Genomic DNA, 144,179 nt, shown 5'->3' on the forward strand with positions numbered 1-144,179 from the left:
TCCAGCGGTCGGGTGTGAGGAAAGAGCAGCTTTCTCAGAACAGAGTTTAAACGGGTCTGTGGATTAACAGCATCTGAAAGAGTCTTCAACTTCCTATATTCATCACAGGTGAATAGCAACATATACAACGCTGATGAATTATTTAGAAGGGGAAAAGAAGCTGTGAATAATGAAGTGACTGTTAAGCTGCTCACTATACGAGGCTAATTGGGCATCATTGCAGCCATTTAAATGAGCTCTCCCAAGCATTTCCTGTTACTTAGGCTCCAGACCCAGACTTGGTATTAATGTAATGCAACATTAGTTATTACCTAGCTCTGACGACCAACATATTGTTCCAAGTATTGCACCGAGATCGTGCCAATAGATCGGCTCCCTAATCACCTGCACCCTGCAGAGAGAAGAGTGGCAGGGGTCCTGTAATGTAAAAAAAACACCCAGTGTGAGCTCGTATGCAGCCTGCATTCCATGATAAAAGAAAAGCATCTGCTTAAGTGTTGCTTGAAGGCCCAATCATGAAGTTCAACAGACATCACTAACGCATTGGGAGAACAGGCTTACGGAGGGAGCTGTGAAATGAGGGTCATTTGTTTTGAACGGCTGCCATTCTCCGAGACTCCCATGAACAAAACCAAATAAATGAATAAAAACAAACGTCATCATTTTGTGAAAGGAGGAAATTCACACCAAAAAAAACACGTATTTTAAATGGCCATATCGCATATCAAGTGGCGAGAGGAAAAACACGGGTCACCTTGATAGAAACGACATATTCAGAGGCGGAAAGCCCCCCCCCCCCCGAGCTCGTGAATGGCCCGCCCTCACCTCACCTGAGCTGGTCACAGGAGTCTCATAGATGAAGATGGTCGTTTCGTAATTGAATGCATATGCAGACATCAGACCAGTCATGATTATCATTTCAGCGGAGCAGACAATGAGCGTGACTGCTTCTCATCTATTTTTCATTTTGAGAACGAGTGGGTCTAATCTCAGAGGCTTGTTAAGAGTCTTAAATGACTTCCTGGGATGCCGCCAAGTTTGGAGTTCTGCAAACTAAGGAATTTTCCACTGGTTAACTTCCTAAATAGATGGCATTACTTCAGTGTTATTGCATTCCATCAATGCACATTTCTATTAAGTCTGGTATAGTGATGAGTTATTTAATCCTTTGTACATGGGAACCTATTTTAGGGATTATTTTGTATTTAGCGTGGGTGAGGAGGAGTGGCAAACGCATGTTGTGACAAGAAATTAAGAATGCACTCGATGCTTTTGATATAATATGGATGAATAAATTGAATATGTCCTCCACTTGGTAAACTAGCCAACTGACCAGCCATCACAAATTGGCATCTTCTATGTCCTGACTTTCAAGAGGATAACAGGGAAGCAATTTAGTAAAAATCCTGATATCATAGAAGAGCGTTAACCAAGGACAGACATACAGAGGACGAGAAACAAATGCACTCCTCCCAGAACATTGATGCATTAGACGTTGTAAGCATTTTCCTGGGCGGAAGCGGCAACGTGACATAAAAATGCTGACCCTGAGGCCACAGAGAGCGATCAAATAGACTCAGTGCAGGGATGTGCTTGAAAAACAGGAAGAAAATAGAGTAAATCAATAATCCAAGAATTATGATCTACTAATATTTAGTCGACGTATGGTGAAAAATGTTGTCTCTGGTAACAACTGAGTGAGGCGTAAAGGGAGAGCCGAGACATCTTGGACGTTGTGCTGCTGGGTAGGAAGGAGAAAAGCAAGTGGGTGTTTGAAGAGCTGGAGACTGGGAGGGTTTAAAGAGTGGGAGTTTGTACTCCAAACCACCTGTCTGCAGACGTGTCCCGGGTAAACCATAAACACAACTGCACTCTATTCAAATGACTCTTAAAACTAGATTACTAATAGTGATAACATCCCCAAAAAAGAAGACAAACATCAATCCAGGAGTGGCGACGGACGTCCCTGATGAGGCACACACAAAGTAATGCGACCCCTTGAATCACAAACACAGCGTCATTGACCCTCGGTTAGTTTACCCTTCAGACTGAAGGAGTCATCTGAACCCCACGTCACTGTCCTTTCATCCCCATGAAAAAACAATCCGGTATGGCCACTTGAATGAGTCAAATTAAACAAAAGGAAGCAACATCTCCACTGACATAGACGTGGGACGTGGTTCATCTGCATCCTTTCCCGTCCTCGTGATGTAAAGCCACAGAATTCCTGAAGCACAATCTCCCATGCCACTTACTCTTCTCCTCCTCCTCCTCCTCTTCCTCCTCCTCAGGGGGAAGATGAAGATGGCAGACAGGTATAGGTCGCAGAGAGTTGGGGGATCGAACTGTGTTTGAATTAACAAATCGACAGCCACGTCAGAAACTTCCAGGACTTTAGAGGTCATGTTGAGTGAAGCCAACTCTGTGTTTGTAACCTGAATACTTTCACCAGATGGAAAACACAATCTGTTCAAAGTCCCCCAAAGGGATTTGGCAAGACAGTGAGTTCTCTCTCTCTCTCTCTCACACACACACATATACATACACACATACACACACACACACAGTTAATAAAGCCTAGACTTTATATGTTGGTAAATGGAAGTCAGATGTGCTTTTCCAAGAGGATTGTAAAGCATATGCTTTAAAACAAAAAGATGCAGACATATTTAAGACAGCATCACTGTGTGTGCATCACGTCTCAGCTCCACTGGACTTTCCTTTCTTCCCTCCTCCACTTGGCTTTAGTGGCCGTGTGAGCAGCACAGAAAGCCAGAAGAAGCCTGAACATCAAAGTGGAGAAATCCTTTCGCGTTCCCAACAATAAACCAGCACGCCGCCTGCAGCCGCCACATGATCACAGAGAGGAAACAGTGGCCGCAAACAGCAGGCTGAAACTTTTCAACCAGCAAGGAAAACCCAAAACTTTTCAAACCCTCGAGGAAAATGTATTCAGCTCTACTCATCATTTTATATTTTCGGAGCGACTCAGTAGTGTGCGCGTCAAATGTTTCAAACTGCAGAAACTATGTCAACAAATGCACACAATGTTCCCTCTCTCTCTCTCTCCTTTTTTAAAACGACATACTGCCTGTCATCTCTCCGAAAGCGTTTCTCTAGTCGAGCTCTGCAAGCTCCGCAAAAAGAAAACCCCAAAAAAGATTCGTGGCATGTTTCTACTTCCACATGAGAAGGTGAAGCGCAGCGTCGCTTCTACAGGAGGGAAAAAAACAAAATAAAGGGAACACCATCTCACCAGCTTTACAGGGATCCTTATAGTCGATCGGCTCTGATGTGGCACCGGACTCCACATCGATCGCCAATACCACGCCGAGACAGGAGAGAACACACAAACATCTCGCCGCGAGATCCATTATTGTGGTGGGGGAGACGGCGGAAGGCGAGGGATAAAGGTGAAGGCAGATAGGGGCACAGAGGGAGGGAGCGAGAGAGAGAGAGAGAGAGAAATGGGAGGTTTTTTTGGGGGGAAACGAGATCCCTCCTGGGGGCGGGTTTCTAATCCAGCCTCTCCCCGGTGTGTTCTTGCTCCGGGCCCGGTGGTTCGGTGGTTTCTCTCCTGCAGCCGGAGCCTGGAGCCTGGGAGGAGCGCAGAGGGAGAGCCTGAGGAACTTTGATGACCTGGCAGCTCCAGGGGAGGAGGAGATGCCTCATCACGCGGTGATGCCCGTGTGCGCTCGCATCGCTCCCCAGTCGGTCCATCAGGGGTCTCTGAAGAGCAGACATGGGACTATAATGTGTGTCATTCTTATCTCTTTGTGAAGAGGGATTGTTGGTGATAGTTTCCCATCCGCTGTCTCCACAGTCGTGTTTATAACCTTCATTCAATAGTGAATTGACCAAAGTAAAGATTATAGCATCATTTGTTTCTAGAGCTTGTTGAAAAATTGGGTTCAATTTCAAAAATCTTGTCTCTAAACAGACGCGCACACAAACAACCCGAGTGAGCCTGGATATAAGCGTCCACCGAGCCAATGTAAGTGATGAGAGCGCCACCTGTTGGCGATTGATGGTGCAATCCACGAAGAGATTGTAAATCAAATGTAAATCAAAGTATCGGCCAACCAGACAGCTGCATATCATCATGGTAGTATCAGTTTGGCAAATGTTGTAGTTTTATTAATGTATCAATTTGTACAATGAATAACATGTATTTTCAATTTGTTGTCCTCCTTCAATACTGCCTGCTTTTCTTTTGCATGTTTTAGACCCTCCATATCAACATGTGCGTAAACAGATGCACGCGCTCAGTGTAAACATGAACTCTATACTATTGTACATGTTGTTCCTGTTTGTAAAGGCACAGTTCAAGTTTAATGCACAAGGACAATCCTCATATAACATTCTCTTCCGACTTGCAACAACACATAACTGGCAATCCACCGTGTGTTGAACGTGTAATCTATATAATTATAAAAAATAAATTAAGAGATTTCCCTATATGCTTCTTCTTAATGTATCATTCTTTAGCCAATTTCTTAATAATATGTAAAGATTGATTCACGAAGCAATACATGTCTCCCTGGATTTCGCAATCATCAAACTCATTCATATATAAAATAACAGAACTGTGGTGAAGTCTGGATGAAGAGACCTCAGATGAATTTCTTGAGTATCAACTGCTGCTAATGATGATGATGATGATGATATGCCAGCAGCTCTGTCTGACTGCCATCAGTTACCCTGTCTCTGCCCATCACACACAACGCCTGCCTTATGTAAGAGGGAGGAGACACACTCTTCACTTTATCTTATCTGACTTGCTGCCTGTGTGTGGAATCTAAGACAGGATGTCAGCTGAGATGAGTGGGCTGTATTTATGCTGTTGCTGTAAACACGGCAGTATAACTATCATGCATGAGAGCAGGCCCCTTCATTATATTTTGAATAAGAAGAGTTGCTTAGCTTGCTCAAAACAAATATTGAACACACGGGGCCAAATATTTTGATTCGCAAACATGGAACACAGTTGAGTGTCTTCAGGGAAATCCCTGAAGTCTTTACAGGGAAGTGTTGACACAATGCAGACGGGGCATATGCCGTAGTTTAGTGGAAACTAATGTAACACATGCAGTTTATCGTAAATACAGATTGACATTCTTGTAATGCAGCTTCTTGAGTGCATGTTATTCAAAGTAAGACGCACAGTCAACTCCAGGCATTTTTGACAATACACCGTAACTTCTGCAATCCAATAAGAATGATCACTACTGACATTTAATTAGCCTTGAAGTTTAGTTCTCACTAACATATTTCAGACCTATATTCAATTCAATTTATTTGTATAGCCCAATTTCACAAATTACAAATTTGTCTCGGAGTGCTTTATGTGCTATAAAGTGAGTGCTATATATGGTGAAGTTGTCTGTCCCATTGAAAGAAAACCGCAACACAAAAAGCAATTATGATAATATTACCCTGTAATGGTGTGAATATAATTAGATATAAATAATATGGAAACCACAGCCATCATTCAAATGTAGTATGGAGATATTCCAAAATATCAATTTGTGACATAACTGATGATAAATACGATACAAATAAATTCATGACGAAAGGATTTAGACTATACACTAAATCATTTTAGTTTCAATCGTTCAATCGCAGCGATATCATCTCAGTCCAGATAGGTTGCAGTTGATCCTCACATGATACAAACAATTTCCCCCTTTGAGGATAACGTGTGATGATGTTTTCTCACTGGCTGACCACCATCGCAGTGTTACTAACGCGGTACCTTTCGGCTCAGCCACGGCCGACAGGGACTGCCTGCCTGGCCTTTTCCAACCATCTCCACAGGGGAGCTCCCTGGAGGATGTGAGGCAGGTGTGATGCATGTTGTTGGGTGGAGTGTGTGTGTGTGTGTGTGTCATTGCATGGAGGGGGCACTTCCATCAGCAGGCTGCAGCTCACAGGTGCCTCTGGCTCAGCATCCGCTTACACCAGGAGTTTCACAGATGGACACCTCTCATTGCTGCAAAAGGCACAGTGGAACAACAAACTCAAACTCTGGGAAATATAACAAAATAAGCTTGCTTGTGATACAATTTTAAGGACAAAGTACTTCTTTGTCTAGAACTGATGGGCAACTTTAGTGTGCACTTTATCTTCAGTATTGATGTGAATCATTTCAGAAGTGCAGCTCACTTTGATACCCAGCCTCATATTTAGATGGATTAAGATAACACTTAGCTGAGGCAGTCATTTTCACTCTGCTGTCACTGCAGTTTTTATGGAAAATATGTGTGGGGGGGATAAAAGAAATGCTTTTCTATAAAAGGTCTTTGAATTAAGAAATCATATCAGGGTGCCTTTAATGTAAAATCCTCTTTATGTGCATTAACGGATAGTTTGTGTGCAACTTAAGATGCACCGTAAGCGACAAAATACCACGATAATTGGGTAAAGGATTACTATTTAGGGCAGGTCTTTCATTTTTCACTCCTTAATACTATATCTCGACACCCAAGAAAACAATTATTTCATCGGATTGTGGTCGCCATGGCAGTTAAGATATTCATTAGCTAGCCAAAAAGATGAATTGCCTAGGGTTGTATGGATAACAACGCGGGCAGTGTGGAAACAAAAGAAGGCAGATGTTGCATGAATTAACTGGTGCCATCACTTTAGAAATGATTGGGACTCCAATAAAGAGCTTTAACTAAAACAAAACGATATGGGGGGCCATTAAGGGCTTAAATGAGACGCACCTTGGGCTCAAGGTTGTGAGCCATCGTTACGACCTCAGCAGCTGGGCAGAGAGACCGCGCTCTACTCGACTGTGCTCCACGCAGGGTCACCGTTATGGAAGTGGGGGCTTTCTGCCCTACCGACACACAAACACAAGCGCTCAGCACGAACCGCTACACACCATAATACACCAGGAGTGAAAATTGACCTTTGACCTTTGTCAGAACCACCTTTTGGCTTCGTGGTCTGCAGACTTAAAACAAAAAGCTGGTTGTTGGACAATGAACACAATGAGAAGTATAAAAGACACAAACTACTTTGGATATTTAGTGAGGCGAGGGTGCAGTACAGTGAATAAAAACTGAGTCACACTAAAAGAAAAAGACAAACAGAAGCAATGAAAACATGAGTTTGATTCCAGTCTTTATTGTAACAGGAGAAAGCTTGGGTAATGCCGTGTGCTTTTCACCACATTTGTAAGAGGTTACCATTCAAACTCATGAACATTATAAGCAGGTGATTTGATGGAAGGTTTACAAAATGTTACGACACGAGGCAAACAAACATGACGTGAGAAACAAAATCTGACATACAAAGCAGAGATTGATTTCAGGCATCATATTAAAAGTTGGTCAACCAGACTCACACTGGTTTTAACTTAATTCACAATTATTCTGTATCAAATGATTTCATACTTATTTTACACACACGCACACAAGCGCACACACACACACACACACACATACAAACACACATGGTTGTTTACTGCGGCCTCCTCCCTGGCCGACAGATGTCCTGATCTAGCGTTTCCAAAGCAAAGGGTAAATGACCTCTGAGCATTCAACGTGGCCGCCGTGTTTTGGCAGTTCGGGACGTACCGGCGGTCTGATTGTTGATGTGCGCCAAGGCGGGCAAGCTGCTGGCAAGCTTGGCCAGCCCGCCATTCGTGAGCAACTGGTGGATGGCGGTGGTTTTGGCCACTCCCCCTGTGGTGACCACGGGCAACGCACGGAGCAGAGGACTGTTGCCGGTACAGACGGCGCTCAGGACCTGACCCTGGAGCTTGCCACAGACCGCCTGACGGTGGAGGAGAAGACAAACAAATAGTTTAAGGTCTTATCCAACAAGAGACTTTGGATGAACTTCATCTTCTACTCCCGGTAGTAAACTCTTGTGAGAGTCGGCTCCCGCTGTGCACAAATTACATCGGGTTGACATTTTATTAGGAACGCTCAGATAATACAGAGTTGTGTTTCTTCTACTTGTTGATATAAATGTAGAGGGCAAAATATTTGAAAAGTAATTGCCCCTGTCAAATGAATAGATTAATATTTTTTAAACCCTACGAATCTTTTCTCCATGTGAAACAAAATTATAGAAAGTGTGTTTACGTGACCTAGTACCAACAATATCAAAGATATCTGTTCAATAAATCTGAAACGTGGTGTGTGTGGAGCCACAGTCCTATAGCTCGGTTTCATACACTTTTTTAAATATTTAAAACAATTTTGTAACTACACTTCAAATATACCGTTTCCCTGTGAAGCTAAAGACGCTCTAACTTCCACAGCTCTTGTACGAGGTAAACCCTCATTGGTCATTTGTTATTGGCAGCAGAAGAATATCATTAAAGCTTAATGCCCTAGGCCAGGGGTCGGGAACCTATGGCTCGCGAGCCATATATGGCTCCCAGACAATTTTGAGTTGAAAAAAAAAAATCTCCGCCCGCCCCCCTGTAATTTTCTCTATAGCGTCAGATTACAGAAGTAATTTAAGGTCCTTTTTTAAAGACGTCTTTGTTCTTTTATTAAACTAAACGTCTGTTATTGATCGTCTCCAACCAGCAGCATATTAAAAATACTATATGGCTCTCAATGAAATATATTAGAAATATTTGGCTTTTATGGCTCTCCCATCAAAAAGGTTCCTGACCCCTGACCTAGGCTATGAGTCAACTCGCCTCTTTAGGCGCACCTTAAATGAAACTAAGTTGTGCAACTTGTGGTTTTGTTATTCGTACAGTTCACACGCTGAACTTCCATTGTGGCCATTCCCACGTGTATGCCATGCAACGAGAGGTACCTGGGTGCTGCCTGTATTGGCTGATGTGGCGGCCAAGCTAGGAGCTTTGGTGATTATCTCCTGAAGATTGAAACTTAGGCCTCGTAGTAGACTGCTGGCGGAAGGCGCTACACACAAACGGAAAGAAAAGTAATCAAGGGAGCTGATACGGCATAGATCCTATCTGCCTGATGGATCATCGAGGTCTGGGTCGTGGAATTCCTGCTACCGACAACGCCACTGTCCTGTTGAGACTCCGCCCACTGTTGAGACTCCGCCCACTTCCGACATCTGCCTGATGGATCGTGGAGGTCTCCATCGTGGAATATGCCTACTATGAGCTATTCATACACTGTCATATTCATTGAATATATTTTAACTCTAAATCTGTCCTTCTGTACACATTACATCTATTACATCTGTCCATCCTGGAGAGGGATCCTTCTCTGTTGCTCTCCTGAAGGTTTCTTCCCTTTTTTTCCCCCTGAAGGGTTATTTGGGAGTTTTTCCTGATCCGATGTGAGGTTTTGGGGCAGGGATGTCTATGTGTACAGATTGTAAAGCACTCCGAGACAAATTTGTAATTTGAGAAATTGGGCTATACAAATAAACTGAATTGAATTGAATTGATATTTGAATGAAATATGAATAACTCCTTGTACAAACTGCTCCCCCAGGCCAAAAACTAGATGGCCACCAACACACACAGACAGGCAACATGAGAGTCATGTCCAAATGGTAAGGGTCGGGACAGCGTTGGCGTGAGAGGGAATCAATGATGATGTTTGCTTAAATATGTGGTCCTCACACACTGTCGGTCTCTTCCAGTGTTCAAAACTGTTTCTCACTCTACGGAGTGGTTGGAACGGCACTGTGTGTTGAGGTAACTGTGCTGCGATTAGCTGCACAGTTCCGAGTACAAACAGGCGTGCAGGACAGGACAGAGATACCTGATACGGCAGTAGCCGGAGCTTGCGCTTGGACTGGTGTGGAGGACCCTGACACCATGCAAGGTTGCACGCTGTTGAATGAGCTGGAGCCTGGGGACAGGGCAGCAGATACCTCTGAGAGACTACCAGACCTGCAGTGACACACATAACCACCACTCAGGAGCTACCCCAGCAAGTGAAGATTGGCCATCAGTCAGCTCCCACACTAAACCACTCATCAATTCCTCTGCACCAGACACACTCTTGTCCAAAAGGGCGGGAGTGTGGGTTGTGGGTGTCGGCATTCTAACGGGTTTCGGCGCTCTATGTCCCGAAGGTGCCTGCGCCAGGGCGGGCTGGCTTACCGCTGGCCTGTGAGAAGTCCAGTGAGCTCCTTGGCTCCAGCCACAGCCTGTCCCACTGTCACTCTTAAGGGCTTCCCGGAGACACCCACTGCACGGAAAAGGGATCACATCATGACTTCAGAGGGCCGCTTTAGGAAAAGGCTGAAACAATTGCCAAGCACATCTCGCTCGTCACGCATGACAGGTACCATACTTTTTCAAGAATAAATAGTGTTCAAAGGTCCGTTTACTGAAGCATATTTCACATCAAACAAAAACATTGTCCTCACTCTGTCATCTCACACTCGGTATATAAAAGGTGAGCTGCCAAAATCTCTCTCCAATTCTAGCTCGTCTACTACTGATTTTATCAAATCACAAAACAGAAATGTTTTCTCAATGTTTAAAGAAAACAGAAGAAATGATCGACAGCTTATATCAAACTAATGCGTCTAGAGTCCCATATGTATTATAAACACCAGGTGTTGTACCTTCCTGTGCAGCAGGGCTGATGGTGCCCCCCCCTGCTGACTCGCTTTGGGAAACAATGGTGACCTTGATCTTTGCTCTCTTGGTGGCTTTGCTTGGCGTGGGACTCGGCGCCTGCCTCCTCCTGCCATGGGACCTCAGTTCATCTCGGTCCAGGCCTTCCACCTGATCACTGGTCACTGGCACTGCACCACACACAAAAACACAGATATTGAGCAGACTGCTGAGGCGACTTTGACCTGGGCTGTTTGCCCCTTTGTTAACCCCAACATTGATATTACATCTTGCCTGTCTGTTATATAAACCGGGGCACTTTTTTTTTATTTTTTTACAGCAATATAAAATCTACTATTCTGAGTTTAAGAAATATACAAATTCAAAGCATGGCATTTAGTGAGGCGCCAGTGCAGTATTCCAGTGTGACATTTATATTCTATTTGGGCAATGGAAACCAGAAAAGGAGTGAAAGGAGTGGAAAGAGAGAGGAAATGGATAGACACTCACCAAAAATACAAGGAGGGGTGCCAGGAGGAAGATTTTTCCTCACAAGCATGTTTTGTTTCATAAAAGCAGCGAACTGAGCTGGAATGAAGGAAGGAAAAAAAGGCGGAAAAGAAAGATGTAGGAAGAGAAGAGACACCGGATGAGGACAATATTTCAGTCACTTTCTGTCTTGCCCTAACAAATGTTGTGACGTGCAATCTGTTGGAGCCATAATGTAGTTGTTTTGCTTTCTTTTATCTTTGAGGAAACACAGGTTGAATTTGGACATGCAGTTCCTACACTGAACACAGGGTGGCACCGTAACCTGATAGAACGGTAAGTGCCTGATAATGAGACCAAAGTGTGCAGATAGGGAGCCAACAGGTTCTGACCATGGCGGTGTCATGGTGATCGTGTCAATTGGATGCATGTTGGTTGTGTCTTACAGGGTTCTTACACATTTTGACCAATGGATTTCCAGGACTTTTCCATGACTTTAAACCAAATGTCCATGACCAAAATGAAATCTCGGTATAAACATGAAAAATGTAGAAAATGTTGCGTATTGAGAGCGTACGCCGGCTTATATTTTGAGCGTCTTTCTTTAAATAAACATATTAATTATTTCAAACTCGGCGTAAATGAGCATGTAATTATAAAAAATTTCCATGACTTTTCCAAAACTTTTATGATTTAAGTTTTTTCCATGACTTTTCCAGGCCTGGAAATGACCATTTTAAAATTCCATGACTTTTTCAGGTTTTCCATGAACGTACAAACCCTGGTCTTATCTCGTCTTGAGCTGTTACCAAGCATGTACGATTAGAGATGTGTTAATGTCACTACACAATCCCGTAACTTGTTTTTATTTGAAATAATTTTCACATCTCCCAAAAAAAAAACGTCGACTGTGCTTCAGCAGAAGTTGAGCTTGAATGACTCATCGTAAAACAAGTTCACAGAAACAAGAGGAGCGAGATCGAGAGGTACCAAGGATTGCCGTGCATGTGAACATGAACATGACTGTTTTCAATGCATCCAAAATGTTTTGTGGTGGTGAACTGACCTTGAGCCTGCTTAGGCGTTAGTACTGTGCCAGAGCGTTGCATGTGTGTCTTGAGGAGCTGCGTGGCTGTAATCAGACTGGACTTCTGTGCTGGAGAGAGACCAGACATCTTAGGTTTTGGACTTGAAGTGGGACTACTACAGACGCTAGACAGATCCTGAGGACACAGTGTAGAGGAGGGACACCTGCTGAGTCATGATTCATTAGTGTCAACCTTTTGCATATAATATTCATGACAAACTTAACCTAAATTAAAATGTAGCCAGCTCAAATGACAAACGGATATTAGAGTTTCTTCCAAATGCAGTTTCCGAAATTTTACATGCATATTTCTAAATATTAATATTGTACATATTCTTTAAATTTTGTAACTCTAGTCAATGGAGGAAGTGAAAAGCACCTACTGAGCACCAAGCTGTCCTTTTGTTCCAGACAAAAAAGAATGAGATTACATCACTTCCTTTTGATAAAGACAAAATTAAGTCCAATAATTTCTTTTTTTGTTAACAGTCTAAAAGTGTCACAATTCTGGGTTTAAAAAGCATACCAAACAATCATTAAACAAGATGCAACTCTAGTCAATTATTATACCATGAAGAAATATAAATATTAAAAATACTATCTTAATTATTGTTATAGTAAATCAATAATCCGATGCAGCTCTTGGTCTTGGTAATTGCAGCACCCGTTAACTGACCTCTGAACCTGAAGGTGAGATGGGAACTCTAAGTGCAGGCGAGGACGGTCGTCCTCTTTCCATGTCAAAGGGAAGCTCCCGCCGAGGCCTTTTCTTCTTCTCCGTGTCCAGGTCCCTCATCTCCCCTGAGCCATGGCCGTGGCCCTCCGCCCGTGTGAGAACACCTGACAAGAAGTCAGCTATCTCATCCTGCAGATCGGTCATGAGAAGAAAAAAAGCCTTTGTTGTAATATCAACATCATAGGCATTTCTTTTTGCAGAGGATGAAAAACTCTCCTGATTTAACATGTCCAGTTATAAAGACCAACCTGAACGCACCGGTCTACCATGGTCTGCGTTAGTCCCTCTGATTTCATCTTTGCCGAATTGATTCTGTGGAGGAAGAACATTTTGTAATACTACTAAAATCATTATGCTCAGCTAGAAAGAATATAAGATATCCTCTTAATTTATTATTATTATTCTCCTCGTTAAACTGAAACTTTAGTCCAAAGTTGTGACTGACCTGAGGTTGTCGTCTGATCCTCCCACCACCACCATGCTGTTATCTGCCCTCAGCTTCTCTCTGAACTCCTCCATGCCCTCTATGCTACACTGCAGAGCATTCTGACCGACCACAAACAGCACTGGGGTCTTCATGTCCAGCAGCGGGTCATCCACATCCTGCAAACCAGTACAACTACTGACTTGAAGCTAAAGGTCAGTTTTTCTTTGTAAAAACTGATTAATAAAAATAAATGGAAGATACTGTGTCCGGTCTTACCCCTCTTGGTCCGTTGACTGTAAGCAGGGGGAAGCCGAGACACACGACAGCGGTCAGATACTCCATAAGAGATACCTGTAACGAATCAGGATATAATTATTTTAAAAAGGATTTATAAGATTTTTTTTATGTGTTAAAATGACTTGGCTTCACATTATATAACAATGATAAATTATAAGAAGTCTTACATGACAGGCGATGAGAGCACCAGCGTTCCAGCCAACCAAGATAATGGGTTTGTGGGGGAAGTGACTGTGAACCTGGTGGGTAAACGTATGACATTATACATGTGCACACAAAATAACATAACATAATCTGTATTCTACATGGAGATGCTTTCCCCCCCCCCCATGTTGCCTTCACAGACATGACGTGTTAAGATAAACAGCTGAGACGAGATCATTATAATTTTAACACAATTTGTCTAGTAGGTAAGTATTTGTTTGATGTGCACATACTGAGCATTGCCAGTAAATAATGCACACCAAACAGTACCGTGTGATAAGAAACTTAAAGACGGCTATCTTTCATGCAATGAATGCCATAGTGAATATACACATTAGAAACTAATCAACTCCAAAACACCACATCACCATCACACAGCAACTAGTCATACAAGTAGAAAATAAAAACAGACGTCCTACCTCCATGACCTTGGCTCTGACGGTGCCCAGCATGTGCTCCAAGCACTGTGTGATGCCAATATTGGCTCCGCTGTTCACGTGACTGTGCACTGGAATGACCTGATGTGGAAACAGCTATTAGACAATGTTCTGGCAACATTGAAACCCAAATTCAGAATAATAATATATTTATTATATATATATTTTGTATATATTTATTATATATATTTTTATTTATTTATTATTATATATATATTTTGTATATATTTATGATATATATTTTTTTCAATTTATTATTATATAATATATATATATATATATAGAATTGAATGAGAATTCAGACCTTTCCCAAACACGAGAGTTGCGACTGCCAGAATCTCATTCGCCTTGAAGTAGAGAGGGCGGGGTTGGTTGGGCTTGATGGTGCAATTAAGATGAGCGGCGAGCCAGGAAGTTTGCTCTGAATCGATATGAAAACAGAGATTTGGTCTTAAATTGTTACAGATCACAAAGAACAAAGTAAATCACAAAATGGTACGACAATGCTTTCTATTAACTTAGTAGCATTACCGGTTTGTTTTGAGACAGGACTCCTACAGCCGGGTCCCAGGGACGTTTCAAGAGCAGTGACAGGGCCTCTGCACTCGGAGTGCCAGTCTTTGCTGTTGTCAGCAACATTCTGTCGATCAGCAACGGCAACTTCCAAGAAACAAAGAGGAATAACAACGAATCCAGAATCACAAATCGTACAAATACTGGTGCAGACATCTGACAGTAACTATCGAGCAATCCTTAAACTGTATTCAATTACACACTGCACACCTTGCTTTTGAGAGTCTGCAGCACATCCAGGTAAGCAGCAAGCATAGCGAGACTTAAGGATTCGATCATGGTCGTGTGTAACCACTGCGTCAGTTTGCTATCCCAGTTCACGCTGGCTAATGCATGTCGCACCTTCCTGGCGCACTTGTCCACGGCTATTCTCCGCAAGATTGGCTCATTGGACGCCTAAGAGAAATAACACCAATGAAAGCAATTTACAAATGGCTTTAGTCGCACTTCACGGATGACGATTTGAAATAACCCTGCTGGTACTTTTCAAATGTTGATATATGGTCCACGTGCTCAAGATTATTTATTTTTTAAACAAACTATAGACATCGGAAAAACAGAATGTTTGTTCATAAAATATCGACATTATACAAATTATTATTAATCTACTCTTAATTGAGGGTCTATCACAAGAAAAAACCTTGTGTCTGGACACTAAAAGCACTCACACTGGTTTGTACATGTTCTTCTCTCTGGAAAAATGATACGTTACTCCCAACAGGTACTGTTTTGCAACAGCCTTCGAGTTACAGCTGTAGGGTGTACGATAGATCAAAATGATCTAGCGACGATCCAATAAACAGTAACATACAGGACTGTCTCAGAAAATTAGAATATTGTGATAAAGTTCTTTATTTTCTGTAATGCAATTAAAAAAACAAAAATGTCATGCATTCTGGATTCATTACAAATCAACTGAAATATTGCAAGCCTTTTATTCTTTTAATATTGCTGATTATGGCTTACAGCTTAAGAAAACTCTAAAATCCTATCTCATAAAATTTTAATATTTCCTCAGACCAAGTAAAAAAAAAGATTTATAACAGCTGAGTGTTTGTCAAGGCTCAGGAAACCCTTGCAGGTGTTTCGAGTTAATTAGACAATTCAAGTGATTTGTTTAATACCCTACTAGTATACTTTTTCATGATATTCTAATATTTAGAGATAGGATATTTGAGTTTTCTTAAGCTGTAAGCCATAATCAGCAATAAATCAGAATAAAAGGCTTGCAATATTTCAGTTGATTTGTAATGAATCCAGAATGCATGACAATTTTTTTTTTTAATTGCATTACAGAAAATAAAGAACTTCATCACAATATTCTAATTTTCTGAGACAGTCCTGTAAGCTATATTGACTTTATAGAGTCCAAACAGTCATTTATACACAGTATATTCTATTTAACAGAGCATTTTTCATCAAACAAGTGGGAAAGCAAACGCACTGTTGCAAATATAACATTGCATGTATGCACAATAACTGTAGATTTCAGAGATCAATAACGTTTTCAATCCAGTGATCACAAATGTGCTGAAAAACTGTATTTAAAGCTCTTGAGAAGATATTCATAACTTACATTTTCATTGGCCAGCCGGGCCAGCCTTTCAGCTTGTAGAGCTTTAAGGACTTTATTGAACAGTTTGTTCTGGGCCACTGACCATCCAGTCCTGAAACAAGTTTAAAAAAATGCAATGTAACTTATATACTTTCAACATCGTCTGGATGGACACAAGTGTCAAGTAGAGGATAAATAAACAGCTCCAGATGATTACTTGTTTACATGTTCCTCCCAGTCATCAGGGGGTGGAGGACTCTCAGCGACCGTGCGAGCAAACAGAACGTGACGCTCGCACTCCTTCATCACACTAAGAGCTTTCTGATTATCATAGAGAGGAACCGGTGGCGATGTCACGGTCTCCACATCTAACAGAGAATCCGCATCTCTGCAGACAAAGAAAAGAAAATATCAAGTTACTACGATTTAGAAAATAGCTAAGTGATCAAACTGATCACTCGTGAATTCATTTCAGATACAAATTATGGAAAGTGTGAGTGTTCTGACTTACGACAAGGCTTCGGTTTGGCGACGAGGGGTAACAAACAGCGTCCTTGTGGGCCGGGCACTGCTGGCATCTGGGTGGGCGTTCCATGGTTTGGCATAGCTGTGGTCCAGAAACACCAGATCCAACTCTCTTTCATGAGCCGACAGCTGGAAAAGCAAGGATGTGCCCATCTTCCGAGCTGATATCTGAAAGTCCTTATCCCCACCACGATGCATCGTCTTCCTGGGCCCCAAAGGGCCCCGGGAAGAGCTTAACAACTTCAGATTGTTTCAGAACAAACTAGAAAAGGAGGCAAAATGTATTATTTGCAAAAAATATATTTTACTGCCTTTCCACAATGAATTTAAGGGGCAGTAATACAAAGCAGAAATATCTATGTTGGCATAATCTAGCGCTGAAGAGTTATGTGGCAGCAATATATGAAAGATTAGTTATTTACACAACATTTAAAACTGTTCAAGCTTCTACTTGAACACGTTAATATTGTATTGCTTCCGATATTTGGGTTGTGACTTGAAACAAGATAATTGATGTTACCGTGGACTCTTGTAAAGCTATTTTAATTTAATCATGTGACGTTATCGACTGAACAACTCCGAGGAAATAACCGTAAGATGAAATATCACGAGAATAATATTACGATCAAACATGCTGTCGCTTTGTCCTCGGTAAGCGACACCCATCATGACAATAACACAGATATTATATATGCCCTATTTCATGTTGAATATACCGTATAAACCATTCCTGTGTCTTGTTAATAACAGCTTTACGTGGCAGTTGACCAATATGTAATATTGATCATAAAGGGACTAAATACCATCATGGGCTGGCCTGGCACGCTAACGTTAGCACAGCAAGCTAAACGCTACCGTAATGGCGCTGTCGCCGTGTCTTCTGCTCACCTTTTCACATTAATAGTCAATGTCTGTCGAGATGGTTCAAATTCTGATTTTGAGCCGAACAAAACCAAATAAATCCGTATTTATATGCTTATTCTAGATATTATAAACCTGAAATATTCAGTACGCAAAAGCCTCACTTCCTTTTGTTGTGCGATGTGTTGCCATGTTGCGCTCCACAACCCCCTTTTTCAATGGCTTCAAACGAAAAGGGTCAGTCATGCCCACACTTCAAGAAAACTGGCAACCCCGTTTGTGGCGCGTCAGTGAGAGATCCACAACATGGAGTGGAGTCTGCATAATTCACTCCCTTTACAAGAATACTCGATGTTATTGATCGAACAATATGAATATAATGTCGGTGAATTACCGCGTCGCTGTTTCATTGCATGATTGAAAGGCCCTTTTCTACTTTATTGAAGTAGTTATTGATAGTTGAGGTATTTTACCCGATTATTTTGAGAATATATTGTGTACAAAATTAACATAATACAATTATAGCATAGTCAATCCATATGACATCAAGTATACATATAATGAAAGTAGTAATTGCACTAATAATACCATAACTAATATAATTAATTAATAATTAGTGACGTGATTAGTGATATATCCCTATACATTTGTTGGGCAGAGATTTGATCTGCATTTTTGGAATTATTTTCACATCGGGCTAGGAAGGAAAGCCTGATTGTGGCAGACAAGAAATTGAACGAATGATGAAATATGATCTGTCGGATTATGAGTGATTTTTAGGACCATGGGTATCACGGTTTGGACTCGAGGTTTGAGTGAAACAAAAAAACAAAAATGTACGGAGAGAAAAAAGGTTCAACATAAAAACTCACTAGTTTGTAGGTAACACATTTGGAGCCCAGCATTTGACCAATAGTCTTTCTTCTCATCTTGGCCCTTTGACCTCTTCTGTACCATTCAAAGCAGGATTTAAGTGTGACAAAACAATCAACGATGTATGATATACTGCCATCTACTGGTAGAAAGGGAAACTATTTACTCTGCGTCTCCTCATACAAGCTCTGCTGTGTTCACTCAAGACACCAATGAGGGGGACATATAAATATGATGCTAACAGCAACAACTCTTCACACACATTACCTTGATTAAACTATATTGTAACGGACTGAGGGACATGTGATGTTAACCTGTTTTGTTATAAGTGTTATTATCTTTACAGGAAGAAGTTGCAGCTGCCTTTTTTTTGTCGCCACGCTACATCCACGTTGTTTGATGAAACCTTAAGCTTTTATAGCTACGGTCTTTTGATTGTTCTGACCACAATTCTAAACTGAAAACACCTACGGTAATAAACATAATAATAAACATTTTAAGAACAATAGGTCCTCCGCTCTGACTAAGTCAGTCACAAACAATGAGACTGTTGCAGGTGAGGGCAACACGTGGACCCAAAAGCAGCACAAGGGAATCAGATTCTGGTTTAGTTTCAAACAAAGGTTTGTTTAATGCAGCCGAGCAGAACCACAGTCTGACAAAACAATCTGACACTTTCAAGTAAACCAGATTGCTCCATCAGACAAAAAACAAACATGGCAGTACAGGCTTTTCGCCAAATATTTATTAATGTATTAGTAGGCCTATATGTGAAGTTCTCAATGAAGTTCTTGAAATATAAGAAATCTTCATTTCCCCCTGCGCCCCACCTGTAATACCACTAGAGGGGCGCATCTCACAGTTTGGAAATACTAGTTCAGAGCATGTTTAGAGGTTCCCCATCCCCCGCTGACCTCATGCATTGATCAGGAAGGGATCAGCAATAAACAAATCATATGACATCTGATCGGTCTCTTCTTAATTTGCCTTTATGTCAAAATAAGACTTTTGAAAGGGCTCAATTTAGATGGATGAAAGCATTCTAGTTTGAATTAGTTAAGCCACATTGGCAGAACTTGGCGTCATAGTATGTTAAATAAATTTCATACACGAGACAAAGAAAGAGATCTTGAGCTTGATTGTAAGTGTTTCTATTCAAAGTATATGTTTTTCTATACTTGGGTTTTACAGTTTGTTTACATGCTTGTTACAGCTGTGGAAGTCCAGAGCGGATTAGAATTCAGGAGATGTTTCAACATTTAAAGCAAACACTAAATTCATTCAAATTAATTTTTTTTAAAGAATGGGAATCTGACTTTCTCAGACTCGGAATGAATTATTTCTTCAGGTCACGTGATGCTTAAATCTGTTGTGCCTGTTTAGTCTGCCAGAATGTTGAGTAGCACCAACATATTTATTTTCACTACAAAAGAGTTATGTAAAACTAATAACTAAAATGAACTACTAATAACAGTATTAAATGACGAGACTCCAAACGGTGTGTTGAATCTTAAAATTAACCTGAGCTATTGGGGAAAAAAAGACTTTTACATTGTATGTTGGTCTGTGAACAAAGTTATTTGTTGTGTTGAACTGGAGTGACCTCTTCCAAGCAACGGCCTCGTTTTTCTTTCCCCCTTATTTAATTCCAAAGGTCCCTGCAGACACACTATTTATAAGACAGAGCCCTTCATTAAAAGTGCAGTTGCCTTTATCTTAATCTTTCGAAACAAGTCAAGCACGTTTGAATCCCAATATGGTGAGTATAAAATGATTTAGTTGTGAAATTGTTTGTCGGTATAGCTATATTTGTGTTTGAAGGGATAAAGTAGATCATGGAGGGGAAGAGAGTTGATAAATGTGTGGTTCGCTAGTGAATAAAGTGTCTCGGAATGAGCTTTGACTTGTTTTATGGCATGGACATCAAGTCATGTTTGTCAATTATGTACATCATTAATTTGTGTTTTAGAGATTTTATCATGAATGTATAAAGAGTTACACCAGTGTTGCTCAGTTCTTCTAAGCGCATGAGCAAAGATAAGTTGATGATACTTTCACATCTTGTTCACCAAGATGTTCTTCACAAATGAACACCCCCTTTATGATTTTTGAAGCATGAATGCAAATGCCAGAGGTGAAAAACTATAAGCTTTTCAACAAACTACACCAAGATCAAATGAGCGCGAATATAAACACAACGAGGCTGTGAAGAGGGACGAGTCAGTCGACGACATTTGGATTCTCATTTAGATAAATATTAGCAACCGTTTAAAAACATGCGAAAGCTTCCAAATTCACCAGAAGGATATTTACTGACATATTTTATATCATTGAACAAAACATAACAAATATTTTAAGCTTGTTTTAGTTCACCAGAAACTTTATTTCAGGCATGAAACAAAAAACCTAATGACTTGTCGACAAGAGAACCTGAAGTGCAGGTTTTAGGGCTCATTCCTGCACCACTCGATACATATCGGACAGGAATCAGTGCGATCAACTAAATGTTAAATATGTGATGTTTGTTTCCATTTTTACATGAAGAAATATTTGGCTCTGGCTTTGCTGCTCTGCGCTCTGGCGTCAATGGCAAATGCTCAATGCTACCGGAAAGCCGTGACACCAGGTAAAGACACAATCCCACATACAGTGTATTTGTGGTGCATACACATCTGTTTTGAAAGATAATTAGCATTTTTCTTTGCACCCACAGGCATGACCCAATGTCAGGACGATGACGATAAGACATGGCATGCAATGGGATCTTCTTGGAGAAACAGTAAATGTATGGACTGTAGCTGCAATGGCTGTTGCTCTGGGTGTGTAAACAAATCACAACATTGAAGTTTTTTAATTCGTACAAAAAAACACACACAAAGAAACGTAGATATTCTACTGTTTGCTGTGTATTTGCAGGTATTCAACACCCCGGAACTTCCCTGATGACTGTGTGTCCGTTTTGGACTTGAAGGCTTGTGAATACATCGTGCACAAGAGAAACGACCCGACCGTCCTATGTCCAATCTTTGCAGCAGTAGGAAAGTGATGGAGTAGTCTGAATGTCTGAAGTACGGCATGCAGATGTGATCCCTCACTGGCTTCTCACCAGCGAGCGTGTTTTGTGTGTTGAAACACACGACCAAGCAGAAAGCAGCTGCCAGAAATGGGAAATAAAATCCTGCGACAAATTCAATTTCAATTGAATAAATATATAAAAAACATTTCTTCTGTATTTATTGTATGAGAAAGAAAATCATTTCCAAAAAGGAAAACACAAACCATGTTCAAGAGGCTCTTCACTGATTTTAAACAGTTTGCTTAGAATCTGTCCTTTATTTTTTTACATTACATTACATGTCATTTAGCAGACGCTTTTATCCAAAGCGACTTACAATAAGTGCATTTCAACCTAGAGTATAAACTAAGAACAACAAGAATACAGGAAGTAACATTTCCTCAACATAGTCGAACTACAAAAGTACCATAAGTAAGTGCTATTTAAGTGCCACTGAAGTGCTAATCTGTGTTTTAATCCAGATATAGTCGGAAAAGGTGTGTTTTCAGTCTCCGGCGGAAGATGTAGAGACTTTCTGCTGTCCTGATGTCAGTGGGGAGCTTTATTTGTGTTTGCACACCAATTAAACCAGATGTTACTGGAAGTTATTACAGATAACTTAGTTTAACTTAGTCATGCTGTTGTTGGTGCCGAATAAAGGAAATAATTAACTTTGTCCTTGAGAAAGAGTAATGCATGTGTGATATCTCACTGTTGAAGCACAGTTGGAACACACAACTAAGTTATAGTGTGCAAAGTTGTTCACGATTGTTTTACTTTTCCGACTTGTATTGTTTCTTTCTGGTTTTTGCATATTGTAAGAATGCAGGAACACATTCAATGAGACTTATGTTCATGAATCTATAAATTCAGAGTATGTTGAGAGGTTCCCCATCCCCCCACTGACATCATGCATTGATTAGGAAGGGATCAGCAATAAACAAATCATATGAAACATTTTTAATTTGCCTTTATGGCAAAATAAGACTACTCTGACAGTAAAAGGGCTCAATTTTGACGGATGACAGCATTCTAGTTTGAATTAGTTTAGCCACATTTGCTGAACTTAGCGTCATAGTATGTTAAATATATTTCATACACGAGACAAAGAAAGAGATCTTGAACTGGATTTTAAGTGTTTCTATTTAAAGTTCTATGTTTTTCTTCATTTAGTTTTCAAAGTTTGTTTACATATGTGCTTGTTACGGCAGTGAAAGTCCAGAGCTGATAAGAATTAAAAAGATGTTTCAACATTTAAAGCAAACACTGAATTAACTTGAATGATCTCTTCAGGTCCTCCGTGATTTGCAAAAAACAGTTTTCACTTTGTCATTATGGGTTTTTGTGTGTAGAATGTTGAGGAAAATAATGAATTTAATCCATTTTGGAATAAGGCTGTAACATAACAACATGTGGAAAAAATGAAGCGCTGTGAATACTTTCCGGATGCACTGTAAATCTGCACTATTTTAAAAAATGGGTTAATCTTTGTTCACACTTTGTTTTATACTTTATATGTTGTTGTATTTAGCAGATACAAACAGTATCGCGACCTCTTCCAGGAAAGTGCCCCCCCCCCCCCCACACACACACACACACTTATTTAGTTCCAAAGGTCCCTGCAGAGAGAAAAAGACTAAGCCCTTCATTAAAGGACAGTTCCCTGTATTTGAGCTTCTTAACCTAAACACAATGCAAACTGACTTTGGTGGGTTTTTAAGTGGTTGAGTTGTGAATTCTGGTAACTAATGTTTGTTGGCAGCTGTTTTTGTGTGTTGATGGGATAACATTTTTTACAAGTTTTTTCTTATTATCTTTATTTAAAAGTACTGTCTGTTATTGGAGGTTAATGTGCTTGTTATAAAATGTGAGGTTTGCTTGTGAAGTTCTAATATAGTTTTGACTTGGATCAGATTGTGTCCGTAGTCCTTCAGTCCTTCCTCTGGTGCCATTGGTCCAACCACCTAATAATTTGAATTACGGTAGTCTGAAAAATGGCCCATTTGTCCAACAGCCGGTTATCCTGAACACAAACGCCCATTGTTAAAAACATACAATGAATAACTTAAGGAGGAAGACAACAACAAAAAGTAACAGAGGTGTAGAATATATTTGTGATAGAATTACATGTTTTCTTGAATAGAAAAATATAAAGAAATTCACACCGAATGCATTAGGACTGTAAGTCATGTGCAGGAGTTGTAGCATGCTTTAGTAGAATACAATATTAAAGTTTAAAACATTTTTAAAGAGTAAATTACTTTTCTAACAATGTATTTTCCCCACACCTTGACTCCTGCCTCAAAGTGTTTAACCAGGAGGCTTTAAATACATAAGAAGGGTAGATCATCTTGATTATGTCCAGTTTATGGTAAGGTAGAGAAGTGATGGCTTATCCTTTATACCTTCTTTTTATTCATGTAATAATGTTGGGACTCACTGGATTTTCTTCTTTTCCACTGACTCAAACTTCATCCTGCAGATAAATGTCATCAGAAGCCCAAAGGACCTGATATTTTAAGAGACTTCAGAGGATACGTGTGATATAAATCACATAAAGAATAAAAAAGGATGCAGTTCACCACTTGTCTGTGTTTCCTATATTCACATATATGTTACAGACATGGAGAACATACTGTAGATCAAAACTTCTCAAGTATCAATATTCTTCTTCACCAACTGTCCAATACACACATATATATATATATATTTATATATCTATATCTCTATATATTTATATATATATATATATTTATATATATATTTATATATATATTTATATATACATTATAATAATCTAGTGGTTGAAAGAGCCACCAGGCGGCAGGACAAGCCAGCAGACGCTGGTGTATTCTGTGTATTTTCTTCATCCCTCTCTTCCTCTACACAGAGAAAGAGAGAGAGAGAGAGACAGAGAGAGAGAGAGAGAGAGAGGGAGAGACTTGAAAATACAAAGAGAGTTTTGCAGAGCCTCTCAGAGTTAGACATACCGGGTCTTGTCATGAACAAAAAGCAGTGAGAGTTGGAGGTTGTGGAGCTCTTCTCATCTTTGTGATGAGAGGGTCCCAACAACAGTGAGACCCACAATACGCACGCCTTCTCTCTCCCCTCCACTTCAACCTCTGAGCTACACTCACTGCTCTCTTTAGGATTATGACTTTTTTTGATGGCAACAATCATGTGGAGGATTGAAATAAGAATCTGCTCGGAGGATTAACTTTTGCATCTCCTTGAATAATGCCTTTGTGCTGGAGGAGAAGCTCCTGGCTGCCGGTGATGTTTGGTGCTGCGCTGGTTGCTCTTACTGCTACTAATGCTGGACCAGGACCGGACCGCAGGCAGGCTGGATCGTCATCATGCTTTGGAGGCTTCGATCTCTACTTTGTTTTGGACAAGTGAGTGTTATCTGACACACATCACCTGAGCCCCTACAGCGGGGATGGATGACAGGGATGGCTCCTGTTGACAAGTGAAAGCCATTCATGTTAAAGTCTATGAAGAGCATTAGTAAATACAGTGGGTTGAATAAGAGACTTTTATCATGAGCTTTAACACACCTCATGAAAGCATAGTAATGCAATAAATACGTGTGCGTTCTTTTATTTTGTCCCAAATGTTTCTCCATCTGCTCTGCCAAAAAATGTTTTCATGATGTCATCCCAAATGTCTGTTATTGTTACGCCCTCTGGTCTCCTGTCACGCAGAAGAATGGATGGATTGATGGATGATGCATTGCTCTGACAGGCCAGTTTAGCTTGGCATGCGTCTACAGATGGTAATAATTAGTGGTGTGTGAGATCGATGTCAGCTGCAGGCTGCACGCCACACACTGCAAGCACTGCTCATGCTCATTAACATAACACAGACCACGAGGGCAGTTGCTATTTAGATTGGCTTGCCAGTAAGTGCATCATTATATCTCCTCATCTTGGAGTTCTAACATAGTCGCTGTATCTCAAGTAGGTTACAGGATGTTTGGCCTCACTGTAAAGTTGGTCTTGATTTACAAATAGTTTCCTTGTTATTTAACCTATTTTTTGGGGGATCTGAGGGTTTCTTTTCAGCCGTGCCTTCTAGTCACCTGTTTGAACCACGCTGAGCATTTGTCTTGGTCATATTGATAACATCTTGGTGAGATCGTGCTTCCCTTAATATCGCAGTGTTTTTGCAGCTGACTGGTATGCCTGATGCATTTGTAGGTACACATCACATTCCCAGGCTCTACACATTTAGCTAAACAGGAACCAGTGAGGAATCTCATCAACAAAGCATGTCAAGTGAAAACAGTAAATGTTTTCAAAAGAGGTTTATGTTGTAAATGTGCAGTGTTTATTGGAGTATTCCTGACTGGGGTGAGAAAGCACTTAATTCAGTCGATACATATGCACACAGCTCCACGAGCACTGACTGTTAACTTACCCAAGCGGTTGATGTTGGACTGTAACAGAGTACTTTAGATCTTCTCTGTCTTTTGCAAACCTGGCTTCAAACTACTTGCATTTATGACATTACATTTTTTTCTTCTTTTTACCACATGCCGAAATAATTGGTAACTAGATCAACCAGACATATACCATCCAACTGATCTTTTTTTAATCTAAAAGATGGGACTACAGGATTACAGTGTGCCATCACCCTCTCGCTGTAGCTCTATAGAAATGGTGTTGGATTATCTGGAGTGCAATAGAGGGTAATTGTGAGCATGATCCATGTTTTAACAACACATACTTATATATAAAACGCATCATTTCACTGCATTAGTTTGTCTTTTTCTGTCTTTTCTCCATTCAGGATCTTTGCTTCCTCCGCAACCTTGCTATACGATCCAATACAAACATTGTCAAAAAATGTAAAATAGCACCAGGTCTGTTTGAAGTTCATTAGCAAATAGGGAATAGAGTGCAAGAGGATTAACATCCACACCGACCTGGTTGTTATCACAGAGCTGGTTGCATGAAGGCTTAATATGGGTTCTTTAATCTGACTCCAATAAAACTGGTATAATTGCAGGTGCATTATAAAGCTGTTAACAGTAATCTGAGGAGCACGACATCATTGCTACTCCTCAGAGTAAATCAGCTGTGCTCGCCAAGGCATTTAGTCAATCAGGCTCTTTGTTTTCTTATTTTCCCTTTAGATAACGATACCACAGATGGATTACCGACCTCGGCCCAGGGGTCAGGGGGTCAGGGGGAGATGAATGCAATGAGATGCAAAATCACGACTTAAGAAACAAAACAACTAGAAAAGAGATGCAAAACTGCAAAGAGACGCATCATAATAACAAAGAAACACCAAACGATTGCAAAGCAACACACAAAGGAAAACAGAGACACAAAACTACTGCAAATAAACATAATGACTACAAGAGACTCAAAACTACAACAAAAAGACACAGATAACCAAAAGGAGATACAAAATGACTACAAAGAGAAGGAAAACTGCCATAAACAGGTAAGGAGACACAAAACAGAGACACTGACTACAAAGAGACTCAGATTGTCTGCAAAGAGACGCAAAACAACTATAAATCTCCAGAGGGATGAATCCTTGTGGTCTCCTTCAGTCTGGGGGTCTTGCTCCTATGTGAGAGGCATGGCAGACCTTTTAGGGGCCCATTGTTTCATGACCATGGTCTATGGTTCATTTGACATGACATTTTGCTTTTATCTTCTCAGATCTGGGAGTGTGCAGAATCACTGGACAGAAATCTACAACTTTGTGGAACATCTAGCTCATAAATTCACAAGGTAAAAATAATTATAATTGTGTCATGTGCGGGAAAACATGGAAATGATCACAGATGTAGCAGAGTATATTTTTATTTCTTCCAGTCCACAGTTGCGGATGTCCTTCATTGTGTTCTCCACTGAGGGAGAGATCCTAATGAGCCTGACAGAAGACAGGTGGGTGCAGATCCCCTTAAACCGGCTTTTGATCATTGGTTGTTTTCATCATGCAGCTGAGAGGAACTCATGAAGAGCCAGATTTGGAGATTCCAGACAGATTTTTTCCTTCACTGTGATCCGTCTATAGCGTCGTCGGTCTGGACAACTACTTTTTCGACACCTTCCGGGCAGTAAACGTGTCTCATCTTTCTACAGCAATGTCACAACATATTTTCATCGTTTCACTGCTTCCTTCTTATCTTATCTGATTCTTCACTGTGGAGGTTTCTTGCTGATGTCTCCCCCTTCGTCTCTCTTATCGTGATTGTGTCTAAGCATCCTGCTCCTCGCTCTGCAGTCTCCTTTCTACCGGTTAATACTGGAACAGCACAAGGCCGCTGGGTCTGTCTACGTCTGGCGTTGTTGAACCTCGTCTCAGGGAGAGAGCTGTGTGTGTCCTCTAAATCATCTTTGTGGATGTAATTTAAACCTAATATAACACAATGGATAAGTTTAACACACGCTATACAGTATATATATATATGTTGTAGAAGCACAACATTTGAAAAATGTTATCCACCACAGTCTATCTGCGTGTCTATATTGAGCCAATACAAATCAAGACTGTTTCAATGTATTAATTGGCTTCACATTGCTGGCCTTTTCTGCAAATGCTGCCCCTATGGAAGCTATTATTTTGTTACCATAACTGGTTCTATTCAAAACTATATGTTCACTAATGAATCTGACAAAAAAATATATTTTCATTGATATTAGATGAGCAGTAATGCTGATTTCCTGGTCTTCTGTTGAATCTGCTCAGGGAAGTCATCCGTAGAGGTCTGGAGGAGCTCTCCAGGGTTGTTCCAGGGGGAGACACCTTCATGCACGAGGGCATCCTGAGGGTGAGAGGCCTCTGCATGTCCAATTCCAAGCTGGCATCTGCTTTATCTGAGCACCGGCTCCAGAACAACCATCACACAGTCCAAAGTGCTCTGTTGTGGTAGATCATTGAGGAGTTTCTGTCTGCACTGCATGCTAACAGAAAGATAGTCTGCTGTTTCAAACCAACTTTTCTTTTCTTTTTTACAGGCCAGTGAACAGATATACTATGGAAACACTGAAAGTGCGTATTACTTTTATTTAATAAGACTAAATTCTACTAATTTGGAATAAGATAGAACTTTTAGATGGTTTGATACATACATTAATAATCAATTAAATCAATCTATGTAAGTGTATATTTACTTATAATATAATGTAATGATATATTTATACTAGGTGAGCTGTTCTCAACCCTGTTTTTTTTCTTTCCATTTAAAATAAATAAATGGGTGGCATCAGGCTTACACATTAATAAAATCACACAACCTGGTCACAGCTCAAGGTTATCAACCCAATAAAGGGCTTTTAGTTGAATTTATATAATTTCAAAGTGTCACAAAACAGGTTATTAAATACTGCATTGATTGACAGTTTGGATTTGCTTCTTCAGTTGCAATTATCTTTGTGAAGGAGTCTATTATTGTCGCAATAAGAGGGATATAACTCATATTTGATTTGGATTCCATCAGAAAAGCAATTAGATTTTGCATTAACCTTAATAATGCCGCATGGTTATTTGCAATGGAAGATAAGACAAGGATGTGAAATTACAGCAGAGGTGACCAAATTCTTTATGTCTGCAGGTTATCGCACCGCCAGTGTTATCATAGCTCTGACAGATGGAGAGCTGCACGAGGATCTATTTTACTACGCTGAGAGAGAGGTGAGAAAGATGAAGAGGGATTAGATGGGTCACACACATTATAACCAGGTGAACCAGTGACTGAGCATGGGATAGATCAAACACTGACTCCCTATCCATCACCATGTCGATCTCCCTATTTTAGTCACACTGACAAAAGCCACAGGCATCAACATAAACTAAGAACATGTCTTATTCTGTGTGGCATTCAGGCATCTGTGTGGCATTTCTATTATTATATGACGTCTGAATAACATTATTCACGGAGAACATGGTGTTGCTCAACTTCTCGACAAACACAAACCTTTTCTGACTTTGTCGTGGATGATGTTATGCAATGCAGAGGTATAATTAAACCCAGGTGCTTCTTCTTGTTTTTCCTGTGAATCTGTGCACACTTGACAGGCCAACCGCTCCCGGAGTCTGGGTGCCTCTGTTTACTGTGTAGGGGTCAAGGACTTCGATGAGACACAGGTTGTTATTTTGTTTGTTTTAGTCCATATCTTTATGTTTCATGATGTCTCATCTTCAGCGAGTGAAATGGAAAGCAAGAGTTCCAATTTGAAGCTTTAAAAATCTAACTTTTAATTTGTAAATATTGAAACCTGTGTATTTGAGTACTTAGAAGTGCTTTGCTTTACTTTAACATTACTATGAAAACACGTAGCAAATGAGCCCTCGGACTGACAGCTTTTCCCAGAGAACGACAGTAAAAGTTTAAGAGTTCCAACAAGGACATGGGAAGTTCATAAAATTATTTACATATTTTGTAGCCTAATGATTATAGTGTGAGACAAGAAAACTGCTTTTCTCCATTATGTAGAGTGACAATTGTTTAATTCGAGTGTGTTGATATAAGCCACACGTGCAATCAATTATGTGGTAAACTTAACTCATTATTAAGTGTGCAGTTGTCACTTTTGATTGTAATAACTTGTTTCCTCTACAGTTGGCAAACATAGCTGATAGTAAGGACCATGTGTTCCCAGTAAATGATGGATTTGAGGCCTTGCAAGGGGCCATTGACTCGGTGAGTACTTCAGTTGTGCCCACACACTTGTTCTTACAGCACTTGCATTGAATACATCGCTAATACCACCATTGAGGACCGACAGTAGACTAGTGGAAAAATCAAGTGTGAGGTCCAAAGTAAATCCTCTTGCTTTAATGTTCTTCCAAATCTCTTCCGTCACTTCGTCTTTAATCTATTAACTCGCTGCTCAAAGAGTAAACAGGAAACAAGACAACAACAGATTTAATGCAGGTGAAGTTATTCCATCGATGGAGCCCGACCAGGGAAACACTTCCAGGAAAACCTTCTGCGACGATCCTGCTTTTGAACATCACGACCGACGTCTGGCCGAACTCGATCAAAGCGTGTGTTGTATCTCTTAAGGCTCACCTCGGTGGTGTTTACTTACATTTTTCTCGAAAAAACGAAAACCAGTTTGGCGTGTGGGACTGTTGTCGTTGGGAGATGAAGTGTGTTGAGCAGAGTTAAAGGTCAGACAACTGTCATCTGGAGCAGATGAGCGTTTCTTCTCATTCATGTGAGCGGAGCAGTGGGTCATGAATCAGTTTTCTTTGTCTCCAGGATTATAGTTGGTAAGTTCATAGAAAGCAGGGAGTACGGATATATTTCGGACAACACAAATGAGAGGAGATGGAAACGTCATGGCCAGAAACCACAGTGGCAGGAATTTAATTAATAGGCACATAAAAAAGTCGATAGTCCAAAAGACATCGTTGGTGAGTTTAAAGGAGCAACATACAACATTCAGAGCATTGACATCAGAACTATCATGAAATGAGAATGCTCCACTATCTGAGTATTGCTGCCAGACTGTTAAAAAGTGTTCCTCCTAATTTCCTCAGATCCTGAAGAAGTCCTGTGTCGAGATCCTGGCTGCAGAGCCCTCTAGTATCTGTGCAGGAGGTAAGACAAGAAAGATGGACTTCCCGTTGAGCCTCAGCCTCTTACTGCATGAAATCAGACAGCAGCACGTCTAAGTTAACCCATATCGGCACCGGAAGATAAAAACTAATGTCAACGCCAATCCTAGATATAGAGCAGATGAAAATACGATTGTGCCAACGTCGGCTACAGCTACAGTATTTTTAACTGTTAAATGTCGAATTCCAACCAACACTGCTTCTCAGTAGTTAAGGCGGCCAGAAAGTGTTTAATTACCACGGAGAATTGGAGAGTTCTTTTAAAAAGTTGAAATTGTGTCTGACGACATGATTGAAGGACAATTAGATCTGTCGTCATTGAGTTGAGAGACACTGACAGTGGCCAGCATTGGTACCGGGTGTCAAGCATTAGTGATTATTGAGTGTGTCACGTTATGTTATTACGTGATGAGATGTTTAGCTGTTACCCTCAATTCAAGCTTACGGTAAATGTATTTTTAATTCTTGTGGTGTTATCTGTGTTTCTCCTCTCCTTGCTCAGAGTCCTTCCAAGTGGTGGTGAGAGGAAATGGATTCCTCCACGCCCGCAACGTCGATCAGGTCCTGTGCAGCTTCCGCATCAACGACACCCTCACGAAGAGTGAGTGAAACATTGCTGAACAGTGTGGAAACAGTCGGATTCACGACATGTACTTTGTACACATTGAATCAAAGCTGGTCCCTTACAAAAAAAACGGATGAATTGTTTGCAGGCAAATTGTAAAATTCATATGAATTACACTTTATTGAGCTTCCGAAAAAGCCAAACACAAAGTCAATCGCACAGCTTGAATCCCCAAAGATTAAGCAAACAGCTTTTGTTGTGGTTGTTGTTGTTGTTACCTTCGCATTGAAAATGCGGACGGTTATGTTTTGATCGCCGTGTATTTATTTATTTATTTATTTGTATGCGTGTTCCTCGCATAACAAAAAAAGTTTTAAACCGAATCGCATGAAATTTGGTGGGATAATTGGTAATTATCCGGGGACCATTTGAGTAGATTTTGGGATCGATCGGGTCAAAGGTCAAGGTCATGAAAAGGTCAAAATCTTCTTTTTACCATAGGACGGTCAATTTTTATCCAATTGGCATGCAACTAATGCCAAAATGTTCATAATTCAATGCCCAATCTTGTGATATGCGAAGGTATGCGCTCTACCGAGTGCCCGTTCTAGTTGTTGTTGTTGTTATAAACCCAATTTTCCAGCTTTGAAGGAAGCCAGAAACAAGAGATACAGAAGAACCACACTCTAGATAGAAGAGGGGAAAGGCCTGAAGGATACAACCACTACCCCCACAATCTTTTACTGGGGCGTTACTGTCATAGTAGTTAAAACCACTTCCTATCAGGCATGCCAGACACCATGTCGGCTCCTCTTTGGGAGAAGTGGTGAACACACGTATAACCTGACGGCATGTCAGTGCATCTCTATGTGTTTCTCAGTCAACTAAAGTTCATTGAGTCCAGATAGTTAAGGGACTATTTTTCTTCTCTTCAATGGTTATTTTGCTGAGGCCATCAACTTTCAGCACAGGCGCCTTGCACTTCAAATCACATTTGTTGTAAACAAAGTAAAGTTGGGTCATATTAATGAAACATTACGGATTCCTCAGAATCATAATCATTTATGCACAACAGTCAAGTTCCTTCAAACAAACAGCGGACATGGAAACAATTTGAGTGAAATGATCTCCTTATGTCAATCCCATTGTGCAATCCTCCTCCAGATTCATTCACTTCTCAAGATTGTTGACACAACCCTCTGGAAGTTATTAACTAAATATAATAATCAGGGCAGGGTTAGCTCATCTGGAGGTAAATATGTGTTGTGTACTATGAGGAAAACCATTTATTTTCTCTCTATTCCATCTTAATGTCCCCACAGACTCCCCAGCATATGTAACGGCATGTGTTGAGCAGATGAATCAATGTTTGAGTTTGAGTCTCCAGGAAAAAGTAGCAGCAAATACATTCAGGCGGGCTCGGATTGGGCAGGTCCCTGAGCCGTCCATGGCTTTGGTGACGTTTCCATGGACCATATTCAACAGAGTGAATCAGGGCTGTCACACGACCAGATGTTCACTCCACAATTATCGTCGCAGAAGAATTCAAAATTGTAATATCTATTGAAAATGTGTTTATCGTGCATTTTTTCTCTCTTCTTTTTGGCAAATTAATTCGCACTCACTATATAGACTTGTTTCCAATTTCATCACTTGTGTATTAGTAACATAACAATAATATATATATATATATATATATATATATATATATATATATATACAGGACTGTCTCAGAAAATTAGATATTAGTGATAAAGTTTTTTTTTTTCTATAATATTTAAAAAATATTAATATTAAAATAAAAGGCTTGCAATATTTCAGTTGATTTGTAATGAAAATGAATCATGAATTTTTTTTTTTTTTTTTTTATTACAGAAAAAAGAAAATTTATCTAATATTCTCTCTATATATATATATATATATATTGTTTTTTTCTTCAATAAAGGTAAATACTTATTCTCGGCAAGAACGCTGATAAGCAAAGCAGTTGAACTGTTCCTTCAAATGAGATTGTAGACTAGTCCAAAAAGATCTAATAATTTACATACTGTACATTACTTTAAAAAACTCAAAGATGCCACGGTTTCCCATAACCTTTGTGAATAATCCCTCATATATTGAACACATGCCCTCATTATCTTCGCAGAATGCGGAAGGTTATGTTTTGATCGCTGTGTATTTATTTGTATGTGTGTGTGTGTGTGTGTGTGTGTGTGTGTGTGTGTGTGTGTGTGTGTGTTTGTGTGTTATTCGCATAACTCAAAAAGTATTAAACCGAATCGCATGACATTTAGTGGGATGATTGGTTATTATCCGGGGGCCATTTGATTAGATTTTGGGATCGATTGGGTCAAAGGTCAAGGTAAAGGTCATGAAAAGGCCAGACTCTTCTTTTTACCATAGCGCGGTCAATTTTGAGCCAATTGGCATGCAACTAATGCCAAAATGTTCACATGACATCAAGCTCCCCACACTCTCATGCCAAGTACTAAAAAAGTGGCTGCGGCGAAGGTATGCGCTCTACCGAGTGCCCGTTCTAGTTTTAAACAGTAATTTTAATTAATGAACCTAAAGGTCAAAGTTGATCTCCGGCTACTCGTCTTGTCTGCAGCTCACAGTAAAACGTGACCTCTCTCTTGACTCGGGGAGTAAACAATCCAATAACACATCCTGACGTGGACTCTGTGGCGTCTGCCAGACTTTTTATCCCCAAGGGATTTATAAGGTGGAAATCTGCAGAATCCGTCCCTGTCAGCTTTTTACATGACTCACTGTAATTTGTGCTTTAAGAGGCTCTCGGGTCTTTTCGGCACGCTTTAATCGTAGCCATCCTGAGTGCAAAGTGGGAGCAGAGATGAACTCTGAGTGGGAGCATGGTGTCTCCAGAGAAGAGCAGTCGCGCCCCATGCGGCTGCCTGTGTCGAATGGTTCAGTTCTGGGTATGCTCTCCGCCTGCCAGGGCAAACAAGCAGGCCTGGGTGATGATGAGCAGCTTTCCTGAAAGCCAGCTGGACCCGGAGAGGATCTGGATATGCGTGAAAAACAAATGCTGTTGCGGTAATGGTGTTTCTAAGAGTCCTGCAGATGTCTTCAGACAGGAGGCAACAAAACAAAGTTACAGTGAAAGTGTGACATCATTCAATTTCTGTTGTAACATGAGCATACTCACTGAATTACATTACATTACATGTCATTTAGCAGACGCTTTTATCCAAAGCGACTTACAATGGGTGCATTCAACCATTACAACAAAGTCATGTGTCATTATCCAGTAAATAAACTCATACTGTAAGCAGGCTAAACAATGACATCATCTGAAAGGTGATTCCGTTCATTATTTATTGGTAAAACCGGTTCAGGAGCTTTATATGTGAGTGAAAACGACTGACTGTTACGAAACTGGAATGTTTGGCTGATTCTTCATCTTCATGACTTCCTTTCCATCTTCCTCCCCAGTGGTAAAGCCTCTGGTTGTCGAGGATACATATCTCCTCTGCCCCGCACCAGTCCTTCAAGAGGAGGGGATGTAAGTCATCAAATGAATGCGGGGTTTCATATGACACCATCTACTAAATGACAGACATTTATTCTTTTTCTTTTCCAGGGCAGCAAACCTTTATGTCAGTATGAATGAAGGTCTCAGTTTCATCTCCAGTTCAGTTACCATTTCCACTGTGGACTGCGTAAGTACAATATAACGTACCACCATTTGTCTTTGAAACCTAATTACCTTCGCATTGAAAATGCGGAAGGTTATGTTTTGATCGCCGTGTATTTATTTATTTATTTATTTGTATGCGTGTTACTCGCATAACTCAAAAAGTATTAAACCGAATCGCATGAAATTTGGTGGGATGATTGGTTATTATCCGGGGACCAGTTGATAGATTTTGGGATCAATCGGGTCAAAGGTCAAGGTCAAGGTCATGGAAAGGTCAACATCTTTTTTTTACCATAGCACGATACATTTTTGTCCAATTGGCATGCAACTAATGCCAAAATGTTCATAATTCAATGCCCAATCTTGTGATATGCGAAGGTATGCGCTCTACCGAGTGCCCATTCTAGTTTTTGTGTGTGTTTGTTACCAACAACTGTTTAATTGACAGAAAACAACAAGTTTATTGAATTATACAAGTAGGCTGCGATGTAGTTTCAGAATGTACTTAAAGTGCCTTTTCTCTGCGTCGTATATTAGTGGCTGCCCTCATTGTTGTAGTTCTATGTTGAGTTGTCGCCTCACAAAAAACATTGAACAGATTGTAAAGCCCTTTGTGACACATTTGTAATTTGTGAGAATGGGCAATCCAAAATAAACTGAATTGAATTTAATTGAAATGTTCTTGGGCGACTCCGACTCCAGCTTATAGCGCGTCGTCCTCCTCCCCCCGCCTTTCACACGAAGAGCATCTTTCCAAAGAAAACCAAAAGCCCCGAGAAGTGTTTCACGTGTGTGTGTTCGGTGCTCTCCGTGTTCAGAGAGTCTGTGTTGACGTTACTGTCTGTCACAGTCTGATGGGACCATCCTGGCCATAGCTCTGCTCATCTTGATGCTGCTCCTGGTACTGGCTCTCCTCTGGTGGTTCTGGCCTCTCTGCTGCACCGTGGTGAGTTCTCTTAAACACTAGTGCAATAATAACACGCACACATGCTGCTTCACAGATAGCTTCTGGTCTCCTCTTCACATTGTGGATGGCTTCAAACACTTTGAGAATGCAAGCGATAGTGCCTTTGAAAAACAAGATGTCTCTTCCAGGTCCGTTTTGTCTGGCTAAGGCCCCCGAAGGCATCTTATTAACCTAAACAACATTCCCATGGTGAGACGGCTAGAGTCTAGGGGTCAACAAGGGTGTATAAGTCCCTTTGAAGTTCTGCAGCTGAAACAGCCAGAAAAGGTCAAGGTCACCGGCTGAAGGCGTGTTGAAGTAATTATGCCGCTGTTTGGATAATTTGTGTTTCCATAGGTCACAGCAGGTGACCTCCGAGTCTTACCTCTTAATGGTTTGTCAGTATATTCACTGGCAGACCTAAACCAGTCACACATTCATCAGTAATGAGGATGACTAATTTCCATTTCCAGCTCGAGGCGTGGGAGGAAAGACTCAAATAAGCGGTTTTGGTTTGAGATTGTTGTTGCGATGAGATTTTGAGAAGCAAGATAACTTTCGATAAATAAAGAGTGTCATGAGAAGTACTTTCATGACAGTCATCGGTTCTGGATGCAGTAAAAAGAGGAAATGCACCAGGTAAGAAATCATGCCTGAGATATTATTTAGACAGTCAGGCTACTTCCTTTTTGCAATATTGCAGTGAACTCTATTTTAAAGCCACTTGCTGTCAGAATCAGTATTATTTCTCCTTTCAATGAAGAGTGCATAGTGCCTCTTCAGAATCCAGTCCAATGTTTCCAGCGCTGGAAACCGGAAAAGTCGAGAACTGCCAGAGAGATGTCAGCTTTTACAACATGGCTGTCCCTCCCTTTACTTTTTTTCTGTTCTTGTCCATTAAGTTACAAAATTGAGTCTGTGCAGTAATTCTGTTTAGGAAAGCGATGAGAGGTTACCATGGAAATCATTTTGTTTTCCAAGATTTGAAGAAGCATTGAGAGCATGGCATAACCCTAAAATCAGAGCAAATAATACAGAACTTATGAGAGCCTTTTAGTCTTCCCTTTACCTCAGAACCATGAATCTGGATAGCAGATTTGTAGGTGGGTGCATCGCTCTTGTTTAGTAGCGACTTGGATGGAAGAACACTTTTCCTCAGCGGTGTGTTGTTGTGTCACCGTTGTGTTGCACACAGAGGACACATTGCAGTGACACGATATGAAAATCTATTTTGATACATGCGTTTGCAACGTTCACGGTCTTCCAATGAATAACAAACTCCCCTCCTTCTCCTCCTCCTCTCATGCAATTGTTTCCCTCCACAGATCATCCATGAACCCCCACCACCACCTCTGGAGGAGAGTTCGGTATGAGCCGCATCGTCTCCACTCAATCTGTTTCTTAAGACTGCTCCGAAATATATTTGATTAGAGTAAGACAGCTGCCAGTGTTAGGTTGTGTAACTTTAACCTCAATGACCCAAAAAACTATTGATTCTTGGTATAAATCTCATTTAGTAATTCATTCAATGAGAGTTAACATCCTCCTTAAATAACACTGACATCTTCACTTTTACCATGTTCCTCCCTTCTAGACTTAAATTCAGATTTTCCAAATCCCTGCCCTGGAGCTTTTTTGGACCTTTAGCGAAATTTTTGTGAAATTATTCTGACAAATAACACCATTTCACATTAATTTGATCAACAGATTAATGTAGTTTAAATACATTTTACCTGCCCACATTCACAATGCAATAACAACAAGTCACAATGCGACTGTGGGACACTTCATAATGTATTTATTCCCGCCAATTAAGCAGACAATTAGGTTTAAGTTATTCCCAGAGCAGACTCCATGGCGGTGGGCTTTGTAATTCCTGTGATCTAACAACTAGCACAGAGGGGACACACATAAGGGCGTTTCTCTTTGGGGGAGGGCAGAGAGATATTTACTGGTGACCAGCGAGAGGGGATGTGTACCAGGTCGTGTTTATTTGGTGTGTCTGTGAAAACAGTGAAAGATGAGCTTGTTTAATGGTTTATTAATACGTCACAATAAAACATACTTCCTGTCACTCCCCCATAGGACGAGGAAGACTCTGACTCCCCTAAGAAGAAATGGCCAACTGTAGACGCCTCCTACTACGGAGGAAGAGGAGTTGGGGGAATCAAAAGGATGGAGGTTGGACTAAATAAACCATCTGTTGTGTTAACCAATAAGAATGAGGGACTTACAATAAACCTGATAAGATGTTTACACAATGGGTTGTTAAAAAGGGATTTTGATTGATTTAAGACCACCTCACTTTCAGATTCTTTGCTTTGTCTGTAGATTGTATTTGTAATCTTGTGTTTTTAGGTTTGTTCTTAACATCAGCATCATTGGGACTACAGATGAAAAATAGCCTCTTGGCTAACTGGCACATTAACTGAAATGTGTTATCAATGTGCACTGTCCCTTATTAAATAAAGTCAGTAAAAAAAAAGAATTAAAAAAAAGATAGATTAACCTTTTAAAAAACAACTTATTTTCTAGGCCTCTAACACAAGCACTTTCAACCAAAAATCACTTTATTTGCACATACACAAAGTAGGCATCTCATATATGTATCCTGACCGTCTTTAAAGGTGTGTGGAGCCGTCATGCATCTCTTGCTCTACATTCCTCCGTCATCAGGTCCGCTGGGGTGAGAAAGGCTCCACCGAAGAAGGAGCAAAGCTGGAAAAGGCCAAAAATGCCAAAGTGAAGATGCCTGACCAGGAGTATGTGGAGTCCGCCACACGCATCCTCAACAACGGCATGCGCAAACCCTCGAGGCCACGCAAGTGGTACTCACCCATCAAGGTAAAGAGCCAGCAGGAGGAAAGTGTCCGGGGAAGGTGTTTGGTGTGGAAACGCTCTTTCAAGTCTCGCTGATGACAACAATGAAAACTGCCAAACATTTTGAAATAATGAGTTTCAACAAACACATTAAGAAAATGGTGAAGGATTTGCAATATATTTGTTTGAAGAAGTCTATAAATATAGCTGAGGTTACATTAATGTATTAAAGCATTCATGGTTTTGGTCTGTGCTGGGATAAATCTTTTGAATGCATTGAAAGAAAGCATTTGATAAAAAATGACTCCACCTTAAGGATATTTAAGTGTTGAGGTAATAATGCGTAGGTACTGGCACACAGTCCCTTCCTCCAAGGCCAGCATGGGGTTAAGAGTCACTCCGATTCATGCAGTCAGCGGGGGATTGCTAATAGAAACCAGACTTCTGTTGGACTGACCTCCAGGGAGCAGAGCTGCACAGCCAGCACTTTTGTAAGGAAAAACAGCTGCAAGTTCCGCCCTTATCCTCAAAGTATTTGCTGTGTCTAAAAGCTAAGAAGAGTCAGTTAAGGAGTCAAGAGTCGGTAAATAACGGTCGTGTCACTGCAGCTCGAGTTCGGCGCACAGAGGTATAAATGTGTAGTTGAGTGAGATAAAACAACAGGGTTGATAACAGAAACTTGATTAAAAACAAATAAAAAGGTAATTTTGAGATGAATGAAAATGGTTTAAAAGTTTGATTTCCTCTCTGTTTCAATAGAGCAAGCTGGACGCATTGTGGGTGCTTTTAAGAAAAGGCTACGACCGCGTGTCTGTTATGAGACCTCACCCGGGTGACAAGGTAAGAATAACTCAAACGCAACACAAGCGTGAATCAGCTTGGATCGTATGGATCGATGTGAGGTGTTTTGGCGATGCATTAGCATTTGGCAAAAGAGGCGATTGTTGAGAAAACGGACCAGCTGGGAGGAAGAGTGCACAGCAGAGAGGCTCATGGGAAAACTTGTGTTGAGTTAGGATTTAGACTGCGGTGTCTGGCTACAGTAGACTGAAATGTCTGGGGAGGCAATTATAAAAAAGCAAATGTAATTCCTCAAAGGCCAGCTGCAGTGGGGGAGGGGGGGGGGGGGGTAACAGTGCTGTGACCTCCAGTGATGGCAGCTGACTAATTGTGGGATTTATAAAGTGTTGAAAAAAACAAGCCTGGGGAAGTCTGTATTATAATATCTTATTCGCAAGAGATTATGTCATGCTTAATTTTTCCTCGAGGAAGAAATGTTGATCTAAGAGCAATCATTACCCTGAGAGTAAAGAGAAAAGAAAGTAACGTTTAGCGCAGCAGCAGAGCCAAACGGCGTGAACATTGGGGGCTGCACGGTGTTGGAAAAAACTGACATTGGGGTATTTTCTTTATCGGCTGCTTTATATTGCAACATAAAACATCACATTCAAAAGGTGTATTTTAAAGTTAAATGCATGAATCTGTGGCACTTTGAGAGCAGAATTAAAAAGCTAGATAAACAATCTTGTGCTCTAGTTCACAATGTAAATGCTCTTCGAACTCTTACTCGAATAACAGAACATTTACTCAATTACATTCGATTTTTTGGGAATAGCATGCTGGTAGTAGTAGAAGTATAAAACAAGCCCCCAAGACGATGTTAAAGTGGACATTATTGGCAATATTTCCAAGGTAAAATAACTTTTGCTTCTTTATTTTGCCGGTTCAGTCAGATAAACTGAGAGGAAATTACACGAAGTTGAAGGTATTTAAAAAACCTAAAAGATTCAAGGCTTTTTTAGATTTTCATTATTTGAAACCTGAAACGAGTGAAGCTACAGCACGCCACACTGATAGAGTCAAATACTGTGTTAGATTATGCAATATAGTTGTGAAATATTTCCATCTATTATGTCTGTGCAGCTATTAAAATATGAATTAGTCACTCAATGCAAGCGTCACATACCCACAAGATATGTTGTGGTGACAAGTTCACAGAATGCAGAAGTACAATGTGTTATGGACCAACTGACAACACATCTGACTACATGCCAGGAGAGCAGTTTACAGTGTCCTGACTTCTTTCATGCTCATTCTAGGAATCACGTGTCCTCTTAGTTTTATGATCTAATCCAGTGTCAGACAGTTTGGTATGCTTTGGCACATGGCGGTCAAGTTATATCATGCGTACTAAACTGGCTACAATGGGCAGTAATGTTGTTTGTGTTATAGTAACAAGTTGGTACACTAAAAAACAAATAACTAGAATGGGCACTCGGTAGAGCACATACCTTCGCATATCAGAAGATTGGGCATTGAATTATGAACATGTTGGCATTAGTTGCATGCCAATTGGATATGGATATGGTAAAAATAAGATTTTGACCTTTTCATGACCTTGACCTTGACCTTTGACCCGATCGATCCCAAAATCTAATCAAATGGTCCCCGGATAATAACCAACCATCCCACCAAATGTCATGCGATTCGGTTTAATACTTTTTGAGTTATGCGAGTAACACGCATACAAATAAATAAATAAATACACGGCGATAAAAACATAACCTTCCGCATTTTCAATGCGAAGGTAATTAAGAGCCACTGAAGTGGTAATCTGGGTTTTTTTATCCCGATATTGTTGGTAAAGATGTGCTTTTAGTTTCCGGTGGAAGATGTAGAGACTTTCTGCTGTCCTGATGTCAGTGGGGAGCTCGGTCCACCACTGCATGCAAATAAATAAATACACTGCGATCAAAACATTACCTTCCGCATTTTCAATGGGAACGTAACAAATAAAAATGGCTGCGACTTAAGCTGTGGCATCTTTGCAGAGTGATCTAATGAACCCGTGTCTGTTTGCTAATCAGTCAGCAAGGCCAGCGTCCAGGTAACACACAGTGCAGTGTCTCATTGCCCTCACAGTCACATGACATTCAAAGGGTCACATCCTTTGCCCCCCGAAAACAGGAAGTACAGCCGACACACCGTCCTGTCGTTAGAAGTGTACGAGTGAGTCCTCCACACGATAACTCTCTTCATTAGTGCGCTGGAGGAACAGCTCGGCTCGAGTATCCTCGAGGATTTGATGTAAACAAACGTGTTCTGGTCGCAATTAGAAGTCTCTTGTCAAAGCCTCGCTTTTATAACTTCCCCTAAATATATGCAGCAGTTGTGTGGGGGAGGCCTGCTGGTCCGACCGCCTGCCCGGATGAAACCCAAGTCCGGTTCCCGTAACATTTAATTTATTTATGAGCCTCTAAAAACTGGGGAATATTGCAATTAGTAAAGGAATCAAACAGGCACAACACAGCGGGGTAACGACAAAGAAATTTGAAATGGTCCAAAAACAGAGTAAATCCTGGGTTTATGGCGTCTTATAAAGTTTAACGTCAAATCCATATCACAACATCGGTTCAGAAACTCGTGCAGAATAATCAGAATCCCGTGTATCCTGTCCGCTCATATGCCAGGGGAGTCCGACCTAAGAGTCCGCTAGTTCGTTAACCTCCTGTTACCTTAGGGTCAATTTGACCCCATTCAATGTTTAACCCTCCTGTTACCTTTATATTTACTGACATATTTTACCCTCGGGGTCAATTTGACCCCAGCAATTAAAACCTCCAGAAAATTATTAGAATTAATATTGTTTTCCAAGTTTAAGTGTGAGGTACTTTATGTTTGTTTGTTGACTACCTAAATATCCCTTTAAATATATAAAAAAGTTGATATTTCTTATATGTTTGACAGTGAAAAACAGCCTGGGGTCAAATTGACCCGAAAGAACACCGACATTAAACATTGAATGGGGTCAAATTGACCCTAAGGTAACAGGAGCCAGGAGGGTTAAGAAGTTGGCGAATATGCATCTTTGGAAAATACTAAACACGATTGGATACTTGGATTATACTTAGTTCAGAGAAAGTTTGTAAACCAATGTTTTCATATCGTTTTTCTGGCCTCCATTTACTTTGATTCATGGATTTACCCCGTTTTCGGGAATCCGATCCGTGCAGGACGACTGCTTTCAGCAAGAATTCAAGGTCATTTTAAGGGTATTCTTTTAAAGTCCACACTGTCTGCCACCCACTAAACTAAAGGAATACGACTGTTTCTGTCTCAGAGGTCACTTCGCCCCGCTGGTGGATGAGAGAACAGAGCTGGCATCCCCATCAGTCCACTGCAACTCCCTGATCCTCGTTTCTGAAATATGATAGCCGCTCTTGCGTAGCCTCCCTTTGGTGTTGACCGGGGAGGAGTGGTGGCAGGTTATGGTGTCAGACAATGACAACAATGAATTCACTTGTGATTGAGAAGAGGTTTGTTGGTATTAAAAGTCATGTTGGTGTAGTAGACCAGTGGTTCTCAAATGGGGGTACGTGTACCCCTGGGGGTACGTAAAGGCCCTTTAGGGGGTACGTGAGATTTGTTTTAAATATATTTAAAATGAGCATCCATTAAAAAAAGCCCTTTGAAAATAGTTACTTAATAAATATTTAATACAATATAAGTGTAAGTTCATAAAAAAGAATTGTATATATTTTATAATTTTTTTTCAACCCAAAATGCACTGGTCAGGGGTTACTCGGCTAAAGAAATATTTCACAGGGGGTACGTGACTCCAAAAAGGTTGAGACCCACTGAAGTAGACAATAGGAATGTGAAGGTTTCTTCCCTTTTTTTCCCCGTGAAGGGTTGTTTGGGAGTTGTTCCTGATCCGATGTGAGGTTCTGGGACAGGGATGTCTATGTGTACAGATTGTAATTTGTGAAAATGGGCTATAAGAATAAACTGAATTGAATTGAATGACAATGTTGTGTATCGTCACTCTATGCTCTAAAATCAGGTCTGATTTCTAAATTCCAGGGCAGATGCATGAACTTCACCCGCATTCAGTCTCCCTCTCCTCGTTACCCACACCATCACCCATCTCCCATCTACAACCCTCCCAGCAGGACTCCACCTCCACCGCAGGGCAGCCTCCCCCCGAGCCCCAGCAGCCCTCCATCCTCTCCAACGTTCTCCTTCTCCGCCCTTCCACTACTGCCTCCGACACCTCCTTCCACCTCGAACACTCCCCGCTCTCCCGTTTCACCGACCCCTGACACACCCCCTCCCACCCCCCCACCCTCCGCCTCCCCGACCGGTTCCCTGCCTCGTCTTCCACTGGGACCTCCTCCGGCGCGAGCCCCTCCACCTGCCCGCCCACCACCTCGCCCTGGCCTGTAGAGCTCCGAGAGCAGACTGGAGAGAGTTTGACTGAATATAAAAGGCAACTCCGGAGTCCCACCAACAATCAGCACATGGCCATCTTTGATTGTAGCTGCGAGGAGCGGCGAGCAAATGTTCCAAATACAACAGATTTAGAATATCAGAGTCACAGTTTTTGAATTCTTGAATGTTGAGTAATTGCATGCAATGTGTGAGTTGATCCGTTGTAACATTTCTACCTTGTTGGTCCATAAATGCTTGTCTTTGTACTTTGTTGAGAAAAACATATTTTCCATTTTTGAGTATAGAGAAACAGTCATTGATGATAAACACATGTCCACTAAGCGTAGTGAAAGAGCAACTCAACCCACGGAGGGGTTTCTTGTAAATAATAATTTTGATATAACCATGTGTGTTCAGATATCTGTGAATGTGTGCATGTGTCGAAAAGAAAGAGACAATTTGTGACAGACGGTTTAATCAACTTAAACAAAGTGATTTGGCTTTTTTTGCACACGATGCTTCCAGTTCCTCGGAGCGGGGGACATGACAGAAGCATGCCGCTTCATGGCTTATACAAAGTTCAGTAAATGGGGTCAAAGGTTAATATGAGGCTGTCCTTTGATGGAGTTCAGAGGAGTCTCAGCAGAATGCAGTGCGGATCGCGAGCTCATCTTTCACTAAAACTCTTACATAAAAGTCATGGGGAAACTGAAAAGACCGTATGCACCTTTCCACCAATACAGTACAGTGTGTCGACACCTTTGTTGGTTTCATTCAAAATGAAAGTAAACAATCAAAGTTTCTTAAATAGGATTTTTTTTCCAATTTGATTTGTCTTTATACACTACCGTTCAAAAGTTTGGGGTCACTTAGAAATGTCTTTATTTTTCAAAGAAAAGCAGTTTTTTCAATAAAGATAACATTAATCAGAAATACACACTATACATTGTTAATGTGGTAAATTAATATTCAAGGTGGAAGTGTCTGGTTTCTAATGAAATATCTCCAGAGGTGTATAGAGGCCCATTTCCATCACCGATCACTCCAGTGTTCTAATGGTACATTGTGTTTGCTAATCGCCTTAGAAGACTAATGTCTGATTAGAAAACCCTTGTGCAATTATGTTAGCACAGCTGAAAACAGTTATGCTGGTGAAATAAGCTATACAACTGGCCTTCCTTTGAGCTTGAAGTTTGAAGAACAAAATTAATACTTCAAATATTAATCATTATTTCTAACCTCGTCAATGTCTTGACTATATTTTCTATTCAATTTTCAATTAATTTGATAAATAAAAGTGAGTTTTCATGGAAGACGCGAAATTGTCTGGATGACCCCAAACTTTTGAACGGTAGTGTAGATTGTTCTTGCAAATGCAGTTACTGACCAGTAAGCCAGCATGATTTACTTCTGGACAATGTGATTACAGACTTTGCTCGGTTCCATCAAAGCCTGGACAGATTTGAAGAGATTTACAGTTCTCCTCCTTTTCAAAACTCTACAAAGTGTCTCCCACAGCCTCTTTATTTCTTAATATGTTAAGATATAACAATATTCTGAAACATCTATTGAACTGTTGATTATATTCTCTTGTATTATACAATTGGAATTGCCACTGGGATCACCAGGTTCACACAGTGGACAGCGACTGTTTGCAAAACGCAGCTCACTCGCTCCCTGTGATGAAAGAAAGAGAAAAGAGTATGCAGAGCATGGCTAACTAACCCCAGATGCTCATATGTTGCATTATGTCACATGCACGAATGGAGTGAGCTATCGTGGAAAATATTAGACACAAGCTCATCCTCAGGAAACGTGGACAGGCTGCAGGAAAGGTGTCCTGGTGCTAATCCACTGGGCTTCATTTGGGGACAGACGATGGACGGGACCGAGTGGGACAAGGCGCTGCAGCTTCTGAATGTCTGAAAAAAAAGTGACTTCACATTTAAGGTTGACAGCATGCAGGGAAATCTTTTTAATTAGGTCGTGATTTTTTTTCTCCGTGTTGCACACACTCAATGCAAGAGGTCTTTGGGTTTGTTGCCAGCTTTTGTTTGTCCTGCATCTTACGAATAACAGCAAAGCTATATAAAATATACTATATAAACATTACGTCACAGATCATAACTATTGCTGAGACTTCTCCCATATGATATAAACCCCAAAACAATAGTCACTCGTGTTATGTTGGGCGTAGTCTCTTTTTGAAAACTGGGTTACGTTCTTTACCAGTATAAAACTGAGATAAACCCGAGACCTTAATTTGTGACTGACAGTTTTTTTAAATGTTCTCCAGAATTTGGCAGCACCATAAGTGAGGTCAGCTTTGTGTTAAACCAACATTCACTGGAGTCTGGCCTACAGCCGGCTTCATGCTAGAATAGATTATTACAATTTAAATAAGCTCATATGTTCAGATAGTAATCAAATGAAATCCATGTGCTGATCTATTTCTAAATAGTATGTATCAAATGACGACCCTGATCATCAGGGATTTTTTACCAATCGAACGAGCCTTAAAAAAACACTGGGTTTCACTTCTAAATGGCATCTCACTTACAAAAATATAAGTTAAAAGGACAGAAGAAATAGTTCCAAGCTTTCAGTTCAACTTTCAACCATCACTTTGGAGCAGGCAGGGAGCGTGTTCCAATACCCATACCACCATTCAGTATGGCAGAGGAATATTTAAGATGCCCCAAAACACAAAGTGTCAAATGCAGGAGGCCAAAAGTACCTGGATGTCCTCCTGCAGCTGGTCACATTGTGCAGAATTCAAGCGAGCAGGCCTCTCTGACTGACCTCACCCACTGTCCTCTGTGCAGAGGCTATCTACGTTTTATCAATTCAAAGTACACCGAGTACAGACTTGTGTACTTTTGGAATTTGGAGTTTGGTCTTGGGAGTCCAGACTCAGAAGGACAGGAGGACGCAGGACGGTCTTTCTGCGATTGGAACAGCAGCTGACTTGATGACGTCACCACATCAGCTGTTCTTGCTCAAGAGTTTAATTACTAACTGCAAAGTACTTTTACAGTCCAAAGAAAATAAAAACCCTGCTTTTTCATTATACTTTAAATATAATAATTTTATTTGTATATATATATATATATAGTCTCAGAAATCTATGTGCAAGTGTGTAGCAATCCACAAATAAATACATATAAATCCACAAATCCAGATAGAAATGCATACATATATTTTTCTTTTACATTTATATAAATTGTAATTTATTTACATGTGCATTGGAATGTATTTGTGAATCGTTCTGCGTGAATTTGTAAATTGTATTTATTTGTAAATTGCTCCGTGCGCATTGTGAGTCTTCGTGTTTTCATTTGCGATCCGACCCCAAACACGTACAACAGTGCAGACTTTGTCACGGCAGCTGCAGTACGCACTAAAAGTAAAAATGAAAAAGTGAAACTTGTACCAGGCGTCAGCTGATTGCTCAGTTGCATTGATTAGCCTGGTGACGTCACAGGCCTACAGTTGTTGCTGTTGTCTTGGTTGACGAGAACAAATCCTAAAAAACGGTCTGTCAAATGGAGAAAGAAATCTAACACGTGGTCCTCCCAGAGGCCGGTTTAATAGCCGACTTTGAGCTCGTCACAGGATGGAAAGCACACAGGTGCTGCAGGTGATCGCGCTTCATAGAGCAGCTGTGCTGCGTCTGTAAATGCTGCTGAAAGACTGGACTGCAGCACAGAGGACGCGACAGACGATGTGTTCCCTCGATGGAAGACCACCCACACGACTCCTGCTGCTTGGGGCGTGGAGGCTGCATGTGCTCAGCGCTGTGGCTATTCTCCGCAATTACTCTGTCGCTGCGCTTGAAGCCCTGGTTGTGGTTAGTCGCTGCAATGAAATCCTTCTGAGAATTGCACTCGCCTTCACCAGGAGTATCGCTTTTTACCTCTCGAGCATGCTGAGGCTGAACGCATTCCTCAGACTAACGCTGGCAGGCGTGCTCTTCTCCCGGGGAGGCCCGGACCAGCCTCGACGCTCCGCCTGCGCGTCATCAAAGACCGCCAGAAACAACAGCTCCTCTCCTTTGTGCTTCGGAGGAGGACGAGCCGCGAGGTGGCTGACGGCGGCGCTGCACGCCACGCCTGCGCTCTGCCGATGCTCGCGGGCCGTCGGCGCGGCCGTCTCGTCCCTGTCCACTTGGCGCGGTCGCGTCAGCTCCACCGTCTCCACCGTCAGGACTCTGTGCCGATGCATCAGACCGCTGCTGTCGACCTTCCGGGTTGGGATCGGTTACTCTGCACAAGTACTCGGAATTGTTTGGGATCTGTCGTCGCTCGTCAGCAAACCCTGAATGTTTTATGAATCTGGATTCTTTTAAATAGAATAGAACTAACCAGAAATTACACTTTTTAATATTGTTCCAAATGCAAGTCTGACTGGATTTGTTTATTTTTTTTACTACCTGTTTTTATTCCAATAAAATGTGACATTTGGCGATCAGTGTAATCAAGAACAGTGTTTGACCAATTGTCAAATGAGCTCGGACAATTTAAAGGGAAGTTACGTGACACTTTATTGCATAAGTTCCACTCATATCGTGCACCACTCCAACAGTAACCTAACAGAGGTTGCTAGGATTCAGTGCCGGGTCCGGTCTACGCCTCCAGTCGAGAAATCTAAATCCGCTTCAAGCATTTATGTGGGTTACAAAAGTACCTGTAACATTATCCAGTTTTCAAACCCTCAGGAGAAGCTATATGTGATGGACTTACGCATGTAAAGAGAAGACACCAACGACATTCGGATCACACAAAGCTAGCATCTGACTTTCTATCTAAATAAACATCTGCAGTATACTAATAACAGACATACTGCCGTGAAACTGTGGATATGCCCCTTTAGGCCTCGAGTCCACACAAACTACCAGCATCAATACATGTTTGGCTACAATATAGGATGAACAAATAAAATGTATACGCTTTGGTTTAACTGCCAAAGCCATTGCAGAGATTTTTGGTTTGACAGTATATTTCCAATGACAGTAACATTCACATTTCAAATCAAAGAGTAACTACAATAATAGAAAACTTTGTTTTTGGAAAAAAAGAAAGAAGAAAAAGCTACAAATGGTCCCAATATTGAAGTAGTTGGGCTGGCAAGGTGTGGGTTGGTAACTGGGTGCAACTTTTACTTCAGGTTCGTAACTTTGTCTCAGTTAAATCATTTCAGTTTATAGTGTAAACTAGAAACCTGAGGTCAGCAATACGGTCAGCATAAGAATCAGAAGTGTACCGTAACAAACAAATCTCACACTGTAGACTATGTGGCTTGGTGAACAAGGCCTATTCCAAATACAAAACATAGTTTATATACAAGAACAAGCTTCTATAACCTACTCAAGGGTTTTACACAGCAGTGCGTATTAACTAGCTTCTCTAAGCCGCGTGTCCTCAGGAGAGAGACGCCGAGTCCACTGGAAAACTGCGCTACCGTCACAAAGAAGCGATGACCTGTGGCTGGGAATGATTTAAGACTGTAGAGTAGAGACACTTCAAATGATTAGCTGCCAAAGAAAAAAATATAACGTCAAATTATTGCACTAAAGAAGGGAGAAAAAAAAGTCAGTACGGTCTTTAAAACACAACTCCTGTCAGTTAACGGTTTAAACAGCAGCTCCGAGATGCTCCCAGAGACTAACGCGCACAAAGTGCACAGAATAAACCAGAATGGTGATCAGTTGTTAGATCCACAAACCCAGAGCGTGATGATGATGATAGTGAAGATAGGTCAGTACTAGCCCAGACCTTGCCACCACAGACAAAACTGCTACTCAAACAATAATATGAAAATGATCCCAAGAGGTGATAGAAAAATAGAAGTGAGATACAGATGAGAATGGTTTAGAGAGGCATGACGCACGATACATAACCGGGACGTTGCTTTCTGCAAACGGACGCCCCCACACCATCTGAGAATGTGCGGCCGCCGCCAGGCTCCTGTTGCTGCGGTTCACTCGACGGTCACAGACTTGGCCAGGTTCCTTGGACAGTCCACCTGTATGCAAACAAAGGGAGGGAATTTACATAACAAACAACAGCCAGACAACAAGTCAAACCATCAAGTACGATTTAGCCAAATAATAACAACAAGTGATATGGCAGCTTGACAGAATAATAATTCCCAAATCCTTGCTCCTCATCATTGATAGGAGAAAATTAAAAATAAATAAAAGGTGGGTGTGCAAAAGAGCTATGTGCACGTAAATGTTTGCTTCACTGTCAGAACAGCGGCGCAATTAAGCATATTTATGAAGAATTATTGCCATAAAAGCAGTCAGGACATCTCTCTGAAGTCAAGCGCTACAAAAGCAGAGCCAACACGGACTATATTTACTTATTAAGGTAAAGCCGTTTACTTTGATGTTCTGCACAAAGCCAGTAAAGTTACACAAAATAAAGTAACACAGCTGTCCAGTCCTTTCGTCCAGAGCGAAAGAATAATACAAATAACTCTTGTTGGTGTTCCACTGTTAAAAAATATCTAAATCTGTGCACACATCCAGGTGTTTATCTTCAAAAGTGACATAAGAGTCAGAACATGTCCATGCTTTGACCCAAGATGAGATTATTTGTTCCTCCTCTCATGTGTTTCTATGAACCCCCGACTGCTCCGACAAGTAACTTTGGGTAACTTTTGGGTTTCTTAATGTTTTCCCCTGTTCTTTGATAACAGAGTGATGCGTTTCACGATGATGGGAATCTCCTCGGCGCGACCAACTATGGAAGCTCCACTTCTGTCGGTGACAGAAAGGTCAAACTGTGCCACGCACCCTCATATTACAAGTCCAGCGACACCTCACAAATAAAAAAATTCTCCCTCAGGTCATCTAGACTGGGTTGGATTTTCGACTGACATGTGGCGGAAAGCCCTCGATACTGTACGTGTGTTTGTGTAACCATTACAGAACACGCTTATAGATTGTGGATCGATATGTAGAGGGAAGGCCTCCGGTCTGTCAAAAAAACAAACGGCCTTCAAATGTTTCCAAACCCACCGCAAGGAAAAAAGTATGAAAAATACTTCGGAGAAGAATATACGAAAATGCTCTTACAGGAGTATTATTATGACTATTTTTCAGTGACCAGTCTATGTAAACACTGGCAAACTGCTGATACTGAACGCTTTTATTTACAATGATGACTGCAGGTGCAAAAGGTGGAGATGTGAGAGTTCAGAAAATAATATTTTACAGCATTTTTTTGTCTTAAGCGACAGGTGAGGTCATAAATCTCATCTAGTAAAACGGTCACGATTATCAGTTCCCACCGGGCCCGAAGGGACAGTACTTACGTCGTAACCTCGGAGGACAGCCAGGTGGTAGGAAAGCAGCTGCAGTGGGATGACGCTCAGGACGCCCTGCAGGCAGTCCACACAGTGAGGCACTTTGATGGTGCTGCTGGAGTTCTTAGCCGTCTCGTAATCGTCTTTTTCACAGATCACGATGGGGCGGCCCTGTAAAATATAACAAAGCAAAGCATCTGTCAATCTCCCAAATCTGGATCTCTCAGTTGATTTTCACACCTCATAATTCCACATGTGCCCCAGATTACTAACATCAACGTTGTCACACTGGAAGAGCCCTTCCTTGTATTTAATGGGGTGAAGGATCAGATGTGTGGCATGGACAAGACTGGGAGTGTTCAGCGTTTAACATTCAAATATGGAATTTAACAATCTTTCAGATGTTCTGAAACACAATGATGGCAACAAAAAAAACAGCAACTTGCTTGTAAAATAAGAGTTCCAATGAATTGACCAAGTTAACGAGCATTTTAGAGAGAGAGGTATAAATTTGCATGGTCAATAATTTAGGTTCACCACTCCAATAGGATATTCAGAACTGTGAATATTTCCTAAATATCACATCATTCATATTTTTTTCAGGGGGCCCCATATTGGTCTTACCTGGCGGGCAACAATTTGCTGCAGTGCGTTCTGACATTTGACATACGTGTTGTCTCTCATGATGATCATGATGACTGGCATCAGTTCATCCACAAGGGCCAGGGGCCCATGCTTCAGCTCTCCAGCCAGGATGCCTTCTGAATGCATGTATGTGATTTCCTTGATTTTCTACACAGGATGAAAAACAAACAAAAAAAGCAGGTTTGCATAAGTTTGATGTCATTATGGTTTATATAAAACACAAAGTCAGAGTGCACCTCTGAAGTAACACAACTCGTTTAATACTTTTATTGAATGCCGTTATTCCATAAGGAGGATGAGATATACAGTCAGAGACAATTCTCTATAAAATAAAAAAAGGTGAAGGTAAATCTTTGCTATTACTTGTATAGAGCTCTCCATAGACGCCCAACAGTAATAAATAATTGAAAGGAGAAGAAAAAAGAAAAAGAAATCAGTCAAAGCTGGTAGAAAAGAAGGTTGTATTTGCTCACCAGTGCTCCTTCCAGGCAGGTAGCATAATGGTAGCCTCTGCCCATGATGAGGACACTCTTATGTCGGTACAGCTTTGTTGCCAACTGCTGGATCTCATCATCCAGACCGAGGACCTCCTTAATCAGATCTAAAAGACACAACAGAAAAACAGATGGGATTAAAGATTTTCTTTAAAGTGGCAAAGAAGACGCACCATCATGCAAAATCTTAAATTAAATACTGTCACATGCAGGAATTTGGTCTCAGACTCCTAATGTTCAGAATGAGAGTGGCCAGACATTCTCCATTAGTTTACCATTAAGGTCATTCCATCATATGATTTAGATCCAGAGAAGCACACGAGAGCCCGCAGCTTAAAGCGCTCTCTTCTTCTCATCCCACTCTCATCACTTAGCTTCTTTTTTTTCTCAAGAGGATAGTTTGAACAAACACAAATAAAAACAGGCTTTAAGTGAACTTGATCATTGCCCTGAGAGCTGGTGTTTGATCCCTTTATATTGTAATGTACACACATGTATTGATAAGAATGTATTTTTCTGAACCAGAATACTTGTGGCTTGATTTACCTGGAAGCACGCTCAGGCCCTGGATTATCTCTCGGCGTCTGGGCTGCATGGAAATCCTGTCATCGCACATCAAGAGTGCAAACATGATCAGGGCCACAAACTGGCTGGTGTAGGCCTGCAGAGCAAAGAGAAGCAGATTGCATGTGTTAAAGTTAGCATTATCACGAGTCACATTTTTATACAACAGCTGTCCGATGATCCATGAATGAACGTCGAATGGCCACAGCTACAACTGGACATTGCAGCATTCCTTGTTGCGATACGTTTACTAAAGATATAGTATTTTCCTGTTTTGCAGCGTAATTGAAAATAAAGAGCAGCAACCAGATCTTGACCAAAGCCTCTTTTTTAATGAAGTTCTTAGAGTTGGTGCTTCTCATCTCCCCAATAGGATAGTAAACTCGGCTCCAGCTAATTCGCTCTCTGTGTCCGTGTGAGTGTGTGTGTGTGTGTGTGTGTGTGAGTGTGACTTCATCTCCAAGCATGTTTGGAGGCCTTCCATGACCAATTGGAAAATGTAATCAGTGCTTGAGTGAAGCAAAGTCATTTCACGGGACCCTCCAGACTCAGAAATTGCAGTGGACAGTGCCAAGAAAAAAGCCGTAAAAAAAGTGACTGTTTTCCCCCCCCGCTGACAACACGCCAACTACAGTCGCTCAGAACTCTGACAGTCTGTGCTTGCGGGTCATATGTCATGTGGCAACATATGTAATCCACATAGTAAACTGGGTTTTTGCATGCGTGTGATCTTGTCACCAACTGTAACCCTGCGAAGAGGACCACCCTTGTCTACAGCTGGAACATGAAACTCTTTCATGACAGTTCTGGACTAGAAAACACATTTTGTAACCAGATACATTCTTTAAGAATACGGCTACATAACTCAGAAAATCACTGCTCTCCTCATTTACTCAGTTGACCAGCCAGCAGGATTTGCCTTTCAATAGCATACAAATATTTATTACATAATACAGAATGGAAAAAACCATTTCCCTTTTTGTCCTTCTCTTTTCCAGTTAAAAAAATAAATAAAGAAAAATAAATAAATAAAATAAAAGAATATATATATATAAAAATATAGTATTTTATTTATATATATATAAAATACTCTATTTATATATATATATATAAATATAGTATTTTATTTATTTATATATATATATAATTAGAATGAAACAAAGAAAGTAGATGCTGAAGAGATGAATTTGAAAAGGCATAGCAGTTGAGTGCATTACGTGCCGTGTTCTCTATAGATTTGAGGAGCAAAGGTTGCAGTATTTGGTCGAGTTGGGTGTGGGTCTTTGGCTCAGCAAGCCAAGCAGTCAGATGGCGTCTCTGAGGCATGCCCTGGGGCTTTGGAGCAGCACAAGAGCCCCTGAGCCAAGCCCAAGGGCTGGGCCGCCAGAGAGGGACCTGCTACACTCGGTTCACTCGCTGGGGCTCTAGTACTGGCAACACCTTTTGGTTTTGTGACGGGGGTGGGGAGGCAGAAAAACAAAAGGTCCTCGAGTTGAGATGAGAATATCAGGCTGTCAACTCCCAAAGGGTTCAGAGTGGAAGAATAGGTCCGCTTCCAAGAGGCAGGACCAGACTCACAATGGAATTGTCATCTTGGTTTCATTCAGTGGGCGTTGAGTTCATTTGTTGAGTTCATTTTTAGATGATGCAACACATTGGTGTAGTTTCTTCAAACTCAGTATACAGAAAGGTCAGTTCACTCAAAACACAAGTACGTTCCCTATTACCCAGGTGCCATATATCAAAGCAAATATTTATGGTGGGATTTGACGTGAGGTAAATCTCCTAACTGAAGAGAGAATGTGTCAATTGTGACTAGAGAAAATGGACATGTTGTTTTTCTCAAGTGAGCAACAGTTCAGTGGGGCTTGATGACTTAGCAGAATTTGGTAATGTACATACCAATGTTTAAATAAAGCTGTTTACATTCCACTGAATTGTCACCAAGTGGTTTGTCCAAAAGTATTGGCAAACATCCCCCTGGGACAAGTTAGCCAATTGGCAGATGTGAATCAATCAAAACAAGGGCTGATCTATCGATTATTTATTGTAAGAGTAAGTACATTTCCAAGATCCTGAGACGATGCCTTCATAATGCTTATTTTGTCTGACCAAAAGTTAAAAGAACTCTACTTATTCAATTTCCGATCACATAATAGAAGAAAAAAAACAAGCAAATCAACATTTAAGAAGCTAGTCTTGGAAGGAGGAAAATATTAATGTTATGCTTTCTTCAAATAAAAGGTTAGGTTGCACAACATGCGATGTTTGTAGATACTGTAGACGTTCCCCAGATATGGCAACTTGCTGGTTCATACAGAATAGGCTCACCTTGGTGCTGGCTACTCCAATCTCAGGCCCGGCATTGATGTGGACTCCGCAGTCGGTCTCCCTGGAGATGGAGCTCCCCACCGTGTTGGTGATGCCCACTGTCAGAGCTCCTCTCTCCTTACAGTAGCGCAGGGCCATGAGGCTGTCAGCAGTCTCCCCTGTATAATCGTCAGTAATAAAAAAACATAGCAGTTCATGAAATACACAAAACCATCCACGCATTTAGAAAGAACAGACTCAGAATGAACACATCAAGTGATACATCAATGGGAACCAGATTTGCCCCCCAAGCAGGGGAAGTGGAAAAATGGCACTGGCCATCCCACCTGATTGGCTGATGAAGAAGCAGACGTCATCTCGGAAGACGGGAGTGTTCCTGTCCAGGAAGTCACTGGCCAGCTCCACCATGACGGGCAGTTCGGTTAGCTCCTCCAACACCTGGCGGGTCTGGGAGAGCAACAGAGCACGTTTCAGCATCCTTCTGTTAAAACAAGCCAGTGGAGCTCAGAGCAGAGGGTGTGCCAGCGCACAAACCTCCCACCTGTGTCCACAATGCAGACATGACCTACTGGTCGGATGGATTCAATGTGGATGGCAAGACTGACGAGTTTCCATAATGTCCATTTCCATTTGGCAAGGTGGCTACTCACCGCCACCCCTGCATGGTAGCTGGTTCCGCACGCAATAAGGATAAGTCGGCGACACCTCTGGATCTCTTTGATGTGGTCCTTCAGGCCACCCAGTATCACTGAAAAGCAAAATAAAAAGCCAACTCGTCATTCTGCTGCACTATTTTCCACCCGATTCAAAAAGTGCCAAAAACGGGACATGTTTTAAGAAAATGATTATTGACAAATTACTTCAGGAATTTTGCTGTTTTACACGCATGTAGTTCAGTAAAATCTACGTAAGCACAGGGAAAGATTTAACCACTTTTATCTTGGATACAAACTCGACTTATGACATGACATTATTATGACATGTAGTGATATGCAGGCAACCAAAACAATCAGTGTTCATGCATGGGGTTAACCCTCCTGTTACCTTTAGGGTCAATTTGACCCCATTCAATGTTTAATGTCGGTGTTCTTTCGGGTCAATTTGACCCCAGGCTGTTTTTCACTGTGTCAAACATATAAGAAATATCAACTTTTTTATATATTTAAAGGGCTATTTGGGTAGTCAACAAACAAACATAAAGTACCTCACACTTAAACTTGGAAAACAATATTAATTCTAATAATGTTCTGGAGGTTTTAATTGCTGGGGTCAAATTGACCCCGAGGGTAAAATATGTCAGTCAATATAAAGGTAACAGGAGGGTTAAACATTGAATGGGGTCAATTTTACCCTAAGGCAACAGGAGGGTTAAACCACTTGCATGATGGGACAGAGAAGAAAGAAGTGCATTTATAGATGTTTTATTACATCAATGGACTCTGAAAAAAACTAACCTGTGTTGTTGTCGAAGTTTATTCTCCCCCTCATTGTATTGAACACAGACTCCGGCTGCTCAAATATCTCCTTCTGCATGAAGGAGCTGAAATTGCCTGTGGAGGGAGGATGTCAGGGAAACATTTCTAACACTGATACAAAATAATTAAACATAAACGCCTCTTAAGAACACGGTGATGGACTTTTTAAAAAGTGCGCCGTCTGAGAAAGGTCTTGTCGACACAGATTAAGTGCATTAAAACATAAACCACAAGCTATTTACAATGTGTTACGAATAAATCAGGCTTCCCTTGAAATGTAGGGAGTTACGGTCTGTTGTTGCTATATTAACCTATTCAGAGCCACAAGGTAAGTCGTTCCTTAAATGAAGGAAAACAAACATGAGACATCAGGGAGATAAGTGTTTTTCCATTAATAATAAACTGACACCAAAACATGCAAGCGGTTTTCAGTCCGCTTACAGCAATTTAGGTCATGCAAATTAGGTTATTCAGCAGAAAGGCTCCAGAAACTGGAACGGAGGAGAGAGGCTGAGTAATGACAGGACCCCAAAGGAATGTCGAGAGCAGCCAATCTCAGTTTACATCTGCCCTCTGCTGGATGACGGAGGAAGAGTCAGTGGACAAGAAGGAAATACAAGACTTCATATTTTGCATTGTGTCCTTCAGCTTTGAGAGTGTTCACATCCTTATTGGATGAACAGTGGAAGGCATGCCTCGGTTTAATTCAACGTTCCACTATTTTTCAACATAGAAGGAGGCCAATACTAATCATTTTAACAATACATTTTGTATCCCCTTTAGAGCTGCAGAAATTATCTATTTACTGGTTTCAGCTTCTGGCAAATGAGAATACGTGATCGTAAAAGAAGAAAAAAATAGCGGCTGTTGGTCAGAGAAAACATGCAATTTAAAGACATCACTTTTAGCACTGGGAAGTTGTGATGGCTGTTTCACAACTTTTTGACTTTTCAGGGATAAAATATTCTGCAGATCAATAACAACATATTTTAAGAATAAAAATGCAGCCCATGTCCCCTTTCAAGAAGTAATTTGACACTTAAGAATATATATATATATAGCTTTCTATCCTAAAGTAATGTGAGAGGATTGATACCTGTCTTATGTCTGTCAGGTAAATATGCGGCTACAGTTACTCGGCAAAAACAGACTAGAAACAGTGAGTCTGACTGAGTAACAGAATCCACTTTCTAAAACTTTTAAGTCCCTTTAAAAAAAATAGTCCCATGTGAGATTTGAGACATGAGAGTCATTGCTTCACTAAATCGCAGGAAGAAAGCAATTAAGTATATTTCTCCAAAATGTAGAACCATCCCTTTGGGGAACTCTGTCTAAAGTGCTTTAATCCTGACACTGTTGATCGGACGTAAATTTAAATGTTTAATTAAATAAATAAATATTTTGTTTTACTTAAACCTTGTTAGCCTTTTTTAAATTTAAAATGATATGCGTGAGAGTACAAAGCTAACAACAAAACAAATGTTCCACTGCTCTACTACATAATGACTGCACTATAAATCAACTCAGGCTCAGAGAGGGAAGGTGAGGGGGATAAACTCCTGCAACTCAGGGGTCATTTTAGTGACCTTGGCTTCCCTGGGGGTGCAACTGATCCAGAAGGGTTGCAACTAGCTGGATGATAACAAGGATGGCCTTTGTGCTGAACGTCAACGGCCAGCTCAGACAATATCTCTTTAAGACTTGCAGAATAATAACAGGGATCGTGACAAAATTACAAGGCAGTTCACCAATGATTTATTTAAAGATTTGTGCAGGTGAAAAGTATGATGGGACGACATTTTTTTAGAGCAAAGGCTGGCCTTCCACTCACCCTTCATGATTTGCTGGAGCTCCATCTGCAGGGTTTGGATGGCGCGAGCTGGATAGTCTGCAGTCGTGCGCTTCATCCTGTGGATGGACAGCCGGCCTTCCACCACGGCGGCCACATCATCGTCCTCCAGGAAGATCACCTGATTGGTGTGCTCAATCACCGCGCTGGAGAGACGAGAGGCACGGAAAGCCAACACCATCAAACATTAGGTTTATTAGGCCGGTACCTGAATCACAATTTTATTATTTGAATCAGATTTGGCGAATCAATACAACGATTCAAATGTTTGCTCCTTTGTTGGGGGGGATCTGGCCATCCAAATAATTCATTGGCATGAGTCTCATTGATTGACTGGTGATGATGGTGGTCCGTATCTGACTATGTTCATGTTGCTGACCACATTAATATAGTCAAATGCAGACCAGCAGTTTCAGAAACTGGGGGGAAACTGTCCTTAGTGGGTGTCTGAGGCGATGTCTGCAACCCACCAGACCTGTGACTAAACAGACCCAGTCCTGGTTACCATGCTTTGTGAGTTTTACTATTCTTTCCAAGTCATCACCACTCATCTATACAACAAATGTGTGTATGTTTTTAAATTGTTTACAAGATAATTTCTTCATAGATCTAGACTCAAAAGTGGGCGACTGTGCGTCAGTTGTGAGCAGGTCTGTCTTTCAATGAGGGGGTTGGTAGTTCAATCCCCAGATAGCCCTAGTCGATGTGTCCTTGAGCAAGACACTTAACCCTGAATTGCTTCCTGTAGCTGTGTCTACAGTGTATGAATTTAACATGATTGAAAGTCACTTTAGATAAAAGCGTCAGCTAAATTAAATGTACCGGTAATGTAAAGAAAATAATGTGACAAGTGTTTATGTTTCTCACGACTGAGAGAGCACCAATGAATGACTCGATTCATCCGCCATCAGGGGGCAGTCTTTACTCTGCACAGATGAAGGAGGGACATATAATTGCGGAGCTTAAAAATATTTGGAAGCTGTAAAAAGTGGATGCAGAGATACAGGTATCAGCTTACCTTGCATCAGAAGCAAAGTAATACTCCACAGCTTTCTCATCCACAGGGAACAAGCAGGTGTCCTGATCGAACCTGGGTAGGGGACTGCAGCCGTTCTTCTCTTTCGCGCCTGAGGGCAAGTAAAAAAAAAAAAACTGGCCTCAGTCCAGCTTTTGCAACCAAACACGGACACAAATCAGACTAGAAACAGAAGTTTTAACTTACAGGAGCGGTAGAGCACAGGAATGTGATCTGTGGACAGCTTGTGTTCACTCCTCACTCCCATCAGCAGGGGGCTTCCCCTCCTGCACAGCAAAATCTCTATGAACCAACAATACTTTAATCTGCAATAACTAAAAGTTTAACAGCATTTAACATGAGTGTACCTTGTGCCAACCGCCTCTCCAGGGTAGTGGACACTTTTGAAGACCAGGGCAAACGATCCCTCCTGGCAGTTAGAAGAACATACTTATCAGACAGGCTCTTTTATTTGTTAATTACTTCAGGAGCAGTAGTGTGCACTTACTAGCTGCTGAGTCACCCGTTCCACCAGCGTTGCGAAACTGATGTCATCATTCTCCCGGTTGTCAAACATGTATTTCACCAGCTTGGCAATGGACTCCGTGTCAGTCTCTGACTCAAACTCGTAGCCTTTGATCTCCTGCGGAGACGGAAAGAGTTAATCCCGTCTCCTGGCATTGAGATGAAAACATGTCTCAAGGTTATGATAAATGTTTGCTCACCAAGAATTTCCGTAGGTCTTTGTAGTTGGTGATAATGCCATTGTGAATGACAATGAACTCTGCAGACCAGAAAGATTGTCAGACACTTTAACCCTTGTGTTGCCTTAGGGTCATTTTGACCCGAATCAATATTACACCCTCCCCCCGCTTTAGGATTAATTTGACCCCATTCAATGTCGGTGTTCTTTCGGTAGTCAACAAACAAACAAACATAAAGTGCCTCACACTTAAACTTGGAAAACAATATTAGTTCTAATAATTTTCTGGAGGTTTTAATTGCTGGCGTCAAATTGAACCCAAAGGGTAAAATATGTTAGTAAATATAAAGGTAACAGGAGGGTGAAACATTGAAACGGGTCAAAATGACCCAAAGGCGGGGGGAGGGTGTAATATTGATTCGGGTCAAAATGACCCTAAGGCAACACAAGGGTTAAGACATCAAGATACCTGCAACCGGGGCTAAAAGGTGACTCAGCTGTGTGAGTAACCTAGCTTTGCATCATTAAACAGAACTCACCATTGTTCTTGTCAGAGCGATGTGGATGGCTGTTCACTGGACTCGGTGCACCGTGGGTAGCCCAGCGGGTGTGAGCAATGCCGAGATGAACATCAAACTCCACATCCAGTTCAATATCCTGCTGCTCTGAATGGCCACACATACAATATTCAGCATCCCACAGTATACAGAATGACAAATCGACACGGCATGAGTTGTTCAGGCTTGATTCATGGCACTTGGCTTACTGTCAATCTCCTCATCAAGAGCCTTCACTTTTCCACGTTGCTTAATGATACGGATGGACTTTGCGTTCAACTCCCAGTCCTTGCCATCGCCAGCATCTATTCCCACACCTAACAAAATACAATTAAATAAATTGCATACGAAATACAGTGATCACAGGTCCTAAATTATAAAGAAATATATATTACAGCGTCATTACATCTTTGCAAATGATATCTGATTTGTGTGGTCTAATAGCAGAATTGAATTTCACGATAACACGCCGCTACACTCTACCAAGACACGGAAACAAACATGAAGACTTGCATGAAATGCAAATGGAAAAAATAAACACATCAAGTGGGACTGATGAGATGTTTCTGATGCTGCATTATAATGGACATGCTGTAAATACGATCAGCAAACTGTTGGCATTATCGGAATAACTACAGGCAAAAAACGAGGAGACGGTCAAGGAAATAAGCCGTATAATAAAGTGCGTGTTGTTAGGAGCCTTTTCCATCTCGCTCACCAGCTGAGTCGTAGCCTCTGTACTCCAGGCGGTGCAGACCTTTGAGGAGGATCTCAAGGATCTCACGGCGAGTCCTTGGCACTTGGTAGTTGAGATAGGCAAAGATTCCTGGGAAGAGGAAGGAACATCATCTCAAGATTCAGAGCTGTGTTTCTAAAATAAATAAAACATGTCCGCCCTCTAAAATAGATTTTTTCTTTTTTCTTCGTGAATTAGCCAAAGGGATGCATGCAATACTTGTTAAACAAACAACCGCAAATATAGAGGCAGGTCTGTCTGGTTCAACAGAGCATTCATTCAGCAGCAGATGTTGAGGGAATGCAGAGAGTAAGAAATTGCCACGGAAAAGTGTAGTGGAGGCAAAAATGACACCAACTGCGGTTTCTCATTCTATAAATAGAGAAGCATTTGTTTGTATATCCTAAGATTACCAACTAACGCCAGTCTATCTGTTCAGATAGGCCTATTCAGAGATTGTAGTGACAGTGATGGGCGACAGAGAGGCCTCAGTTATCAGACCATGACCAGTGATACAGAGACCATCGGAGCATCTCAACTACATGATCACGACAAAGGGAAATCTCAGGTGCATTCACTGTAAGTTCAACATTAGTGCACGTGTTACACCAATGGGCACTTATTGTCACGCTTTACATGTTAAACCACCAAAAGTATTAACTACTCTAACTATAACCTATATCGCTATTAACTAATAACTACGTCCACATAGTTACCGCTAACACAACAAATGGGAGCGACACAGGTTCAGCTAGTGGAACGTAAAAAGTTACCGGACAGAAGTCAGGTCCATCACTTTAACATCACTCCCAGATATCGACTCGCGAACAGAGCCTACACACGTTTGACTTAAAACACACATAAGACGTGTCACGTCGACAATACGGGAATTAAACAGTGGTTGCTGAATAACGTCCTCGCTGACAGCACTAGCTCACAGTTAGCCACCCCTAGCTAGCTAGTTTCAGCTGACTAACGGTAACTATAACGACGAGCGCAGTATTTTCAGACTGCTGGTCTGGTAAATGTGGAATAAGGTACTAGTGCTTCCAACCGAACGACATGCGTGTAAAAGGTGGTCAGTACTCACCACACATGTCTGCAGTCGGGCCAGTTACAGCTGCTCGGATCGCCTGTCTGACCTCGACTCGTTCTAACCGACTGAAGCCATGGCGCGCTGTGATTGGTCGAGGAGGAACACGTCACACCTCTTTTCTTTACATTGGCTTCACTGCGGCTCCGGACTCGGGCTGTCCGGGAGCCAACGTGGCAAGAGGATGTGGATCCGGCGACTGGATAGAGAGCACACCTAAAGTCAACACGATGAAGCGATGCCTGACCCATTCGCCCTGTCGATGTAGAATCTCGTAAAACAACGCAACACAATTTATATTTGTCGATGAACGTTGTTTAAATAACCAGGATTATACACATGCTACTATATGTGTCCTAATTGTCCTATAGCCACACACCATTTTTTTAATTTTTTGGATAAGGCACCAAAGTTATGTTAATCTTTTCAAACTCCCAGGGTGCAAAATTGTAGGAAAAAGACTTGTCTTGAATAGTCGGACAAACAGCCACAGGTATTACATTTGTCATGACACCAGCTCTTTGCATTACTTAGCATTACATTTGTCATATATACAGTATACATATATGTATATACATACAGGACTGTCTCAGAAAATTAGAATATTGTGATGAAGTTCTTTATTTTCTGTAATGCAATTAAAAAAACAAAAATGTCATGCATTCTGGATTCATTACAAATCAACTGAAATATTGCAAGCCTTTTATTCTTTTAATATTGCTGATTATGGCTTACAGCTTAAGAAAACTCAAATATCCTATCTCTAAATATTAGAATATCATGAAAAAGTATACTAGTAGGGTATTAAACAAATCACTTGAATCGTCTAATTAACTCGAAACACCTGGAAACACATTTTCAAATGTTTGATTTTGTTTTGCTGTTATAAATCTTTTTTTTAACTTGGTCTGAGGAAATATTCAAATTTTATGAGATAGGATTTTAGAGTTTTCTTAAACTGTAAGCCATAATCAGCAATATTAAAAGAATAAAAGGCTTGCAATATTTCAGTTGATTTGTAATGAATCCAGAATGCATGACATTTTTGTTTTTTTAATTGCATTACAGAAAATAAAGAACTTTATCACAATATTCTAATTTTCTGAGACAGTCCTGTATATATACATATATGTATATATATAGACATATATATGTATATATATGTGTTTAGTATGTCGTACATATGATAGTATAGTAAAGTATGATTAGAATACATTACAATGTTACATTATGTCATGCAACATTGTGATAATGCAATTCGTTTAGGAGGAAGGACAGTCATAAAATAAAAGGTGTAACAATGTGAAATAATAAATACAATTTATTTCAGCTCTACAGTCATCAGTTCGTATTTCTGGGCTCTTTTTAGTCTTTTTTGCAGAACATTTTCACCAAATCCCAGATGTCATCTGGATGGATGATGATGATGGCTGTGTTGTACTAACGCTCATTTAATTGTAACTATGACTTGCAGGACAGAAGATGGCCGGGGAGGAAGGAATGTGTAAACGGAGTTTCAGTGCAGTTCAAACTTGAGCAGCCTCCTCCTCATCCTCGTCCTTCACCTGCGGAAAAAAACAACAGTCAGTTCACACGTTCAAGTTGCACATTTGTTTTTAAAGTCTTGGCTGCTCTGAAATGTATCTAGCATGTTAATTACATATGTGTTGGCATGTAAACAAACCTCCTCCACTGATTCAACCTCGGGGACGTAGAACTGCAGCATGTTTTGGATTCCACTTTTCAAAGTAACCATGGAACTGGGACAATTGGTGCAGGAGCCCATCAGCTTCAGTTTTACAATACCGTCCTCAAACCCCCGATACACAACATCACCTCCATCTTCCTGCACAGTTGGCCTGGGGAAGAAAAACATTAATCCGTGTGGAGAGAGGAGATATATCTGTGGTACCATGAAACAGATGCAGCTTTTATATTAAATTGCGTCTTCACACCTTATTCGAGTATCCAGCAGTTCTTTTATCATAGCAACTACTTCATCGTCATCATCGGATGGTGCTGAAAAAAGACGTCAAGATGTCTTGGCATTCAGAAACAGTTTTTTGTCTATTTCAGTGTTATCCCACACAGCGGGTATCAAGCCGTACCTGTATCTGCACTAGGTGTGCTGTCCTCATTGACTACAGGAAGTCCAGAAGTAAAGAAATCCATAATGGCAGCAAATACATCGGGCTTGATCACTTTCCATTCCATGTTTTCATCAGACTAAACAGAGACAGAAAGGAAACAAGCTATTCCAAGCAATGACACAATGATGTGCTTCACCATGAGGCTGGTGTCAATTTGACCTGGTTTTACCCTTGATATGGTGATAAAGTCGGGGCCCAGGAAGACACTCTTGACTCCGTCAATCCTAAAAAGCTGTCTGAAGACAACACAGAACTCTACTGATTTCTGTTTACATTTGGAATGAAATACAAGGTTATTTGACACTTAAAACAGTTTTAAAATATATAAAACAGGCTGTACAACCCAAACAAATAGTAAATATTATGCTTAAACTGAAAGGAAACATACACATTATGCATGCGCTAGTCAAAACTATCAAACAATTGAATAAATATTAAAGCGTTAAAACGTAGCTTTACTGAATATTTAAAGCGGCTACAATACTTTTCGATGCAGAATCAAACCAGCTGCGTTGACACACATACACACACTGCTATTTATCTTTGAAATATAAAGTTGTGTTCTCTCAATGTTGTGACAATATTCCCCTGTGAGATTGAACTTTTTTTTAAGTCAGTATTGTAACATTACTATGCCTCCATGTCTTTTATATATACACTGCCATTAAAAAGTTTGGGATCGCCTGCCATAAATATTAGTCACATTACAGTCAAATGTCTGAGGGGACTGCTATTCTATTCTATTCTATACTATTCTATTCTATTGAAATGTCATTCATGGTTTTAGATCGTAGACAGTCCTCTTTACTCATGGATGTTATTTTATTGAAGTAAAGAACAAAACATGCGACTCCAAACTTTTAAACAGCAGAGTATATCATACTTTTAATCTAATATATTCGTTATTATGGCACATACATCTGTGTAAAGTTGTTACAAGTGAATTTTGTGAAGCTAAATTAGATGCAAAAGCTCAAACAAGCAACCACAGGAACATAATCTAATCATGCATTGTTTCACTCATTTTATCGATATTGGACTGGATAAATAAGCGTTAAGGACGGTGTCTGCAGCCTCAAGGAAAAGCTGAGCAGCACACACAAGTCTTTTATTTCTTATTGTGTGAGTGCAGAAGTTGCTTTGGTACTAATGCAACTGGTATGGCAGGTGAAGAAATCTTACCAAACAGAAACGAACTATACATTATAAAGGCTGCATTCAATTTTGGAGTGAGATGCCGGGAACACAGTCAACATCTATATTATAATTTAAAGTTGTTCTTTTCCTGCTAATGTGTATCAAAATGCCTGCAGTGAAATCAATATATTACTCCCCATTCAGTGGCCAGTAATATACCTGGCTAATGGTGAGCAGTGAGCGTCCCGAGGGCCTGCAAAATTCATAGTCCCGGATTCAAGAACTGTGCAGCCAGGCAGAAACTTTAGGCTGTTTGGATTTGGTGTGTCCTGTATCTGCACAAACATTGTCCTTCCTGGAAGGAGACAAAACATAAAGACAAGAATGAAGTCATATATAGTGTTTTCCAAGTTAGACAGCTGGATGTTGTGGGCATACAAACCTGGAACAACCCAATGGGGGTTTTGTGGCCATCTGTTTGGGACTGCTCTGTTGTGTGAAGGCCAGTGTAATCTGGCGCTCTGATAGCCACTGACTGTGAGACTGACAAACCACAAAGAAGAGATTCAAAAGGCTATAACAGCAAAAATCACACTTTAGTAACACATTGATGCTGCTAACAACTGAATATTCACTGCCCACCCAAGCCTGTTTCATTTCCTCTCCCACACGGGAGTAACAGATTCAAAGAGGATCAGTTAATTCACTAAAAGACTTACTTCAATCATCATTTCTCTTTGTCCTTGACAAGGAGAAGTTAAAATACATGTCTGTGATTGACTAAATTATATAAATACGGTTTTATTATAAAGCACATTTAAATTCAGGATGTTGACTGACATGAAAATACTTCCACATATACACCATGGGATATAAATGATCATTTTTGTGTGGCACAGTGGTGCAGTGATCTGTTACTGTCGCCTCAAAGAAAGTTCTGGTGTCAAATGTGCCGGTGGGCTGGGACATTACTCTAAAACCATGCCGGTTAGGTTAATTGGTGAAATTGAATTGCCTGAATTTGAGTATGAATGGTTGTCTGTGTTTTATGTGTCAACCCATAACTAGATATGTATATGGTATTATACATTTGGTATGACACTGTGCATACAACAGTCATAGCAAAGTAACTTAAAACCCACTTCGCAATAATGGAGAATTTTAAAATCCAATAAGGTTTATTTTTGACCAAACAGTCGTGATGGGGGCAGCTGTAGAACATGGGGACAGTGGTTGTCCCGCAAACACATGGTACCCGGTTCGAATCCCTGCTCTCCCCATAGTTGCATGTCAAAGTATCCTTGAGCAAGACACTGCATTCGTAATAACTAAGGATGGGTCAAATGCAGAGAAGAATGTCCCCACTCTGGTATCAATAAAGTGTTCATTATTACTATTAAGACCTCAATCCGCTCGAGTATTTCTGCAGCTTGCCATTTCTTCACAGACCGCATGCAGTCAAAGGCCACAACTAGTGTGGCCACTATATATACAGGACTGTCTCAGAAAATTAGAATATTGTGATGAAGTTCTTTATTTTCTGTAATGCAATTAAAAAAACAAAAATGTCATGCATTCTGGATTCATTACAAATCAACTGAAATATTGCAAGCCTTTTATTCTTTTAATATTGCTGATTATGGTTTACAGCTTAAGAAAACTCAAATATCCTATCTCTAAATATTAGAATATCATGAAAAAGTATACTAGTAGGGTATTAAACAAATCACTTGAATTGTCTAATTAACTCGAAACACCTGCAAGGGTTTCCTGAGCCTTGACAAACACTCAGCTGTTATAAATCTTTTTTTTTACTTGGTCTGAGGAAATATTAAAATTTTATGAGATAGGATTTTAGAGTTTTCTTAAGCTGTAAGCCATAATCAGCAATATTTAAAAAAAATAAAAGGCTTGCAATATTTCAGTTGATTTGTAATTAATCCAGAATGCATGACATTTTTGTTTTTTTAATTGCATTACAGAAAATAAAGAACTTTATCACAATATTCTAATTTTCTGAGACAGTCCTGTAGTTTGACTTGAAGGGGGCGTATTTATTTATATGCGTAGCGTTAATGTTGTTGGACTTAGAGAAGTGTTTATAGTACGGCATTAATGTAACAAACACACTTTGATAGCTGTTTGACTTGGATCTTAAGAGTTCACACTGTAAAAGAAACGTGCTCTAATAAGTAATACTCTGTGCGTCACTCTGCAACTTAGCTCGGTAGCTAGGTCAACTGTTAGCTGTTAACCTAAGAGTTAACGTCTCTGGTACGTGAGAGGTCGATGCATTCGCACAAGTATCACACAGGTAAAATAAGAGGACATCGTACTCTCACAACTAACGGACAGTTGAACTTACGGACGTGAAATCCTTGCTGAAATACCCAACAACCTGCCGACCTGTCTGTAAGTCGCCATGTTTGTTTTGATGACCTAACACCGGAAGTTTATTATGTCTGCGGAAGTGACGTCTGTTATTGTGCGTTTGCTTAAGTTCACCCCTCGACGTCCAAACGTCTGCTGTCGTTTAGCGCAATTTTTTCGAAAGCTGCGATATAACGTGAAGCTGCATTAAATATGCCGTCTGGAAGAAACTTCAGGCGGAGAAGGGACTCGTCAGATGTGGAGGAAGATGAGATAACTAAAGAAGTCCGGTAAAATACGTACATACTTACTGACGATGGATAAACGTATGCTAGCTAAAGTAGCCAACTGCGCCCTCCTTCAAAAAACATGCCATTTATAATTTACGTGTATTCTCCGTTGTTTAGATCAAAAGTAGCAGAGGCGAAAGAGCTGCAGAGTTTGCGGAAACGACAGACCGGAGTCAGGTAACGTGAATGTTAACCGTGTAATGCTGTTTCTATCACTACATGTTTTCAATTGACTTATCAAACATGCGGTATATTAATATCGTATCTTAATGTTTCCTTTTTGTTTAGTGTGGACGCCCTGTTGGTCGGGGAGCAATTGCCACCAGATGCTGAAACTGATGTGAGTGACCTCTTTAGTATTTGTATTGGTTAGGATTTACTAAAATGTGTTTGTTTGGCTATTTGTTTCATTCATTGTTCTTAAAATCTCATAGAATGACCCTTTCAAACTGAAGACTGGAGGAGTTGTCGACATGAAGAAAGCCAAAGACAGGAATAGGGACATGTAAGTTAATCAATAATTTCCTCGGTGTGATTTAACATATTGCATTTGCTCTAGTATGTTATTGCTATGTGTGCCATCATATAATAACACTGATTTGACCCCAGAGGACCTCTGTTTCACTTGCAGGACAGAAGAGGAGACAGAGTTGAACCTGGGCACTTCCTTTTCTGCAGAAACTAACAGAAGAGATGAAGATGCGGACATGTATGTCTATTTTAAATGTTGTGAGATGCACACATACACAATCTCACTCTCTTTGGCACTCAGTTAGATGAAAGGTTCATCCCAATCACCACCTCAACCAGAGCACCTATTTCTTAATGTGTTCTACATTGAGACCGCAAGGTCTCATTTAAATTTGAAATGTTAATGCAAATGACAAAAGATACAAGATTAACATCCACAACATTTAGGACAGTTATAGATACTCACCCAGTTATTTACAAAGGGCTTCATAACAAAACATGTTGTGCTTTCATAAATCTACCCTCACAGGATGAAATATATTGAGACCGAACTGAAAAAGAAAAAGGGATTGGTGGAAGCCGTGGAACAGAATGTTAAGGTGAAAAATGCAGAGGACCACTTGTATGAGCTGCCTGAGAGCATCAACGTCAATTCTGCCAAGAAGACAGAGGAGATGTTGTCCAATCAGATGCTGAGTGGAATCCCTGAAGTGGATCTCGGCATCGAGTACGTGTAGGAGATTCTCCAAATGATCCGTTGAGTCATTATTGGTCACATGGAAGTGACTAGCTTACAGACAGGATACAACTGATACTGACAGCCTGCTTCTGTGATTTCTTTTCCCAGCGCAAAGATAAAGAACATTATCCAGACAGAGGATGCAAAAGCCAGGCTTCTGGCAGAACAAAGGAACAAGAAAAAGACCAAGGCACATCATTTGTACCCACCAACATTGCCGTCAACTACGTCCAACACAACCGCTGTGAGTCCTCTCAATCTGTCAACATTGGGTTTCAAATAGTGAGAGCACAGCAGAAGGTAATGAGGTGAAATGTTGGTTAAATATGTAAATGTATTTTTTCCTCAGTCTATCGCGAGGATGTTAACGCACCACAGAGGCACCACAGACACCGAGAAGAGCCCAAAGCAAGGCCGCTGCGTGTGGGAGACACTGAGAAACCGGGTCCAGAGGGTAAGAGACGGCTCCTTCTTGTATACCAGCTCAGTAACAGGAGACTGAAATGCTATGATCTGTGTAAGCACTTAAAACAGAAGCATATACAATTTAAAAAATATAGTTTTTACTTGGGCATTGGTGATGTGATTTAGGCTCATTGTTTATACAAATAGAAACACATTTGCTCACTGCTCTTCAGAAACCTATCTAATGTATACCTTCTTCTGCTACTCCAGTTTCAACACCTGCCAACTTCCGCAAACGTCCAAACAACGAAAAGGCCACAGATGACTACCATTATGAGAAGTTCAAGAAGATGAATCGCCGATATTAGGGAGCTGGATGTTGGTGTTTTTCCAAGAATAATTTACTCAACTTGAAATGTATCTTTATAAAGATTGACGCCTCCAGATGAGCCATGAAGATAATTTGCAGACTGATTTTCTCAATCAACTGTTCAAGGAGAACCCTCAAGCCAGTGGAGTGCTTTGTAAATATTGTAAAAAAACCTGTTTAACTGTAAACAGTACATTTGCTTTGTGATGTCATGTTTAAGTATAATTCCACATTGAGGAAATCACATGGCTTAATGGGTTCAGGATGGTCTGGTAACCAATAAATCACAAGGAAAACATTAAATTGAGTGTTATTCTTGCTCTTAATTGTGAACAATTGGCTTTTTATTCTGTTAAATAACTTAATTGTAGAATTGTTGCAAGGGCTTTCAAAAGAATAAAAACAAGTACAACTACAAGATTGAAGTGGTCCTTTAATGAGATCAGTGCTTATAAGTAAAAAAAACATCAAACATTACAAAATAAATGTTAGAACAAACTCCAAAATCAGACTTAAAAATAGAAAACAAAATATACTGATAATTAACTGCTGCAAACGTCATTTCAAATGAGGGGAATTTTACATGTTACACAGGCCATCATTTGGATTCTAATGACTTTCCAGATGTTTCTTGTTAAGTACACATTCTGCATTTCACTGTTTTGCTAAAGTACCTTTTTATGCTAAATAAATCTTCAATGCCAAAGTTTACTTTTCAGTCTGACAGTGGTAGACCCAATAAACTAAATTAGCCAAGCCACCGAAGTCCAACCTCAGAGTCCTCTTTCCTCCTCACAGTTTCTCGAGAGAGGAAGTCCCGTGTCCGTTGAGGTGGTGCTGGGGGTTCGCCTCCTGAGAAGGAGGTCCCTCCACATCCTCTCGGTCGCCCTGGGTAGAGCTGCCGCTGCTGCCTGGCGAGGCGCAGCTGTCTTGCCGGCGGTAGGCCTCGTACAGTGGCAGATCGGTGCTGTCCCACTGACTGTAGCTTTGCAGAGCGGAAACCAGTAGGAGGCAAAGAATCAGCGCAGCACAGAAAGAGAGGAGCAGACGAGAGCGGCAGGTCAGAATAAGCACATTCATCCGTGAAAGGCACCCACACGACAGAAGCACGGAGGTTATGCAGAAGCACCGGAAACTGGATCAACACCTAATGCAGCTGCATATTGATTAGATACTGTAGTTAGAGGGGCCACTGAGCAACTGAGCAACAGCAAAGTGAGATTAGTTGCCGATGGAGGAGAAAGCAGAGGGAGTGCAGGGAGGAAGGAAGGCCCACAGCCAGCATGCTCCACACGGAACTGAAAGACACTTCTTCATACTTTCTCACAGAAAACAAGACACACTACTGCAGTGTTTCGTCTACTTTATTTCTTAATCATTCTGGTTTCTAATGGAACAGCTGGGACAAACTGGTATACAAGTGCAACCAATCCCGCGATCGATATTGCCTGCACGATGACAGCTCCAGTCACTTGCGGTCTGAAGGACGGAATCATTTAAACACGAGAGCCGAACTGCTTTTACCAAAACAAAAAGGTCTACTGGAGAAACTTTCAGGTTTTGCCTAAAATAAATAACTGCAAGAGTTGTGTCGAATGTGAATGTCTAATCCAAGCATCCATAAAACCATTCAGGTCGTCACCTTTACGTTCATGATTTGAATATTACATATAAATAATATTGAATAATACATCTGTAAAATATGTACTTATACTCTGATTCAATGTGTAATTCGTCTAAAGGAAATTCCCTACAAAGCTTTGTTTTGAAACACTTTCGTCTTTTGACAGTTATATAAAAATTCATCCATGAATTTGTTGGATTTGGATTAACTCTGGTTATAACTTCTATTAAAATTATTTTTGTAGTGAATTAACCACGACAAAAAGGCCTCACTTCTCACTGAACCATGCTTTTCTCCCATGTGCCTGACAAACACTTTTAGAAAGCATTTAGAAATAAACTCTGGACTCGATCAACGACCAAACTTTCTTTTCTCGATTATGAAATGTATCCCATCACCATTCAAGGCCTCCGAGAGCTCAATGCAGTTTGAAAACCAAAAAGGGACATGTTGAACTGTGATAGTTCAGGAGCGGGATACATGTACACAGCTTATATTCAGTTGAATTCCCCTTTATTGTGAAAATCCCCTCAAATTGGGCCAATTATGACAAACGTCAGAGCAGAAAAACTCAAGGCACTTACTAATCAATAAAGTCACTTAGCGAGATGCTCTCCATCACAATGACCCTCGGCAATGATCTCTGTGGATGAATGTGAATGTCTGGATATGACAATGAGATACATTCAAGCCCAGAAGGGTCAGATTTAGCTGCAGCAAGAACTAAACCCTTCCTTGGGCTCAGCAGTGAGTGGTGAATGTGAGACGGTGCATGGTGCAGGGCATGGGACAAGAGAGGGGTGGTGGGATGGGGGCAAGTATGAGCCTACTTGTACCTGGAGGAGTAATATTCTTCCTCGAGCTCATACAGGTCGATGGCGATCTCGTCGCGGAGCAAGATGAGTTTCTTGTCACACTCCTCCTGCAGCGAGCGGAGCTGCTGGTTCTGGAGGCTGATGGCGTCGTTCACCGAGGGAAAGTCGTTCAGAATCAGGAACTGCTTCAGATCGGACACCAGCTTCATCAGGGACTCGCCGGCTCGGACCTGATACGACACAGAAGTAGGGTGATCAATTAATCACGCACTTCACTTCATCTTTAACGTCTTAAACAATGCAGTAAGTCAGCATGTGCACATTTATGATGAACTTTGGGGATATTTGGCAACTGAACAATGTTTCCATTTACAGGAATGGCACAACCATAACACATCGTTTGTATGAAGCTTTTAAACGAGTCAATACAGAACTTACCTGTACTACTGAGAGACGGTGGTGAATACAATGATTATTTTACAACCAAGTGAATCGTTGTCAATGACATTCATTCAGAAACCAGCAAAAAAAACAAATTAAGTCCGTCAAATGTTGCCTATGAGAACACTTGTGCACTTGCTTCTCAACATGTTTACTTCAGAAGGTAGAAAAACAACAACACTCGAGAGGATTTTTATTCAGTCAACACACACACACACAATAAGAACTAGAATGGGCACTCGGTAGAGCACATACCTTCGCATATCACAAGATTGGGCATTGAATTATGAACATTTTGGCATTAGTTGCATGCCAATTGGACAAAAATGTATCGTGCTATGGTAAAAAAAAAGATTTTGACCTTTCCATGACCTTTGACCCGATTGATCCCAAAATCTAATCAAATGGTCCCCGGATAATAACCAATCATCCCACCAAATTGCATGCGATTCGGTTCAATACTTTTTGAGTTTCGCGAATAACACGCATACAAATAAATAAATAAATAAACGGCGATCAAAACATAACCTTCCGGCATTTTCAATGCGAAGGTAATAAACAGTATGCACAATATGACTGAAAGAAACATGCTTATAAATGCCAAATGTGCATTTTAATTACTTAATACAATAATCATACAACTTGATGTGATTAATTTGTAGCCACATGATCATGTTGCATTAGGACTAAAAGTTAAGCAGACTTTAACTGACTTTTTTGTGCAGTCTCCCATCTTTCCTCTCCCTACGAAATTAAATACTTACAATATGCCTAAAAACGACTGAGTTGTTGCATATTCTGGACAGCTGAGCTTTGTGCAATACTTACAATGTTGGCAGCTCTCACGTGCATCTCGTAATGGTCCTGCTCGGCTTGGGTTGCTCTGGCCACCTGCGTCTCATCCTCTATCTGGAGAGCAGACGGAGAGCACATCACGCATGCGCGTGTGTTTGTCCGGCGAAGGGTACAACGTTAAGAGAGGGGGAAAGCCAGGGCGCGGGAGGGATATTATAAGTCGTATTTCCTACTTTCCACCATAAGTAATAAACATAAAACACGTGCAAACGAGCAGAGGAAGTAGTAACGTCAGCGAGGGACGCATTCAAGTACCTTTGCCGTTTTGATCATTTCTGTTAAGTTGTCCAGGATGGACCGGATGTCGTCCTTCAGCCTCTTGTTGTAGTTCTGCAGCAGAGACTCTTTGCTCTGCGGGAGCACCCTCTGAGTCGTCGCCATCGTGCTCAGGAAAAAGGACGACGCGGCGCAAGTTGCCTGTTCGCGTCACGCAAACATCTCCCGCAGATCCGTTCACGTTGTCACGAAAACTAGCGAGAAGCTAGCTGGCTAGCATGAAAATGAGCTGAACGGAAACGAGACGCATGTGTAGCGGAAGTAGTTTAAAAACCTGCACCGCTGCGTAAATATCTCCAATAAACGTATCGTAATGGAAATAGTATTCTCACCGCATACTTTTAACACAATGTCGTTATTGTGAAAATGAGCCCCGCGTTCGCTCTTCTTCTCTAAATGTAGCGGCGCTAACATCCGGCGAGTCGGTGCTTCCGCCCCCTAGTGGACAATCACAGGCGTCACGCTGAGAAACAGCGAGCGGCTCGTTTTCTTTGTTTATAATAGTATATAATATAATTATTATATTATTATTAAATAATAATAAATATATACAGTCTGTGCACTACAAAGAAAACAGAATATAATGGTCCATAAATAAAATGTTTTTTTTTAAATGCAACAATTTCTAATAAAGTCTGATCAATCATATCCAATTGAGATTGACCGAAAGGGGACCGTATACAGACTGTATATATTATATACAGTCTGTTCTTATATACTATATAAGAGCAATACTCTGATTACTTTTCACGCCCATTATGTCAACAATCAACGCACATGTGAGAGCTCCAGAGGATTGTACATGGGATATAAAGTGCAATGTTAAACACATGTAGTGGAATAGAGGTGTACATTAGAATGTAATAGATATAATCAAACATACTCAATAGTCCTTGAGTATATGTGATGAGTTTGGCCTTCATATACATTTGTTTTAGAGATGATAAATAACCCCAAAAACCTCAAAGATTTGATTTACATTCATTTAATAGTTTTATTTTTTATGACTTACAACATACTTTTCAAAAGGCAGGCTGTGCAGTATTTTGAGTGCTTTTTTTTGTCCAACAGTCTCATCAGTTGTTGAATCGTCCAAAGATGTCCTACACAACACTGGCTGAAATACATTATACAGTCGTTACAATCAAACCCCTCCGTAGGGAACCCTGACTGTCAGTGACTATGTGCAACCTTCATGTATACAAGTTGGGTGAGAAAAGTGAGCATTTATAAAATAAAATAAAGATTGTACATTATGAAAAGAAAGAACAGGATTTTAAATTGCAACAGAAGAATACATGAACTCAACTTTGGGCTGAAACAGGTTGGATCCCCCTTCTTAAAAGTGCCATGGTGGGAACCAAAGAGTGTTCCATGATTATACAGAGCACAAAGACAGTCAAATATTCCCAAATGGCGATGGAATTCAATTCAAAAGGAATGTCATCAATCAGTCACCATTCAAGATCTCACGTGTAAGATACGACTGTTGCGATCCCCGACTGGAACGGCGATGCATAAGTGCCGCAGATATTTGTGCGACTGCAGGAAAGCATCCTTTTTAAGTCGCGGTTCAACGTTTTCACTGAAGTCGTTCAGAAGTGCGAGTCACAGTCGGAGTTTACAGAGACGCACGATAGAGCTGCATCAAGGTTGAATGAAAGTCTCACTGCGGACATCAAAAATAACGTGTACACAAATAGTTGATGCTGAATGTGTGTGCAATAAATGTAAGTAAATGCAGCAGTTGTCAAAAGGAGGGCACGAAAGGCAAAAGTGAATTATTCTGATGTGGTCGGAGTTCCCGAACTGTAAAAGTGTAAGGCTTCAGAGATCTCATCTTGGGAAGGAGAAACAAAGACAAGTGTGTGTTCTACATTCATTACTAGAATGTATTTTCTACGCCTAACATTTAAACAGTTTGTACGTTACATGGAACAAACACTGATGTTTCATTTCTATCAGACAGGACAGGGACCACAAACACAATATGTGACAGAATGCAAACATTTTTGAATGAAAAAAAAAAATCAACAAATGTCATCTTTAGAAATGTCTTTGCATCTGAATTCAGCATCTGCCTCATAACAATCGCTTAAAGAACAAGGGCCCAGAGCTACGGCCTTTAAAGGGCATGATTGTAAGGCTGTTTGTAATGACATCGAGCCTCTGAAGCATCTTTACGTTTCCCCCTTTATGATCTTGTGACTGAAGCTGAATCGCACATTTCTGCAAACTAACAATGGAGGACTGAGGCGTCGTCAGATCATAGTTTGACGGTAAAGCTAAAAAAATAAATACAGAAAATCAAAAAAACTCCGTCACCACGTGGTGCTTTAGAGCGGACAGGAAAAGTAACTGAGGTAGGCAATAAAACAATCGAATGCTTGACCACCATGTTGTCTTTGTGTAGATGAACGTACCAAAAGGAGTAAAGACAATGCAAAAGGTAAAAAGATGCGACAGGAAAAAAAAACAAAAAAAGCAACCAGGAGTCAAAGAATGATGTCAGTTGGGGTTTTTTTTTTTTACTCGGAGGATTTTTAGCATTCAAGTGTAAAGATGACCTTGCAAGGAGCCAATAATGAGATCCATGCAGGCCTGCAGTCCAGCTGCAGCGCTGGTGACGGCATGCAGTCCGCCTGTCGGAGTTTGCATAATTCAGTGATGAGTGCCGAGACCCGCCGCCCCCGAACGCCGAGTGTGCGTTCAGGGCTTTTCTTGTGGGGCCTTGAGGTGAAAGGGGGCGGAGACAAAGGGGTCGACGGCGCTCACTTCCGAGGTCCACGAGTGAAGCGGTCCGACGGGGACCGACGCCACGGCGGCTTGCCTGTTCACGTTCGACACGACTCGGTGAGCGGCGACGGGCTGCTGGGGCACGGGGCCCTCAAAGTGTCGCGAGTATTTGGCCAGAGCTTGCGGGCGGAAAGGTTGCTGGGCCACTTCTCCCAACGCGCCTTGGTCGGCTGCGGCGGCGTGAGGATACGAGTGCCGGGCTCCGAGAGCCTCCTTTCTTTTTCCGAAGGGAGCCTGAGAGAAAACGTCAAACTGCTGCGGCGCTGCGAGGGGCGCGCGTGGAAACGGGGCGTTGGAGAACACGTCGGCGGCGGCGGCTGCTTCTTCTTCTTCTTCTTGCGCACTGCGAAAGGGAGCTTTGGAGAACACGTCGGCCCCTTTGGCCGGCTCGTGGACGTGCTGGGAGTGATTCGGAGCGAAGCTGCTCGGAGGAGGTGGGTGGAGAGTAGAAGAGGGTTGCATTGGCGACGACTGGAGCGCCGCATCTTGCTCTTCTTCATCCTCAGAGTCGAGCAGCAGAGGCCTGGAGCCGCTGTCGTCTCGCCCCGCCGCGTGACCCTCGACGGCTCCCTCGTCCCGCTGCTCGTCTCTATGGGCTTCTTCCTCCTCCTCCTCCTCTTCTTCTTCATCCTCCTCCTCCTCTTCTTCTTCATCACTGGAGTGAACACATTCCTCATTTGCTTGAGAATCTCCCTGTGGAGGGTCGGCCTCCTGTCCGCCTCCGAGCACAGAGTAGCCATTACTCTGCCCGTGACCATCTGAATCAGAGACACACATATACGAGGTGAACAAAAACATCAGGAGGCATATATATGATATGACGTATCGTCAGTGGCAAGAAACATTACCACCCGAGGTCCAGCTGCTCATTAATCTACCACACTATCAAACCTCAGTCACAAACAACATACTATACGACCAATGGACCACCTGTGACCACTGAAGAATCAATAATGACCCCCAAAAGGTGAGAAACTAGCACAGGACGACAACAACACAGACACATTCTACTCGGAACAAAGTCACATCCGACAGACGGGACCGGCCCGCTCTACCACCACGACATCAAATAACCTCGTTTCCACAAATTCGTGTCAGCACAGCCGCCTCAACCTTCAAAAACAGGAGCTCGTGTTAGGGGCGGCGGCGGTTATGCTTTGAGTTAGAATTGATTGTGGCGATAGGTCTGTGGAAACGAGGACAAAGAGCGTTCACCGCAACAGGAGAGGGAGGGACAGAGGAGCAGAGAGTCTTACCTCAGCAGGGTCGACAGCAGCGGTTAACTGGCGGCTCTTGGGCAGATGTTAGTTGCAGCCATTACAAAAAAGGAGTTTTGGTTTTGTTTTAGGTCGTGGGGTTACTTCTTTCATCACTCGTCTGTTATTTTTAAAACTTGTCCACAGACCATTTTGCATATTGTACACTTGCCTCAAATGATTTAAATCAAACTGAAGAATTATCTACGGATCACTGGTCAGAGCCGACGCCTCAAACGACAACTAGCGGTGAGACTGCTCATGTGAGCGTGGAATAGCAGCCATCGGTTTATCAAATACAGCTCAAAGGCCCTGCAGTCTCTCTATGGTCAGATCTAACACAGACCAGGAGCCCGAAGCCACGCATCGAAGTTTCAAAGCAGTGACCGGTGATGTGATTTCAAAATAAATGTCTCCCAAATCTAGCAGGCGTAGAACAACTACGATATGAGGGGGTGAGAAGGAAGAGAAATAGAAAGGAAGCTTTGAAAACACTGGAATAGTCCTTTAAATCTCAGACAAAGGTGAACCAATAGAACTGAGACATCGGAGCAGAAACGGCCTTCGTGAGAAGCATCAGGTTAGAGTCTCTGCTCATTAAAAATATGAAAATGGGCGAATCGATCTTCTTGACTGTCAATGAAGCCGGTACAAATCAAATAATCTGACACTTAATTTACATTCACCGTCATGTGTTTTATTCATCGTTTCTCATTCTGAACCTTAATTCATAAAAATAGAAGTCCACACTCCACAACAGTCCAGCTTTGACATACGGACACCTGCCAAACCATGTCAAACATTTTGATAAAATCAAAGTACCGTCTACACCCGGCACCACATCGACCCAACCGGCACAACGAGTACATCGGCTTCACACGGCAACACAAGTCAAAGTCTACGGCGAAGGCGAGAACTCCACAGGGCGCAGCACTGTGGTGTCTGATGAGAACATGAAGCGTTTTTGGAGGATTTGCATAGATTAGCCACAAAAATGCAAATTACTTAACGGAAAAACATTCAATGGAAAAAAGAAAACAAAAAGTCTTAGTTGTGATTACCCATGCAAACTCTAACAGCATTGTTGATGACAATGACTAAACTTTACACTATGTAATACCGGGGAAGGAGGAGGAGGAGAAAACTATGTATGACCCAAACCTCAAGCATACTGGGAGACATGTTTTGTTTCTATGTACATATCTACGGTGATATGGGCCCTTAAAGACTTATGACGCTGCGACGGACCTTGCTTGGCGAGAGAAAAGCCCAATTAAAAGATATTTCACAAAGTCAGTTTAAGATCAGATCAAATGTGATCAGATGTAAAACGACGCGTACGGCTGTTTGTTCAAAGTCACACACACGATGTTCTTATGTTCAGCCAACTAATAGAGAACGGTTATCAGAAGAGAGAAGTGCTCCAGAGATATCAGGAAGTTCATTCCGTCATTAGCTCCGTTTTGCTGTCCGTTAGATAATAATCTCTCCCAGGAATGTGCAGCGACTCACCAGCGTGATGCCCGGAACTGCTTTGAGAGGTATAAAGATTACATGAGCGCGTGTGTAGAGACGACTTCTAAAACAAAAGCACTGGCTGGAAAGGAGAGGGTCAACATCGTTGCACTCTTAAAATACAGCTTCATACACACATGTTTTTATCTATATATCCTTGTGAATTGTACATATTTCATAATGGTACTCGGTTCATACATTCATTCTAAAAGTTCCATACATAATAGTAATGTTTATTCATACCATGATAGATGAAATGCCTTTAAATATTACACACTAAAGAAATTCTACTTTCACCAGAGCTGACGAGAGAGAAACAATAACAGTGGATTTATGTACATATAAAGGGTTTGGATTGTGAATTTCTCTTCTGGCTGAAATGATCTCGACGTATGCGACAGCAGGAGATTGGATAGACAAGATAGAGAGGATGCTAATTGGGAGAGATCTTCATATGACGCTTATTCCTACTCGCCCTCACGGACCCGAGAGCAGACCGACAACCGCATAATAATACCATCGTTCTTTAGCTTTGGCGTCGCAGCAGGTCAAATCATTCGATTCCCTTTTTGTTTCCGTGTGCGTATCTTGATCAAAGATATGACGACCAGTACATTACCCTACTCCTATGTAATAACACAATGCGCACAAAGTGGTTTTAAGAAGGGTTGCCAAAAGAAGAAGCATCCTCCGAATCATCAGCCATATTAACACTATCGACTATTTATAGGTGTAGTTAGAAGGGATGATACCCTGATTAACATCCAGAAAGAGACGGCAGGATCCAGGTAGGATGCAGCTGCAGTTGCGATTACATGGACTAAAGGTAACTTAGGTAAACAGTTGTTAATTGATGATCTATATTTGAATTCCAGCACAGACGGTTTGAAACGAGTCTTCTTCAACAGTCGATCACAACAGAGACATCTGTAAAGGTTTTCTCTTCATCGGTTTCCTGACCGGTTCAATCAATGCACATAGCTCTCAGGAATTCACTCTGGGCGCATCTTTGATCGGTCAATAATTTAGTTCAATGCGTCGCATCACCCTGGAGGTCGACGGCATTTCTGACTCCCTCTTCGGTCAGACCGCTGAGACGAGAGAGCGTGCCTGAAGGGGACTCGTTTAAATGAACAAGTACACAAAGTGAACACGATGCAGCTGTGATCGAGCGGTTTGGCGTGCGCGCGTGATGAAAGTCGATCGCCGTGGCGACGTGCACTCAATGAGGGAAATGAATGCGAGTGTGAGGAAAGCATGAAGAGGACCGTGGTGTAGCTGGGACAGAGGCAGTCGATATGCTCAGGCGTTAATGTTTTTAGTTGGTTTTTTTTACCAGTGTGAGAATGTCAACGGCCAGCAGAGATATATGAAGCGTTGAGGCCAAGGAGGCACAAACAAAGACAAGTTCTACTCAACCAATCTATGCCGACTCCTCCGTTTTAATTAACGAGGTGCTACATTAAGTGCCTCGGCTTCCCCAACTCTATCCCCCACCTCCCCCAGATCCCTTTGTTAGGATTGCACACTGCCCCTTTGACCTCTCCCACCCCCTCTAGAGGTCGATGAGCTGATCCACCAGCAGAAGGGATCGGGCCAAGTTGGGGATGCTGGACTCTGAACTGCCACTGTTGCTGCGCGAGTGACCACCTGAAACGTGCCAGAAAGAGAGAGAGAGAGAGAGAGAGACAGAAATGGACATGGAAGGAGAGCCGAGGGAGATTGTGAAAAACAAGCAAAAGAATAAGTAATATTAACAGAGATTGTATGGAGAAATTAAGAGCAAGGAGTTGATGAAGGGAACATGATGGCAGAGCAGAGAGATGCATGAACGGGGGCAGAAAGAGAAACAGGCAGAGAGTGAGCTGGGGGTCATCTTCATACAGCTGCATCATTACAGGGGGAGAGTAGGGGAATGCCAGTCTAACATGAGGAGGCTTTCAAGATAAACTACAACGAGCCAAACACCTGCACACACTGGCAGTATGACATTAGAAACAAAAGAGAGGAAGACGACTACGGTGACAGCTTGATGGGATTAAAACACCTCCATGTGACAAGCACACCCATACATGACTTCACGTCAGCAGTCACTGGAAGGAGCTAGGGAACTGAATTGGGGGCTACGGCATTCATCTTTTTGGCTCACAGCCAGGGCTTCTGCAGTTATGAGTGCTCATCTCGGGATTCTGTTAACCTTACCTTGATTTGAGTTTTTGGAGATGAGCACAGGAATAGGGTCAAACTCGTCTTCATTGACCTTCTCCCCGCACGACATGAGGAAAGCAGAGTCTGCGGTGAAGGTAGAGGAAGTGAGGGAATGATGGAGGGGGAAAATAAGTTAACTCAGCCAAAGGAAAGAGCAAAAAGAAAAGTAGTAGGCATGTAGATTAAAAATCGATGGAGCCAGGGCAGCCACAGTATACGAAAGCCGTGCATTTCAAGTGGCTTTTGTCTCGTCTACAAATGAGTCAAGGGTCTGTGAAGCTGTCATTAAATGTGCCTAATCCTATTTCCATATCGCATTTGAACAGGTCCTCCTGTTGTTGGAAGAAGCAGCCAGTAGGCTAGCTGAGGGGTGCCGCAAAGAGGTCTTACCGGAAGCTGTCTGACCAGGCAGCAGCTCCTCCAGACAGGATCCAGAGCCGGAGCCAGGATGAGCAGAGGTGGAAAGGAGAGCAGAAACAGACTGGTTTCCATGAGGAGTAAGAGATAGAAGATTGCAACCCAGCAGCGAGTCATCCCCAGTGAGAGAGTCTGAGACGGGATAAGAAAAGCCAAAAGGGACAAAAGGTCACAATACAAATAAGATTTTTAGCTGAAGGTGCAGAGGAAATTGCATTTTGTGAGAAAATCATGATCTGAAAGTATATAATCATTAAAGCAGGGTTCTTACACATTTTGTCCAATGGATTTCCAGGACTTTTAAAGGGTACCTGTAGTGAAAGCGAATATGTAGCCAGATCAAAAGATAATGTGTTTCTAAAGGTTATTCATGTACTGACGGTCCAGTATTCAATAACAATACATAGTTTAGGCTGTTCAAAGTCCTCAACTCCGACATGCGACATTGCACTGGAGCTTGAATATGTCGCGGGTGGTGTGACGTCAAATCGTTGAGAGATCGACAGCCAGCCACAGCGGATGTGTTCAGATACCAATATAAACAACGTCGAGCGCTCGCAAACAAATGCTGAGAGATTGATAATATGGACGATGAAAGATTGTCTGATTCAGCAACTGGATACTTGTTTGAACCTTTAAAAGCAGACTATCCCCATTTAGTGAATTGTGACAGCGATGATAGCGATGATTCTGATGAAGTTGATGCCGAAGGACCGCCGGTCCAGATGCTTCACCGTGCGGACCGTGCACGCAAGTCGGCGGACGTTTGGTGCAGTTGTGGGAAATGTGTGCCACAAAAAACAGACAGAGTGCATTTGTTGTAAAGAGCACGAACTTATGTCCGATGATATAGTGTCATTAGACCTCATCTGCTTCACACAAAAGAGTGAGCTTGAGAGCTACATCACGCATAAGCCAGCGCTGGAGATGTCTTTCATTGATGCAATGATCGGCCGACATGTTCGGGGGCCTGCACCCGAGGGAGAACTGTCAAATCGGTAAGTTTGCCAGTTGTTTCATGTAGGCTAATTTGCGATCACCAGAGTTGGTGTGATTATTACTAATATTCTGAATATATTCACCTTTATTCTCCCATAAGCGAGAGGCCTAACATTTGCCTGCATACTATCGCCCATGATTATGATGATCCTTTAGCATAGACTAAGAAGCCCATACTTTATATAGCGGTCTCAGTAGGCCGCGCACCATGGAGGCCGCGGTATATCGAATAAGGCCGCGTCCGCTGCCCGTGTATCGTGGCATTCGCAGTATCTCCATTGATTTTGACCATATAGATTGTGTAATTCTTTGCTACGAATGTTTCACGATAGAGGGAAAGACATTATATTTGGTACACCTTTATAGCTCAGTTTGTTTGTTATAGGCTATCCGCTGTTTTGTCACAAAGTGGCTCCGGATTGGCTGAATTCCTTTCAACGACTCAATGTCATAGTTAGCTTTGACATGAGTAAATAACTAGCAAAATGGCTGCGCCCTGAAGCGTTCACGGACTCGGAATGTTGACAAAGAAATGTAAATCCTCGGGCTATGCGTGACTTGTTGACAATAGCGGCGGGGTAAATATGATTTATTTGATGCGCCGAATGGATGTAGCACGTTGTTGTTTTGCACTACAGGTACCCTTTAACCAAATTTCCATCACCAAACTGAAATCTCTGTCTAAGCATGAAAAATGTCGAAAATGTTGCGTATTGAAAGCGTACGCCGGCTTATATTTTGAGCGTCTTTCTTGAAAAAAACATATTAATTATTTCGAACTCGGCGTCAATGAACACGTGATTATAACAAATTTCCATGACTTTTCCAAATCTTTTATGATTTTAGTTTTTTCCCATGACTTTTCCAGGCCTGGAAATGACCATTTTAAAATTCCATGACTTTTCCAGGTTTTCCATGACCGTACAAACCCTGTTAAAGTCAAAAGGAAGTTGTAAAACATAAACTTTAAAGCCTGGGGCAAGAGCAACACTTTTACACAGAGTAGTAGATACAAACCTAGACCGATAGAGGGTTTTAGGTAATACAAAAATTGGTGAAACGTTCTCGTTGAAAAGATTGCTTACCACCTTAGTAAACCACTGAAGTGAGCTGCTATTTTAAAACAGCGACCGGCCCAACTGATTTGTTGCGTCGGTGTTTTTGCCAGGACAGTGTGATCTGGCACAGCTGTGCTCGTTAATGATAAATGAGTTTGCGCTTTCTACACCTAAGTGATCGCAGTGGTAACAAAATCCTTCAGGAAACACTTTGGGGTTGAGATGATATTAACACGTAGCAAGGGGATCGTGACCACGACTGGAAACAATTAATATTCAGTGTGAATGCTGCAAAGATTTATGTTCAGCTTTGCTATTCTGTGGTCCAGGACGCTAACCTGGCATGCTGGGAGGGATGAGCTCTGGCTGGCCTGAGAGTCGCTGGGCCTGGGGGGCTTCCAAGCCAGGAATCAGTGAATCCACACACATCTCTGCCTTCACTACATGGAGACAGCAAGCGGAAAAGACAGTAGTTTTAAAGACACGGCTGGTAATGTCAAAAAATATTGAGATCGTCAAATGCCTTCTTTACTCCCTTCCCTGGCGGGTCTTTCTGATTTTGCGATCGTGTGAAATAGGAGAAGGAAGGCAAGGAAGACGCATGCGGAGCAGAATGGGGATTTTAGAGCAAGGCAGGGGACACAAACGGAGCGTGTACCATTGATGGAGCTCTCTGCAGCACTACTGAAGGGGTTGGCCAGGGCTAAGAGGCCAGGGAGCAGCAGAGAAGGTTCCGGAGACTTCAGTCCCTCAATCAGCTTCTCTGTGAGCAAGCCAGAGGGAAACGATAAAAAGAGAGGTCATGGAAAGGTGGCAAGAGAGAGAACATGGCAATGGAGGGAGGTATTTGTATACGAATGAAAAAGGGACAAATAAATGTAAAAGATATGCAACTCAAACAATGTGGCAGAATGTTATATTGACGAACTTCAATGAAGATTGTTACCATCATGTTGGCTACACGGCATTCATTGTTAGGAACAAAACATGTTAAGGAGGCAAGAAAAATATATCGGGATAGAGATGATGGCTGCATGAAGACCATCATCTCAACATTTTACGGTCATTTTCCATCTGCACGACTTGCAATCAGCTTTCTTGCAGACCAAAGACCAATGATGACATTAGGATTTGTTAGTTTATTTAGTTCTGCACACCACAGATATTAACTCAAATACCATGCAACGGAAAGAAACGTTTCCTCAACCAGTTAGAATTACGGTGCCAAAGAAAGCCATAATGCACTGTCACTGTCCACATGCCAACCCTCCCAACTCATTGATTTACGTGTATATGGATTTATCTTATTAATACAAAACGTTACTCACTCAATTAAGCTGATCTACAGTCCATGCATGAAATGACAAACTAGTGACTTTTCACTGCAGCTCGTACTTACAGTGAACTGCTATGGGGCAAAATGTGGTGGGGGTGGGGGTGGGGGTCAAGGAATGTATTGGCTCAGAAAATGGCACAGCAGATGTGACCTTTTGCCCCCTTCACTATTGGAAAGAGGCCAACACAAGTTTTTTTTTTTAACAAATCCTAACATATTTCAGTTCAAGTCAGTAAAGTCAATATGAAGCATATGTAGTGCGAGAAATGCTGAACAATGTCTTAATGTTTCCCAAGAGGCAGTCCTCTCAGATACAACTCTCTGTTCCATCAGCAAAAGTCACTGTGTTTGCTCGTGTGCATCCAGTTTAGGCTGGTTAGAGAAGATTAACCACACCCTGATCACGTCCTAGACTCAACATGTGGATCCTCTCAGTTCTAGCCTTAAACAGCAACGACACACAGGAGGTTACACAGCGAAGTCGTAGGCACCGCTTCCAAAACGGTTAATGCCTAAACTGAGGGGGACAATAAAGGGCGGGGTCATCTTTTTAACAAGACTGCAAGCTTAACTTCCTCTAGTTCTTAGAGGCAGTAGTAAGCAGGCTCCACCAGCAGTAAGGCAATCCAATTAACAAAGGAGAACTTGTCTTTTGCGTTACCAGGCAACGGCGAAAGCACAAATCTACAAATGAGATGCGATCTCGCTGTAGCGATGGTCTCTATTCATGGAGGCTGACAAGGAGCCACTGTGAGGCTGCCTGCTCGGTCAACATGACAGGACCGTGTACAAATCCAGACCCCACAACTAGCGCCCCTAAACTAACCTCGGGGGACGTGCGCTATCCAGGAAACTACTTCGGTAATTAAAATGGTGACTCATAAACTCTTGAGAATATATTTGTTCAAGAGTCTGAAGGAATCAAAAAGGCACGGCTCGTTCTGTTCCATGTTGTGACAAGAAAATTACCTGTGGTGTCAGAGCGGGGGAGGGTTTTAAGAGGGTCCGGGAGGGTCAACAACGCTGAACCTGCACTGATGGTGTCTGCAGATCTTTCAGCTTAACATTATACAGTGAGTAAAGATGGAGAAGAACACATGAGGGAATTTGAGAGCATGTACAACAGAGAAGAGAGTGGGTGCAGCTCTGGGATCGACCAGACATAAGCTCAAGTTTGTGACAACTCTATAGACATATGCCAAGACAACAACAAATAAAGAGGTTATAATCCAGCAAAATGATTGGATGGTTGGATGAGGATATCGAGAGAAAATTCCACTTGAAGACTGATTAATGACTCAATGAAAAGCCTCCTGGGAGAGGTACGCAAAGGCAAGGGACGGCAAAGACTTACCTGGAAAAGCAATGAGCCCTGGAATGAGATTTTCACTGGAACCCGTGACCTTCTCTCCCGGTGCAGCATCTGTGCACAAGCAGACAGCAACGTTGCAATTCATTTTAGATCACACAACTATCTCGCAGTGCTGCAGGTATACAGCAATGAAGTTGCACTTACTCTCAGCTAGCTTTGCAAAGTCTTTGTTAAGGAGCTCCTCTGCTGTTAGTTTGGAGAAGTTATCATCCCCAAAGGGGTTCCAGCTTGGCTGGGTGGTGGGTGCAGCGAGCGCCGATAGGGCGTCAGCCTCACCTGGATGATACACACTCTGCTGGGACGAGCAGGGGGAGCCAGATGGAGTTGTGCTGGCGGATCTGCAGTGATCAGAGGTGGAAACATAAATACGGTTAAGAATGCAGCGAAATGCGAGAGTGGACGTTAGCGCTGTGGACTCTGGCTTACTGATGTATGCAAATAAGGACGTGCGAGTAGTTATTTAAAGACTGAATTAGGCGATTCTTCTTCAGCTGGATTCTCTGGGATGTAAAAGGGTCGTTTATCCTCCTTCGGGGTTCTGTCACATGAATGGACGGTCTATTGCGCTTCTCAGCTCACTCAGTGCCACAAGAGGACAGTTCCTCCACAGATCACTGAAGGGAGTTAATTCTGCTCACTTGGACTTGTTGAGGCTCGCCTCAGCTGCGGCCGCCTGGAGAAGCTGGGTGGACTTGCTGACTGGGACCCCAAACACGGCACTGTGAGTGACATCGCTCAGTATGCGCCTGTGGCCGCTTTTCGGGGCCATCTTTGGCGACGAGGGGGGTGTCAAGGAGCCGACTCTGTGAATCACTCGACCAGCAGTCTAGGAGGAGGGAGAAAAAGATACAGAGGCAGAAATTAGCTGAAAATGTCATGTCAAATGTCAATTGAGTGCATGAAAGAAAACAATCAAAACAGATCCCCAAACGTTAAAAAACCAAGATATGAAAATCTTAAAAACGATCAGTTAGAAATTCCACGAAAATCACAACAACAAAATAAAATCCGTTATGGGAAAAGGGAAAGTATTCCGAGAAGAGAGATTGTACAGAAGCAGATGCACCCGAAAAATATAGTTTACAGGAATACATAGAGTAGGGTCAATAACACATGAAAAACACAATTATGATAGTTGAAAGAAGCCGTTCGGAAAGCAGCACTAAATGATTTGGTCATCATGCAAATTCTACTGCAGCAATGACACCTTTCTAAGATGTCATTAAAGGGAGCATTTCTATCGACATGCCCTTCACGCGGTCATATTAAATATATTCTGTGAGACCATTCTGGCCTCGATGGAGGAAAAGTACAAATTTGGATGTGATTGGTTAGAAACATGCTGGGAATCAAGTCCCAAACCCAGAAGAGCAGCAGACAGAAGCCGGAGGAGGATGTTACCACAACCTCTGGGTCAGCTGCAGGGCTGACTGCAGACTCAGGGATGGAGGTGAGATGAGAAGCTGCCGTTTCATGGACAGGTGCTACATGCTGCTGGTGTTGCAGGGCAATAACTGGAGGGACAATTGTATGTTTGGACTGCAGCACCGTACACGCCTGAGACGCTTTTTGTAGTTGTTGCTGATGCTGGAAGAGGCTCTGTTCCAGTTGATGCTACATAGGAATACCACACAGCCAAAAATGAGGTCGGCCCAGTTTATCATGACTTGCAGCTCTTTGACAAATGTAACAAAACACACTTTTCATGATTTGTTTCCTACTTGTCTGACCGTACACAATGAAGATGCAACATAAGACAGAGGTACGGAGAGGGTGAGAAGTTATTCATTCACAACATTTTGGTTCCTAACTTTAGTTTATTAAATAATATTTGAATCCCTAAAAAGCACAGAATCTAACTGCAAAATACAACAGGGATGAATAGTATTGTATGCGTGTAATATTTTTACGATACCGACACACTTTTAATAGAAGATAATAAACAAGTTGCCGGTCGGCTCAGGTGAAAAGCAGCAAGGTGTCCATTCAGGGACACTTACACTAAATGCCCTCAGCGCTGTGTTCGTATGTCTAAGATAATGAGCCCTCGCTATTTAAAAACATCAATGTGTGCCTGGGGTCACATTGTGTGTTGTTGCATTGATAGTGATTTGAAGCAGGAGTGGCAGAACAAAATGTGTCTCTATTGTAGTGAATCACAGCCAAGCCAAGTGAGCTCTCTTTCGCAAATGGACCCATACACACGTCAACATACAGGCCTTTTCGACTGGGACAACTTGTTTATGAAGAGGAAGGACTCGTGTACTCTACCTGTATATAATGTGCAAAAAGGACATCTCAAAAACCTCTCATTCACATTTTAAAACCTGAAGAACAGTACATCTGTGTCATTGCCACACACGTTCCCTCAGGATCCCTGTGGGAAGTTCAAACACAATCCCTGTGGCGAAGAAGTATTTCCGATCTTGTTGTGCCAGGATGCCTACCTGCTGGTTGCTCTGTGGGCTTAAGTAGGCCGAGGCTTGCTGCTGCTGCTGCTGCTTCGTGACGAGCTGCTGATGCTGTGTTGTGGCCTGTGGCTGCATGCTGGCTGTCTGAGCTGGATGCGCTGCAGCAGGAGCCTGTTGAGCAGCTTGGAAAGCAGCTGCCGCTGGGACACTGATGCCGACACCTGGACAGGAGAAACACAAGAAGAATGAGGTGAACATAGACCGAGCATTTATCATATCGGGAGTAATTTTTTTTTAATGCATCCACATTTCTGGTGACCTGTAAAATCTGTGCCAATAACAATTAAAAAGATTATTGTTTTGATTTTGAATTTGGGTGTTTGTGCAAGTATTTATGCGATAATAGGCCTTTTTAAATGTCAAAAGGACCCTACAATTAATCTTTCAATATGATTTTATGTTATTTAGTCAAGCTGATGATTTAGGCCTAATATACACTTTTATTTTAAAACAACAATAAGAGAGTACTCCACTACAGTCTAGGGCACAGGTGTCAAACACAAGGCCCGCGGGCCAAATCCGGCCCGCCGCATCATTTTATGCGGCCCCTGACGGCTTGAAAGACACGTGATCCCCTTTTCTTAAAGAAATTTAAGACAAATTTCCCGTGCTTTTATTTTGAAGGTTTCAAATTAAATGGATTTATTTTGTAATATTAGATACATTTTCTTATGTACAATATTTCTACACTCAAATAAACAACAATCAAACGCAAAGAGAGTTATTTAACAATATGTCTGAGGAGTTTATAAAGTGTGTCCGGCCCTTTAAGAGGGCGGCCATGATGCTGATGTGGCCCACGGTGAACATGAGTTTGATGCCCCTGGTCTAGGGTATCAATTTATGCATTTATTTATATTTACATTAATTTGATGCCCCCCGACTCCTCCCTTTCCAACACATGATATATTTGAAAACCTAAAACACTACCTCCTTTTAGTCCTTTTTGAGTTAAAACTGCATATTAAAACGGCGTGCCAGTGTATTTAATGTGACATCACGCCACCATCTATTCTGCGGGTGAGCCACAGATTGATAGCCTTGCCAAAGTGTGAATGTCAAAAGCCTCATAAAAAGACAATTGAAAGCCTTTTTATTATAGGTTACTTGAACCACTGGGATTACAAGCCCTTGACAGGCAATAGAGTCAAATTACTGAGCAGTTTATTATGCTGAGTTCAATACAAGATGTCATTTGAGTACAGGATAACTCTCTCCATAAACGCAGGCCGCTATTCCCGTGGTAGAATGGTCTTAACCTTGACACACAGAGGCATCACAGAGCTCCTCATACCTATTGCCTGTGGTGCTCCAACAGCCACATTGGGTCTCTTGCGTGGAGTGAGAGCTGGCTGGATTGGAAGAATGCCTGATATCGGCTGGGGCTGAGCCTGGCCGGCCTTGGGTCGTTGGCGAGGTGCAATTGAGGTTTCCAAGGTTGGAACGGGGTCTGTGATCCTGATGGAAGGAAAGGAGAACATTGACTAGTGATGACGGAGTTTCTTACAACGATGAAAACTAAAATGCTCTGCATTTTCCCCTCACCTGGCTTTGGTTTGACTCTTTTTGGCCACTGCTTCACTGGCTCTGATGGGCTCGGGAAGTTTTGCAGGAATAGATGAATTCTACAACAGGAAGAGGGTTTGCATTATTTATTTGTTCAAGGATAATCTAACCAAAGAACTGACATTTCCTGACATCACTAACATATTAATAAACATTTTGAGTGTCACAGCTACTTTAGTATGGATTTACAGCTTCCATGAATGCACCATTATTGCCCACTTTAATAATTCTTAAAAGGGTGATGTAAGGAATTTGGCAGCATCAAAAGGCCAATTGCTGAGGTACTTTGTAAATTTATTAGAAAATGGCAGGATGAGTGGAGGGCAGCCAACTGGCCAAAGCTCTAAAGTTAGTTTCCCTTCAATATTATTATCTCCATAAAAAACAAAAATAATTTGGAAAAAAAGAGCTGACGAAGAAGGTTATATTCAACACTAACCCTACAGCATAATCCCATCTCAGATTCCTGTCATTCCTCTTGTCGTGGTGACTTACGTGCTCATTTGGGACTGGACAATCTCGTCGCGCCAGTTTAAAGGCAAAGTGGGATATTTGGTAGATGTCTGGTCTCTTATCTGAGTCAGGTTCCAGCATGTACCCTGAGAAATCAATGAACAAAGGATGTTTATTTTGAGTCAAACACATGAAAATACACATTCAAACGCAAAGTAATTGCACATGTATGTAAAGCACAGGCTGCAAGTAGGACAGTGTGTATATTTGACAGAACAAGGTCACTCACTGATGAGACAGTGCATGTCCTGGGAGTAGCGGGAGTTGTCTGGGATAGTGAAACTTCCATCGCAGATAGCGACTTGGCTCTCCCCAAAAGGAAGCGTGAAGTAGCACAGCTTATAGAGTAGACAACCCATGGCCTGTTAAGACAGAGAATCAACACTTGTCATGGTAGCTCTTACTGATGCACATATGTCACGATCACGGTGATCCTACAGTCCTCATAATGTGGCAGAAAGGTCGTGAACACAGTCCTTCTCACCCAAATGTCGGCCTTTGTTGTGATAATCATTCCACCATAGAGGTTGACCATCTCTGGAGCGCGGTATGATAGAGTAGTGTACCTGGTTTTAAAAAATAGACGAATGAGCTCCTGAAATGTAATGAGAGAAGGGATTGAAGGTGTAAAGGCCTCATTAAACCAACTTTTTTATTTCCTCTTCCACATCTGCAATCCCATCTGTCTGAGGGTTTTGGAAGCGGTTGGTGGCGCTTCCAAAGTCACAGAGCACGTAGTGTCCCCGGTCGTGGAGAAGAATATTTTCCACCTGTATGAGAAGATAAGACCTGTCAGAACTCATAGTGCATGAGATAAACAACATGTCACAATAAATCACGTTCAAGTAATTAGAGTGGCCATCCATTAGCTAGCCTTATGCAGAGAGTAGTATATTGGGAAATATTTAGACTTGCCTTGAGATCTCGATGGACGATTGGAGACTTGCACTGGTGGAAACAGGCGACTGCCTCGCACGTGTCGCAAAAGATCTGCAACACCTCGGCTTCAGTGAAGCCCGTCTGCAACCGCTGGTTCATTAGGTTAACCACCTGCCCACCTGCACAAAACAAATGAGTCAACCAAGACTCTATACGCTTTCAATGATGCCTTCAGAATCCTGCTCAAGCTTCCGAGATGGACGAGCACAAGTCAGATGTTTGTGAGCCGGAATGTTCCCACTTTTCGTGCTGTTTTGAGGAATTTTATGTATAAATGTAAATGTCGACTAAATGTCTCAGAGAATGTAGTTATAAAAGCCTTGGCTGACCCAGCACTGAGTGATACCAGGTATTCGTCTTGTTTCTGGAAGCAATGGAACAAATGTTAGTATGTTTTTTAATCCCGAGTGATTTTTTTTTGGCTGCAATGGCTGGACCGTGTCCTCGTATTGTATTTTATATATTGTTGTTGTATTTGCATGACATTTTGTTGTTTTATGGACCCATGAGTCTGGAATAAAGAACTTCATCACAATATTCTAATTTTCTGAGACAGTCCTGTATATACATACATGTCAGCCTATAGCAAGTTAACAGTATACCATGCAACTATAATAAAACACAAAGTCAACTGCTTCTGTAAAAGCTTGTCAATTTTTTATCTGTGAGAAATACTTTCACTTCCTTGTTAAATATATGGATATAACAATCTATTTCTACAATAAACACAAATGCTTATATGTATCAAATAAAAGTCAGCCATGCCATTTCCCAGGAAAGCTGTGAAACAGCCAGCGGACAACATCGTACAACCGCAACACCTGCTTTGATTTCGACCATGCAACAAAGTCGATCATTTAAAATTTAGAAAGAAACTTGTGCACAAGCTGCAATATTTGCCTTTGACCAGAACAGGATGCTGTGAAAAGCCGAGAGTAATGGAGCTCTGAATTCAACAAAGACAGACGTGGGACGTGGGCCAATTTACCTCGACAGAAGTCCATTAAGATTAGGACTTCCCACACATCACCAGCTCCGACTGCAGTTATGCTGGAGTCCAGAAAACCAACTATGTTTTTGTTGCCCACCAGGTCCCTCTGTGTAAACAAACAGAGAGAAAACAACAATGATAAACAATGGCGATACATTTTATATAGATTTAACAGTCCTAAAACATTTGGGTTAGTAAATAACTAAATACAGCCATAACTCTTCAGTCTGTTATTTAACAGTAGAGATGTTGATCATCTCCCAAAGGTCTGGATGTAATGATGATAACCAGTTCCTGCAATAGCCACGCCACCCAGGGTGTGGCTGCAGGAACTGGTTAGTTTCACTGACAGTAAGGACTCCATTGAGAAAGTGGACAGGCAAGCGAGATTAGATTGTAATAATTACAACCCAACCGTACGTTACCATCACTATTCCTGGGTCAAAGAGTATTTTTAGGTACATTTACTCTGCACTTTACTTTATTTTCCCCCTGTATATTTAGTAACTATTAATATTAGTATTTAGTTCAGTTTTTAGTTTCGTCTTTTATATTTATTTTTCATTGATGCTCTGATGTGCACCGCTGCTGTGATTTTTGAAATGTCCCCATTGTGGGACAAATAAAGGAATATCATATCATATATATATATCATATTTAGAGTTTCTCCTTGAAGGATATAGAACTTGAATTATTCAGGGTTACTCGCACTCAGACCAAGAGGGTCAGAAAATCAGAACAAGTATTTGAATGTCAATTTCTGATGCTGTTAATTCCACGGCAGGTTAACGGTAACAACTCATAAAACAATCCACTCTTACATGAGCATCTCCGATTAGCGTCAACAATAAAATGTAGTTCGTCATGTGTAATGTGTTTGCTACACTCTGCAGTCACTTACTGGGCTGTTTAACTTACCATTATCTGAATCTCAAGTTGGCAGACTAGTAAATCATGTTCGTTGTTGACATACATCCTTTTGAGTGCACAACGTACGCCTTGATGAGTCCGTACCAAAAAGACGATGGCAAAACCTCCTGCAAATGATTAGAGAGACAGAGAAGAAGAAGAAATGGAGTGAACACAAACACACATTTCAAAAATGCAATACCGTCAAAATAAACGGCAATATAGAATTAGTAAAAGACATCCTGTTCCATTGCTTTTTAGTGGGTTTGCAAAATGTAGGAATGTATAAATATATTGAGTGATTCACAACAGTCAGTGTCAGCTTTTCCAGTGAAACCGAGAAAAACTTTTACAGTGACTGACAGCAAGTATCTTTTCAGAGAATACAGGAAGTGAAAGAATTCATCATCCCTCCTTTGGTTGCAGAGACACCGACATATGGGGGAAACCACAAGATCATCCATCTACAGCAACTTGAACCCACAGCAACCAGACGGATGAATACAAAATATTTATGTATTTTAATGTTATTACCGTCGCATTGAAAATGCAGGTTATGTTTTGATCGCCGTGTATTTGTATGCGTGCGTGCGTGTTATTCGCATAAGTCAAAAAGTATTAAACCGAATCGCATGAAATTTGGTGGGATGATTGGTTATTATCCGGGGACCATTTGATTAGATTTTGGGATCGATCGGGTCAAAGGTCAAGGTCACGAAAAGGTCAAAATCTTCTTTCTACCATAGCACGGTCAATTTTTATCCAATTGGCATGAAACTAATGCCAAAATGTTCATAACTCAATGCCCAATCTTGTGATATGCGAAGGTATGCGCTCTACCGAGTGCCCATTCTAGTTGTATGTGTTTTTATATGAATAGACCTGCACTGCACTGAAATGTGTGACCGTGGGATGATCTATTGTCTTCACTGGCTTGTAGACATGAACCGCCCCAGCGTGCATTTAGTCTCTCTCTTCCTTTTGTGTCGACAGCACGTCGCAGCTCTCACCGCGAACACTGTGTTGACGGCAGCTGATCACAGCTTATAATCGTGCGGCGCACTGGGCTGACTCATCCAGCTCGCCTCACTAAGCTACGGGCTCCTCCGCGTGACTCGTCTTAACGGCGTTTAATTAGGACTGCGTGAGACAGTGTTAATGTGAGCCGTATCATTAAAGAAATCAATTGAGTACAAACGGCATAATAAACACAACTAGAACGGGCACTCGGTAGAGCGCATACCTTCGCATATCACAAGATTGGGCATTGAATTATGAACATTTTGGCATTAGTTGCATGCAAATTGGATAAAAATTGGCCGCGCTATGGTAAAAAGAAGATTTTTACCTTTTCGTGACCTTGACCTTTGACCCGATCGATCCCAAAATCTAATCAAATGGTCCCCGGATAATAACCAATCATCCCACCAAATTTCATGCGATTCGGTTTAATACTTTTTTAGTTATGCGAGGAACACGCATACAAATAAATAAATACACGGCGATCAAAACATAACCTTCCGCATTTTCAATGCGAAGGTAATAACACTCCTTACGATGGCATCATGTGTGTTTTAGTGTTCGGCCCTGTGGACATCGTGTTGATGGATCACCATGAACGATAACACTTTTACTCATGTCATAAGCTATAAATTCAATACTGTAAATTTCACAATGAAATGCAAAGCTGTGCGACAGAAATGATCGTGTCAGAACACGAGGCTGAGTATTTAGTGTTATTAAGACACAGCGGAGCAATGTGCTTGAGAAACAGGTTAGGGTGAGAACAATATCAAACTATTTGAGAGCATATCCTGAATCAGAATAAAGAGAAGGAAGCGCACTTCATGAGCACGTGAGACGTGAACGCGTGCGTCAGAGCTCAGATCGTTGAACCCCGCTGTCTTGTGCCGTCTAATCTCTGATGACTGTGAGAAATTAAAAGGATTAGCAGCCCTCTGAAGCAACGTGTTTAGCAGTGGTCGACAATCTAAGTCGGCCATGTGAGCGAATAATTATAGGTGCAGCTACAAATAGGCTAGCCACTGTCTCTTGGCGTGACTGACTGTCAGGATTGTTCCACTCTAGTTTGTGCATACCTGAACAAATACACCTTGAGGGCCTGCAATAAAAAAATGCAGCAAACTAATGTTCAGTCGCAATTTTTCATATCTTTGTAGAGGAATTTACCTATCATCAAGGTTAAGACGACTCCACATGTCTCCCGACTACGAGTTTACAATCATGCCTGAAAAGAAAACATATCTGGTTGATAGAAACGAGAGAAACCTGTGTCTTTAAACGTCCTTCAGGCGGCTCGTTGAGAACAAATCACACTTCTGCCCGATGCCCAAATGTCTAAAATGCAAACTGCAATAATGACACGATTCCAAATGAACCCTTCAGCCTGAAGCTACAATAGCCGTCTGACTTTTGTCTGATTATAGTGAAAAGTTTCGAAATTTCAGCTAAAAGCAACAAAGTTCCACGATGAAAACAAAGGGAGTTGACAGAGAGAGAAAGAAGACGAGTTGACACAGAAAGAAAGAAGACACAATTTCAAAATGGAGCAGCCATCTAATAGCCCAGACTACAACCAAAGCCATCTGAATAAATAGGCCTAGTGGCGCTGGGGGGAGTCGCATCCCATCAGCAGGAATGCTCCACTGCTAGAGCAAGAACAAATATGATAATGCAGAAAAACATTCCAACTAACGTGTTGTGAAAGTCATAATTCTGGGGAAAATATTAACTTTCACGGACTGTGCAATTTGCTGTTTATGAGTCCTAACAATTACCAGTCTGAATGGATGACTGCAAAGCTTTTTACAGAACTGACAAGAAAACTAACTCACACTCACGGAATAAACTAATTCCAGGAAAGGTTTTCACTAAGCGGTATGACTGTGGCTGTCTGACCCCTTCATTAAGCCAAATAGATGGAGCTAATCTATAGCAGTGATGAATTAATCAGTCTTCTTTCATCTATTATTTAGTAGCAGGCACTCTTAGCTAACAGAGCATGGCTGCAGACTCTAATTGCAAAGACCGCCGTGAGACCCGTTAGCCCCAACAAGAAGCCTGTTTAACTGTGTTCAGGTCCAACATCCAACAGAACATGCATCACCCTTTAACTCAATGATTTAGATTTACCTACATCGAAGCAACCTGCAAGAATGTGTTCCCTTAGATAAATGCATGCCCAATGAAATAAGTTATAACAATCCCACCGTGTCCCAAAGTCATGTGTGGCTGCACATCCCGGTAAACTTTCCCTCCTAAAACAACAACACCTTGTTCATCTAATGTATTGAAATCTACATTTGTGATTGGGCACTCCCTCTGTAAATATCGAGACAGATGACTCAGCATGGCATCGGTCCTTTACAACTCTGTAGAAAATCCAGTTATGAAATATTCCTCCCAGCCTCCAGGTGAAGAATGCAGTCATGCAAAGAGAAGACAACACGCCCTCTCTCGTGTTTGAATTTGCTGCTTTCCCCCCACTCCATGACGCAGAAGTAAACAAGCTCAGGCCACATGAGAAAAGGAAAGTGTTTGTGTTAACTCTACCTGGCAAGTAAATGAACACCAACAGAGCTCCCTCGGGTGGTGACAATGAGCTTAATACAGGAACTGGAGTACAGATGAAAAATAGCCTCTTGGCTAACTGGCACATTTACAGAACTGTTTTAATGTGCACTGTCCCTTATCAAATAAACCAAAGTAATTAAAGCCATGTGCCATACGCATGTCCGCTGCCGTTTATATAGTTACGGGGTACTACGTTGGCCCTCTAGCGAGGCCATAGCCCATGGAAACCAGGGCCACTTATATATGTCACCGGCTGTCCGTCCGCACGGCACCATGCAGGTCAGACGGCGGATTTCAAACGCATTTGTATTACGTGTTTAATCCCCACAACAGAGAGCTAACATTGTTCACCTTCGGCGATAATTTCCTCGACCGTCACTTGATATCGTCCGATGGTGAAGATCCGTCCGATGAAGCTGTCCTCGCCGCCGGAACCAGCGCCTCCTCCCCCGGCTCCGGCTCCGGCTCCGGGCCCAGAGCTCACCAACTCCCGGCGAGAATCAAAGAATTTCTTCATTTCCCCTCTCGGTTGCTATCCAAAGCACGGCCAAAGTCCAAAATGTACACGGATCGTAACGAGACCCGTGATCCAGCCAGTCCCCGGCCGCTCGTCGAGGCGCTGGTTTTAAGGCTGCAGACGTTTTTTAAGAGAGCGGTTAATTGAATGAACGCGGCCAGCTAGCGTCAAGCTAAATGCGAGCTAACGAGCTGCTTCTCAAAAATTCCCCCGCTCGGTCGGCACCTGCTCGGCTAACTCATGGTGGGAACAGCAGTCAGAGTCCAATGTCGTTGAGAAGAGAATACGGCAGTCAGTTCACGCGGAAGTAGCCGCTGTCCACGTTGAACCGAGAGCAGCACTTGCTTAGCAATGAGCCCGAAGAGACACTCGCTAGCCGCGAGCTCACCTAGCGAGCTAGCTCGGCAGCTAGGTGCGGTGACAGCTGTCAGGTGATAGGCTGGCAGCCAGGTGGGTCCTCCGTGTCCAATGCAGCTTATTACACATGTCCACCGACGTCATTCACCCCGAAATGTTACTGTGTTCGCCTGCTGCTCGACTCGTCTGTGTCGGGGTGAGAGTGACGGATCTCCGCCGCTGCTGTTGCGTCCAGCGGGCTGGTCCTGAATGACAGCTAACGCAGCTACAAACAGACGAGATGCTAACAGGGAGAGTCCTCGCTGCAGACTTCTCTGGATGTGATTGGTCAGACGAACATCAGACTTCCTGTCAGTTGACACAAGTCCCTCCTGATCGGGCCTCCCAAAATATATACAACTAGAACGGGCACTCGGTAGAGCGCATGCCTTCGCATATCACAAGATCGGGCATTGAATTATGAACATTGTGGCATTAGTTGCATGCCAATTGGATAAAAATGGACCGCGCTATGGTAAAAAGAAGATTTTGACCTTTTCATGACCTTGACCTTTGACCCGATCGATCCCAAAATCTAATCAAATGGTCCCCGGATAATAACCAATCATCCTACCAAATTTCATGTGATTCGGTTTAATACTTTTTGAGTTATGCATACAAATAAATAAATAAATACACGGTGATCAAATGCGAAGGTAACAAAAAGACCCTCACTCTTTAAAAGTAACAGCTTGACCAGCTCAGTGCTGCTCGGATCAGTTATTATCTCTCAGCTGACGTGAGAGCCGCAGGAATTATAAGCATAATTTAATAGTGCAATAGTTTTAGAAGCTAAGAATGTGTATTAACTCAAGATTGTTCATGCCACCTATGTGCAAAACAATCGTATTGAGTGTTTACATAACATTTATATAATGTGCTCAATATAAGCAGAAATGCAGGCACTTAAAGAAACTAGAAAATGCATTGGGATGCTGAAATATTTGAAAAGAGGAATTTAACAGCTGAAAAGTGTTGAAGCCCAAAATAATTGGACTTGAACTGCTGAACATCCTTAGTGGACATGTATACCTGGAAAGGTTGGAAGCAAAACGGCATCAATCTTAATAATCCAAGATGTTAATTACAATCGAGGAAAATATGGAAACTAAACAAATGCACTCTCACGGTAATAGTATATATAACAGGCTGCAGAGATGGTTGTCCTTCTGGAAGGTTCTCCTCTCTTCACAGAGCTCTTCAATGAACATTGGGTTCTTGGTCACCTCCCTGACAAAGGCCTGTCTCCCCCGATCGCTCCAGTTTGACTTTTTTTAACATGCTATAGCCTATATGACTGAATTTCTTGGGTTTCATTCTGTCAGCTGAGCATCTTGTGTTGTTCGTCTCAAACTGCCATCAGATGTCAGACTGGCACTGACAGTGGCACCTATACCAACATATAAGGAAAGGACAAGTGAAGATGTTATTGTACAGGATACACCAGACTTTACTGAGTGGATGTACTAGTAGATTTAAGCACAGAGCTAATGGCTTCAGAAAAAGAGAGGACTTTTACTAAAAAAAGCCGTCAATCAACATAATTTTCACTTGTTAGTTTGTTGAGAACTTCTCGTGCAGGGGTCCTTGATTCATCACTTAATATAAAAAAGTTTTTTTTTAACTTTCCGTAGCTCAACAATAATACTACCGTTATTCGTTCCGTTCTTAATAGGAGAGTTATATTTGTCTGGTTGTTTGTTATATTTATTATGATTTTTTTAAAAACTTTAACTTAAGGCTTTGCTAAATTGCTAAATAGGTCAGATTCCACCTGAGCCTTTTCTTATTCATTCCCAAATTCCTGACCACCAGTGTCACCTCAAGTGTTTGCAGCTTTTTCATGCGTGAAATGATACTTTAAAAGGATTCAACACACAATATAATTTTCGTCATAGGGATATGAAAGTGGTATCAATGGTTTCGCTTCTTTGCCTCAAGTTTCTTCTAAAGTAATTAAAAAATAGCGAGAATGAATACAAGGATTCATTTTACACTTCTACCTCAAATTCATCGCAATACCTGACCAAAAGTTGGTCCCCAAAGAATGACCTTTAAAACGCTCAAAATGCTCCTGAGCAAACTAAAGAACATGAAACTTACTTATCATTAATGACACAGCCTGACCTTTATCTTTCTTCAATTCAAGGCAGTTGTTCTGATCTAGCTGGCCTTTTTCAGCTCTTAATGACCTTTCACTATATCTCCATTGTTCTTAAGGTAAGGTCACACAGTGTATTTATTGTCCATCGTCTATTGCCTGTCACAACTGGGCGTTGCAGCTAATCTGTTAAGATGTATTAACTTTGGGATGGGGACTTTAGTAAATACCAGTGGGTCAGTCAATACATACAAACATTTGTAATCCTGTTTATACGTGAAGAATTGCAATGCAGAAAGAAGTCAGGTAGAGATGTCTTTGTATAATTAATCAAAGCAGCTGGATACCAGTTCCTGATACTTTGTCTTTGAAACAAAAACCACGCCCGATTGTAAGATTCCTCCCTCTGCTGGTGTATTTTGGCATCCACTACTATTTCAGAGTAGCTGAATATTAGACTTTGGGAATGTGTGACACAGTGCAAAACTACATTTTAAAAGAATAAGATGACTTCCTTTTCGAGTAGGACCATAGTCGGATGCAAGTTACTAGCATTAGTATTTCCTAGCTCCAGCCCTGCCTGACATAAAGGGGTCAGCAGGCAGGAAAACACGGTTAAAATCAACACAGATCATTTAGTCGTCAATCCCCCTGATACGCATGCGGGAGAAAGCCATGCAGATATCAGCGCATACAGCTGAGCCACCCTCATAACGGCTGGGCTCTCCTTGAGTAGAGATGCCGAAGATGTTTCCCAGAGCGGAGAATAAGTTGCTCTCCCTCCTGACAGCTGAAATACACGAAAGTATTAAATGCACGTCGAGTGTTTCTTCACTGGGCCGTGCTTCTCCTCACAGGTCTGTGATGAAGCCAAACACGACGCAGGAGCACATTGTGGATTCGTCTTCTGGTTGTCGTGGCAGCAGGTGTGCTGACCACGAGGTGATGGTGTTGATGGCCTGCAGGGACAAACACCCCACCTGACTGGAGCAATCAGGCTATCTGATGGCCAGCTGCGACAACAGCATATGTTGTGAGGATGGGGGGGGGGGGGGACTCCAACCCTTAGATGGAGTCTGGATATGTAATGTATAATTCAGTGTGTCAGCCTCTAGATGGGCCTGTGCAGTATAAGGGTCTCCTCTCCTCATTAGCATGTCTTATCAGCCCACCCGGCCACCAGTAATCAGGGAAGATCAGTCCAGGCAGGAAGAGTGAGGGATGAAGGGAAGAGGCGACGAGTAAACTTCCTGTGGAATAAGCCTCTTTTCCAGTAAAGGGTGGAGTGCGTCCTACAGACAGAAGAGGGGAGCATTTTGCCTTATTTAGTTTTCTTTGTGTTAGTAAACAGAGGCGGTTGTTTCAGGAGATAAGACCTTTTTTTTCAGGAATGGGAAATAGCTTAAGTGAAGCAGAGTCCATTTAAATTGTTGTAAAAGAGTGCCACATTTTATGTTAATTCAGTTTCAGTCAAAAAGGGGGATTATCTTCTTAAATTGAGAATTGACGATGTTGAGGAAATGTTACTTCCTGTATTTTTGTTGTTCTTAGTTTGTACTCTAGGTTGAAATGCACTTATTGTAAGTCGCTTTGGATAAAAGCGTCTGCTAAATGACATGTAATGTAATGTAATGTGATGTAAATTGATCATGCTGCCTAATTTGATCTAAAGCAATACACTTTCAATCAGTATTATTTATGTGCTGCAACTCAAACCAAAAATTACAGATTATTTAAAAAAAGTTGAACACAGATAAACGTTTTGGATTTCAATAGGTAAAATACAATTTCATCAAGAAAGTGATTCTGGAGTTGAATGGTCTAATGTTTGTTTTGGTTTCCGAGGTCTGGCCAGAGGGGATTACTGAGCAAACACAGTGAGGAAGGGCTGTTCGCCTCTGTGATATCAGATTCTCTCAGAGTCTATTGAGATCACCCTGAGATCATCATCCTGGTGGAGGAACTGTCAAAGCAAAGGCCATTTCAATCTCCACCAGATATGTCATATATTAATACTTTATACTGTATATATATATATGTAAATACATTTAATCCAAATGCATACGTTGCCATCAATACCAGTTAAGTATTATCCAGTTCGAAATAGCTCAGAAACAGGTCAGATAATTGTCTTGATGACGTTCTGCTTTTTAAGCTAATTAATCACTCAAGAAAATGCATATTAGTCTGAAGCTCGGATACAAACACAGCTTCACAAATGTCTTCATCCGTTGCATTGAAAAACAGATCACCGCTTATTACCGTGACAAGTAATTAGCAACAAACTGAGATGGAACTTGTCTTTCTTACAATATAACTTTTAATCATGATGGAAATTAGTGGTGCACACAAGTAATAAACTAATAGGGGGAAAAAAGAAATAACAATGATAGTGATGAGGATGACAAATGAAGAGTGAAAAAAGGTTAGGAAGGGGATGTTGACAAACCTTTGCAGATATTTCAAACCAAATCCATTCTTCATGGAGGACACGGTGCAGAATTATTTTAACGACAATTTCCTCCAGGCTCAGTATATTCGTCCCAGTGGTCTTCTGCATTGTATCAAGAAAGAGATGTAAGCGTGTTAAGGCTGCATTCATTGCCTTTTTTTGGCCACTTAGGGGCAGCAGAACAAGCTTTCAAAAGCAAGTCAAGTTGGTGAAGGTGTAAGCAACCCCCCCTTTTCTTCATCTAATGTCTTTCATCCAAAACAAACCTTGTTAGAGTTTCACTCACATGGTCTGCCTGATGGATCGTGGAGGTCTCCATCGTGGAATATGCCCACTACGAACTATTCATACACTCTGTCACATTCATTGAATGTGTTTTAACTCTAAATCTGTCCTTCTGGTCACATGACATCTATTGTTCTGTCCATCCTGGAGAGGGATCCTCTTCTGTTGCTCTCCTGAAGGTTTCTTCCCCTTTTCCCCCTAAAGGGTTGTTTGGGAGTTTTTCCTGATCCGATGTGAGGTTTTGGGACAGGGATGTCTATGTGTACAGATTGTAAAGCACTCTGAGACAAATCTGTAATTTGTGAAAATGGGCTATACAAATAAACTGAATTGAATTGTTATATGTCAAGAATCTGAGGATAATGAATCACGGAAAGTACATTTTGACCAGAGAACATTTCCTCCTTCTGAATGCATCCTGTGAGAGTCAAAGCCCAAGAGCAGTTCCCCGGGCAGAAGATCTATGGTATGAGATCATGTGTCGAGGTGAGAGGAGCGGTTCAGAGGCCATGCTGTTCGGTCTTCCGCAACTATGATGTCGTGGGTAAATCGTAGTCATTACGCTCTGAGTGGAACCACATGCTGAGATTTAATGATTTAACAAGTCTCTTTTGGCCTGTATACAGGGAATACTGAGGAACCGACGTCCCTCCGTAAACTCTCAGGATAGACATTGGAGCACAATGTTAGGCTATTTTAGGGACCATCTGCAGTAAAATTCTGAAGAGTAAACTGAATGCATACAAATGTTTCCAGTCTCATGCTTATTTTCGGATCCCTTCGCAGTTGTGACAGCCCAAAACACGATGTCTCCTGCTTCTCTCCTTTACTTTGTGATTAAATGTGATAGAAAAATGTACATCCACCTCATTTGCATGGCTCATGAAAATGTATTATAATACGGGTAGATGAAATCAAGCATTCTGATTGGTTAAGAGTGAGTCACGAGGTGTACTTTATTCAGCCATCATGTCCTACAGCTCTTGACATTTATCTGAGCGTTCCATATCAGTGCGCACTGAAAATAACAAAAACGATAGATTTTGTCAGTTCAAGCTTGACAGTTACCAAACATGTTTCGTGTGAACTTTGATATTTTGGGAGAAAAGACTTTAGATGAGTGATTAGCCGAAGAGGATACTTCAGGTGGACGTCATGCTACCAGAGAGGAGAAAGAAATTGAGACCTATAAAATGTTGCGCAACGTAAAAAACACTGTCAGCTAAACAAACTGTTTCACCAATAGTGCAAAGAGAATACTGTAGACCTGAAGACCAGAACCAGAGAAGATATCAATGAAATACTGTAGACCTGAAGACCAGAACCAGAGAAGATATGAATGAAATACTGTAGACCTGAATACCATAACCAGAGAAGATATGAATGAAATACTGTAGACCTGAAGATCAGAACCAGAGAAGATATCAATGAAATACTGTAGACCTGAAGACCATAACCAGAGAAGATATCAATGAAATACTGTAGACCAGAACCAGAGAAGATATCAATGAAATACTGTAGACCTGAAGACCAGAACCAGAGAAGATATCAATGAAATACTGTAGACCTGAAGACCAGAACCAGAGAAGGTATGAATGATATACTGCAGGGTGATTTCTATGGCACTGTGCTCAATGGAAAGGGAGACCACTACGGGATCAGGAATTACGTCTGAACGTTGAGTCGGTGCTGGTGTTTGATGAAGCGCGTTCATGTCCGCAAACAACGTTTTTGTTGGCGTTGTAAAAACACGTAGACGTCAGGGACGCGACAAAACAAAGTTCGGTAAAGTTGGAAAGATATTTACAGATTCTGACTTCCCGGCGTTTGTCTGACAGCAACAGACAAACACACACAGGGACTATTTTCTCTCGGCTACTGAAATGCGATACTCAACGTTTGGTTGCGACAAATATTTTGTGCTGAAAGGCAGCTTATATTTACTATTCATAATGTTGCAGGCAACCGTATTATACAAGCAATAAGGTACTCAAGGCAGTCCTGTATTGTCAATAATGTCCGCTTCAAGGGTGTTGAACAGGACATTATTGACGATACAGTACTGCCTCGAGTACCTTATTGCTTCATGATATTTTACACCTTCAGTGATACAATGCTCACTACATCATCATGGTTAAGTTTCATATTTTGGGAAATATGCTTATTAGCTTTTTGGTGGTGTTGAAAAAGAGAAGATTGTACCTAAAATATTAATGACCTATTAATCTTCTCATCTAGCAAAGCTTATTTGCCCAGATGTTTAATTGCATTATTCCTCATAACTATTGTCTTTTTAAAATCTTTCCTTTAACACGTCCCTCTTCGCTTGTACTCGTACATGACACAACCCAATGATCAATAGTACCTTTTGTGCAAAACAGGACACATGCCAGGCAGCAGGACAGTCGATTGAAATATGTTGTTTGGCTAGTTTTGTAAGCATAGTAGGCCTATTGTCACGACACATTATGAATGATATCCATGCTGGCGTAAACAATGCAACAAAAGTAGATGCGGCCTGCTTTGTCCTGCAGCTTGCACATCGAGCTCCCGTTCGCTCGGAGCAGGTCATTCACAGGTTGTAAATCGGCAAGACTGTTGTCGATTGCCATTACAACATGCTATTACAAATCCATACAGCCACAAGGTCTGCCATTATAGCTTAAGAGCAAACAATAAATTAGAGTCAGCGGTTGACACTGGTTTTATATCTTAATAAAGGAAGGGCGTTGCTCCTGATCATCTTCTGCATCAGTGTCAGCATTAGGAAGGTGGGAGTGCAGGCTGCTGGCGCCAGAGACGGAGACACACAGACGGAGAGAGGAGGGCTCTGGTTCAGCTCTCTTCGGGTCCGGTGGGGATCAATGAACGTTGGCCCTCTGCAGCCAGTTTAGTTGACATTCATCACCGTAATTGTTCATTACCACCTGTGATCTGACTGGAATATCGATGGCGATCCAGGTGAGATCCACCAGTCGGTGAAAACTTCTGTCAGATTAGCATGCCAGATAAAGATTGGCTGCATGTGAAGTCTTGATGGTCAGTACACAAGGAGAATGTGAGACAAAGCACCGGACTGTTAATGGAGCGTGTAAGTAAAATAGGGGCTCAAGAACAGCCGTAATATTGTGTCTACTCGTAAAGCCCAAGACATGTTAAAATGCATTTCTCAATAAACATTTGCAAAGCTTTTTTTTTTAACCCTCCTGTTACCTTCACATTTACTAACATATTTTACCCTCGGGGTCAATTTGACCCCAGCGATTAAAACCTCCAGAAAATTATTAGAATTAATATTGTTTCCCAAGTTTAAGTGTGAGGTACTTTATGTTTGTTTGTTGACTACCTAAATAGCCCTTTAAATATATAAAAAAGTTGATATTTCTTATATGTTTGACACAGTGAAAAACAGCCTGGGTCAAATTGACCCCAAAGAACACCGACGTTAAACATTGAATGGGGTCAAATTGACCCTAAAGGTAACAGGAGGGTTAAACCAGCAGAGCTTTCATATTTCTGAACTTCTTTTTGTCTGTAATTATCACATTTCTCTCTTTGCCACACTTTGCATTCGGCAACATTTCATTCCTCAAAATACAATTCAGGGATTGATCCTAGCGGCCATAATGCTTTCTTGTGTTTCAACCCATTCTCATTGCACAAACAGACATCAACCCGTTATCAATACGCCAAACTAATGTGACTAATCTCAACCCATTCTCATTCTCCCACCTTGGAAATTTTTATATTATCTAACGTATTAATATACAGCCTCAATAACAATATCAAGCACCACAGCACGCTCAAGAAATGCCTTGGACTTAAGAGCAGCACTTTTGTTTTGTAGCTTGGTACATTGATAATTGTTGAGAGTGGAGCAATTGTTTGTTAAACTGAAACCGGTTTGAATAGTTCAACTTTCGAACATCATGTTCAAGATGGTAAGATAGGTAGTTCTAGGAATCATCTTTAGCACTCCAAAATATCGCAAACTGAAAATACAATAGATTTCATGTTCATGTGGAAATAACTACAGTCAAGTTGCTCTTTTACTTTCTATTTACACATTTGTATTTAGGAGTGTTTAAATTGTTCAACATAAATGCTTTTGTGTCATTTTAACCGCAAACTCAGCATTAAACATATTCTAAACCTGAGTGAAAAGACACACTGTGCAGACTACACAGTGTGTCTAATACATATCCCACACACTAATGTCAAAGCCCAGCAAAGTTTAAGCCTTGCTTAATAAACAAGGTGTACTACCCATCTTCTCTGGCTGCATGAAGTCTACCATATAATAATTAAGACAGTCAGCTGTAAGATATTGAGTTTTTTTGGTAAAAATGATATAAACAGTCCATATATGGGCTCAAATAACCCCTTTTGACTGGCCTGTATCGTCAGGGTTCATACTGCAGTAACCAAAGGGTTCCACAGACTCGTCATGCAAGCACAGTGCTTCAAGGCAGGTCATTGTATCTTGCTTTGCACCACACCACCCACTTTAAGTGGCCTCATTATAGACCAAGTCATTTATTGTATTTTTAAGGTCAGGAGGAAAGATCTCTGAATAGTTCTTGGAAACTGCTATAGTGTAGGGCCCCGTTTACACGATGGGAAAAGGCATATATTTTCATGCGTTTTGGCCTTTCAGTTACACAAAAACGGAGGTTTTATCACGGAAAACGATCATTTCTAAAAACTCCGGCCAAAGTGGAGATTTCTGAAAACTCCGTTTTTGTGTTTGCGTGTGAACTAGGTCAAACGGAGTTTCAGGTTGTCAACCGTCACAGTATGCGACTAAAAATACTTCGCGTCATGTGAGCGTCCTATGTTTACAGTTAGTTTGGCCGCTCCTACCAGGGTTGCCAGGTCTGTGTGTACCAGCCCAATATCAGAACTCAAAATATGCCCGTGCCAAACCATATACACTGCTTTTAAAGTGTGTGTATGGACGTGTCAATGTCCATGTGTGTACGTGCTGATCTGGAGTCAGTTTGGTAGGATTTGTGTATAAATAAATTATTTCATTTAAAATATGGATTTTTATTTAAAGATATTCATGTAATTTGCATGCAAAATAGGTCTACCCGAACCAGCGGACAACAAATTCAACCAGCAACACTTCAAAGTAGCCCAATTCATGGAAAACGCGGACCTGGCAACACTGGCTCCTAGGTCCAGTGTCGACTGCCTTCATTTTCGTTGTCAGGTGCGCCCGAGTTATTTCCTCCTTGAAAATGAGGATACTCCTCGGATGTCTCGAGTCTTGAGAATTCTGATTGGTTTGCATGTCTTTATCCTTCTCGTTACACTGTCGACTACAGGTTTGGCAGAGTTATGACGGCGCCCGGGGGCGTATTTATGCGGGTTCATATATACAGAAACTTTTTTGAAAACGACCTTGTGTGTATGACGTTATTTTCGAAAACGGAGGGGTAGAAATCTTCGTTTCTGTAAATACCCGGCTATGTGTAAACGTGGCCTAAGACTTATTAACTATTAATCTGTGGATAAAAGAAGCACACATCCGCATATGCTGCACTCACTAGTACTCACACATACTTGTATGTAAAAGAATTTGACTTGACTTTTATTCATTCCTTAATATCCTTAACTCTCATATTAAGTTAGCCGTAATACTCAAACTAACCCAATCCTTTATGTACTACATTCCTCCAATTGTACAAGTGCATATTAATGTGAATATATTTACAGAAAAGCTCGCTCTTGAGTTGAATCCAAATGTCTTTTAATTTATCAAAACACATTTAAAGATAAATCTTATATTCTTGGATAATCTCATTGGTTATATATTAACTTCACATTCATTTAATGTAATGTTCTAAATTAGGTAATTTTAGAAACATGTTTATTTTGTGAAAAGACACTCCCGCGTTAGATGGTGAGCCAACTTGTACGAAACCGACACACCCCTCCTTTTAGGAGTTTTACCCAAGCTTCTACTCTATCTAATGATTAAATCAATGGAAATGAACCAACATTACTGTGGCCTGCAACTGATCGCATCACATTTGTGATGAGTTGCAGGTGACCGTGTTCTGGGAATGAACAAGGCTGTGCGAACATTTAGACAAGTTCAGTTGAGGTAAAAAAGCGTGGCTTTAACTTAAACATAGTACCTGTAATACCGAGCACTAACAAAGAAACTATTATCGAAATGACATGTAATGCAAAATGTAATAATGTAATTATTATGAATATGTAAAGGTGCACCATAATCAGTAGAAATCTGGGTTTCATTTTCTCGCATTGAAGAATTGTACTATGGTGGTTTTGTAACTTACAGATATAAATACTGTAACTACCATAATGTGGTGTGTGTTGTAAAACACTGTTGTACAATTGTGTTGGCAAAATTTAAATAGAAACGTAACAACATATTTTAGAAACCTTGTTGCTCAAGTTTCTTTAGGAATAGTGTCATCCCTAAAAGTGACGGTAGACTGAAATATTAAACAAATTATATAAGGGTTATGGTTAGGGTTAGGGGTTAGGGTTTATTCTTATGGCAATATATGTAAGAGTTTAGCTCCACACCTTCCTTTTTTTACCTTCGAATTGAAAATGCCGGAAGGTTATGTTTTGATCGGCGTGTATTTATTTATTTATTTGTATGCGTGTTATTCGCAAAACTCAAAAAGTATTGAACCGAATCGCATGAAATTTGGTGGGATGGTTGTTTATTATCCGGGGACCAGTTGATTAGATTTTGGGATCGATCGGGTCAAAGGTCAAGGTCAAAGGTCATGAACAGGTCAAAATCTTTCGCAGAACTCAAAAGTATTGAACCGAATCGCATGAAATTTGGTGGGATGATTGGTTATTATCCGGGGACCAGTTGATTAGATTTTGGGATCGATCGGGTCAAAGGTCAAGGTCAAAGGTCATGAACAGGTCAAATCTTCTTGAATCACATGGAATTTGGTGGGATGATTGGTTATTATCCGGGGACCATTTGATTAGATTTTGGGATCAATCGGGTCAAAGCTCAAGGTCATGGAAAGGTCAACATCTTTTTTTTACCATAGCACGATACATTTTTGTCCAATTGGCATGCAACTAATGCCAAAATGTTCATAATTCAATGTCCAATCTTGTGATATGCGAAGGTATGCGCTCTACCGAGTGCCCGTTCTAGTTATTAGTTGTTTTCATCCTGTCTCACTAACTATCATGTCATTCCAGATCCTGCTTCCCACCTCGTTAGTCCTTCAGTCCCTTCACCTGGTCCTCATGCCCATCTCACCTGTTGCCCATTCCCTCGTTAGTCCCTGTCTACTGAGGTTCCCTCTCTTGCTCTTGTCCTCTGACAGATTTGTCTTGTGTTTTCATGCCAAGTTCTCCAGCGTTATTCGAGTATATTCCTGACCTGCCTGTTTTGACCCTGCCCTGACCTCTAATTCTCTGCCCCGCCCCTTTTTTGACTTGTTTGCTTCTTGTTTGCATCATTTTATTGCAAGAAGCATAATCCCAAAAAATAAAGTCATAATACTACATGTTGTTCTTCTCAATGAGGGATCATTCAGTCGTAGATTACACAACCCAGTTCCCCTTCCTCTACATTTCCTTTTTCTCGGCTTTATCTTCAATCAGCATGTTATGCCTTATTACCTTCGCATTGAAAGTGCGGAAGGTTATGTTTTGATCGCCGTGTATTTATTTATTACCTTCGCATTGAAAATGCGGAAGGTTATGTTTTGATCGCCGTGTATTTATTTATTTATTTATTTATTTGTATGCGTGTTATTCGCAAAACTCAAAAAGTATTGAACCGAATCACATGCAATTTGGTGGGATGATTGTTTATTATCCGGGGACCAGTTGATTAGATTTTGGGATCGATCGGGTCAAAGGTCAAGGTCAAAGGTCATGAACAGGTCAAAATCTTTGCAGAACTCAAAAGTATTGAACCGAATCGCATGAAATTTGGTGGGATGATTGGTTATTATCCGGGGACCAGTTGATTAGATTTGGGATCAATCGGGTAAAGGTCAAGGTCAAAGGTCATGAACAGGTCAAAATCTTCTTGAATCGCATGAAATTTGGTGGGATGATTGGTTATTATCCGGGGACCATTTGATTAGATTTTGGGATCAATCGGGTCAAAGGTCAAGGTCATGGAAAGTTCAACATCTTTTTTTTACCATAGCACGATACATTTTGATCCAATTGGCATGCAACTAATGCCAAAATGTTCATAATTCAATGCCCAATCTTGTGATATATGGCGTATCGCTCTACCGAGTGCCCATTCTAGTTTATTTATTTATTTGTATCATTATGTAACAAAAAAAGTTTTAAACCGAATCGCATGAAATTTGGTGGGATGATTGTTTATTATCCGGGGACCATTTGATTAGATTTTGGGATCGATCGGGTCAAAGGTCAAGGTCAAGGTCATGAAAAGGTCAACATATTCTTGAATCGCATGAAATTTGGTGGGATGATTGGTTATTATCCGGGGACCATTTGATTAGATTTTGGGATCAATCTGGTCAAAGGTCAAGGTCATGGATAGGTCAAAATCTTATTTTTACCATAGCACGGTCAATTGTTATCCGAATCAGAATCAGAATCAGAAACAGTTTTATTGCCAGGAATGTTTTCACAAACAAACGAGGAATTTTTTTTGGTGGAAGGTGCAACATTTTGGACATGACAAACAAACAACAATCAACACGACAGAAAGACAACAAATAATGTGAAGTGTTTGGGTGTGTGCTTCAAGTGGTGTGTTTTAGTTAAAGTGCATGTTAAAGTGACGTGTGGAGGAGGGAAGAAGAAGGAGGAGGGAGGAGGAGGAGGAGGAGGAAGAGGAAGGAGGCGGGAAGAAGGAGGAGAACCAGAGAAGGTATGAATGAAGACCAGAACCAGAGAAGGTAAGGAATGAAATACTGTAGACCTGAAGACCGAACCAGACAGATATCTGAAGACCAGAACCAGAGAAGGTATGAATGAAACACTGTAGACCTGAAGACCAGAACCAGAGAAGGAATGAAATATCAGAATTGAAGACCAGAACCAGAGAAGGTATGAATGAAATACTGTAGACCTGAAGACCAGAACCAGAGAAGATATCAATGAAATACTGTAGACCTGAAGACCAGAACCAGAGAAGGTATGAATGAAACATCAGACCTGAAGACCAGAACCAGAGAAGGAGGAATGAAATACTGTAGACTCCGAAGACCAGAACCAGAGAAGAGAATAATGAAATACTGTAGACCCGAAGACCAGAAACCAGAGAAGGTAGTGAATATACTGCAGGGTGAAATGCTCACTACATCATCATGGTTAAGTTTCATATTTTGGGAAATATGCTTATTAGCTTGAAAAAGAGAAGATTGTAAAATATTAATGACCTATTAATCTTCTCATCTAGCAAAGCTTATTTGCCCAGATGTTTAATTGCATTATTCCTCATAACTATTGTCTTTTAAAATCTTTCCTTTAACACGCCCCTCGCTTGTACTATGACACAACCCAATGATCAATAGTACCTTTTGTGCAAAACAACATGCCAGGCAGCAGGACAGTTTACTGAAATATGTTGTTTGGCTAGTTTTGTAAGACATTATGAATGATATCCATGCTGGCGTAAATAATGCAACAAAAGTAGATGCGCCTGCTTTGTCCTCGCTCGAGCAGGTCATTCACAGGTTGTAAATCGGCAAGACTGTTGTCGATTGCCATTACAACATGCTATTACAAATCCATACAGCCACAAGGTCTGCCATTATAGCTTAAGAGCAAACAATAAATTAGAGTCAGCGGTTGACACTGGTTTTATATCTTAATAAAGGAAGGGCCTGATCATCTTCGCATCAGTGTCAGCATTAGGAAGGTGGAGGCAGGTTGCTGGCGCCAGAGACGGAGACACACAGACGGAGAGAGGAGGGCTCTGGTTCAGTCGTCCGGTGGGGATCAATGAACGTTGGCCTCTGCAGCCAGTTTAGTTGACATTCATCACCGTAATTGTTCATTACCACCTGTCTGACTGGAATATCGATGGCATCCAGGTGAGATCCACCAGTCGGTGAAAACTTCTGTCAGATTAGCATGCCAGATAAAGATTGGCTGCATGTGAAGTCTTGATGGTCAGTACACAAGGAGAATGTGAGACAAAGCAGACTGTTAATGGAGCGTAAATAGCTCAAGAACAGCCGTAATATTGTGTCTACTGTAAAGCCCAAGACATGTTAAAATGCATTTCTCAATAAACATTTGCAAAGCTTTTTTTTTTAACCCTCCTGTTACCTTCACATTTACTAACATATTTTACCCTCGGGTCAATTTGACCTCAGCGATTAAAACCTCCAGAAAATTATTAGAATTAATATTGTTTCCCAAGTTTAAGTGTGAGGTACTTTATGTTTGTTTGTTGACTACCTAAATAGCCCTTTAAATATATAAAAAAGTTGATATTTCTTATATGTTTGACACAGTGAAAAACAGCCTGGGTCAAATTGACCCCAAAGAACACCGACGTTAAACATTGAATGGGGTCAAATTGACCCTAAAGGTAACAGGAGGGTTAAACCAGCAGAGCTTTCATATTTCTGAACTTCTTCTTGTCTGTAATTATCACATTTCTCTCTTTTGCCACACTTTGCATTCGGCAACATTTCCTCATAAATACAATTCAGGGATTGATCCTAGCGGCCATAATGCTTTCTTGTGTTTCAACCCATTCTCATTGCTACAAACAGACATCAACCCGTTATCAATACGCCAAACTAATGTGACTGCTAATCCTCAAATTTCTCCCACCTTGGAAATTTTTATATTATCTAACGTATTAATATACAGCCTCAATAACAATATCAAGCACCACAGCACGCTCAAGAAATGCCCCTTGGACTTAAGAGCAGCACTTTTTGTTTTGTAGCTTGGTACATTGATAATTGTTGAGAGTGGAGCAATTGTTTGTTAAACTGAAACCGGTTTGAATAGTTCAACTTTCGGAACATCATGTTCAAGATGGTAAGATAGGGTAGTTCTAGGAATCATCTTTAGCACTCCAAAATATCGCAAACTGAAAATACAATAGATTTCATGTTCATGTGGAAATAACTACAGTCAAGTTGCTCTTTTACTTTCTATTTACACATTTGTATTTAGGAGTGTTTAAATTGTTCAACGCAAATGCTTTTGTGTCATTTTAACCGGCAAACTCAGCATTCGGCTTACATATTCTAAACCTGAGTGAAAAAAGACACACTGTGCAGACTACACAGTGTGTCTAATACACACATATCCCACACACTAATGTCAAAGCCCAGCAAAGTTTAAGCCTTGCTTAATAAACAAGGTGTACTACCCATCTTCTCTGGCTGCATGAAGTCTACCATATAATAATTAAGACAGTCAGCTGTAAGATATTGAGTTTTTTTGGTAAAAATGATATAAACAGTCCATATATGGGCTCAAATAACCCCTTTTGACTGGCCTGTATCGTCAGGGTTCATACTGCAGTAACCAAAGGGTTCCACAGACTCGTCATGCAAGCACAGTGCTTCAAGGCAGGTCATTGTATCTTGCTTTGCACCACACCACCCACTTTAAGTGGCCTCATTATAGACCAAGTCATTTATTGTATTTTTAAGGTCAGGAGGAAAGATCTCTGAATAGTTCTTGGAAACTGCTATAGTGTAGGGCCCCGTTTACACGATGGGAAAAGGCATATATTTTCATGCGTTTTGGCCTTTCAGTTACACAAAAACGGAGGTTTTATCACGGAAAACGATCATTTCTAAAAACTCCGGCCAAAGTGGAGATTTCTGAAAACTCCGTTTTTGTGTTTGCGTGTGAACTAGGTCAAACGGAGTTTCAGGTTGTCAAACGTCACAGTATGCGACTAAAAATACTTCGCGTCATGTGAGCGTCCTATGTTTACAGTTAGTTTGGCCGCTCCTACCAGGGTTGCCAGGTCTGTGTGTACCAGCCCAATATCAGAACTCAAAATATGCCCGTGCCAAACCATATACACTGCTTTTAAAGTGTGTGTATGTGGACGTGTCCAATGTCCATGTGTGTACGTGCTGATCTGGAGTCAGTTTGGTAGGATTTGTGTATAAATAAATTATTTCATTTAAAATATGGATTTTTATTTAAAGATATTCATGTAATTTGCATGCAAAATAGGTCTACCCGAACCAGCGGACAACAAATTCAACCCGCGGCAACACTTCAAAAGTAGCCCAATTCCGCGGGAAAACCGCGGACCTGGCAACACTGGCTCCTAGGTCCAGTGTCGACTGCCTTCATTTTCGTTGTCAGGTGCGCCCGAGTTATTTCCTCCTTGAAAATGAGGATACTCCTCGGATGTCTCGAGTCTTGAGAATTCTGATTGGTTTGCATGTCTTTATCCTTCTCGTTACACTGTCGACTACAGGTTTGGCAGAGTTATGACGGCGCCCGGGGGCGTATTTATGCGGGTTCATATATACAGAAACTTTTTTGAAAACGACCTTGTGTGTATGACGTTATTTTCGAAAACGGAGGGGTAGAAATCTTCGTTTCTGTAAATACCCGGCTATGTGTAAACGTGGCCTAAGACTTATTAACTATTAATCTGTGGATAAAAGAAGCACACATCCGCATATGCTGCACTCACTAGTACTCACACATACTTGTATGTAAAAGAATTTGACTTGACTTTTATTCATTCCTTAATATCCTTAACTCTCATATTAAGTTAGCCGTAATACTCAAACTAACCCAATCCTTTATGTACTACATTCCTCCAATTGTACAAGTGCATATTAATGTGAATATATTTACAGAAAAGCTCTCTCTCTCTTGAGTTGAATCCAAATGTCTTTTAATTTATCAAAACACATTTAAAGATAAATCTTATATTCTTGGATAATCTCATTGGTTATATATTAACTTCACATTCATTTAATGTAATGTTCTAAATTAGGTAATTTTAGAAACATGTTTATTTTGTGAAAAGACACTCCCGCGTTAGATGGTGAGCCAACTTGTACGAAACCGACACACCCCTCCTTTTAGGAGTTTCACCCAAGCTTCTACTCTATCTAATGATTAAATCAATGGAAATGAACCAACATTACTGTGGCCTGCAACTGATCGCATCACATTTGTAATGAGTTGCAGGTGACCGTGTTCTGGGAATGAACAAGGCTGTGCGAACATTTAGACAAGTTCAGTTGAGGTAAAAAAGCGTGGCTTTAACTTAAACATAGTACCTGTAATACCGAGCACTAACAAAGAAACTATTATTGAAATGACATGTAATGTATAATGTAATTATTATGAATATGTAAAGGTGTACCATAATCAGTAGAAATCTGGGTTTCATTTTCTCGTATTGAAGAATTGTACTATGGTGGTTTTGTAACTTACAGGTATAAATACTGTAACTACCATAATGTGGTGTGTGTTGTAAAACACTGTTGTACAATTGTGTTGGCAAAATTTAAATAGAAACGTAACAACATATTTTAGAAACCTTGTTGCTCAAGTTTCTTTAGGAATAGTGTCATCCCTAAAAGTGACGGTAGACTGAAATATTAAACAAATTATATAAGGGTTATGGTTAGGGTTAGGGGTTAGGGTTTATTCTTATGGCAATATATGTAAGAGTTTAGCTCCACACCTTCCTTTTTTTACCTTCGCATTGAAAATGCCGGAAGGTTATGTTTTGATCGGCGTGTATTTATTTATTTATTTATTTGTATGCGTGTTATTCGCAAAACTCAAAAAGTATTGAACCGAATCGCATGAAATTTGGTGGGATGATTGTTTATTATCCGGGGACCAGTTGATTAGATTTTGGGATCGATCGGGTCAAAGGTCAAGGTCAAAGGTCATGAACAGGTCAAAATCTTTCGCAGAACTCAAAAAGTATTGAACCGAATCGCATGAAATTTTTGGGATGATTGGTTATTATCCGGGGACCAGTTGATTAGATTGTGGGATCGATCGGGTCAAAGGTCAAGGTCAAAGGTCATGAACAGGTCAAATCTTCTTGAATCACATGGAATTTGGTGGGATGATTGGTTATTATCCGGGGACCATTTGATTAGATTTTTGGGATCAATCGGGTCAAAGGTCAAGGTCAAGGTCATGGAAAGGTCAAAATCTTTTTTTTACCATAGCACGATACATTTTTGTCCAATTGGCATGCAACTCATGCCAAAATGTTCATAATGCAATGCCCAATCTTGTGATATGCGAAGGTATGCGCTCTACCGAGTGCCCATTCGCTTTATCTTCAATCAGCATGTTATGTTTATTACCTTTCGTGACATGAAAGTGCGGAAGGTTATGTTTTGATCGGCCGTAGTATTTATTTATTACCTTCGCATTGAAAATGCCGGAAGGTTATGTTTTGCCCATTCTAGTTTATTTATTTATTTGTAAGCGTGTTATTCGCATAACAAAAAAAGTTTTAAACCGAATCGCATGAAATTTGGTGGGATGATTGTTTATTATCCGGGGACCATTTGATTAGATTATGGGATCGATCGGGTCAAAGGTCAAGGTCAAGGTCATGAAAAGGTCAACATCTTCTTGAATCGCATGAAATTTGGTGGGATGATTGGTTATTATCCGGGGACCATTTGATTAGATTTTGGGATCAATCGGGTCAAAGGTCAAGGTCATGGATAGGTCAACATCTTCTTTTTACCATAGCATGGTCAATTGTTATCCAATTGGCATGCAACTAATGCCAAAATGTTCAGAATTCAATGCCCAATCTTGTGATATTCGAAGGTATGCGCTCTACCGAGTGCCCATTCTAGTTACAATATGCTTTACTTGGCGCCAGGGGTTGATCCCTCTCACAAAATCTAATCAAATGGTCCCCGGATAATAACCAATCATCCCACCAAATTTCATGCGATTCAAGAACATTTTGACCTGTTCATGACCTTTGACCTTGACCTTTGACCCGATCGATCCCAAAATCTAATCAACTGGTCCCCGGATAATAAACAATCATCCCACCAAATTTCATGCGATTCGGTTCAATACTTTTGAGTTCTACAAAGATTTTGACCTGTTCAGTGACCTTTGACCTGATCGATCCCAAAATCTAATCAACTGGTCCCCGGATAATAAAACAATCATCCCACCAAATTTCATGGAGCGATTCGGTTCAATACTTTTTGAGTTCTGCGTAAAGATTTTGACCTGTTCATGACCTTTGACCCCACCCTGAATGCCTGGTCCTTCTGCAGTCTTAGCTTCCTGAGCTGAAGACATCCCAGTCAGTACAGTCCATGCACAGATCCTCCAGAGCCTCACTGGTCCACTTTGAACTTCCTCACTACAGGGCCTGTATGAGGGAATCAGATGAACCATGACGTGGTCAGAGTAACTGTCTATATTTAGAGTCCGGAAGGTCCGCCCCACACCATGTCTGTTCAGCGAGGTCCGGTCCGCTGTGCCTTCCTGCGGTCCGCGCGGCGCTCGGCCAGGATGAATGAGCGAACTCACGTGGGGGAGGGGAGTAGAAGCAGTGAATGATAAAAGAATCCAGGTCCGGCGAACAGTGCCAGCAGGATCACCAGTACGTCGTTGCACCAGCCGTTGTTGTAAAAGCAGATTCTCCACCCTTTTTTTTTTCCGGAGAGCTCCGGAGAGCTCCCGCTCGCCGAGCTGCTGAACAGCGGCTGGGAGCAGTCTGCATCGATCCACTGCCAAGCGAATCTAATCAACTGGACGGATAATAAAGAATCATCCCACCAGCAGCTGGAGTTCGTCCAGTTTGTTGCACAGTGAGCGGACGTTGGAGAAATATGCCCGCAGCGCTGTACGAGATCCCGTTTCCGTAGCCGCATAAGCGCCCTGAGCGCTTTCTCTCCCGCGTCTCACAAGGTGAGCACACCTTTACAAGAATGTCCAGTAACTCCACAGAAGTTAAAAACGTTGGAAATAAATCCGCTGGAGTTGTTCCCCTGATGTTCATGAGCTCTTCTCTGGTGAAAGAGCTCTGGGAATCACAGCAGAAAACAGTATTTAAAACGAAAACAACAAAAAACATCGCGCACCAACACACCGAGGCGGCCGTCCGCGGCGCCATCATGCAGATTGCTCCGATAAAGACAAGAGTGATGCAATTGGCATGCAACTAATGCCAACATGTTCAGAATTCAATGCCCAATCTTGTGATATTCGAAGGTATGCGCTCTACCGAGTGCCCATTCTAGTTACAATATGCTTTACTTGGCGCCAGGGGTTGAGCCCTCTCACAAAGTCTTAAAGGTCAACGGTTTTGACCCAGCCTGTTTTCAACTAAAGACATTCATCTTTGTTACTCCTGTCTGAGTCGTGCTTTTGGTGTCCGCTCTAATAGCTCTGTGACAATATAATTGTATTTATATTGATACTGTGTCCAAATTGTTCAGCATATTCTGATGCTAAATTGTCAATCCATAGGATAGTGGGAGGAGCTGCAAGGGCTCTTATCTCAAGACATGTATTGGCTATATATCAGGACTCTTGGCTTTACATTTCTGTGCTGGACATGACAAAAGACAAAGTGACCTCTGTGCATTTTGTTTTATGTGGCTTTTACCTTCAGTCCGAGCTCCTCACGTCTCCATTTAAGACATTTTCGAAGCTTGAAGGCTATTATCATCAGCAGTGCTGAGAACCTTTTGACATGTTCCATGTTCATGTATTGACCTCATGACATAAGGACAGATACATTAAACACAGAGAAGTGTTAATGCTAGAATATTTGTGTGTGATCACTGGCATATATGACTACTTGTATGTGAAAGGGCTGGTACTGATGGCCCCACAGAGAGTCCATTGTGCTTTTGAGCATTTATTTTGCAAATTGTTTAGTTTTTCCAACGCTTTACTCAACTATTTTGGTTTCGTCTCATTGCTCTCATCCACATTATTGTCAGCATTCAAATGATATCATGGGGGGAGCACTAACAATCCAGTACATGTACAGACTGCATGTAGTGACTGCACCTTTAAGACTTTGTGAGAGGGATCAACCCCTGGCGCCAAGTAAAGCATATTGTAATAAGGCATAACATGCTGATTGAAGATAAAGCCGAGAAAAAGGAAATGTAGAGGAAGGGGAACTGGGTTGTGTAATCTACGACTGAATGATCCCTCATTGAGAAGAACAACATGTAGTATTATGACTTTATTTTTTGGGATTATGCTTCTTGCAATAAAATGATGGTCTGTGTTATTACTTTGGGATAGTTTCATGACCGTATCTCTAATTGTTGATCCCACTGGGCTTTAAAGATAAAAGGACAAGAGGTTAGTGGGGGGAAGCCGTCATCTGCCTTCCTTTGTTCCTAAATTCCTGTCCTGCACGCAAGTCCCTTGACATGCTCACCTCCTCAATGCCAGCCAGACTACGATTAGAAGGGCACACCTTAGCATTGCTTTCTCATACCACATGGCCTGATATCTTGTATGTTCACAATAATCTTGAACGGCCAGTTCATGCTTGAATTGCGCTGGGCGATGGAGCAAGCAGAAGGATAAATGTGAATGCAGAATGTCTGAGGGGAGGAGAAGATGTTAGTCTTGAGATTAAGACAGCAGAGGGACACAAATGGCATGCAAACATGAGAGTGCGCTGCGCGATAGCATCTCTTGAGCCAGCTTCCTTTTGCTTTGGAACATTGCTGGCATTGCTAATGATATGTAGGCAGTTGACGAGCTCAGACCTGTTCCTCTAACTTTTAAAATAGAACAGTCGGTCCTGTGTTTGGTTGTTACTCTGCGATAAAGCCACCAGCAAAGTACCAGCCCAAAAATGCTAACAGGACATCTCATGGCTCAGGGGAAACCAATTCACATTATGAGGGAAGGGGGGGACAACAACACTCCTGGAGAAACATGTCTTGTTATCCCAAAGTCATTCGAGACACTGCCTTGCCACCGAGCCAGAATGCAGTTAATGCTGCTTTTTTTTCAGAGAAATTGGCATGAAATGCTCAATCTTTGCTTCGTGCAGTACATGAAGTATCCACCACATTCGACACCTGAACATGTAACACAGAGTTAGTCACATTTTATATTTTATCGATGTGGATATCATTTTCAGCTCATGTTGCCACCTTATGTCCAGTTAGAAAAGCTTGCTTGATGTGTCAACAAGGTCTGCTAAAAGGTAGAGAAGTGAGGACATGGAACCACTATAACACAGTGTTGATTGGATTAGATTAAATCCAAGGTTTATTCATGATCAATTTGAGGAGGATTTGGCCATTAGAGATTAATTATAAAGTCTAATAGCAGTGGGCAGGAATGTTCTCCTGTATCTGTCCTTGTGAAGCGCAGCTGAAGCGGTCTGTTGGAGAACGTGCTCCGCTGTCCCTGCAGTAGGTGATGGAGAGGGTGGTCCAGGTTATCCAATATGGACAATAATGACATCAGTGTCCCTCTCTCCACCTGCTCCAGATAGTCCTCTTTGCAGCCACTGATGGAGCCGGCCTTCCTCTCCAGTTTAGTGAGTCGGTTTGTGTCACCGTCTTCAGTGCTGCTCCTCCAGGAGACGACGGAAAAGTACAGAAAATTTGAGTTTAGTACAGCAGATTTATCATGCAATTGCAGGTCGTTGAGACTTTGATTAGTCCTGTAATTACTATCTTATCAGCAAGAGGCTGGAAAGAAACACATCAGATATTTATGTATTATACTGGGTGAGACAGAGATCTAAATCCGATCTTTCAAAGTGTACTCATAAAATGTTAATTCATAGCTATTTGATAAATGTGCCAAGAGCTCTGGATTTGAGACTTTATTAGACTGCAGTCACACAAACGAGGACTTTATTTGAGTCTTATTGGGACTTGACCGCACTTAGACTTAAAATGTTCACCTTAAATATAAATGATACACTTATCCAAGACATCCCATACATGTCTTGCATGAGAAAACATGTAACATATTTTGCATCGTGAAGACTCAGCTATGCAAATCGGAAAAAAAGCACACACTATCAACTGCATCTGGAACAGTAAATTTCTGAGCTGCAAAACCAAAACAATAAGTTTAAAGATGTAGAGCCATGGGTGTTTATGTGGGTGTGTTCATATGTTCAACCCCTTTCACATGCACATAGGAAGTTGATCAACAATTACTTATCTATCTCTGTATCATCACTGTGGCAGCTAGGGGGGTGGGGTCTCGAATCGGCCTCGGCTGCTCTGGCTGATTGGCAATCAGCCAGCAGCTGACGCTGCTCCCATAAAAGAGCAGCAAAGAGTGGAAGTAGGGAAGAGTGATCAGAGGCGCCGTTGTGCGGTCTGCTGAAGTGAATAAAGAACGTTGTCAAATGGCTGATCCTTGGTGCTTTGGGGGGAAACCCACGGGTGACGGCCACAGGGCTGTTACAGTCACACTTTATTTGTCCCAAAAGCAGGAGACACAACTTAAATAGGGCGTTGATGCTTGTTAACGCAGAGTGCTTTTGTAATTTGACCTTTCTGGCTCATGTTATAGTATGCAGTAAGAAATTAGAAATTAAGGCACAAGAGCAGTTGTTTGTGAGTTTTCACCCAACCAACAACTTTCCACCTTCATGAATGTGTTTCTCTGTCCTTCACTCAGTCAGCTGCAGAAATGACCAATTTCTATTGATGTTGCAGACTGATGTTGGCAGATTAGACCTGGAGTTGGCGGAAGAATTGTCCCCTTATAAACTTATTTTAATGACACTAAATAGCAGCGCCAGGTCAAATGGGCACTTAATAGCCATGGGGAAGTTTGCTGAGATGGAAGCAATCGCCTTCTCTTCTTGGGACTCCTTATATGCATCTTACTGTATGCTTATCTGCTCTGTCAACAGTATCATATTTAAACGATGCATTTCTCTTGGGTTACACATATTGGACTGAAGTAAGGAACAAAATGTGTATTCTATGTTTACTCCTCTAGAAGTTTCTCCATTCTTGTGATTCGAGACTTGTCCGGTTTTCCTCGACTGACTGTTAATGTTGTTTTTGTTGCATGCATGGGAAAATGTTTTTGTTGTAGAATGGCCTCTAAGGGCAGAGCCAGGTTGAAATAACCTAATTAGTGTCACTCAAGAAATGTGAAAAGTGTTTGAACAATACCTAGAATTAAGATGGATCGCTACTTGGATCTAGAGGCTTTCCTACAGCTGTGTTATTCACTTTAGTTTGGAATATTAGTAAATAAATAATCATATTTTTACTATTAGTTTTCTATAAATTACTATTCATCTCAGAATAGATTCTTTGGTGTGCAGGTGTATCTTACAGCAGCAGCTTCTGTGCAAATATTAAGCTGAGCATCAGATAATGATCACATGAACATCCATGCACAGTTTCTGCCCATTATCTTCTGCACTATGCACATGTGTGTTTGTACTAATCTTTGCACAACTTTGTTTGTGTACGTGTCTGACGCGCAAAAAGCCAACTGCACAAACCATTTTGATGGTTTCCCCCCACTGTGCGACTGGTCAGTAGGGGCTACAAAATTAAGGATGGAAACGGCTTAAATTAAAGATTTATTTCTTCACCGCTTTTCCAGTTTATGCTCACTAACTCATCTTGAAATTGTTTGTTTTGGGAAAGACAACCTTCCCACCAAAGGACAGTGGGTATACTGCCAATAGTCTGAAGTTTAAATCAAATATAGTCATCTGATTATCCAGTCTATTGTCATAACCCACTTAGCCTGAATGGAGGGGATGATAAAGCCTGTTTCTGTGAAAGTGCACTGAGAGAGATGAGTTCAGCTGGAGTTACCGACCGGTTCAAGTTCTTTAGATATGCTTCAGTGATTTCTCATGCATTTTTGGAACACCCGCTCTTCTTCTTGCATGGTCAGCGTTAATGCAGGCCTCAACAGTGAGCCATGGGAACTCACGAGAGCTTTTCTTTCTCTTTCAGATTCTCTGTGTTGGATTGGATTTGAGTTACCTCAGTCTGGTCTTTAACTTTGCAAGTTAGCTGTATAATTTGTATGGACAAAGTTTTACTTTATTCCCGAGATAGATTTCCCATAGCAATCAAGCATTTACATTCCATTCCTCTCATGTCTCTGTTTGTGTTCTCACTCGTTTTTAGATGTCCTCAAACAGTGTCTTCTAATTGAATTCCAACTTTATCTGAGACTGAAATCATGCTTGATGCTTCCTTCTTCAGTTAGAGCTTCCTGGGTTGTTGCCTGTTTGGTTGTCTCCAACATTCCTCCTATTCCTCCCCCACGATGATGAATCCCTGATGCTTGGAGGGCAGTTCCAGCATTAGTCCAGAGATTTGATTAAAGTGATTAAAACAGGGGGCCCTCTGCGTACAACAGGGGGGATCTGTGTGGTATTGTTGTATTGTTGGTAGTTTAAATGGCACATGACTTTGATCTCACTGTAGATTGCACACTTTCTCCATCCCCGTCTGATCACCCGTCGGATCTACCTTTGAAAACAATTTAAATATGATGTGTTTTTTACTTTTTAGTCATTTTATTCAGAAATGCTGATGTTGTGTTATTGTTGACACGATGCTACTGTATGAACGTGCATAATATCAAACTGTGTTAAATCATAACAGGTGCACATTCAGGTCATTCAGTCATATCACGTTTTTCCACTGAGCTTTTCTTAACCCTGGAGGCATAAAGGAAATTTCCGGTGCCACATGTTGCCGTGTTGAATGCATGGCGTTGCCGTGTGTGTGCTGTGTAAACTTGACCTCCATCTCTGGTTCAGGCAGAGCCCAGATGGCAAGATTGCAACTGACTGCGCTTTTGACCCAAAGCCTTCCAATCAACAGCTTCTCAACTGCAGGGGAAAACGTATTCCATTGTGCATGGAAGCCACATAAAAGGAAAGTGGTTGACTTTTCTCGGCCAACCTGGTATGAGATCAGACGAGTGAAGGTAAAAGGACTGTACTTGTCTTCTGACCACTGAAAGCGCTTTAACACTAATGTCATCATTCACCCATTCATACCCAATCATTCACCGCTAAGGTCCCAGCTGCACATCAGGACTAACTAACGTTCATACACATTCATACAGCTTAGGCACAGCTACGGGAGACATTTGGGGGTTAAGTGTCTTGCTCTGATTGAAGGACAGCCCTGCTCACCACTGAGCCACAGTCGCTCACAGTGATGAGGCTGGCGATCCGTTTGAGCCTTTGAATCTAAGCTCCCGGCAACTGTGAAAGCTTTAAGGAGACATAACATAAGTACATGAGGATTTATTTCACACATGTGACTCTCTGCCTTGTATACATTGGGCAAACCTCTTCCATGATGTCAGCCTATCAAACAACATATAATGTGAACTTTAGCGACAGTAAAAGGTGGAATTGTTCATTGAATGTATTTTAACTCTAAATCTGTCCTTCTGGTCACATGACATCTATTGTTCTGTCCATCCTGGAGAGGGATCCTCCTCTGTTGCTCTCCTGAAGGTTTCTTCCCCTTTTTCCCCCTGAAGGGTTGTTTGGGAGTTTTTCCTGATCCGATGTGAGGTCAAAGGTCAGGGATGTCTATGTGTACAGATTGTAAAGCACTCTGAGACAAATTTGTAATCTGTGAAAATTGGGCTATACAAAGAAACTGAATTGAATTAAATTGAATTCTATCCGCCATGTCTGAACGAGCAGAAAAAGCAAGTCTTCTATCAGACCACACACATGCGTTGTAAATAAATTAAATAAATGAAACAGCTGTAGTTGTTAGTGTGTGGTCTGAGGACAAGCCCTCCTGTCCCTCCCAGCACTGTATAAGGTTTGCTCTCTCTGCATCACCTTCAGGGCTTTAGGGAGTGACCTGGATGTGTGGGATGGTATGCCATTTTGGGCGCCATTTGTAATTCCAGACACAAATCAGATGATCAGATTTCTTGAGGCTTTCATCGTTCCAGATCAGATAAACCTGCATTTTACCTTCCAACCTCTGGCCTTAACCTCTTATCCACCTGCAGCCTGTTTGTGTTCAGATTCAAAGGAACAAAATAAGTCAGCACGAGTGAAACTGAGAGCGGATTGGAGATCATGACATACCATAATGCTGCGTCCTTATTCAATTCAGTTTATTTGTAATAGCCCATTTTCACAAATTCCAAATTTGTCTCAGAGTGCTTTACAATCTGTACACATAGACATCCCTGCCCCAAAACCTCACATCGGACCAGGAAAAACTCCCAAACCACCCTTCACGGGGAAAAAGGGGAAAAAACCTTCAGGAGAGAACAGAGGAGGATCCCTCTCCAGGATGGACAGGTGCAATAGATGTCATATGTACAGAAGGACAGATTAGAATTAAAACACATTCAACTAGAACGGGCACTCGGTAGAGCGCATACTTTCACATATCACAAGATTGGGCATTGAATTATGAACATTTTGGCATTAGTTGCATGCCAATTGGATAAAAATTGACCGTGCTATGGTAAAAAGAAGATTTTGACCTTTTCATGACCTTGACCTTTGACCCGATCGATCCCGAAATCTAATCAAATGGTCCCCGGATAATAACCAATCATCCCACCAAATTTCATGCGATTCGGTTTAATACTTTTTGAGTTATGCAAATAAAACGCATACAAATAAATAAATAAATATATTCACGGCGATCAAAACATAACCTTCCGCATTTTCAATGCAAAGGTAATGAATATGACAGAGTGTATGAATAGTTCGTCGTGGGCATATTCCACGATGGAGACCTCCACGATCCATCAGGCAGATGGAGGTAGAGAGGAGGAGAACATAAATGAGCAACTTCAAACATATGATGAAACGCGGATGTTTGTGATTAAGCAGTCCAAGGAGAAGCTTGGGCTCAGCTGGCCCAGATGGATTTCCAGGAGAACAGGTCTGTTTTTAGACTTGTGTAATAGTGGCCCAAAAGTACAGAGGCTTTTCTGGTGAATTCAGTCCATAATGGCTGAACAAACAGTGTTGCATTTGTGAGGCTAGCATTATCAGCAATCGAGGAGATAACAGGCCTGTTTTTACTGGAGGAGGGGGTGGTGATGGGGGGAGTGAAGGGTAGGGGTACATGAGACTATTGTTAACTTGGACATGTCTGGGTTTCTTTACACCAGCATGATTAACCTCTAACACACACACACACACACACACACACACACACACACACACACACACACACACACACACACACACACACACACACACACACACACACACACACACACACACACACTGAGAGCCATGGCCAATGGGAATTGTGGGAACTTTGCTCAGACCAATGGGAATCCCCAGTGCAATTATATTCTTCAAAGGCCAGTTCCCAGAAGGTATACATTCTAGATAGGAAAACAAGAGATAGATACATCTATATATTTATTTATAATGCCTGTAAAGTTTATTTTCGGCCCAGAAATGAAAATCTACATTCCAGTCTTTTTCTCAGGCCCTCACGCTGGGCTCCACATGCCAATCCCTGTGTCGGTCCCTGCCACAATGCGGCCACAGTTGAATCCAGCTGAAGTTTTCTGACTTACGACACGAGCGTTGAGGACTAAGGGACAGTTGCTAAATGAATCCAAAGGCTTAACATTTTCTTGTAGTGCTCATAAATGCATAGAAGATAACACAGGCATTTGCTAAATATGATTTCATGCCTTTTGCTACTATGACAAATCCAAATGTCTGCTGTGAAAAATGCAAAGGTACACTAAAAGTGCTATGGATAAAATCATAACTAATAAGGTTGCATGCCAACTGATTCATCTCCTTTAGAACTAAGCAAACTCCATCCAGAAGCTTGGAAGAAAGCTCAGTGGACATTGAGTTGGTATTATCTTGTTATCAACTTATTATAAATTAAACCGACTTATTGGTTGCTTATTTGTGCAGCAGCATATAAGGGACAACATATTGTTATCTCCTAATTGGTAATTATTGGGAATAACTGCTTCCTGAATATATCTGAATCAGGGACCACATAATCAATAATGTTGTTACTCAGACTGCTGGATACAACGCGAATGAACCAATTTATGATGATGATTATTTGCTATCTTAGAATCTGTTTTCTGGCCACTTTCCTTTTGACTCAGGATCTTCTTTATTACACACATTTATGAACGTGTTACTCCACGATACACAAAACCAACACAGACAGCAGTATACTTCACTGCTTGTTCAGCCTGTGCCATAATATGATAAATAACAACAGCCTTGCACACCTCAGATGATCTTTGACCTCTAAACCAATACACCGACTGCTGTTTGTGTTAAGGACTCCAACTGAGCCGTGTGCTTCCCTCTGACACACCACTGAGATACCGAAAAAAACATTTTAGGTGTGCATTGCATATTAATGCAGACAGTTTCTCGGTTTTTGGCCTGCTAAGTACATAAATGATGTGAGGCTGTGTTGTGTTGATCCCTCAGATCAAAAGCCAGCAGATATATTGGGATGAAATAACATGTGTCTCTTGAGGTAAAGTGAACTTTCTGCTGCTTCCGCTCATTTTGCACAATGTCATATATCGCTAATCCTCTCCTAGCCTACATCCAATGATCTATCGGACGAGAGGTTATCTCACATTGTCAGCACTTTACCCACCCAACTGGAATTATGATTTACAACCAACCACAGCCAAGGAAAAACATAAGGAAATTGCTTCTCTGTGGTTTAGTTTGCTTAAGTCTGTTGACTTCTACAGGAAACAAACACATTCCTCCATCAAACAGTATATTTGGAGAAAGTGATTTATTGAATTCGGTCAGAGACAGAAACAATATCCCTCCAGTTATTCCCAAAACTGTTTTATAAAATACAGTGATAGTCTTACATATTTACTTTGGATTAATCTTATCCGATCTGCTGATGAAAATGGATTAAAAACACAGAGACAAACTTGGGGCTTTGAGTTATAACTTTCCCACGACAGCAACCACTAAGTTACTGTTATTTGAACACAGTCAATTGCTTCTGTAAAGTAAGCAATTACTAAGTGGCCCTACACACTTGCAGATTGGCAACACCTTTCTGTGATGCCATAAATGAATGCATCAGCAATTAGTAAACTTAGACTCTATGAGGAAAGGAGATTATGATCGAGCTCAAGATCAGTTTAAAATCACAGTTTACTGTAGTTTGTCTCTCATCGATGGGACTATGACAATGTTCAGTTCAGTTGGCCACCTTTGCACCTTTCTAGTAATTACTGAGAAGAATGATGGAAAAAGAAAAATGCAAATATTTAGAAACCAGAAGTATTCTTTAAATCTCTTTCATTAAGTGACATATGAGATAAAAACGTTGGACCGGTTACCAAGTCCTCATTTTTTCAAATATTTTTCTAACATTTACACAAAACAGCAACATCTGTAATCGATCTGATTTGCATATTTCAGATTTGAATTTAAATTAAATAAAACTTACACATATCTAAAGAACAGGGTTGACATTCACACCTGGAACCTTCATGCTGTGAGTTAGTTGCATGTAACGCCCTGTTCTGTGTCTCCTCTGTCTCCTTGATTGTTTCATTCCCTTCACCTGCCCTCAGCCACTCCTGTCTCCTTGATTGTTTCATTCCCTTCACCTGCCCACAGCCACTCCTGTCTCCTTGATTGTTTCATTCCCTTCACCCACCCTCAGCCATTCCTGTCTCCTTGATTGTTTCATTCCCTTCACCTGCCCTCAGCCACTCCTGTCTCCTTGATTGTTTCATTCCCTTCACCTGCCCTCAGCCATTCCTGTATCCTTGATTGTTTCATTCCCTTCACCTGCCCTCAGCCACTCCTGTCTCCTTGATTGTTTCATTCCCTTCACCTGCCCTCAGCCATTCCTGTCTCCTTGATTGTTTCATTCCCTTCACCTGCCCTCAGCCACTCCTGTCTCCTTGATTGTTTCATTCCCTTCACCTGCCCTCAGCCATTCCTGTATCCTTGATTGTTTCATTCCCTTCACCTGCCCTCAGCCACTCCTGTCTCCTTGATTGTTTCATTCCCTTCACCCACCCTCAGCCATTCCTGTCTCCTTGATTGTTTCATTCCCTTCATCTGCCCTCAGCCACTCCTGTCTCCTTGATTGTTTCATTCCCTTCACCCACCCTCAGCCATTCCTGTCTCCTTGATTGTTTCATTTCCTTCACCTGCCCTCACTCTTGTCTCGTTAGTGTCTCATGCCGTACACCTGTGTTTCTCCCCTACATATTGTGCCAGTCTTTCCTTGGCTCCTGCTGGATTGTTGTCTGTAGTTCTGTCTTCCTTGTACCCTGTGTATTCCTGACCTGCCTGTTCTGACCCTGCCTGCTTGCCCATTTTTGGACTTTGTTGCTTATTAGAACCTTTTGCCTCAGTAAAGTGTGTTTTTGTTATTCACACTGAGTCCGGTCCAGTTCCTCTGCGAATGAGCTCTTGCCACCCGTGACAGTTGCATAACTGTGCCCATTGTTCGAGAACACATTTTGTTTAATTTGCTATATTCAATATGTTTTCAAGGTCATTATTAATTTCAAAAACAATTTCATTCAGCCTATTCAGAACAAAACAGAAAAAAACAGCGACATGTTTTATTCTTTTTACTTATCCTCCATCCTATGGTTTATGAAAACATTTTACTTCCAAATGTCAGTGATTCTTGAAACCTGGGGGGAAAATGGGGTCCCGTAGGATGAGCAGCAAAACTAAGTGTCATTTTTAGATTACATTACCAGATGTCCACAATTGAGTTAGTGAGTAAAGTATTAGTTGCAGGTATAACAGTAGTCCTGCTTAGAAGCTGTCTGAAAACAGGCTCTGAGCAGGAAAAGGCATTATCCTCCTCCTGCTGCTCAGTTTATTTTATTTTGTAGGGCTTTGCTTGACAGAAACCCTTGTGTTGTTTTGGAGATGAGAGATGAGATGTCATGGTCAGGAAACATTGCTGATGCGTATGACAACCCCCTTAATGCCTGCTTCATTTCACACCTTCCATCTAATTTTACAGTGACTGATCATTTGTCTTATGTTTGTTCACCTTTTCCCTCAGCCAAGCATGAAGTAGGCTTTGACTGAGTCCGATCTGCACGTACGCAATGACGGTTCAGCGATGGACTTGCATGACTTTCACAACTCGTAGTATTTATTTTACATGCATCATTTAGATTAGCAAGTTGGCTTTCATATTTGTATGTGATGCTCTTATGACAAGAGCTCGACCGGTAGTGGATTTTTAAAGTTATGGATACAATTCATTAACATACAATTAAAATGTTATGGATTTCATACTTGTATATTTAAAAGTTTTCTTTTGATCTTTGTCTTAAGCATATTATTATGGTACACATTTTCAAAAAGATAAAATAGAGCCATTCTTAGTGTTCTGCATTTTCAAGAATACTAAGGGAGGGGGGGGGGGGGTATACAAATAAAAAATATAATTAGATTTAATCTGAAGACCGATGAAACATGTAGGATCATGAACATAATACAGATTGTACATTCAAAAATAAAAAAGTTGAGCTTCTTAAAAATAGAATGACTTGACCCCTTTTCTATTGCAAGCTCACACTCTTACCACTGGCTCCTGTTCTACTTTTATTTGACAGTATGAAGACGTTAAATGTCTCTCAACGACGCATACAAAAGCAACGGTTAGCAATTTGTCAGAACTAAACATCTTTAAGAGCCACTCAATTCACCCTCTTCATTTCTCCACTGACAATGAGTGGGAGAGTGACTTCATGGACCTTTCCAAGCATGGAGTGTTGGCACTGACCAGATGGATTGCATTGTAAATTGAAATGTAAGCTTGTAAAGACCAGATGGCTGCCTCGGATCAGGCCTTCCCTATATGCTGTTAGTCTTGACAGAGAATTACCAGAATATGTTTTAATACGAGCTGATAGGAAGATATCGTCTGTGAGGTTTCCATGGAGAGGGGGAAACATACCCAGGGTGAGGTATAAGTAAGGAGTGAGCGTGTGATAAACGGTCCTTCTAGCCTTATGACTGCTTTGATGATTTACATCCTTCATTCATGAAGTGAGCAAACCCAACACTGGAAATCTGTTTTTCCAAGGAAGTATACCTATTCGGATAAATAAAACAATATCAATTGTTTTAGAAAACATGATACAAATGTTCTCTAGGTTGCCCTTACAGTATATCCCATGTGTTAAAGTGTCCTCAAGGGTGCTCTGACAGTAGATAACATAAGAAATGTTCTCATGGGTGCCCTTCCACTGGGGCGACTGGCTCAGTGATGAGCGAGATCGTCCTTCAATCAGAGGTTCGATCCCGTTAGTCCATGTCGATGTGTCCTTGGGCAAGACGCTTAACCTCAAATGGTCCCCGTACCTCTGCCATCGGTGTGTGAATGTGTGTGAATGTGTGTGAATGTTAGTTAGTACTGATAGCCAGGTGGAACCTTAGCTCCTCCCATCAGTGTCTGAATGGGGGTAAATGATGTCATGTAGTGTTAAAGTCCACCATTTAGATAAAACGTAATAAATTGTCATCTCGGGTGCCTTTCCAGTGGATACAACTCAATAAAGAAAAATGCTATTTATGGTGCCCGCCTATAGATAACACATGATCAAATGTGATCTAGGGTTCCCCTTTAGTAAAGAAAACATGATGCGGTGCAATATAGGGCGTCATTAAAATGGAGAAAACATGATGCAGTGCCATAGGCTACCCCCAGTGCCCCTGTCCATCAGACCGCCTGAGTCCACTACAGTAAGGAAAACTGTATTAATCTGAAGAATTTACAAATGATAAAAACAGATCAGACATTATGCAGTTGGACAGATTCTAGCAAAGTTATGTAATCACTGCATGCACAGTACAATAATCTTACCATCACAAGTCTTTCTGTGATTGTGAAAAGCGGTCACGGCTGGGTCCACTATCAACAACTCTTTTTCTGCCGTTTGCCGTGCTTGACTTACTGCAGGACCTGGTCCGGGTCCAATGGTATCTTCTCACGCAAATGCAAATGAGCATCTGTCAAGCTGTCAGCTCCACAGCGGGACTACTGTGGAGAGGGTGAGCGGGTATAAATACCTGGGAGTCCACATCACCGAGGATCTGACATGGTCAACAAACACAGACACTCTGGTGAGAAAGGCAAGGCAGCGCCTCTACCACCTCAGGCAGCTGAGGAAATTTAAAGTTTCCCAGAGGATCCTTCAGTCCTTCTACTCTGGAGCTGTAGAGAGCGTCCTGACAGGAAGCATCACAGCCTGGTTTGGCAACTGCTCCGCTCAGGACAGGAAGGCTCTGCAGAGAGTAGTGCGTTCGGCTGAGCGCACTATTGGAACTACACTCCGCACCCTGCAGGACTTGTACACCAGGAGGTGCAGAACCAGAGCCGGCAGGATCATGAAGGATCCTCACCACCCCAACAACAGACTGTTTCAGCTGCTGCGGTCAGGCAGGCGCCTCCGTAGTCACGCTGCAAGAACAGAGAGACTGAGACGGAGTTTCTTTCCTCAGGCCATCAGGACTGTGAACTCCGACCTCACCAGGACCCCCACATAGACCCACACAACTGCCCCTCTTAGGCACACACACACACACACACACACACACACTTACTGTAAATATTGTGTTGTTTTTTATTGTAAATAGTGTGTACTTGTTGCCCTTGCACATTCCTGCTAAGCATTGCCACTTTCATTTCACTGCACACCCTGTGTGTGTATGTGACAAATAAAACATCTTGAATCTTGAATCTTGACCTTCATCTACAGATTGGGCCTCTTATTTATCAAGTTTCAAAAGGCTCCAGTGTTCTGCTTTTGATCCCTTTTCACTTTTGTGAATGCACTTACAATTCCACAACTTCCTGCCAGATGAGTGACAAAGTTCCCCTGACTAAAGTCTATTCAAACCTATATGGGGAAAACGGGAAGGAGCTCTTGTTTATGTGTTGGCAGAGAAAAGCAAGCTATAACACAAGTTGATTAAACGTCTATTAGATTCTCTCTGTGGACCATTTGTCTTAAGACAAATAGGGACAGATGCAGACAGCTTTATACCTACTGTAGACATAAAAACTGTTCCATGACATGCTGAAGTCTGTGAAATGTTCAGGGTGTCTGTCACAATACATTTACCAACCCAAATATGATGCTTTATCTAGTGCAAACAAAATGTCACTTTGTTCAATAGGAAGCTGGAAAGAGCAGATGGCTAGCTTAGTTTGGAATAAACACTGGAAACCAATAGCCTGAAGTAACACATCCACCTACCAGCACCTCTATATTTACCTTTGCATTGAAAATGCGGAAAGGTAATGTTTTGATGGCCGTGTATTTATTTATTTATTTGTATGCGTGTTACTCGCATAACTAAAAAAGTATTAAACCGAATCGCATGAAATTTGGTGGGATGATTGGTTATTATCCGGGGACCATTTGGTTAGATTTTGGGATCGATCAGGTCAAAGGTCAAGGTCATGAAAAGGTCAACATCTTCTTTTTACCATAGCACGGTCAATTTTTATCCAATTGGCATGCAACTAATGCCAAAATGTTCATAATTCAATGCCCATTCTTGTGATATGCGAAGGTATGCGCTCTACCGAGTGCCCGTTCTAGTTACAGATGAAGACGTCAAATCTTGTTTGTTTACTCTTTGGTCAGATTTAGATGTAATGGAGTTGGAGTTTGTTCGCTATCCCCCTGATAGCCGAGCTAACGGGGGGGAAATAGCTAGCATGCCTCTGTCCATGCTGGCTAGTTCCCCCTGTTAGCTAGGCTAACCATTCCTTGGCTGTAGTCTAATGTTGAATAGACAGAGAGGTATCCTAACTCTCAGCCGGAAAGTATTGCCAACATGTAGCTGCTTTAGAAAACCCCTGAACGACTTGAACAGATGCTACACACATACTTGAAGATCTCATACCTTAAAGCTGCTGGTGTGATAAAGTAATGTCTTGGCAGAATTGGTAAAAGCTACAAGCAGAGTCTGACATGTTGAACCTGATCGAATTTATTTTGAGCAATGTGAAGGCCTAACATTGACCTATTACCTTTTGAGTCTATATGATTAACTTATTAGCAAACGGCTGCTTATTTACACATTTAGGAGTTGCAGAGCAACATGAGCATTCATTTGGTCATGTATCTGACATTAGGGAATTTAAGTCTAATATTTACTAAGGATCTAAGGACTAAGGAACATATTTTGCTTCTTATCTGCAGTAAGCTACATAGTGTTGTGTTCGAAAGCTAAACTACGAGCTACATCTAGCTATAACGCTACATAAATTTTTGTGAGCTGCAGATTTAGGTGATATTCTCCTTTTTCATGTTTATTTTGTCAATTCATACATTAACTAGAATGGGCACTCGGTAGAGCGCATACCTTCGCATTTCACAAGATTGGGCATTGAATTATGAACATTTTGGCATTAGTTGCATGCCAATTGGACACAAATGTATTGTGCTATAGTAAAAAAAAGATGTTGACCTTTCCATGACCTTGACCTTGACCTTGACCCGATTGATCCCAAAATCTAATCAACTGGTCCCCAGATAATAACCAATCATCCCACCAAATTCCATGCGATTCGGTTCAATACTTTTTGAGTTCTGCGAATAACACGCATACAAATAAATAAATAAATACACGGCGATCAAAACATAACCTTCCACATTTTCAATGCGAAGGTAATTAACATAGAATACCGATAACTTCTTTAAAGGACAAAAGTTAGAATATGAATAAATACAAAATTGTTGCAAAGAATAATGGTAAACATCATCATGAAAGCTACGTAGAAAGGTATGAAAAGTATTCTCTTGTTCTTCTTCTCATTAAGTAGAAGTAGAATGCAAGGTGGGAATAAACTCAGAGCAATCACAGCTGCAGTCGTACAGCCGATCAGACCAAAGAAGGAACTGTTTGTGACACGACAGCCCTGCTGTGGATATCTGAGGTGAAGCGTAAGGCATTTCCCTGATCCTTAAATGCACCGGCTTGAGTATCAGCGAGATATCAATCTATCATTATCTTTTACTGCTAAAGCCAAAGGGAGGACATTCATTTCCTGGTCTCTACAGTTGGGGGCCCCTATAATGGCTCGTGGTGTGCAAAGTTGACCACAAACTGCATTGCAAATAATCCATTAAAGTCCTTCAGGGGAGATAAGCAAGTTATAGTCGCAACTAAAACGCTGATCTTGCCAATAAAGTTCATTCTTTTAATGTTTACTCAAAAGCCATGCTCAGATAAATGACAAAACCTTGGAACCTTCGAGGTGTGTGTGTTCGACATACTCCAGCATCATTTGACAATCAGAACAGGGGCCAGCAGTGGAAAAGCCTGTCGCATTGTTGACACAGTCAAGTGACGGATACAGTTAATGTGTTAACAGGCTTAGTGGAGCTGCTTCATTTAACACAACAGTTGCATCATAAAGTAATGAGCTTATGGTCATCACATACACGACCGTTCAAAAGTTTGGGGTCACCCAGACAATTTCGTGTTTTCCATGAAAACTCACTTTTATTTATCAAATGAATTGAAAATTGAATAGAAAATATAGTCAAGACATTGACAAGGTTAGAAATAATGATTAATATTTGAAGTATTAATTTTGTTCTTCAAACTTCAAGCTCAAAGGAAGGCCAGTTGTATAGCTTATATCACCAGCATAACTGTTTTCAGCTGTGCTAACATAATTGCACAAGGGTTTTCTAATCAGATATTAGTCTTCTAAGGCGATTAGCAAACACAATGTACCATTAGAACACTGGAGTGATCGTTGATGGAAATGGGCCTCTATACACCTATGGAGATATTTCATTAGAAACCAGACGTTTCCACCTAGAATAGTCATTTACCACATTAACAATGTATAGTGTGTATTTTTGATTAATGTTATCTTTATTGAAAAAAACAGTGCTTTTCTTTGTAAAATAAAGACATTTCTAAGTGACCCCAAACTTTTGAATGGTAGTGTACTTTAAAACTTATAAGAGAACGATGTGCGTGTCATCAAGATAATTTTGCCATTTTTGACAAACATTGCACTCATATTACAAGCTCTAATGCAGGGTTAGTTATTTTCCTGTGGTTCTGTACGTTTGTCTATGTGTGTGTGATTGTTGGCATGTGGGTTTGGCTCTATTAGGGTACTGAACCCTGTATGGCTTCAGCACACAGGCACACTTTTCAACTCCTCCCCTCTGCCTTCAGCCAGGGTGTGATTAAAGCCAACACAATCTTGGGCAACCTGCACTGAGAGAGTCAGAGGGGTAGAGATAGAGGGAGAGACAGCAAAAGAGAGAGTGGGCAGCCACTCTGGTGCACTCTGGTGGTTCTTGCAGCGGTGTCGCTGCTGCTTGACAGTCCGACTGTGGCATCGTGGCTCATGTGGGATTCAGCGGAAACACTGCAAACTACTCTATTCCCAGTGGACCGATGGACAATGGACACAGACGGATTTTCCTCTCAAAAACCTTTTTCCACTTTATGTTCCTGTTTCCCGGATTCAGAAAGAGTTGAAACTCCGTGAACTAATACAACTCTATGGAGAGTTTGGATTCATCTTTTTTGAAGAACATGCTGCTGTGTTCTCCACCAGAAGAACTTCAGCTCACAATCACATCTTGTTTATCCCGTATGGAAACATGGAATGCCACTACTGCCTTTTGAACACTGCCAAACAAGCCTCCCAAGCTCTGAAATGTAAGCTGTGACTGCATCGTAAATAAAACCTGTTATTTAGTGTATGATGTTCGTAAGAAGCGTAGAATCTTTTGTTTTGTTAACTTTGACCTAAAAAACATCTTCAGCTGATTATAATGGATGGAAACCTGAGCACTTCAGCATCCTACATGGTGAACAGAACAGAGCCCTATCACGCGGCGGCGGGACCCTGGAGCCTCATCATACTGGTCATCGTAATACTGACCATAGTGGTGGGAAACCTGCTGGTCATCATCGCTGTCGCTCGCACTTCACAGCTACAAACGACGACAAACATTTTCATCATGTCCCTGGCGTGCGCGGACCTCATCATGGGGGTCCTGGTGGTGCCTCTGGGGGCCGCTATCGTGGTGACCGGCAACTGGCAGCTCGGCGACACGTTCTGCGAGTTCTGGACTTCTGTGGATGTCCTGTGCGTGACGGCGAGCATCGAGACGCTCTGCGTCATCGCAGTGCATCGGTACATCGCCATCACGAGGCCGCTCCGACACCTGGTTCTGCTCAACAAGTGGCGCGTGAGGGCGATCGTCTGCTTAGTGTGGGTCGTGTCCGCTTTAATTTCCTTTGTACCCATTATGAAAGGGTATTGGCGCGATAATGACGACGAAGCGGCGAGGCAGTGCTACGAAACCGAGACGTGCTGTGACTTCGTGACCAACAGGGCCTTCGCGATCGCCTCTTCGATCGTGTCTTTTTACATCCCGCTGCTCATAATGATATTTGTGTACGCGAGAGTCTTTCTAATCGCCACACGGCAGGTCCAGCTCATAGATAAGGATCGCGTGCGTTTTCAGAACGAGTGTCCGGTCGCGCAGGTGCAAGTTGACCCTCGCGTGAAGAACATCCCGTTGACGGCGTGCGCAGGCTACACCATCTGCAGCGGCGCGGCGCGGAGGAAGAGCGTCAAGCGGAGGCCGTCGCGGCTCACGCTCGTCAAAGAGCACAAGGCCCTGAAGACTTTGGGGATCATCATGGGGACCTTCACTGTGTGCTGGTTGCCGTTCTTCGTCGCCAACATCATCAATGCGTTTGAAAGAGACGTTCCCTCCGAGAGGATCTTCCGACTGTTGAACTGGCTGGGTTACATCAACTCCGGCCTCAACCCCATCATCTACTGCAGGAGTCCTGAGTTTCGTGCTGCGTTCAAGAACCTGCTGGGCTGTCCGTGGTGCTCCAGCCGGTGGCTCAATGCTTTCTACAAACAGCTGCGGACTCGCTGCTCCTGCTTTCTATGGCGGGTCGAGTCGGGCACTGCAGCCGGGTCTTTCCAAAAGCCTCCGACTGGTAGGACTGAGGTCAGTGAGAGTCTGACCAGCACTCATGGAAGCAGCGGAATTGAAGAGGCTTTCCCTGATCCTCTGCAGTCCAACGGCAGCACACAAATCAGTGACTTATCGGAGCCAGAAACCAAATTGTAAGTTCCCTTTCCCTTCCCATTTTTCTTTCTCCATCGTACTACAACAGTAAAACCATAGTTTAAAAAGAGAATGATGTAAATCCTTTTGACAGCTATGTACACCAGGACATCATGCATAACCATAAAGGCAACATCAAGATCAATGCAGCATTGGGGAAGGATTAGGTAACAGTGTTTGAACTTTTTTCAATATTTTTATTAATTAGATAATTCAATAAAAAAGCAATTAGAACAATTATATATATATATATATATAATTTTACTGTATATATATATATATATATATACACAGTATATGTATATAATACAACATCAGGAAATCACATTGCATTTTATTTGAGAGGAACTATTTGAGAAGACAGGGTGTGTCTTCTCTTGTTTTCTTATTCGCCTGTTTTCTTCTCATTAATAGTGCTAATCGTAAACAATGCGCATAAATCCATTTGTAAATATCAACAACAGTCAAACACAGTGCATTTCCTAAATGTAGAAATCCAGATTTGGACATTTTAAAAGTGTACTGCTAGCCTTTAAAACAATAGTTTGGACAGTAAAGAAAAATAAATAATGTATGGCCGATTGGCTGCAGCTGGGGTAACCAAACTCCAAATGAATCTTAATATTTAGATTTTTATGTATGCCTCAAAATCAGTTACTGGACTATGTTTCCTGTAATCAAGAAACCCAGCTGATGTTAATATAGTATGGCTGGTACTGTGTGAATGTTTTTCAGCACACTCCTAAATAATAGTTAGCATTAATTAATCAATTTATATTTCATAGAAACCCTCATATTGTTTGTGTAGTTTTTTTTGCCCATTTCATTATGTGGTATCTAAAAACAGCATCCCTTTATCAAAAAGATGACCGTAAAATGGCTTTGTGAAACCACGATGAGATGTGATATTTCCAAATATTATTATGGCTCTCTGCCTGTCAGCAGGCCTCAGAGTGCCCTGCCCAACAGCGCCCGCAGCAGATAAATCGTTATCACTTACACACAAGACTTCCTCATAACTGGAGAGGCTGTTGACAAGACTGACAGCCAATAGGAACACCTGGTGAAGGCTGGTTGGATGAGGGAGGTGGAAAGAGCCACCACAAGAGGACATCAGGCCTGTCACAGAATACAGGAAGATATGTAGTAACTAGAATGGGCACTCGGTAGAGCGCATACTTTTGCATTTCACAAGATTGGGCATTGAATTATGAACATTTTGGCATTAGTTGCATGCCAATTGGATATAAATTGATCGCGCTATGGTAAAAAGAAGATGTTGACCTTTTCATGACCATGACCTTTGACCCGATCGATCCCAAAATCGAATCAAATGGTCCCCGGATAATAACCAATCATCCCACCAAATTTCATGCGATTTGGTTTAATACTTTTTTACTTATGCGAATAACACGCATACAAATAAATAAATAAATACACGCCGATCAAAACATTACCTTCCGCATTTTCAATGCGAAGGTAATCATTAGGAGTCTATGTACACGCACACACAGACACATGCACACACAAACACCCCCCCCCCCCCCCACACACACACACACACACACCCACAAAGACAGACAGACAGATAATTGTTCTCTTTTCTTTACAACCAGAGTCATTTAGGAGCATAAACAAGTCTTCTTTAAAAGGAGCGAGGTGTGATCTGTCGTAAATCCCCTGAGGGGAACGGCTCAGTGGACTCACGCTGCGCTTTGAGCAGGATTACAACCGTAAGTGAGACCAGCCGTTTGGGAACGACTCTGGCGGGGCCGTGGTGTGCAGGCGGGCTTAATGAGGGAACGTGACACACGGTTCCAGCTCGAGTCTGCACTGCTGAAGTGTTTTTTTGAGTGCCTCAGTCATCCCCGTCAACCTGACTAGCCACACAAAAGAGCAATTGTGCAATTTCCTTTGAACCCTGGGACCACATGTAACAGCAGGTTTATTATCACCAGTCACTTTGTTTTCATGGGACGACATGCAGGCATATCACTGCTGCTCTTATCGACATCCACAGCAGCCTTCCCCTTCTGTCACGTATACGCCAGGTGATGTATGACAAGTGCAATTTCTCAAAGTGATGTTTTTGGCCATCAAAGTGTGCAGTAGTAAAGAAATAATGTGTTTGCATGTCTGTGCAAACTACATATACATTGAATAACACCGTTTTTTTGCATTCGGTGAGTGCATAATGAGGATAATTACGGGTAGCCTGTGGCAGTCCACTCAGGCGGGTGGGTGGATGGGTCAAACAAACACAGGACTTTCCCGGAGGAGACCATTGTACGTGTTATATCAGTCGTCGTTGACTTTACGCTGGTTACGCAACATTACATAAGAGAGTCCACTAAGGGCAGCCAGTTATATATTTTTGCTAGACACGGTTGATGCGTGACCTTGTGTATTATTTAAACACATCCTTAACGTTATAGTAATATAGTGTTAATCATGTGATATTGTGCGTTTTTGCAATAAAGGCTGTTTTGAAAAGTATTTTTAAAAACATATTTTTGGTACAGGAACCATGACATTTAATGTATGGTTTGAGGTAATGTACGATATCAATATTGTTTTCACAGGACATTTTTCAAAGTGAATTTAGCTTCTATTTTTCTTCTATTTCTCTAAAGTGAGAAATGCTTCTGCATTAGTTCTAAAATGTGTATTGGAGGTATCTAAAAAAAAAAAAATCTTCAAGTTTTTGAAAGATATTGCGATGCGTTATTGAGCGGAAGGAGTTTCTAAGCACAGTTTATCCACGAACGAGAACACTAAAATTAAAGAGAGCGGAACATTTTATTTCAACGAGCAGCAGCCAACTCGGTGGTGGCTAAACTGCAGTTCGGACGTGGAGAAGAAAGAGTCTAATCGACCGGTTCAAAGACACAGGACTAATATTATACCTTAGCTTCCACCTCAGGAGGATGAACATTAACAAGATCTTATGTGAAAAGCAGACACTGATGGGACGGGGACAAGAAATCACTGATACTGATTGGTTCAGGTTTCGCTCCAATGGGTTAGCAGTGCAGATACATTTGGAGAACTCTTTTGTCGTCATCGTTGGTTCACAAAAGACAAATCTAATCATGACAACAAATACATATGGTACATACACTACTGTTCAAAAGTTTGGGGTCACCCAGACAATTTTGTGTCTTCCATGAAAAATCACACTTTTATTTATCAAATGAATATAAAATGTAGTCAAGACATTGACAAGGTTAGAAATAATGATTAATATTTGAAGTATTAATTTTGTTCT

The 144,179-nt window shown here is 41.4% G+C and overlaps 8 protein-coding genes across 24 annotated transcripts in view; 3 read left to right on the forward strand and 5 right to left on the reverse strand.

Annotated features, from left to right (window-relative positions):
* Nucleotides 1–4,111: 4,111 nt before the first annotated feature.
* Nucleotides 4,112–17,892, reverse strand: kansl3 (KAT8 regulatory NSL complex subunit 3). 8 transcript variants are annotated; one of them, XM_056418568.1, is made up of 23 exons: nt 17,744–17,892; nt 16,842–17,117; nt 16,548–16,718; nt 16,352–16,442; nt 14,986–15,171; nt 14,734–14,862; nt 14,507–14,623; nt 14,185–14,283; nt 13,729–13,800; nt 13,541–13,615; nt 13,283–13,440; nt 13,086–13,149; nt 12,778–12,966; nt 12,485–12,500; nt 12,081–12,170; nt 11,036–11,113; nt 10,534–10,716; nt 10,064–10,151; nt 9,720–9,850; nt 8,791–8,897; nt 7,587–7,785; nt 6,729–6,844; nt 4,112–5,992 (listed from the first exon to the last, which is right to left on the reverse strand). In XM_056418568.1, the coding sequence occupies exons 2-23, from the start codon at nt 17,051–17,053 to the stop codon at nt 5,987–5,989; spliced, it is 2,577 nt and encodes an 858-aa protein (XP_056274543.1). In that variant the 5' UTR covers nt 17,054–17,117; nt 17,744–17,892; the 3' UTR covers nt 4,112–5,986. The 8 variants fall into 8 exon arrangements, 7 of the variants coding, with proteins under 7 accessions (XP_056274543.1, XP_056274542.1, XP_056274544.1 ...); XR_008832250.1 differs by lacking the exon at nt 12,485–12,500 and having other exon boundaries at nt 6,729–6,839; nt 12,081–12,237; XM_056418567.1 differs by lacking the exon at nt 12,485–12,500 and having other exon boundaries at nt 12,081–12,237; nt 17,752–17,892.
* A 6,769-nt stretch (nt 17,893–24,661) lies between these two features.
* antxr1a (ANTXR cell adhesion molecule 1a) lies at nt 24,662–44,946 on the forward strand. The gene is made up of 18 exons (XM_056418575.1): nt 24,662–25,039; nt 27,323–27,394; nt 27,479–27,550; nt 28,356–28,437; nt 28,625–28,658; nt 29,221–29,300; nt 29,685–29,753; nt 30,229–30,309; nt 31,155–31,215; nt 31,735–31,833; nt 35,254–35,323; nt 35,402–35,480; nt 36,309–36,404; nt 37,730–37,771; nt 38,490–38,585; nt 39,081–39,248; nt 39,984–40,064; nt 44,088–44,946. Exons 1-18 carry the CDS (start codon nt 24,882–24,884, stop codon nt 44,448–44,450), a joined length of 1,803 nt encoding a protein of 600 aa, XP_056274550.1. The 5' UTR covers nt 24,662–24,881; the 3' UTR covers nt 44,451–44,946.
* A 4,014-nt stretch (nt 44,947–48,960) lies between these two features.
* gfpt1 (glutamine--fructose-6-phosphate transaminase 1) lies at nt 48,961–63,311 on the reverse strand. Its single transcript, XM_056418573.1, has 19 exons — nt 63,206–63,311; nt 62,098–62,205; nt 61,589–61,696; nt 61,362–61,487; nt 60,845–60,903; nt 60,628–60,762; nt 60,488–60,549; nt 60,327–60,406; nt 60,123–60,231; nt 59,087–59,250; nt 57,235–57,330; nt 56,431–56,528; nt 56,107–56,227; nt 55,781–55,938; nt 53,432–53,546; nt 52,865–52,992; nt 52,371–52,538; nt 51,756–51,917; nt 48,961–50,459 (listed from the first exon to the last, which is right to left on the reverse strand). The coding sequence occupies exons 1-19, from the start codon at nt 63,210–63,212 to the stop codon at nt 50,415–50,417; spliced, it is 2,049 nt and encodes a 682-aa protein (XP_056274548.1). The 5' UTR covers nt 63,213–63,311; the 3' UTR covers nt 48,961–50,414.
* A 1,200-nt stretch (nt 63,312–64,511) lies between these two features.
* On the reverse strand, nt 64,512–68,952 carry nfu1 (NFU1 iron-sulfur cluster scaffold homolog (S. cerevisiae)). The gene is made up of 8 exons (XM_056418577.1): nt 68,861–68,952; nt 66,938–67,038; nt 66,715–66,850; nt 65,528–65,594; nt 65,317–65,434; nt 65,164–65,227; nt 64,893–65,067; nt 64,512–64,773 (listed from the first exon to the last, which is right to left on the reverse strand). The coding sequence occupies exons 1-8, from the start codon at nt 68,917–68,919 to the stop codon at nt 64,735–64,737; spliced, it is 759 nt and encodes a 252-aa protein (XP_056274552.1). The 5' UTR covers nt 68,920–68,952; the 3' UTR covers nt 64,512–64,734.
* A 28-nt stretch (nt 68,953–68,980) lies between these two features.
* c7h9orf78 (chromosome 7 C9orf78 homolog) lies at nt 68,981–71,558 on the forward strand. Its single transcript, XM_056418576.1, is given in 10 exon segments — nt 68,981–69,155; nt 69,273–69,332; nt 69,444–69,495; nt 69,590–69,660; nt 69,787–69,864; nt 70,156–70,353; nt 70,474–70,541; nt 70,544–70,609; nt 70,715–70,819; nt 71,041–71,558. Coding segments are annotated over 10 exon segments (873 nt in total). The 5' UTR covers nt 68,981–69,078; the 3' UTR covers nt 71,139–71,558.
* med22 (mediator complex subunit 22) lies at nt 71,557–75,543 on the reverse strand. 3 transcript variants are annotated; one of them, XM_056418579.1, is made up of 4 exons: nt 75,131–75,543; nt 74,849–74,929; nt 73,601–73,809; nt 71,557–72,119 (listed from the first exon to the last, which is right to left on the reverse strand). In XM_056418579.1, the coding sequence occupies exons 1-4, from the start codon at nt 75,254–75,256 to the stop codon at nt 71,933–71,935; spliced, it is 603 nt and encodes a 200-aa protein (XP_056274554.1). In that variant the 5' UTR covers nt 75,257–75,543; the 3' UTR covers nt 71,557–71,932. The 3 variants fall into 3 exon arrangements, with proteins under 3 accessions (XP_056274554.1, XP_056274553.1, XP_056274555.1); XM_056418578.1 differs by having other exon boundaries at nt 71,557–72,125; XM_056418580.1 differs by lacking the exon at nt 71,557–72,119 and having other exon boundaries at nt 72,487–73,809.
* A 577-nt stretch (nt 75,544–76,120) lies between these two features.
* LOC130196423 (AP2-associated protein kinase 1-like) lies at nt 76,121–100,226 on the reverse strand. Of its 7 annotated transcripts, none has more exons than XM_056418562.1 (22): nt 99,443–100,226; nt 95,507–95,625; nt 94,586–94,694; nt 93,574–93,716; nt 93,307–93,428; nt 93,143–93,224; nt 92,888–93,020; nt 92,641–92,744; nt 92,125–92,204; nt 91,874–92,037; nt 90,556–90,740; nt 89,516–89,722; nt 88,747–88,934; nt 88,253–88,446; nt 88,091–88,159; nt 87,706–87,795; nt 86,059–86,163; nt 85,739–85,840; nt 83,317–83,475; nt 82,921–83,010; nt 82,269–82,368; nt 78,620–78,705 (listed from the first exon to the last, which is right to left on the reverse strand). In XM_056418562.1, exons 1-21 carry the CDS (start codon nt 99,606–99,608, stop codon nt 82,274–82,276), a joined length of 2,706 nt encoding a protein of 901 aa, XP_056274537.1. In that variant the 5' UTR covers nt 99,609–100,226; the 3' UTR covers nt 78,620–78,705; nt 82,269–82,273. The 7 variants fall into 7 exon arrangements, with proteins under 7 accessions (XP_056274531.1, XP_056274533.1, XP_056274536.1 ...); XM_056418563.1 differs by having other exon boundaries at nt 82,260–82,368; XM_056418556.1 differs by lacking the exon at nt 82,269–82,368 and having other exon boundaries at nt 76,121–78,705; nt 99,443–100,220.
* Nucleotides 100,227–139,092: 38,866 nt separating this feature from the next.
* adrb3a (adrenoceptor beta 3a) overlaps nt 139,093–144,179 on the forward strand; it is a 13,009-nt gene continuing 7,922 nt past the window's right edge. For both annotated transcript variants that reach the window (XR_008832331.1, XM_056419234.1), the window contains exon 1: nt 139,093–140,910. Coding sequence is in view for 1 of the 2 variants with exons in the window: in XM_056419234.1 (XP_056275209.1) it covers nt 139,592–140,910 (1,319 nt within the window). In the remaining variant the exon portion in view is untranslated. The remainder of the gene's footprint in view (nt 140,911–144,179) is intronic.

This window comes from Pseudoliparis swirei, chromosome 7 (assembly GCF_029220125.1).
Source record: "Pseudoliparis swirei isolate HS2019 ecotype Mariana Trench chromosome 7, NWPU_hadal_v1, whole genome shotgun sequence".
NCBI lineage: Eukaryota > Metazoa > Chordata > Actinopteri > Perciformes > Liparidae > Pseudoliparis > Pseudoliparis swirei.

Excerpts from the sequence above, each read along its gene's own strand:
- kansl3 (XM_056418567.1), bottom strand. The coding sequence starts at position 17,053 with ATGCATCGTGGTGGGGATAAGGACTTTCAGATATCAGCTCGGAAGATG. Across the intron at positions 16,719-16,841 it reads CGCCAAACCGAAGCCTTGTC|AGATGCGGATTCTCTGTTAG; the intron begins GTAAGTCAGAAC and ends CTTTGTCTGCAG. Across the intron at positions 12,967-13,085 it reads TGGTAGACCGGTGCGTTCAG|GATGAGATAGCTGACTTCTT; the intron begins GTTGGTCTTTAT and ends ACCGATCTGCAG.
- antxr1a (XM_056418575.1), top strand. The coding sequence starts at position 24,882 with ATGCCTTTGTGCTGGAGGAGAAGCTCCTGGCTGCCGGTGATGTTTGGT. Across the intron at positions 31,834-35,253 it reads CAACGACACCCTCACGAAGA|TGGTAAAGCCTCTGGTTGTC; the intron begins GTGAGTGAAACA and ends CTTCCTCCCCAG. Across the intron at positions 35,324-35,401 it reads GTCCTTCAAGAGGAGGGGAT|GGCAGCAAACCTTTATGTCA; the intron begins GTAAGTCATCAA and ends TTTCTTTTCCAG.
- gfpt1 (XM_056418573.1), bottom strand. Across the intron at positions 59,251-60,122 it reads TACTTTGCTTCTGATGCAAG|CGCGGTGATTGAGCACACCA; the intron begins GTAAGCTGATAC and ends TCGTCTCTCCAG. Across the intron at positions 50,460-51,755 it reads CTGTCCTCCGAGGTTACGAC|GTGGACTGTCCAAGGAACCT; the intron begins GTAAGTACTGTC and ends GTTTGCATACAG.
- med22 (XM_056418578.1), bottom strand. The coding sequence starts at position 75,256 with ATGGCGACGACTCAGAGGGTGCTCCCGCAGAGCAAAGAGTCTCTGCTG. Across the intron at positions 74,930-75,130 it reads AAATGATCAAAACGGCAAAG|ATAGAGGATGAGACGCAGGT; the intron begins GTACTTGAATGC and ends TCTGCTCTCCAG. Across the intron at positions 73,810-74,848 it reads ACGTGAGAGCTGCCAACATT|GTCCGAGCCGGCGAGTCCCT; the intron begins GTAAGTATTGCA and ends GTGTCGTATCAG.
- LOC130196423 (XM_056418556.1), bottom strand. The coding sequence starts at position 99,608 with ATGAAGAAATTCTTTGATTCTCGCCGGGAGTTGGTGAGCTCTGGGCCC. Across the intron at positions 93,225-93,306 it reads GTGGAAGAGGAAATAAAAAA|GTACACTACTCTATCATACC; the intron begins GTTGGTTTAATG and ends TTTTAAAACCAG. Across the intron at positions 86,164-87,705 it reads CCCCCGCTCTGACACCACAG|AGAAGCTGATTGAGGGACTG; the intron begins GTAATTTTCTTG and ends GCTTGCTCACAG.
- nfu1 (XM_056418577.1), bottom strand. The coding sequence starts at position 68,919 with ATGGCGACTTACAGACAGGTCGGCAGGTTGTTGGGTATTTCAGCAAGG. Across the intron at positions 66,851-66,937 it reads CCCCCATTGGGTTGTTCCAG|GAAGGACAATGTTTGTGCAG; the intron begins GTTTGTATGCCC and ends GTCTCCTTCCAG. Across the intron at positions 65,435-65,527 it reads ACTTTATCACCATATCAAGG|TCTGATGAAAACATGGAATG; the intron begins GTAAAACCAGGT and ends GTCTCTGTTTAG.